General features: G+C 44.3%; 7 protein-coding genes and 3 long non-coding RNA genes across 37 annotated transcripts in view; 4 read left to right on the forward strand and 6 right to left on the reverse strand.

Annotated features, from left to right (window-relative positions):
- Window positions 1–10,914: 10,914 nt before the first annotated feature.
- On the forward strand, window positions 10,915–66,525 carry LOC120812590 (genetic suppressor element 1-like). 13 transcript variants are annotated; one of them, XM_078097675.1, is made up of 17 exons: window positions 27,331–27,469; window positions 43,604–43,783; window positions 43,925–44,017; window positions 53,781–53,980; window positions 56,032–56,198; window positions 56,304–56,507; window positions 57,336–57,494; window positions 58,211–58,500; window positions 59,622–59,934; window positions 60,047–60,651; window positions 60,758–60,870; window positions 60,959–61,238; window positions 62,462–62,575; window positions 62,689–63,066; window positions 63,252–63,548; window positions 63,674–63,777; window positions 63,920–66,525. In XM_078097675.1, exons 5-17 carry the CDS (start codon window positions 56,170–56,172, stop codon window positions 64,055–64,057), a joined length of 3,024 nt encoding a protein of 1,007 aa, XP_077953801.1. In that variant the 5' UTR covers window positions 27,331–27,469; window positions 43,604–43,783; window positions 43,925–44,017; window positions 53,781–53,980; window positions 56,032–56,169; the 3' UTR covers window positions 64,058–66,525. The 13 variants fall into 13 exon arrangements, with proteins under 13 accessions (XP_040024643.1, XP_040024646.1, XP_040024650.1 ...); XM_040168709.2 differs by lacking the exons at window positions 27,331–27,469; window positions 43,925–44,017 and adding an exon at window positions 10,915–11,614; XM_040168712.2 differs by lacking the exons at window positions 27,331–27,469; window positions 43,925–44,017 and adding an exon at window positions 10,915–11,614 and having other exon boundaries at window positions 58,211–58,473.
- A 367-nt stretch (window positions 66,526–66,892) lies between these two features.
- LOC120812745 (uncharacterized) lies at window positions 66,893–70,319 on the reverse strand. 9 transcript variants are annotated; one of them, XM_078097682.1, is made up of 6 exons: window positions 69,988–70,319; window positions 68,937–68,966; window positions 68,664–68,807; window positions 68,206–68,358; window positions 67,936–68,013; window positions 66,893–67,836 (listed from the first exon to the last, which is right to left on the reverse strand). In XM_078097682.1, exons 3-6 carry the CDS (start codon window positions 68,769–68,771, stop codon window positions 67,516–67,518), a joined length of 660 nt encoding a protein of 219 aa, XP_077953808.1. In that variant the 5' UTR covers window positions 68,772–68,807; window positions 68,937–68,966; window positions 69,988–70,319; the 3' UTR covers window positions 66,893–67,515. The 9 variants fall into 9 exon arrangements, with proteins under 9 accessions (XP_077953808.1, XP_077953805.1, XP_077953804.1 ...); XM_078097679.1 differs by having other exon boundaries at window positions 68,664–68,803; window positions 69,988–70,128; XM_078097678.1 differs by having other exon boundaries at window positions 68,628–68,803; window positions 69,988–70,128.
- Window positions 70,320–71,763: 1,444 nt separating this feature from the next.
- On the reverse strand, window positions 71,764–82,720 carry LOC120812169 (uncharacterized). Its single transcript, XM_078097685.1, has 4 exons — window positions 73,658–82,720; window positions 73,364–73,505; window positions 73,169–73,274; window positions 71,764–73,030 (listed from the first exon to the last, which is right to left on the reverse strand). The coding sequence occupies exon 1, from the start codon at window positions 81,127–81,129 to the stop codon at window positions 78,136–78,138; it is 2,994 nt and encodes a 997-aa protein (XP_077953811.1). The 5' UTR covers window positions 81,130–82,720; the 3' UTR covers window positions 71,764–73,030; window positions 73,169–73,274; window positions 73,364–73,505; window positions 73,658–78,135.
- Window positions 82,721–87,633: 4,913 nt separating this feature from the next.
- LOC120812792 (uncharacterized) lies at window positions 87,634–91,203 on the reverse strand. Of its 2 annotated transcripts, none has more exons than XR_005710731.2 (5): window positions 90,979–91,203; window positions 90,121–90,149; window positions 89,352–89,388; window positions 89,055–89,108; window positions 87,634–88,343 (listed from the first exon to the last, which is right to left on the reverse strand). It is a non-coding gene; the product is annotated as an uncharacterized LOC120812792 (long non-coding RNA). The 2 variants fall into 2 exon arrangements; XR_005710730.2 differs by having other exon boundaries at window positions 90,117–90,149; window positions 90,979–91,043.
- A 3,664-nt stretch (window positions 91,204–94,867) lies between these two features.
- Window positions 94,868–96,243, reverse strand: LOC120812237 (uncharacterized). The gene is made up of 2 exons (XR_013454994.1): window positions 95,483–96,243; window positions 94,868–95,218 (listed from the first exon to the last, which is right to left on the reverse strand). It is a non-coding gene; the product is annotated as an uncharacterized LOC120812237 (long non-coding RNA).
- Window positions 96,244–100,402: 4,159 nt separating this feature from the next.
- On the reverse strand, window positions 100,403–101,649 carry LOC120812894 (uncharacterized). The gene is made up of 3 exons (XR_005710753.2): window positions 101,511–101,649; window positions 101,175–101,250; window positions 100,403–101,099 (listed from the first exon to the last, which is right to left on the reverse strand). It is a non-coding gene; the product is annotated as an uncharacterized LOC120812894 (long non-coding RNA).
- LOC120812892 (26S proteasome non-ATPase regulatory subunit 7) lies at window positions 101,439–105,822 on the forward strand. The gene is made up of 8 exons (XM_040169092.2): window positions 101,439–101,788; window positions 102,297–102,388; window positions 102,848–102,940; window positions 103,029–103,126; window positions 103,251–103,331; window positions 103,552–103,643; window positions 103,822–104,020; window positions 105,197–105,822. Exons 1-8 carry the CDS (start codon window positions 101,715–101,717, stop codon window positions 105,458–105,460), a joined length of 993 nt encoding a protein of 330 aa, XP_040025026.1. The 5' UTR covers window positions 101,439–101,714; the 3' UTR covers window positions 105,461–105,822.
- Window positions 105,823–116,712: 10,890 nt separating this feature from the next.
- On the forward strand, window positions 116,713–119,321 carry LOC120812893 (peroxisomal coenzyme A diphosphatase NUDT7-like). Its single transcript, XM_078097688.1, has 4 exons — window positions 116,713–117,943; window positions 118,024–118,101; window positions 118,137–118,178; window positions 118,261–119,321. The coding sequence occupies exons 1-4, from the start codon at window positions 117,785–117,787 to the stop codon at window positions 118,612–118,614; spliced, it is 633 nt and encodes a 210-aa protein (XP_077953814.1). The 5' UTR covers window positions 116,713–117,784; the 3' UTR covers window positions 118,615–119,321.
- Window positions 119,322–121,699: 2,378 nt separating this feature from the next.
- Window positions 121,700–136,017, reverse strand: LOC120812888 (nuclear factor of activated T-cells 5-like). 3 transcript variants are annotated; one of them, XM_040169085.2, is made up of 12 exons: window positions 135,678–136,017; window positions 131,035–131,163; window positions 128,182–128,812; window positions 127,850–128,033; window positions 127,107–127,297; window positions 126,839–127,011; window positions 126,442–126,576; window positions 126,302–126,354; window positions 126,065–126,197; window positions 125,632–125,816; window positions 123,361–125,539; window positions 121,700–123,231 (listed from the first exon to the last, which is right to left on the reverse strand). In XM_040169085.2, exons 1-12 carry the CDS (start codon window positions 135,748–135,750, stop codon window positions 122,876–122,878), a joined length of 4,422 nt encoding a protein of 1,473 aa, XP_040025019.2. In that variant the 5' UTR covers window positions 135,751–136,017; the 3' UTR covers window positions 121,700–122,875. The 3 variants fall into 3 exon arrangements, with proteins under 3 accessions (XP_040025019.2, XP_040025022.2, XP_040025020.2); XM_040169088.2 differs by lacking the exon at window positions 135,678–136,017 and adding an exon at window positions 129,357–129,419 and having other exon boundaries at window positions 131,035–131,112; XM_040169086.2 differs by lacking the exon at window positions 131,035–131,163.
- A 1,886-nt stretch (window positions 136,018–137,903) lies between these two features.
- LOC120812891 (WW domain-containing oxidoreductase-like) overlaps window positions 137,904–142,335 on the forward strand; it is a 126,900-nt gene continuing 122,468 nt past the window's right edge. For 2 of the 5 annotated variants that reach the window (XR_013454995.1, XM_040169091.2), the window contains exons 1-4: window positions 137,952–138,292; window positions 138,974–139,038; window positions 139,297–139,354; window positions 139,481–139,650. Coding sequence is in view for 3 of the 5 variants with exons in the window: in XM_040169091.2 (XP_040025025.2) it covers window positions 138,186–138,292; window positions 138,974–139,038; window positions 139,297–139,354; window positions 139,481–139,650 (400 nt within the window). In the remaining 2 variants the exon portion in view is untranslated. Of the gene's footprint in view, window positions 138,293–138,973; window positions 139,039–139,296; window positions 139,355–139,480; window positions 139,651–139,727; window positions 139,792–142,335 lie in introns of all 5 variants that reach the window. The other 3 variants (XR_013454997.1, XM_078097686.1, XM_078097687.1) reach the window with 2 other exon arrangements.

Raw genomic sequence — 142,335 nt, forward strand, 5'->3', positions numbered from 1 at the left:
TCTTTCACCATTTGCCTTTTCCTCTCATCCTTCACCCGCACACTTCCTCCTCCCCCTCCTCCTCCTCCTCCTCCTCCTCCTCCCCCATCTCCTCCTCCTCCCTTTACCCCATGGGCCTGGGGATCGTTCCTTTGTTCCTGACATCTGTTTTGTTGGGTGATTAATTGAGATGAGCATGTGGGTTGAAGGCCTGTAGAGGAGGAGCTTGGACCCCCCAGGTAATGTGGATGAGTGTGTGTCTGTGCGTGTGTGTGTGTGTGTGTGTGTGTAAAGATGTGTGTGTGTTAGCAGTGGAGCTGGAATAATCCTTGATCTGGTTAGTTAGTGCAGACTGTCAGGATTCTCCCTCAAGAGCTCTGGCATATGAAACATGTGAATAACTCGATAGAATATTTAAAAAAATGCTTTCCCTCAATACAAATTCCCCTCAGTCTTCAGTGTTTTGATTCAGCAGTGCTGAAGATATTAAACGACAGCTGACTGAGAAGTGACAGCAGCCATTACGCACACCAGCATGTCAGATAGCCCAGCAGGCAAAGCTTTGATTTGCTGAAAATCATGACACAGTACGGGGACCAAAATGCAAACATCTGTTTGAAATTTTCTGTAAATTAGATCCCTGTTCGTCAAGCAGAGTGACGTTGATTGTTTGATTCCCTGCAAGCAAAACTGATCAACAGACACAAAGGAGGTGGGCATGCCTTTACAATGACAATAAAAAGGAGAGTAATAAACAATGCATTAAAAAAAAAGATATCGGAATACATACAATAATTAATCATATTTTGCATATTTAACAAGTTCTTTACCAACCCAATCATTTCATCGCCAACAGAAATATATTATTTTTAACTTCAATGACTATATTATTATTTAAAGCAATTAAGAGCAATAAGAGATAGTAGGTGTGTGTCCCTAAAGTCAAAATTTAACCTCAAATGAACGCGTTTAACATTTATGGGGATTAATTGGCAGCAATGGAATATAATATTCATAATGGTGTTTTGATCAGTGAATAATTACCTGAAATTAGGAATCGTAGGGTTTTTGTTTGCTTTGAAAAAGACATTTGTATTTTACTAAGGAGTCTTTCACGGACACTGGCTAGTTAGAGCCTTTCATGTTTTGGGATGTGTTCTGTAACCTCGTATTGAAGTAAAATAATGGTTTTTTATTCATACATTTTAATATTTTGATGTAATTCATTAAACCTCCTCCAACTACACACACACACACACACGCACGCACACACACACACACACACACACACACACAAACACACACAGGAAGCACAAGCTGTAGTGAAGTGAACAAGGTGAAGTGAAGGATAATCAAGGTGACGTAACTTAGCTAGTTACTGTACGAGCAATAAAATCTTTGCATGTAAGAAAAATACTTATTGATCTGTGTGTCCTGATTTGGGTACAAAATATTAAAAACAACGTCTGAAGTAGTCATTCGTGATCCTTTGAGGTCAGAAGGCGTCCGAAGGGACGGACATAGATTTAAAGGCCGGTTTAGAGGCCGGGTCAGAGGTCGTGTATCAGCTTGGCGGCAAGGCCGGGGCCAGGAAGAATGCTGACAGAAATGTAAAACTCTGCTGCCGCGCTTTGCTCTTGATGATGGTGATCTTCTACAATCTATCGCATACAATCTATCGCACCTGACCTTCTTCCGTTCCTCACCTGTCTCATCAACAACGCTCTGTTATCTGGCTGTTTTCCCAATTCTCTGAAGGAGGCAAGAGTCAACCCTCCCCTGAAGAAACCCACCCTCAACCCTTCTGAAGAAAACAACTACAGACCGGTCTCTCTTCTTCCCTTTTTGTCCAAAACCCTTGAACGTGCTATCTTTAATCAACTCTCCTCTTATCTCCACTGTAACAACCTCCTTGACCCCCACCAGTCAGGTTTCAAGGCAGGCCACTCCACAGAGACTGCTCTCCTTGCTGTCTCAGAGCAACTCCACACTGCTAGAGCCGCCTCTCTCTCCTCTGTCCTCATCCTTCTGGACCTCTCTGCTGCATTTGACACGGTCAACCACCAGATCCTTATTTCCTCCCTTCAGGAACTTGGTGTCTCAGGCTCTGCTCTCTCCCTTCTCTCGTCCTACCTCGACGGCCGCACCTACCGGGTAACCTGGCGAGGATCTGTGTCGGAACCTTGTCCTCTTACTACTGGAGTTCCTCAGGGTTCCGTGCTGGGTCCCCTCCCGTTTTCGCTTTACACCAACTCTCTTGGCGCTGTCATTCGCTCGCATGACTTCTCTTACCACAGCTATGCCGATGACACCCAACTAATTCTCTCCTTCCCTCACTCGGACACCCAGGTGGCGGCTCGGATCTCTGCCTGTCTAACTGACATCTCTCAGTGGATGTCCGCCCACCATCTGAAAATCAACCCCGACAAGACTGAACTACTTCTTTTTCCCGGAAAAGATTCGCTTACCCAGGACCTGACAGTCAACTTTGGAAACTCCCTACTAACGCCCACTTTGACCGCTAAGAACCTCGGCGTCACACTCGACAGCCAACTCTCCCTGACTCCCAACATCACCGCGACAACGCGATCCTGTAGATACACGCTCTACAACATCAGGAGAATACGTCCCCTTCTCACTCAGAAGGCAGCGCAGGTACTGATTCAGGCTCTTGTCATCTCCCGCCTGGACTACTGCAACTCCCTCCTGGCTGGTCTCCCTGCCACCGCCATTCGACCTCTGCAGCTCATTCAGAATGCAGCAGCTCGACTGGTCTTCAACCTTCCGAAATTCTCCCACACTACTCCACTCCTCCGCTCTCTTCACTGGCTACCGGTGGCCGCCCGCATCCAGTTCAAAACATTGGTGCTCACGTACCATGCTGTGAATGGATCGGGTCCAGCTTACATCCAGGACATGGTCAAACCCTACAGCCCAACCCGCACTCTCCGCTCTGCATCTGCAAAACTACTCGTCCCTCCCTCACTGAGAGCAAAACACTCGACTAGATCTCGACTCTTTGCTGTCCTTGCGCCGAAATGGTGGAACGAGCTCTCTGAAGACACCAGGACCGCAGAGAGCCTTCACATCTTCCGCCGCAAACTAAAGACACACCTCTTCAGACTCTACCTCGACTAAAGACTAACAAATTGTAGCACTTAAATTGTACTTGTAACGTCACTCATCTACAGCAAATTGTAAATTGGCTTATTTGAGGAAATTGCACTTTCTTGTTTCTTGTTCTCCTGAGTTTGTACCCTATGGTTGAATGCACTTATTGTACGTCGCTTTGGATAAAAGCGTCCGCTAAATGACATGTAATATAATGTAATGTAGTGTAATGTGATGATGCTCATGGAGAGTAGAGGATGGGTGGAGTGGAGCGAAATCGATGAGGCTCTACGGATGGTGACATTGCGAGGGTGGGACCTGACTGGGCGAGAGGATAGAGGAGGAGATACATACAGAGATAATCACCAGATATCACCATCTGGGTAGACAGAGCGGGGCCAAACAAAGGCACACACTGCAACACATATCTCTCTCTCTCTCTCACGCACACACACACACACACACACACACACACACACACACACACACACACACACACACACACACACACACACACACACACACACACACACAAAGAGCAGTGAACAGCAGCAGGCTAATTTCCCACTCAGTGTGTGTGGGTCATACATATAAATGGACAGATGGACAAGACAGACAGATAAGCATGGGTAACAAATTAAAGGAAAACTCCAGATTAACACATAGTTCATTTAACTCGTCACAGTGGGAAGAATTCAACAATGAAAACCCTGCAATGTTTGAAATGAAAAATAACCACGATGATGTCATTATCATTTATCAGAAAGCCGACCTTACAAACTACAAGTTTGAACTTGAAAATGAAGAGGGGTCAGGAGCGATGAGAAGTAAAATCTAAATAATGACATGGTTACATTTTTTTAGCCCAGTAAAATAGTCCCATTACAAATACATTTAGGATTTTTAGAAGGTATAGATAAACACTAAAATATCGACAACATTTTGCATAAGCTCTACATTGTTGCAGGTTTAAGGTCGTGGCTCGACAGGTCATGAATGAATGGAGAGGCAACAACAACAGTTTGTTGAACAACAAACAGTTAAAAAGTTTTAAAAAAAGGTCTTAAGGGAAGGAGAGAATTGAGTGTTTTAGTGTCTCCGTCAGGTGTTGGTTCACCACAAGCAGCCAGAACAGGAATGCCATTTTTATTGGAATGCATTAAGCATTTCAAGTATCATTCTTCTATTCTTTATTTCAACATATTATTATTGTTGAAATGCATTAAGCATTCCAAGTATTGTCTTGAATCTTTATTGTTGCAATGCATTAAGCATTCCAAGTATTGTTCTTTGAATCTTTATTCAACTTATTTTTGGAATGCATTAAGCATTCCGAGTATTGTTCTTCTATTCTTTATTGTTGGAATGCATTAAGCATTCCAAGTATTGTTCTTCTATTCTTTATTGTTGGAATGCATTAAGCATTCCAAGTATTGTTCTTCTATTCTTTATTGTTGGAATGCATTAAGCATTCCAAGTATTGTTCTTCTATTCTTTATTGTTGGAATGCATTAAGCATTCCAAGTATTGTTCTTCTATTCTTTATTTCATCTTCTTCTATTTCTTCCGTGGCACCTTTCAACTCCTTCACATTTTCAGCTATTAAAATCCTTCAAATATTAAAATGTTCAGCTCCTTTCTGGCTTTAGGGCTATGGCGTTTCAGCTTTCTACCTCTTAAGCTTGAATATATGTAAATCAATAATCATTAATATTTTTACACGGTTTTCAAATGGAGTTTGTTTTCAAATCCTCTTAAACTTCTTCCACTTTCAGATTTTTCAGCTTCGCAAATCTTTCAGCTACAGACACCATTTAAACTTTCAAATATTGACACAAGTCTCAACTACTTTATGAAAAAAACTGCTTGTTGATATCTATTCTACTTTTTTCATAATCACTGATTATGTTTCACTAGTTCTTCGCTCCGTTTCTGACTTTTACATGAGTGTGTATTGCGTCTGCTAGAGTGAGACCCGGAGGAGTGTGAGGCAGCGTCAGAATCTGAATAAAAAAATATGGAACTTCTGTCCTTACAGCCAAAGTATACACTTTTGATGCTTCATTTCTTCAGATTAATGAGGGCATGGTTGTGCTGATTGGATTAATGTGTTCATAGAATCCCAGAGTTCTTTAGTTTTGGCCTACGGAGACCAAGAGTCACACAACCTCTGCTAAAAGCCCCATAGGCTCCAATACAAATCTGCCGACATATTTCTCAAAAAATCCAGAAGGTACACGTTTTGTCAACTGCGACCGGAGCCGTATTTTTTACCGGACAGACATAAAAAACACATCCATGCGTTCGGTAGAGTCTTGGGTCTCGTAAAAACAGCGTATTTTTTAGATAGCTGTTATAGTTTTGCGCTGGTGGTCATTTGTTTGAGGTGTGGAATTCTGTGTAGCTGTCCTGTGTCTGACCTTTGCAGCAGCTCGTTAATGAGCCCAGGTGCGCCAATGCCGTGGTTACTCGCACACACACGCTGCAGGATCTCTGTCTGTGACTCACAGCTGCTCCTATGACCTGATTAGTGGAGTCACATGACGCAGCTATGCTTTCTGTCAACAGACCAATATGATAAAGACACTCGCCCCCCCTCCCCCCTCCACCCTGACCTCTTCTCACTGTTAGTCACTCACTCAGTCTGTCTGTCTATTTCTCCTCCTCTCTCTCTCCCTCTATCTCTTCCTCACCACCCCTACCTTCCTCACCCTCCCACCCTTCCTCCCTCTATCTATACCCCCCCACACCACCCAGTCCAATAATTACAAAATAAAAGCCCCATGGAGGGGATTTTTACTGTAATGTTTGTGATGAGGCCTTTTAATTAAAAACTTCTTAGTTTGAATAACAAACATTCAGTCTCCCAACCCCCTCTCACCCAATTCCATCATTACAAAATAAAAGCCTCAATGATTATCTGTACCTTAACCATGAAGCGGTTTCGTTGAAATACGTATTGCTCTTTCAAATACTACTACAACCACTACGAATATTACTAGTACTTCTAGTACTACAACTCATACTTCTACAACCATACTACTAGTATTTCTACTGCTAATAATACTACAACTACTACTAATGTTATTACAAATACTACTATGGCTAATAGTATTAGTATTCCAGCTGTTTCTACTGCTATTGATACTAAACCGACTTCTACTGCTAGTACTACTAATACCACAATTACAACTATAACTAATACTACTACTAATATTACTACAAACAATTTTAAACCTCTTTTTATTCATCTCAGCTTTGGTTATTTCTGTACTTTTTAAAATTCATTTAAGCTCCTGCAACTTCTGTTTTGTTTTGCAATATTTCACATTTATTTCAGCTGTTTTCATTTCTGCTTTTTCAGCAAATCTATTGAAATTCCTTTCAGCTTCTCCCATTTCTGTATTTTCAGCAATTTCAAATTAATTTCAACTTTTCTAATATCTGTCATTTCAGAAAATGTATTCAAATTCCCTTCAACTTTGTGTCATTTTCTAAAGTTCATTTCAGCTTTCAGCTTTTTGCATTCCAATGCATTTTCAGCAGGAAATGCATTTTCTAGTTACAAAAGATATTCAGTCAATTAAAAAAATTACATGTAAAATGCAATCCATCATCACCATTATTTAAAATCCTTTAGTTGTTTAGTAGAAGAATGTTTTCTTATGAAGAGAAACATCAAGCCTAAAATGATCAGTTGTACTGTGTACATATACTGACATATACTGATGTACACACTGCTTTAACTAAATATAGAGGAACACCCACAGAAAAACTCTCACAACTACGAATGCCACACCAGCAGAGTAATTTCCCATTCAGTATGTGTCGGTGTGATCAGCTCATACTTGCAGACAGATAAACATGAGAGAGAGACATAGACATAGACATAGAGAGAGAGAGAGAGAGAGGTGTAGATGCACTGGGACCAAGGCCCATTAACAGCCTTGATCAATGCTGCTCTGCATGTGGTGGGACGTTGGCTCACGTGTGTTACAGTCACGTAACACGTGACAATGTGAGCGTGCATGAATGGCGTGTTCAGGACAGTTTCACGGTCCGACCGGCACCAGACAACTTGAATCCAGTGATGAGCTTCGGGGGCCGCAATTGGGGAGACGATGACGGTGGGGGGGTCGCTGTGGAAACACAGGGTTCATTTCATCCTCGTTTGTTTGCACCATCACAAGTACACAGTGTGCATGAAGACATAAAGGCGTGGACAAAGACACAGCGACCGAGTTCGCCAGTCCAAACCTCGGCAGCACTGCTGTTTGGGGTCTTTTTACTGAGCCTCTGGGGGCCAAGTCATAATGTGATTGTGCTGCCTTTTGGACCATTTGTAAGTGTTTCTGTAACAGACTAATGCAGATGGTGGTGTGAATTCAGTCTCATGTACCCAACAATTCCTGTCCCCGCAATTTTAGCTCACTTTTCTCCCTCTCTCTCTCTCTCTCCCTCGAGGGCATAGTGAACCCATCAGTGTCCAATCAAATCCCCGATGGTATGGAAGACACCAAGAGGATGATGGAGGAGAGAAGAAAGGATGAGAGGGATCGTTTGAAGGAAGCGTCCTCGGGTTTCTCTATACAATATGTGCATAATGACTTCCACTGACAATTATCTTTGATCCAACGTGAGCCACCCTCCGCCCATCCACCCTCTCCACATCCCACCACCCGTCGCCTCATCTCCGCATCACTTTATCCTCCGTTCTGCTCTTCCTCGATCCACCATCTTTTAATCTTGCAGCGCCTCCCTGGCAACGACACCCCTCTTTTCTGGAACCGTCAGAGTGATTTAAGCAATGACAAATAATATACGTTTCGTCTAGTCAACACATACATGTGCACACACAGATATATATAGACACATAGACACCCCCTGCTATGCGAATGGATACAGAGTGACTGCGTAATGAGGCTCACTCACTCGGGGTCAGTGACCTCACTAGGGCTGAGATGAGGAGGGGAGGCTGTGTGGAGAACACATGAGAGGGAGAGAAAGATGAAAGCGGGGGCTTTTTCTGGTCACCCCCTCCCCCCACCCCCTATTTCTCTCCATTTATTTGTCATCTTCTCCTTTACTGGCCAGCAGCTGGAGGGCTGCATGTCTGCTGGAGAGAGCCGGGGGAAGCAGCACAGAGAAGAAGTGTTTAAGTGCTGACGGCAGCCCCCGGGTTGCTGCTGAGGCCGGCGTGTCAGCCTTATTCTGCCCCAGCATGCATCAGACAGGCAAATGATAGAGAAGCTAATGGACAAAGGGGAGGAGAAGTGGGGAAGAGGACGGGTATTCTTCTGTGTTCAAGACAGAACAAGAGCTCATAAGAGAAAAAAAAGGGAAACTGAGGAACGGGTGAAGCTGGTATTTCATTGACCACATCTCCCTTTGTCCCCTCCCATTGAGGTAGACTGCTCGCTCGGTGACAGACATTCCCTCACGTTTCCACGGCAATGAGGTCAGAGGTGGACGCTCGTTATTGGCTGTTGTCTGTAATCATCACACATCACGCTGTGTGTTTGTTGCTCCTCCTCCTCCTTTCTTGACCCACATGATCCCAGCTCCGTGCGGCAGGGCGTGACCCCCTGGAGGCCAAAGGGTCTCGACCGTCTCGACCTCGGAGGTCAGGGGTGTTTGCGGTGTGTTGGCGGATGTATTTGCGTGGGTGTTAACAGCTCAGGCAGATCATACAGAAAGAAAGACATAGATAACAAATTGATGATTCAGATTCAGATGTGATCACAAAAGAATTTACAACAAAAAAATTGTTCTTTTCTTTTTATGAGAACCGTGCTCTTCATCCCACCCACAAGACAGTCGCGCACACACACACACACACACACACCCTCTAGCACCCCTCTCCACCCTCTTTCCTTTGTATACTTTATCTCTTCTCTCCAGTCTGCCCCCATGTCAGTTTGTGGTTTTGCTGATGTTTCACAACTGCTTCAACAGCGGTTTATCAGTCATTGTGAATAAATGTATGTGTCTGTGTGATCGTGCAGGTGTGTGAGGGCCTGTGGTCATGCCTTATGTGCATCCTTCTGCGTGTCTACATGTGCATTTTGGGTTCATATCGGTGCGTGGGTCGATACCCAGTGTGTCCTGCAACAGTCTCTCTTCATTGATGATGACAGACGAGGTTATAGGTGTCGCTTTGAGACTCTCACAATCAATCTTATCACCGGCACGCTTCCTTGTCACAACGCACAGAGAAGAGGGAGAGAAGTGAATACAATGCATGAGGAAAATGTTCAGAGGTGAAATAAAAACAAAGAAGAAAAGAGGAAAGTCAAACACAAAGAGAGAAAAAGTGAGACAGGAACAATTCATTTTAAAAAGACTTCTGTGCTTACCTGCGGTCTTGGACGTGAATGTGTGCGCACATGCAACAGCGCACGCTGTGTGGCGCTGGGAGAGGAAATGGCCGAGACAAAATGAGTGCTCGCGTGCTGAGATGCAGACATTGATAGAGAAGCCGGGTTCCTCCGGGCTGCCATGGACACAGAAACCACGAGCTGCAAAAAGACGCTGTGAAATGTGCCCGTTGACTTTAAACCACCAACGAGCAGGACACCACAGAACAACCTCACGAAATTGCCTCACACGGGATATCATTCCACTGTGTTGCAGCTTGTCTCTGTGCTGTGTGTGTGTGTGTGTGTGTGTGTGTGTGGGGGAAGCAGTTTTGGCCCACAGCTCCAACGTGGCTTTAAAAGAATTGGGTCTCGGTGACACTAGATGGGATGTTAGCTCGCCAAGACTGAACAGTAATTGATGGAAAGCCCAGCTAATGTGATGTGTCAGACATATGAGGCCTGTCTAATCAATGGGAATCACGTGACCGGTTTTGAGGCTGTGTGTATGTGTACGTGCGCGTGGATTGGACGGAACGTGGATATTCCGGTCACATCATGGTATGCAGCAGCATGTCTGCCATCCAAAGCAGCAGACTGTTGATTTTCAGGGGACTGAAGGTTGAAAATGAGGAGAGGACCGAAAAGAGAGGAGAAGAGGAGGGTGTCTGAGTGAAGCGAATGCTTAAGGGCAGGTTTTAACCCCCTCTCTTCTTCCTTCCTCCTTCCATCATTTCAACACACACACACACACACACACACACACACACACACACACACACACACAACAGTGCGATGAATGCATGAGTGCATGTGTTTGCGTTCACCATGAACATCAGTATCAGCTGTGAAAGTTGATTTTTGATTATTTCACATAAACGCTATTTTTGGTGCACACAGTCAAATTACTTTGCTGTGTTACTTGCTGCTAAACTGAAATAACACTCTAAACTATGGAGAATAATGAAATGGATCAGTCAGTTACTGTATCTGATTAGAGCCTTTATATGTTTTCATGCTTTATTGATTGAGATGTATCATCACTTTCCTCCCCTTCACTCTCCCTTCCTCTCTCTACCATGATGAATCAGCTGTCACTCAGGCACCAGTCCAATCTACTGATAATGAGAACTGCATCAACACTCTCTCGCCTCTCTTCCTCCCTCTTTCTCTTTCTCTCAATCTCTTTTTAGACACACCAACACACACACATACACACACACACACACACACACACTCACACACACACCAACACACACACACACACACACACACACACAGACACACTGACACACGCACACACACACACACAAACACGGGTGCACCGCACACTCACACAAACTCATTCATCTCTCCCTCACTCATCCGTCTTACAATACTCCTCCCCTCTTTTTTCCTTCCTTCGTCCATCCCTCCCTATTTTCTATCCCTCCCCCCTCCTCTCCTGTGCTCGATGAGCTGAGCAGGCAGTGGTGGGACTGAGGCAAAGGAGGGAGGATAAAGCAAGAATCGAGGGAGAAAAGAGAACACAGAGGCACAGAAAAACAGATCATTATACAGCAAACGAGCAAGAGGCCACTGAATGAATAACAAGGAAGGGATTACAAAGCGCAGGACCAAAAAAAAAAAGAGGAGAGGACGCTGAACACTCTCTCTTTCTCTCTACTCTCTCCTTCCTCCACTCCCTCCCCCCTCTTCCTATCCTTCCTGTCACCCTCCCAACTCTCCCACAGGCTCTCCCTCGCAGGCGAGCTCTCTAGTCAAAGATGGCATGAGCACACTATCACCCGTCCTCAGCTTGTGCAGCGTATTCTCTTCTCCCCCCTCCCCTCTCCTTCTCTCTCTCTATCGCTGCACTCCTGTATCTCCCTCCGATCCCTTTTCACCTCCTTGCTCGACACAGGTTCAATCCAGAGGGCGAAGAGGAGGGAGGTAGACAGAGGCTGACCTCTCCACTCCTCACACCTCGCACCCGCAGGGCCCAGAGGGTGCCGGAGGAGGGAGCCGTCTGATGACTTACGCCGACAACGAGCTCCTTAACCCGGCCGGCCACAGCGCGCCCCCTCCTCTCTCCTCCCTGCTCCTGTGGATTCTCTCCTTCTCACAGTCAGTGGAGGAGTGATCCAGGACCATGTTTGGGTTAAAGACTCCACACTTCTACCTCCCAGGTAAGACCTCTTTTTATACGTGTTTGTGGGGAGGCTCTCTGTGCTGGTGTCGCCAAAATGATACAATGCAAACAACTTTAGCTTCAGGAAATTGTGAAGAAAATGTTTTATTTTTCTGCTATATTCTGGACATTAATTTAATTGTTGGAATGCATTAAGCATTCCAAGTATTGTTCTTCGAATCTTTATTCAACTTATTGTTGGAATGCATTAAGGAGTGTTAGAGTGACACAACCTCTGCCAAAAGCCCCATAGGCTCCAATACAAATCTGCCGACATATTTCTCAAAAAATCCAGAAGGTACACGTTTTGTCAACTGCGATAGGAGCCGTATTTTTTACCGGACAGACATAAAAAACACATCCATGCGTTCGGTAGAGTCTTGGGGCTCGCACAAACAGCGTATTTTTTAGAGAGCTAGTTGTCATTTGTTTGAGGTGTGGATTCTGTGTAACTCGCTGTCCTGTGTCTGCCCTTTGCAGCAGCTCGTTAATAAGCCCAGGTGCACCGTTGCCATGGTTACTCGCACACATGCTGTGCGAGTCTGTCTGTCTAATTCTCCTTCCCTCTCCCTCTCTATCTCTTCCTCACCACCCTTCCCTTCCTCACCCTCTCACCCTCCCTCCCTCTATCTACACACCCCCACCCCACCCAATCCAATAAGGGCACCGTTGCCGTGGTTACTCGCACACACGCTGCAAGATCTGTCTGTGACTCACAGCTGCTCCTATGACCTCATTAGTGGAGTCACATGACGCAGCTATGCTTTCTGTCAACAGACCAATATGATAAAGAATCTCGCCCTCCCCTCCCCCCTCCACCCTGACCTCTTCTCACTCTCAATCACTCACTCAGTCAGTCTCTCTGTCTAATTCTCCTCCTCTTTCTCCCTCTCTATGTCTTCCTCACCACCCCTCCCTTCCTCACCCTCTCACCCTCCCTCCCTCTATCTACACCCCCCCCCCATCCCACCAGTCCAATGATTACAAAATAAAAGCCCCATGGAGGGGATTTTTACTGTAATGTTTGTGATGAGGCCTATTAATTAAAAACTTCTTAGTTTGAATAACAAACATTCAGTCTCCCAACCCCCCCTCACCCAATTCCATCATTACAAAATAAAAGCCTCAATGATTATCTGTATCTTAACCATGAAGCTCAGAATGAAGCGGTTTCGTTGAAATAGGCATTGCTCTTTCAAATACTACTACAACCACTAAGCATGTTACTAGTACTTCTAGTAGTACCACAACTGATACTTCTACTACCATACTACTAGTATTTCTACTGCTATTAATACTACAACTACTACTAATGTTATTACAAATACTACTATGGCTAATAGTGTTAGTATTACAGCTGTTTCTACTGCTATTGATACTAAACCTACTTCTACAGCTAGTACTACTAATACCACAATTACAACTATAACTAATACTACTACTAATATTACTACAAACAATTTTAAACCTCTTTTTATTCATCTCAGCTTATTATTCTATTTCTTCCGTGGCACCTTTTAACTCCTTCACACTTTCAACTATTAAAACCGTTCAAATATTAAAATGTTCAGCTTCTTTCCGGCTTCCGGGCTATAGCTTTTCAGCTTTCTACCTCTCATGCTTGAATTCATATAAATCAATTATCATTAATATTTTAACATGGTTTTCCAATGGAGATTGTTTTCAAATCCTCTTAAACTGCTTCAACTTTTAGATTTTTCAGCTTCGCAAATCTTTCAGCTACAGACACCATTTAAACTTTCAAATGTTGACACAAGTCTCATCTATTTTATGAAAAGAACTGCTTGTTGATATCTATTGTACTTTTTTCATAATAACTGATTATGTTTATCTAGTTCTTCGCTCCGTTTCTGACTTTTACATGAGTGTGTATTGCGTCTGCTAGAGTGAGACCCGGAGATCTTAGAGTGTGAGGCAGCGCCAGAATCTGGTTAAAAAAATATGGAACTTCTGTCCTTACAGCCAAAGCATACACTTTTGATGCTTCATTTCTTCAGATTAATGAGGGCATGGTTGTGCTGATTGGATTTATGTGTTCATAGAATCCCAGAGTTCTTTAGTTTTGGCTTAAGAAGTGTTAGAGTGACACAACCTCTGCCAAAAGCCCCATAGGCTCCAATACAAATCTGCCGACATATTTCTCAAAAAATACAGAAGGTACACGTTTTGTCAACTGCGACCGGAGCCGTATTTATTACCGGACAGACATAAAAACGCATCCATGCGTTCGGTAGAGTCTTGGGTCTCGTAAAAATGTTGTATTTTTTAGATAGCTGTTATAGTTTTGCGCTGGTGGTCATTTGTTTGAGGTGTGGATTCTGTGTAACTCGCTGTCCTGTGTCTTCCCTTTCCCAGCAGCTCATTAATGAGCACAGGTGCGTCGTTGCCGTGGTTACTCGCTCACACGGTGCAAGATCTGTCTGTGACTCACAGCTGCTCCTATGACCTGATTAGTGGAGTCACATGACGCAGCTATGCTTTCTGTCAACAGACCAATATGATAAAGACACTCGCCCCCCCTCCCCCCTCCACCCTGACCTCTTCTCACTGTTAATCAGTCAGTCTGTCTGTCTATTTCTCCTCCTCTCTCTCTCCTTCTCTATCTCTATCTTCCTCACCACCCCTCCCTTCCTCACCCTCTCACCCTCCCTCCCTCTATCTACACCCCACCCACCCCACCCAATCCAATAGGTGCGCCGTTGCCGTGGTTACTCGCACACACGCTGCAGTATCTGTCTGTGACTCACAGCTGCTTACCTCATTAGTGGAGTCACTAATCACTCTATCTACACCCCCCACCCCACCCAATCCAATAATTTAAAAATAAAAGCCCCTTGTAGGGAATTTTTACTGTAATGTTTGTGATGAGGCCTATTAATTACATTACATTACATTACATTACAGGTCATTTAGCAGACGCTTTTATCCAAAGCGACTTACGTTACACTTTAAACCCATGGCTTTTTCACATTTTTGCCTGGGGAGTAATTAGGGGTTAGGTGTCTTGCTTAGCGACACTTCGACATGGAACATTTCGCATCTCTTCTACAAGGCCACCAGACATCCAGGCGACCTGAAATCGGACTAAGTATCTCTTTCTTTAAACCAAGCTAGTCTGCTAAATTTGTTGTTGATTCTAGTGTCTTAAGTTAATTTGATTGCTGATTTGCTTTAGTTTTCGTCGTCTCACTGCCAGTTCTTTGTTTGAAGTTATATTGGTTGCTAGTTTGCTCAAGCTCTTTCAGTCTTTTAGTGCCAGTTTGTGTTCTAGATTCTACTATTAAGTTAACTGCCAGTGTGCCCTCCTAACTCTGCTAGGTTTTGACCTGATCTAAGTCTGTTTTGCCTTGTCTTCTGAAGCAAACAAGACTTGAATCCTTAAACTCTCATTTTGTCAAAACACCACATGGTGATTGTTCACTGATTAGGGTATCAAGCTATTGGTGTTTTGCATTTTGAGGAGTTTCTGTCGAGGCCAATCGACCTTTTGTCTCCTAAACGACGGGGGAGCAGCCAGCGCAGCCGCAGCCGACTTCCACTAACGAGGGAGTATTTAGCTAGAAATCGTGGGCAGCGTTAGCTTCAGCGTTTGCGTATCCTCGCAGCACGAAGACGAGTAGAACAAAGACAAAGGAGTCTTTCGTGGGAGTCAAGACGAGCAGAACAAAGACAAAGGAGTCTTTCGTGGGAGTCAAGACGAGCAGAACAAAGACAAAGGAGTCTTTCGTGGGAGTCAAGACGAGCAGAACAAAGACAAAGGAGTCTTTCGTGGGAGTCTTCGGGGCAGCTGAATGCGGCGCCTTCTTCTGCTATTTTTAATAATGTGTTTGACCCCTTTACGCGTGCCTGTTCGAATCTCTTCCCGCAGATACTACAGGCCTCGGGCTAGATCTACTCTCTATCGTAACCTCTCGTCTCTCTCCTATCCCACCCGCTCCACACATGTCCAGCACCTCGTCACAGGAGGTCTCTGGAACTGCCAGTCAGCGACTCGCAAGGCAGACTTCATCTCCGGCTTCGCTATCCAGCAGTCACTCGACTTCCTCGCTCTCACCGAGACCTGGATCACACCTGAGAACACATCCACCCCAGCCGCTCTCTCCTCCGCCTTCTCCTTCAGCCACACTCCCAGGCCCACTGGTAGGGGTGGTGGCACAGGTCTACTCATTTCACCCAAATGGAGCTTTTCTCTCTACCCTCTACCACCATCCACCCCATTGTCCTTTGAATTTCATGCTGTAACAATCACTCACCCGGTACAATTAACCATCGTTGTCCTCTACCGTCCGCCAGGCTCCTTAGGTCATTTCTTGGAAGAACTGGACATTCTCCTGTCCAACTTCCCCGAAAATGGACCTCCGCTCATCCTCCTGGGTGACTTCAACATCCAGACAGAGAAGTCATCTGACCTCTTACACCTACTTTCTTCCTTTGCTCTGTCACTCAGTCCCTCTCCTCCTACTCACAAAGCCGGCAACCACCTTGACTACATCTTTACTAGAAACTGCTCTACCACTAACCTCTCTGTAACTCCACTTCATGTGTCTGATCACTTCTTCATCTCTTACTCCCTTCCACTCTCTATAACTAACAAACCTCCCTCATTGACTAACTCTATACCGGCTCGTCGCAATATTCGCTCCCTCTCTCCCTCCTCGCTGGCATCCTCTGTTCTATCAGCTCTCCCTTCAACTGAATCCTTCTCACTCTTGCATCCGAACGCTGCTGCAGAGACTCTCCTCTCAACTCTTTCCTCCTCTCTAGACTCTCTCTGCCCTCTTACGACACGACGGACTGGCAAATCCCCTCCGGCTCCGTGGCTGTCTCAACCGGTCCGTGCCATGAGAGCCACCATGCGAGCGTCGGAAAGGAGATGGCGTAAATATAAACGACCTGACGACCTGCTTGAATTTCAATCTCTCCTCTCCTCGTTTTCTGCTTCTATCTCTGCTGCCAAAAGCTCTTTCTACCAATCCAAAATCGAATCTTCCTTTTCTAACCCCAAAAAACTCTTCTCGATCTTCTCCAATCTCCTCGAACCCCCTACCCCTCCTCCCCCCTCCACCCTTCTTCCGGGAGACTTTGTCAACTACTTCACCAAGAAAATAGCTGACATACGCTCCTCCTTCTCAAACCCACCTCCTACTTCTCGCGCCACACCGACCTCACCTCTTTCGCCCTCACTTTCCTCTTTCACCACCCTCTCTCCTAACCAAATTCTTACCATAGTAACCTCTGCCCGTCCGACCACCTGCCCTCTTGACCCCATTCCATCACATCTTCTACAATCTATCGCACCTGACCTTCTTCCGTTCCTCACCTGTCTCATCAACAACGCTCTGTTATCTGGCTGTTTTCCCAATTCGGTGAAGGAGGCAAGAGTCAACCCCCTCCTGAAGAAACCTACCCTCAACCCTTCTGAAGAAAACAACTACAGACCGGTCTCTCTTCTTCCCTTTTTGTCCAAAACCCTTGAACGTGCTATCTTTAATCAACTCTCCTCTTATCTCCACTGTAACAACCTCCTTGACCCCCACCAGTCAGGTTTCAAGGTAGGCCACTCCACTCTCCTTGCTGTCTCAGAGCAACTCCACACTGCTAGAGCCGCCTCTCTCTCCTCTGTCCTCATCCTTCTGGACCTCTCTGCTGCATTTGACACGGTCAACCACCAGATCCTTATTTCCTCCCTTCAGGAACTTGGTGTCACAGGCTCTGCTCTCTTCCTTCTCTCGTCCTACCTCGACGGCCGCACCTACCGGGTAACCTGGCGAGGATCTGTGTCGGAACCGTGTCCTCTTACTACCGGAGTTCCTCAGGGTTCCGTGCTGGGTCCCCTCCTGTTCTCGCTTTACACCAACTCTCTTGGCGCTGTCATTCGCTCGCATGACTTCTCTTACCACAGCTATGCCGATGACACCCAACTAATTCTCTCCTTCCCTCACTCGGACACCCAGGTGGCGGCTCGGATCTCTGCCTGTCTAACTGACATCTCTCAGTGGATGTCCGCCCACCATCTGAAAATCAACCCCGACAAGACTGAACTACTTCTCTTTCCCGGAAAAGATTTGCTTACCCAGGACCTGACAGTCAACTTTGGAAACTCTGTACTAACGCCCACTCTGACCGCTAAGAACCTCGGCGTCACACTAGACAGCCAACTCTCCCTGACTCCCAACATCACTGCGACAACGCGATCCTGTAGATACACGCTCTACATCAGGAGAATACGTCCCCTTCTCACTCAGAAGGCAGCGCAGGTACTGATTCAGGCTCTTGTCATCTCCCGCCTGGACTACTGCAACTCCCTCCTGGCTGGTCTCCCTGCCACCACCATTCGACCTCTGCAGCTCATTCAGAATGCAGCAGCTCGACTGGTCTTCAACCTTCCGAAATTCTCCCACACTACTCCACTCCTCCGCTCTCTTCACTGGCTACCGGTGGCAGCCCGCATCCAGTTCAAAACATTGGTGCTCACGTACCATGCTGTGAATGGATTGGGTCCAGCTTACATCCAGGACATGGTCAAACCCTACATCCCAACCCGCACTCTCCGCTCTGCATCTGCAAAACTACTCGTCCCTCCCTCACTGAGAGCAAAACACTCGACTAGATCTCCACTCTTCGCTGTCCTTGCGCCGAAATGGTGGAACGAGCTCTCTGAAGACACCAGGACCGCAGAGAGCCTTCACATCTTCCGCCGCAAACTAAAGACAAACCTCTTCAGACTCTACCTCGACTAAAGACTAACAAATTGTAGCACTTAAATTGTACTTGTAACGTCACTCATCTATAGCAAATTGTAAATTGGCTTATTTGAGGAAATTGCACTTTCTTGTTTCTTGTTCTCCTGAGTTTGTACCCTATGGTTGAATGCACTTACTGTACGTCGCTATGGATAAAAGCGTCCGCTAAATGACATGTAATGTAACATGGGGCAGCCTGGACTCAAACCACCAACCTTGTGCTTCCCAGCACACCCCTGCGCCACAACAACCCCCACAATTAAAAACTTCTTAGTTTGAATAACAAACATTCTGTCTCCCAACCCCCCTCACCCAATTCCATCATATCAAGATAAAAGCCTCAATGATTATCTGTACCGTAACCATAAAGCTCAGAATGAAGCGGTTTCGTTGAAATATGTATTGCTCTTTCAAATACTACTACAACCACTATGAATATTACTAGTACTTCTAGTAGTACTACTACAACGATACTTCTACCATACTACTAGTATTTCTACTTCTATTAATACTACAACTACTACTAATGTTATTACAAATACTACTATGGCTAATAGTGTTAGTAGTACAGCTGTTTCTACTGCTATTGATACTAAACCTACTATTACTTCTTCTACTGCTAGTACTACGAATACCACAAATAAAACTGTAACTAATACTACTGCTAATATTACTACAAACAATTTAAAACCTCTTTTTATTCATCTTAGGTTTAGTAATTTTTGTATTTTTTAAATTCATTTAAGCTCCTGCAACTTCTGTATTTTTTAGAAATTCTATTGAAATTTAGCTTCACATTTCTGTATTTTCAGCAGTTCTTATGCCTGTATTAACAGCAATGTTTTAATATTCATTTCTGTATTTTTCTTGCAATATTTTACATTTATTTCAGCTGTTTTCATTTCTGCCTTTTCAATTCATTTAGAACAAACCATAAGCTTTGATTTGATGTGTCATATACATACAGATACACACATATGCAAAACACACACACACACACACACGCATACACACGGGCGTACATGCAGCCGGTCTGGGAGGTAGATAAACGCCAACAGATGTTGACTTGGGGTGGTAACTCCTGGTATCTCACACTCCACACACGCACACGTTTTACAGGGCATACGCACACGCGGCCGTGCACATGCTGAAAGTACTGCTGAAAGTGAGAGAGAGAACAGATACCCCCTCCGCTCCCGCTGGTCCTGCACCATCTGCATGTTCATGAACCATCTCAAAACATAATTGATTATATGTGTGTGTGTGTGTGTGTGTGTGTGTTAGCAAGGAGCCTCTGCAGAGAGCTGTTAACAACAGTTAGATGGCAACAACCACCAGACTAGGCTTGCATGTTTCATGATGCAGATGTGCTCGCACACACCTGCATGGCTTGTGAGGTGCAGGGTTAAGCGCTTTTCTCTGTCTCTCTCTCTCTCACACACACACACACACACACACACACACACACACACACACACACACACACACACACACACACACAGACACGCATTCAATGGTGGTACTTCACTGAAGAGCCTGTTGATCAGGGCCATGGCTCGGTCTGCCACCTGACCGCACCATGTTAGCAGCATCTCAGTGAACTCACACACACGGGGTGATCTACAGTCCTCTTCAACTCATTAACCCCCTCTATGTACTTTTTCTAAACAAGCGGGCCACACAAATATAGTCTGACTGTAAAGTGTCAGTTCATGTAGAACAACTAAAACACACATTCTCGATCCCCCTGCCTTGCACATAGTTTCCATTTTATCGAGTCTTTGTTACATCCTGCTCTGAAATGTTGCCTGTCAGTTCAACACTGCTGCACATTCCAGTTTCTCCAGGTCAGGTCAGCTACCGCAGTGCTCCTTTAGTTAGATATTTATTGAGATTTTCATTAGAATTGGAATGAGTTCACCGTCATTACCATCACAATTAGCCAAACATGAAACTATTTTAATATAATTTATTTATTACTTATTAGCATGCGGTTTTTACTGACGAGAGTTTTAGCATCCAGTCTTCACGATATAATGTGATTGTTTAATGCTTTGATCAGCGTGAACATATTTTCATACACTGTATTTGGGGTGCGTTGGTGGATGGCTCATAAAACCAAAAGCTACAGTGACAATTGCTTGTCTTCACTAAGAGGTTTGGGTGGACTGACCCTTTAGTACCAATCAAATGGAGTCTACACTTTGTTGTATCGGCTGTGGCTGGATGCCTGACTTTGTGTGGTACAAAGAAAAAACTGATCCAAACAAATCAAGAAACTGTCAAACATGTTTCCACATTCTGTTTAAAACACACACACACACACACACACACACACACACACACACACACACACACACACACACACACACACACACACACACACACTGTGCACGTGTTTGCACATCGGTGATCTCTTGCCACCATGTTTTGCTTTTGACTGTATTTGCATGATGGGCATTATGATGCCGGCTTTAATTGCCCACACCTAGGTAAGGGATCATGTGGTTAAGTGGGAGATCATAATTATGTAAATAATTGGCCTGACCACGGCAAGCTGCTTCTCTCTTTCACCCATCTGGAGAGAGAGAGAGAGAAGATAAAAATTACAGGAGAGGACAAATATAGGAGAGAAATAGGGGAGAGAAATGAAAAAGGAGGGAGGAATGAGGACAGAGAGGAAGCTGGAAGAATCAACATATGGGAGGAGTTGTGGCTGACGGGAAAGGTGAGAGGACCAGGAAACGTAAAGAGAAAAAGGGTTGTGTTTATTTAAAATGTCTTAAATAGTTAAAGTCCTTTTGTCTTTCCTGTCTGTCCTTTTGTTTTGTATTGTAGTGCGATAAAAACACTTGAAAAATTGATGGATAAGAGCGGCTATTTTCTTTTCATGTCAAAAGGTCACCTGAAAAGATCAAAACCACCAAAGGTTGCTTAATGCCACAGAACAGATAAGTTGTAAACTATTGAGGGAGAGAATTGCGATTTTGGTCTCAAACAGAAAAACAGATCACAAGTTCGATAATAATCAAATAAAGTTAACATTAAGTTGTAGTGAATGTGACTGCATAATTCACCTGTGTTCTCGTTTTGTTGTACACGTAATTGCGACTGTTCCGGGATCGCGGCCCCTTTAAACGTTTTGTTATTTATGACATAGAGACCTTTGCTTGTGAGGTTACAGGGCTGCGCCATCTTTAGAGTTTGTTGTGGTAAAAATAAACGAGACACACGCTGGTGTTCTCAACTCGCGGAATTGCCTTTTATTCCAAATTCCACACTGGTGACCCCGACGTTCGTTTGCTTGAAGTATTCGCAAACACGACTCGACCATGACCGCGAACGCTGTCACTCTCAAGCTCCCCGAGTTCTGGGAATCGTCAGCGTCGGCATGGTTTTCCCAGACTGAACATTGTGACAATGGAGGATTCCACCCTTGTCGCAGCAACCTCTTCTCGTCGGCAGCCGTCTTCAGGTCGTCAGCAAGCTTCAGGCCCCCAGCAGTCTTCTTCAGGCTTGTGCTTCTATCACAAGAAGTTTGGACCGAAGGCCCTTAAATCCCGCTCGCCATGCAGTTTCGGCGGTTTGGGAAACGCCGGGGCCGGCGCTCATTAGTGGCCATGAGTGTCGGCCGCGTAGGCAGGCTGCTTTTTATCCGTGACAGCATCTCCGGACGACGTTTCCTGTGCGATACGGGTGCACAGAGGAGTGTTCTGCCTGCATCCCGTTTGGACATGGTAACCGACAGCCATGGCCCCCCGATGGAAACTGCTAATGGGACCCCCATCCGCACGTATGGAACAAGGTACATTGAGTTATGCTTCGGAGAACATCGGTTCGGATGGGATTTTGTCACGGCTAAGGTCGCTGTTCCCCTCCTTGGCGCTGATTTTTTGTGTGCGCATGGACTGTTGGTGGATGTTAAGAACCGCCGTTTGATCGACGCTGTCACGTTCTGTTCTTATACGTGCACGCTCAGCGGGGCTGACTCCATACGACTGTCTAGCATGCTCTCCCCATCAGACGACTTCCACCGTCTACTGGCTGGTTTTCCAGAACTGACCCAGCCCACTTTCTCTGCATCTGCCGTGAAGCATGGTGTGGAACACCATATCGCCACCACTGGTCCGCCCGTCTACGCCCGTGCTCGGCGCCTCGACCCGACCAAGCTTGCCGTTGCTAAGGCCGAGTTTTCTAACATGGAACGCCTTGGAATAGTCCACCGGTCCGACAGCCCGTGGGTGTCACCTCTTCACATCGTCCCCAAACCTGGTGGCGGCTGGCGCCCATGCGGCGACTACCGGCGGCTTAATGAGGCAACGACGCCTGACCGATACCCAGTCCCGAACATACAGGATTTTTCAGCACACCTGGCCGGTATGGTGATTTTCTACCATCAGGTGCCCATGCACTCACTGGACATTCCAAAAACAGCGGTGATTACACCGTTCGGTCTTTTTGAGTTCTTAAGGATGCCGTTCGGCCTTAAAAACTCAGCCCAATCTTTTCAGCGCCTCATGGACTCTGTTTTACGCGACCTGCCTTTTCTTTTTGTGTATTTGGATGACATTCTTGTAGCGAGCACGTCCAAAGCTCAGCACCTGTCGCACCTCCGAGCACTTTTCGAGCGGCTCAACCAACATGGCCTTATTGTTAATCCTGCTAAGTGCCAGTTTGGTCTCTCCACCATTGACTTCCTAGGACACAGAGTCACCAAGGACGGTGCAGTCCCGCTCCCATCAAAGGTGGAGGCGGTCACACAGTTCCCGCGCCCGCTCACCGTGAAAGCCCTGCAGGAGTTTCTTGGCATGGTGAACTTTTACCACCATTTCATCCCTCGAGCCGCTCAGTTCATGCAGCCATTGCACGAGGCCTTGAAAGGTAAGCCCACGCACGCCGTGGACTGGACTGAGGGCAGGGACAAAGCATTCGTGGACACTAAGGCAGCCCTGGCGTGGGCCACCATGCTGGCACATCCTTCAGCCACAGCCTCTGTCGCCATCACCTCGGATGCCTCGGACTACGCTGTCGGTGCCATGGGTGGTAAAACGGAGCGACTCTCCATCGACCGCCTCAAACCAGCTCATTTAGACGTTGCTAGGCCCATTGAATCGGCCCAGCCCCCACGACGCAGGCGTCCTCCAGCTCTGTGCCCACCCCCTGTGTCCCTCCCTCACTCCCACACTCAACGCCTCACGCCCGTGTCACGGTGGTACACCTGCCACGGTGGTGGCTCCTCGACCCCCTCTGAAACACAGCCGTTCTGGTCGGTTAATACAACCACCTCCCAGATGATTATTTTTCTTCTATGGTGAATTCTGGGGGGACGTGTGTAGTGAATGTGACTGCATAATTCACCTTTGTTCTCGTTTTTTTTGTACACGTAATTGCGACTGTCATTGCACTCTTTAGAGTTTGTTGTGGTAAAAATAAACGAGACACGCGCTGGTGTTCTCAACTCGCGGAATTGCCTTTTATTCCAAATGCAACTTCCACAAGTAACTAAGTAATTAACATTATCATAGAAAATATTCATATTTCATTCACAAAGAAATTGTCAAAAGATTACAATGATGTTTCCAAGGTCAAGAAGTCCTTGAAGTATTTAAAAAAATCTAAATGTAACTACACGAAAAATGAAGGACAACGGAACAATTGTCACACCATCAAAAAACCCAGAACGTCACATTTGCATTATTGCCACCGACTTCAACTCTGACCTTACATCTGATTTCAAAGCCTCAACTCCCAAAATGTCCTTTTAAAGACATTGGATCTTGGAGGAATATAGCGGTACACACACACACACACACACACACACACACACACACACACACACACGCACACGCACGCCTGCCACTGTATCCGCTGCACAGATTGTAAAGGCAGCAGCCCCTTAACACAGACAAAGGAAGGTAATTCCCTCTGCAGGACGTGAACAGAGCTGGAGCTGGAAAAGAGCAGCGCACATCAACACTCCCCTCCCCGTTTCCTCGTCTCAGCCCCGGGCCAACCAACATCACAGGAGTAAACTGACATTGTGTGTGCGTGTGTGTGTGTGTGTGTGTGTGTGTGTGTGTGTGTGTTGCTGAAATAGGCTTGAGGAAGAGAGACAGGAAAAATAAGAGAAGCGAGGGGGGAAATGAGAGAGAGAGAGTGTGTAGAGAGGGAGGAGGTAATAAACAGGATTAGTGCTTATCTTTGCAGCACTGTGTGTGTTTGTGCGTGTGCGGGAGTGTGTGTGTTTGCGCGTTACGCCAGAGGACACCGTGACTGACTCCAGCATCACCTTAGCCAGTGTGTCTCCGTCCCCAGGCATCTCTTCTTTCTTAACTCCCTCTGCTTTGTGTGTGCTGGAACACAATGTACTCTACATGACTGTGAATGTAAAAACTTGTAAATGTGTGTGTGTGTGTCTGCGGACATGCACACACACACTTTTATCAAAACACATACTTCATGTACGTGCAGTGCAGAGGTGAAAGTAGATACATGCACCCACAGCATGTGTGTTTGGTGATACAGTAAATCTGTTATGCTGTACTGATGTGTGTGTGTGTGCTGCATGTGGTGCGTGCACCTGGTTGTGCACGGTGATTGGGAATACCACTGTATAGTGCATACGTGTCTGTGTGTGTGTGTGTGTGTGTGTGTGTGTGTGTGTGTGTGTGTGTGTGTGTGCAGCTGCCTCAGTAAAAAGGGGGTGCTCACCTCCCTGTTGCCTCAGCAGTTTGTCTTTTCTGTCTGACTTGCCAATAAATCTAGCCACAGAGTGTGTGTGTGTGTTTTCATTAAATGCTCAGGAGGTGGATTTAGTTATAATGCTCGTCCAGCCATGGCGTCATTGTGTGCGATGGTGTTTCTGTGTGTAATCTCCTACCTGACCAGAGCTGAGAGGCTCCTACAGCGTCTCACTTTCACTAGATGTAGAAGGAGGAATACATTTGAATAATTAGCAGTTTGGGTTCATGGCTGATATTATGCCTCGCTGCTTTTGTAAATGAGCATCTGTGTGTGAAAAGAGTGTGTGTATGCGTCCGATGGTGTGTGCGTGTTTATGTGCATCTGTTTTTGAAGACATCTGCGGATGTCTTGGAGGACTGTTCTTGCAGCAGAACCCCCAATATTTCACTCTTCTCACCAAATATGAACGGACAGACACCGAGACGGAAACCAGCCGCGGATGTGCTTGCGTGTTTGTGTGTGGCTGCGCCTGCATACAGATGTGTGTATGCTTGTGTGTGTGATGTGTGTGAGGGCCTTATGAGAGAGGAATAGGCTAATGACCAGGTCTCCAGAGGCGGTAAGACTCCTGGAGCTATTACTGTCGGAGTTCATAATGGCCTCTGTGCTTGGCCTCTTTTACACGCCGCTTAATGGGGGATCCTCCAGTCCGCCAAGTACAACCCACCCAGAGGACACACACACCGCTGTGCGCTTTGACCCCCACACAGCGCACAAACACACACACGCACACACACACACACTCCATAAAACAAACAGAGCATCACACGTGTGATGAGGTTCATCCTCTCGTTCATGCACCTGCAGATGTACACAGTTGAGCTCATGTGTACGTTTTACAGTTTACCTTCCTCTAAAATATACACACACACACACAGTGCGTAAAGGTCACAAAAGATGGAGGTGAGACCCCCAACTCAGAGAAAACTGAGAGTGTCTGCCTGCAGTACGCAGCCAGACCATAAATCATGTCAGGCTAGTCCCACTAGTCTCAGCAGACACACACACATGCTTTTTTCACTCCCCTTCACCTTTTTTTGGAGGTTTGAGTACAAGGGATTTGGGGATCATAGGAGAGCCTCACTTTTTCCTTTTTCACCACCTCTTTCAGTACCATAGAGACAAATAAGGAAGCAGAGGGCCGCTTATCTGCGCGCATGTGTTTTTTTCTATTAGAGTGCATGCCTCCAGTTTGTATTTATGGGTACTTTTGTGTGTGTTTTCGTGTGCGTGTGTGTGTGTGTATCCTTATCACTGAGTGGATCTCAGGAAAAAAAACTTGAAGGAGACAGTTTATCTATTGAGGAAAACATCAAGGCCGGTTGGTTCTATCCGTCTGGCTTCTTAGAAATGCAAGAGGAAGAGATGAAAGGGAGGGAGAGAAATAAAAAGTGAGAAGGAGAAAGAAGATGGAGAAGGTAAATCTGCACTCGGAAGCGCAAATAGATGCAAAACAGCTGCTAAATAGCTGTAAAATGGAGCAGCTGCTCAGGAGACGTGGAGATTAAGAAAGAGAGAGACCAGGAGACAGACACAGAAGCCCAGGGGAGATACTGAAATATTAGACCAAATGAAGCAGGCTGAGTGAGCTTATGACAGATGAGTGGTAATAAACATGGTATTACCTGGTACCTCATGTTATTACCTGTTAGTGACTTTAGAAGCAGGGGGAATTATTTGTCCCTGACGGTTTAGGATGTAACATTAGCATACTCCTGATCAGAGAAGGAAGAAAAATCCCTCCGTCTTCTTTTCTTTATAATTATATATACTCTTTGTTTGAACTGCTTTGTTTACTAAGGCTGAAGTTACAATTGATATAATATAGATATATAGATGTATATATAAATAGATATGTAATGGATCAGATGATTAACCTTAAGGTTTCGCTTTTATTTTAGGCAACTTAATTAATTTTAGTACACCTCACCATGTGCCATCAATGCCATATGTGTTTTACGCAACAAAGCTCAGATAAAGTTAAAATAATTTGATTTTGTGCCACCAGAGACACGGTTACAAGCCAGCCTTTGGAAGACAGTGAAGCATTTTAAGAACCACATCATTTTTTCTCAGATGTCTCTCAGCATGACTCAAAACGCTTAATTAGAGCACGAGTGGAGCAGGTGCTCGCCCTCCCCTCCCCTACCCCGCCTCCCTCTCTCTCTCTCTCTCTCTCTGTCTCTCTGTCTCTCTCTCTGAGGACAGCTAACGCGTTGTCCTTCTCCTTCGCGCATCATCACGTCGGTGCTGGTTGTGGGGGATCACGCGGCTGCTTAAAACCACTGAGGCTCACGCGTCTAAGGATGCGCAGGACCCGCGGGGTGTCTTTTCTGCGGTGATCGGTAAGTTGTGTGTTTCGTGTAGTTTATCGGTGGTTGCTTTGTTGTGCGGAACGATAAGGTCATTCAGTGATGCGTAGGCGATCTGCTTTTAAAGTTACCTCGCGGTTGGTTTGTTAGATTGTGACAGTATTATAGCTTGGAGGGAGTTGAGAGGAGACCGCCTTAAGACGCTTTCATCTCCTTTTAACTGACAATATTTAATGATCTTAGATTTGGTGCTCAGGCAGCAGTTTCGGGTTGAGCTGTCGGCAGTCACTTTTGGAGGAGGGGAAATTCCACTTTTCTTTTCGAGTCTATTTTTAGATAAACTGCTGAACACTACAACAGCCAAAGTCTGAAGTGTGTAATTAAATCAACCGACAATACTGCATGTAAAGAGACAAACTGGTTCAGCTTGACGAACAATGTCAAGCCAAGAGGAGTAAGCAACTTCTGGTCATTTATTTTCAGAATAAAGTGTTAATTGCGGTCACAATGATTCATAGCTGGACCAAATTCCATTTTGAAAAGAATAATTCAAGCACAATATAATTTTGCGTAATCCGTTTATTTAATACGTCCACGTAGAACAGTCTATGTTGACGTCAGGGACGTGCTCTTATTCTGAAACCAGAAACAATCACTTCCTGTTTGTTCCCTTAAGCACGGACGTCTTGACGCAGCCGCAGAGGGCGAAGCGCGTTAAGGTGATTCGTTGTATGTCATCTTTCTCGTCCGACTTGTCCGCGGTTACATATGGGGCGCCGTTTGTAAAATGTTGCACGTTCTAAAATCCTGCGCAGTTTTTCCACATTTAGCATTATCATATGAAAAAAAGCACGACAATATTCACATGTCACTTTTTCAAACATTTAGAGAGAAATTCATGTACATTCATGCCATAACTTTTCTAAGGATAATGTTTTGGCAGTAACACGTTGTTAAATAAAAAAGGTATTGGAAAAGTTGTTGCATGAATGTACATGAATTTCTCTCTGAATGTTTGAAAAAGTGACATGTGAATATTGTCGTGCTTTTTTGTTTAGAACGTGCAACATTTTACAAACGGCGCCCCATAGTTACACACCGCTCCTTTTTTGCTCCCAGTGAACCAAACTGGCCAGAAAGACTTGAAACGCCCAGTCACCTTGTAATGGTTTGTCTGGCGGCACCCAGGGGAGTTTGGGAGTCGCTCTTTAATCCGGGACCTTTGACAGCGACGGTATTGTTTGGCTCAGATGCCGCCGGGCGCATTAGCCGCAGTCAAGCGGATCAAGTCGCTTTTGTGTGTGTACACAGCCTGCAGGTGGAGTTCAACAAACACACACGCACACACACGCGCGCGCGCTCTATGCGCCAAGTGCCGCTCCTGACCCGCCGCAGACCAGCTACTCAGCAGGGGTTACTGAGTAAACCTCCAATCCCTTTAATTAGCTACCTCCTCCTCATGTGGATACTATAAACTCGGGTCATAGCCTCCGTGGCTTCAGCTTAACCCCTGTGTTTTATTTTTAAAATGTATTTTAACTTATTAAACCATTTGATTGTCGGTTTAGTTTATTGTTCGAAGTTAATGAACATGAATCACGATCATATTTTTGTTTCTGGAAGGCCAGAAACAAACCGCCGTTTGGGCATTAGAGCCAAAGCTCGTAGTCCATTGACAGGGGATTAAAAGGCTACTGATTGGTTAATCACATATATTATGGTAATTTATTAAGATTTGCTACTTTTCTTGTATATTGTATATACCCATGGTTATTGACCATAGATCAGACTAAACAAAACAAGTAAAGATGTCCCCTTGTTACTTGAATGATGAATCCTTCCTTTATATCTACATTCCTTAGTAGAACAATTGATTAAGTGGTTTATTGAGAAGATAGTACTTTACAGTTGGGAAATTGTTCATTTATTTTTATCCCCATAGCAGTTTAAGGGCTTGTGGAGGTTCAAATATCGTTCCTGTCAGTGATCGGTTTAGGAGTCAGTCAATGTCACCATAAGGGCCTTTTCAAAAACAGTTTTCATTGTAAACATAGTTAAAAAACAGCCTTCATTTACTTAAATATATAGTTTCATATTGCATTATATATATAATAAGGCGATCGTTTGCTACTTGGTTGTGAAATTTAAAAAATGATCTCCTAAAGTGTTTCTAATTACCAACAACACATGACCTGTAGTATGAATCTGCAGCGGTGGTGGAACACAACGTGCAAACACAAAGCACATTGTGTTGTTACAGGAGCGATAGCGTTGGCGGTCCCGTAGCCTTTACACGCATCGACAGACGACGCAGGTGATGAAAGGAATAAATCAACTGCCAAGGCTGCTATACCTCATTGCTCCTGTTGAATCTATACTCTGGTAATTTACAGAGAATTAATGCAAGAAATCAAAATCTGTAAGCTTGATTTCTTAAGAGACAACAGTACCAGTTCCTCTACAATTTGCGGACCCAAACCTCTCTTCGAATGCATCATTGTTTACGGTGGATGTTTCGCGGCGCACGCCTCAATTACACCCTGCACGTTATACTTACCAAACACCTTCCCAATGGGCCCATCTACGTGCATCTGCTGGCCTGTTTGTCTTTGCACACCTTTGTGCAACAAGTGTGCGTCTGCGTGTGTCCTTCTCTCACACACACACCCTCCCCTCCTATGTTTGTTCAGATGGTTGAGGTCTAGCCGCCGCGGTCGGCACCTGGTAAGCAGAGCCGACCGCGGGCCAGAGGAGGGGGAACTGTGGTTGTCAACTGTCTGACATGACCCTCTGTGTACACCATCAGTGCTGAACACACACACACACACACACACACACTCATTCACTCACACAACCTGCGGACGAGAGTCAGACGCAGGCAGGAGCCGGAAACAAGAACGGAGACAAAGGGAAGACCGGTTTGCCTCGGTTTGTTTAATCTTTTGGCATCGTCTCCGTGACCGAGAGGTGAGATTGAGCAAAGCGCTGCAGGAGAGAACCGTGACCCGGAGGAGAGAAACGTCAATGCAGTGATGGGCGACGCTGTCGAGTTACGCTGAAAAAGACAGTGAGGAGGTAATGACCAGACAAATGAAAGATATTGAGGAAAAGTGTAAGGGTCCAAAAACAGCTTTTATTTATATCTTCTTTCTATATCTGACCTGATGCTTGTAGACGAGTAGCCCGGTTGGAGACATTGAAAAAGGGGTCACTGAAAGACAACAAGCAGCCAGGAGGAGGTGCGAGTGAAGGGAGTTCAAGGGAGGAGAGAACGAAACACAACACAACAGGAGGAGGAGGAGCCATCCCGTTTTTGATGGAGCATAAACGCGTGCTGGCCGCTTGGTCCCGAGAGGGGTCACATGCACATGTTTTGTGACGCACAATCTTGATCAATGTGCCCGTCATTGCACGTGTGTTTTTGTTGTTTAAAGTAATTTTCATGCCTGTTTCTGTGTTTGAGAGTGTGTGAGATGCGAGAGTGTGCTCGTTGTTTATGGATCGTAAGGAAGTGTTAAGTGTTTCGGTGCGAGCTGCAGAGTGACCGGAGCTTGTAAAGCCATTTTGCGGCCCCTGGAGTAACCCTGAAGACTGCTGTGTCGACGCCACTCTGACTGCTATTACAGACAAGTTTAAGAGGCTGTAAAACTTTTGGCTACGTCTTCTCCACCCCTCGTTCTCTCCATCTTGGAGCGCGTGTGCTTGTCAAAGGAATTTAAAAGAAAGTCTGCCAGCTATTGTAACAGCAACAACAACAGTAGCTGTTGTTGCGATTAGTATCAGCAGTAGGAGTCCAAAAATAATATAATAAAACTTAAATAGAGCATGTTTTGCATTAAGAGAACTTGTGTGTGTGTGTGTGTGTGTGTGTGTGTGTGTGTGATTTCATGCCAACATTGTTGGCATAATGTTGGGTAGCTGTTCGTAAACATAATTTAGGATAGTCATGTTGATGTCTAACACAATAGCCAACACAAGAACGCACACACACACACACACACACACACACACACACACACACAGACATGCCAACCTGATGAGTGTTAATGAGTAGGTAGTGTGCTGCAACCTCCTCTTCTGTACTAATGACCCGCCTCTTAAAACACACACACAGACACACACACACACACATGTGATTTTTTTAATGAGGTGATGGGGCAGAGCAGGTCTCCCCCCCCCCTGCTGTCCTCACAGTCCCCTTGTGTAGTCGGTGTTTGTCTGTTTTTGTGTGCGTTTGAGAAAGAGAGAGTGAAAGTGAGAGAGCGAGAGACACAAAAAAAGTGTCAAAGACACAAGCCTCAGCATGTCCTATATCAATTACACCATGCAGAGCACAGTGCGTTTGTGAGTGTGTTAGTGTGTGAATGTAGTCACACCCGGATTTACATTTTGGCAAAGCTGGTAGTTTCATTAGTTTCTGGCGTACGTAGGAATATTTTTAGTTACGGCAGGTTGGTGGCACTTTTTAACAGGATGGTCAGTTGGCCCTTTGTAAAATACAGTTTGTATAGAAAATTTGATGAATTAAAAGGAAATATGGGGCAGACAATAACGGTTGCCAGTGGATGAGTGGTTTTGAATTAATTGTACTCCTGACTTTGGCTAAAAGCCAAAATGCATGATATATATGTAGCCCTGTGGGAAAAGTGTGTGGGGTCGGAGATGATGGTGTTTTGTGGATGTTTACCCTTGTGACGTAACTAATGTATCCTGTTTGTTTAAAAAATTGTATTGGTGGAGAGGTACGATAGCCCCAAAAAAGGGGAGGGGAAGTGACGTGGAAGAGAGGTTCCGGACGAGAGAGAAAGACGCGGGACGGGATAAAAAGGGAGAGTTTGGGGGAAAGAGCGAAAAAGGACGAGTTCGAGGGAGCGGAGGAAAGAGGGGAGAGAGAGAGAGAGAGTGGACGAGTAGTCAACCCGGTGACGGAGTCCACGATCAGTCCCTGGACGCGGATAACTAATCCCAGCGGTGGACCGCAGGGACGACACCCCAAGTCCCGCCTCGCAAACCCCGCCAGCGAGTAGCCAACCCGGCGACTCCGTCCGTATCTGTTCCCGGACTTGGATCACCCAACCCCGCGAGAAAAGACGCGGGACGACGGCCCCACGCCCACCTCGCCAACACCGTGAGGACGACGAGGGGTGTGTGTTTGTTTTATTACTGTATTTGGTGTCGGGCTGTTTGATGTGTGTTGACAGTTTAAATATATGGTTAGCAGATTGTAGTCACCTAGCATTAATTAAAGAGAAACAGTTAAGAATTCGGGCAGCGCACTCCACTCAAATAGCCAGGACGGCTAGGGGGCGCTACATATATTTAAGCTATAGATATAATGAATTGATAATCAATTAATGCTAAGATGCTGAACTATGGTGTTTATTTCATGTTGCATTTTATTATGTTTGTAACTGCAACATGCTTGCATTAGTATGCTGACAAGTTAAATGTCACATTTTAGCCTGAACATCAGTAGCTTATGCTAACACAGTTAGCTCAAACCACAGCCACGGCTGTAAATTGGGAGTTAAGCCTAAACAACGTCAAATTTTATGTAAAACCTTCCACACATTTTATTTGCAGGACGTCACATGTTGTTGCTTTCGTGTCTACTAGCACTTGCACGCTGACCTAAGTGGGACTGTGTGTGTTTGTTTGACATCTTAGACGGATATTAAAACTTACCAGGATCTCTGCGAGTGTGTTTGCTAAAACTGAAACATTTCCAACTGGAGTTTTTTTTTTTGCTGACCTTGTGCTTTATAACATCTGTCCAACATTTCACTCCTTTGCATTGACTTTGCATACAGTCATCCTCTAAAGTTAGCCTCGCTCGGCCTGAACACACCTCTTGCTACTCTTTTGGGGTTAATGCTAAAATGCTATTTGTTGCTATTTTGTTAGCAACATTATACTGTTATATTTGTTGTGCTTACAGATGCTAACAGTAGTTATGCTAACACTAGCTGCTAGCCTAAAGCACAGATAAGCTGAAGCAGGTGAAAATTAAGTCTGATAAGTCTGAGACGTCCTATAAACGACAACATGGTCCTCGGCCCAGACGTTCATATTTTCGCACGGTAGCATCGCGTAGTCTTCCATTGGGCATCGAGCATTAGCGCCTTGTTGGGCTGCTAGCGCGACCATTTTAGTTGTGTTTAATCACTCAGTTGGGACATTAAAAAAAAGACTCCTAAAGGGAGTTAAATGTCTTAATTTGTATTTAGGGCTGTTGTGTGCTTTGCCATCCATCCTCCCGCTGTCCTGCGCCGCAGATGTCAGAGGTGAAGGGTCAAAGGTCACTGTCAGCAACCTCCCCTCCCCCCCACCCTCACCCCTGTCCCCGAAGCAGACAGAGCTGACTAGCGGGGAGACAGAATGATGGATGTGTGAAGGGACCGTGGTCCCGGAACAGTCGCAATTGCGTGTACAACAAAACAAGAACAAAGGTGAATTATGCAGTCACATTCACTACAGATGGAGGGTTAACGCTACACTGTCGCCACACACACACACACACACACACACACACACACCACACACACACACACACACACACACACACACACACACACCACACACACACACACACACACACACCACACACAAACCACACACCCACCCTCCCCGTCATCACCCTAAACCCTCCTTCTCCTCTTTCTGCTCCCCCCCTCTGACCCACCAACCAACCCTCACCGCACGGCGAGTGTGAGCCAAAAGGAAACGGGATGAAGAATGAAGGGAGAGAAGAAAACGACAGTGAGCACAGTGAGAGAGAGGAGGGACGGCCGAGCAGAGAACATGGAAAAATAGAAAGGAGCGACAGAGACAAGAGAACAGAGGAGGTAGGATGGTAGGGGTGATAGAGGGAGGGGAAGGAGGAGTGGAGGGGGGAGGCGGGACCACGTAGCAGCTGCAAGGCTGAGAGGGAGAGAGAAAGAGTCTCACAGAGGAGTAGAAAGACAGCGAGCAAGAGGAGAGCGGTGAGCGGGAGGGTGAGTGTGTCTGTTTTCTTGTTTGAATTATGCTCATATGCAAATGTTAGTATGTTTGTGTTTGTGAAAACGGCACGGGTAAATATCAGAGGAATAGCCCGTGACAAAAGATTGTAGAAAAAAGGAAGAAAGAAGGCACAAAACAAAAAGAGATTATGTCTATTGGCTTTTGTTAAATAAGCAGAGAGAGAGAGACGGGGGAAGGAAATAGTGTGTAGAGCGGAAGGAAGGAGAGAAAGAGTCGATAGAAACTGTCTATTCATCTCTCCCTTGACTGCTGGGCTCAGCAGGGACACAGACACACACGCACACCACACAAACACACGCACACACACACACACATACACACACAACAAACACACGCACACACACACGCAAACACACGCACACACAAACGCACGCACACACACACACACACACACAAACGCACAGACACACAGACACACACACACACACACACACACACCGCTGTCAAGATCTGAGCTTTTACTCTCTTTATCATTCTTTCCTTTTCTGCCTTTCTGCTCTATTGGCATGACATGCAAATACACAGGTGTAGCCAAAAAATAAAGAAAAATGGTGAACCACGTACATGAGAGTGTACTAAAAGAGAGTGATGTTGCAGAAGATGCCTTGCTAAACTTGTATTTTGCCTCTGGTGAGAGATGCTAAACGACTGTACTCTGAGAAACAGCAACAGTTCTCAGCAAGTGACTCTGCTTCGGTTTGGAGAGGCCTCAAACACCTCACCAACTACAAGCCAAAAACCCCCCACTCCATGAATGACCTCCGCCTGGCAGACGAGCTGAATGAGTTCTACTGCAGATTTGAAAGACAATGTCCTGATCCCATCCCCCACCCCTCCCTCCCCCAGCCCATCAGGTGATCACGCCTCTTCATCTATATCACCTTCCCCTCCCCCACCAGCAGGGGACGTTAACCGGCTCTTTAGAAGACTAAATCCCCGTAAGGCAGCCGGTCCGGACTCAGTCTCCCCTCACACCCTGAAGCATTGTGCTGACCAGCTGTCTCCGTTGTTCACTGACACCTCCCTGGAGACATGCCACGTACCAGACTGCTTCAAGGCCTCTGTTGTGTTCAAAAATGAAGAAAGGCCGGACGGACAGAGGTCATCGCTGATCAAAAGGTTAAAATCAAATGTATTTAATAAAGGAGATGGCGTTGCGGTAAAAAGAACATCTCAGCTGAGGAGCCGCTGGTCTCAGCGACCAACAGGCCCCAGGTCAGTCCTTTGACCATCCCTAGTGCCCGTCTGCTGCCTCCACCAGCGAACTCCAGAACAATGGTTCCTACAGGTATTTATAACAATGCTTAAAGGTGTGAAAGTCAGTGTCCACACCTCTGGGAGTCTTCTGGTGAGTTCAATGTAACTCGGGATTTCGAATGATCCTTTGTCAATATCAGTTGTTGTTCAAGTATTACATGCATGCATTCCAGTTGATTACATTACATCAAATACAATCATAACTGCATCGATATTATTCTATTACAGTTGCAGAATTACAGTGGTTTTACAATATTCTCATTGCTTTATTGATTACACAGTTTCAGAATCATGTCTGTATTCTGGTGTACACTATATGCATTTTTATTAATTTTATGAACCGGATCGTCAATTTGTTTCTAATATCCTACAATCCATCCGTTTACACCAATTTTGGTGTAAAAACCAATCAGAGGGATCGGTTCATCAAATTCCTCAGTTTTGTCAGATGTGTCGTCTCTATTTGTTTAGCATAACGTTCGATCCAATATGATACGCTTGATCCTAAACATTCTAATCATAAGATGTGCCTCTGGACACCACTTGTTAACTTGTACCTGGCACAGAACAAAAACTCCCTCGAAAACCCTTTTTGGGAATAAAACGAGGAAGAAATCTGTCGGAGAGATTGAAAGATCTTCTCCCAGGATTTAACATTTCATCACGGATGTCATGTGTACAGTGTAAATTGACACAGGACACATTAATTTAATAAACCTAATGGCATCATGGGGCTGGTCTTCTCTGATGATTCTAATGATAAGAGTCCTGATGCAGAGGATGCAACAGCATCCACCTAGGAATAGAATGCTGGCCATAGTGGAGACTGTTATCACAGAAATAAACAATTGTTTGTATTTACTAAATCATGAGTCCAATAAACCTGAGTAGCGGTTGTCAATGTCACTGTTCTCTGCTGGTTCTTCAGTGAGAGCTTTCAGCAGTGATTCACCTCCATTTGTGTGTGCGGGTGTTTTCTCGACCATTTCAGGATCTCTTGTGCTCAATGGTTGTTGTTGTCCATGGGGCAGTGTTTGTAGAGGGGCCTGGAAACTTGGGAGTGTCTGTACTGGAAATCGATGGCTCTGATGTGACCCAATGGGTCTGAGGTTATGTCTGTGCTGGGCTGTCAATGTCCCCCATTAGTGTGAGGTGGTCTTGGAACTGTGCTGTCCCTCAAAAGGGAGACTGGAAGGTTGCTTGGACCCTTTCTGAATCGGTCCTAGTCTTGCTTCTGGTTCTCCTAGAACGATGCTTGTCTTGCTTCTGGTCCGGCTCTGCGGTGCTGGTTCTGCTGTGGTCCGTCCTGATGCTTCCTCCTGGTCGGTTCCTTTGGCGCCGCTCAGGTTGTTGACAGGTGGTCTCTCCTCTTGTGTGTCATGTCTCTCTGCTCCAGCAGGGGTAGAGGTGCGTCTTCTAGATCCTGTGTGTGACTTGAAACACATTAGACCCCCCCAGGTATTCCCATAGCTTCCATTCTACTGATGTGGCTTTTAGGTTAATGTAGTTTATCAATTATTGGTGATGCATTCCTGTCTGTTGTTCACTGTGTCTATAGTTATGTTTTGTTTAATCGGGACAATACTGTTACCTTAGTAAGTACAACTCAACGGAAAGGTGAATCTCTTTCACCGTCCGACCAGATGTTCAATGTGAATATGTCTATTTACTGTATAGTTCTATATCAGGGAAATGTTTGGACATTATGAATCAAGAACCTTGATCTCTTGTTCTCACAATAATATCAACCGTGTGTATTTACTCGTATATCTCAATCATTTTAGCATGGATTTAAATGAGGGGTTTCTGTCCCTTTTCTTAATCTGAAAGTTGTGTGGTAATAACTTGTACAAAAACTAAAGTGTTTGTGGGATTATGCATGAGTGTAAACTTCCTCTTGTTATCAAAGGCTTGGTCAGGCGACGCGTAGTGGTCGTCATTGACGTGTGATTGAGATCCACTCTCTTCTTGATCCTGAGAATCTTGCAGGTCCTGTGATCAGACTGATCGGGGGATCCGAGGTGTTGGAAGATCAGGATTCCCTGGTCAGCTGTTGAATAGAGAAGCACAATGGGGTGCCTACGTGTGTGTGTGCGTGTGTGTGTGCGTGTGTGTGTGTGTGCGTGTGTGTGTGCGTGTGTGTGTGTGTGTGTGTATGTGTGTGTGTGTGTGTGTGTGTGTGTGTGTTGGTTCTCTTCTTTTGTTAAGTTTTCCCATCGTTCAATTTGGAAAAATATTTCTATATCTACATCCCTCCTGTTGAGACATGTGTTATTTTAACCCATGTCTCAAAATAAATGTGTCATAATCAGCATCAGGTCAGCTTCAGACTTCTTTGCATTGTCTCAAAGTTCGACGCTGGCTGGCGAGCTCTTCCATTAAATTGAAAAACAGAAATTAAGAAAACAACAGTCCCTATGCAATGATATAGAAAAATGATTAAAGCATGATACACAGAATATTTGCATTCAAACAGTGTGTGTGGTTTTCGAATTCTGATCCGGGACTCTGAGACCATGTTACTCTCAACAGAACCCCTGTAAAAATAGTTATGCTTATCCCGTTTGTTGTTGTTGGGAGACCTGCTAAGTCCCTCCTGTTGGTCAGCTGTCTGCAACCTTTGACTTCTGCATCTTACCAATCCGTTCGCTGCTTCCTCCATCTGTTGGCCCACTGAGGGCCCCCACCATTACAGTCAGTTCACCATTGTCTTTGTGACTTTCCATCACAATTGGACTTTCATTTGCATCCTCAGTCGTCAGGGCTGCAGCCGCTTTCGGGGGTTTGTTACCTGCGTTCTCTACCTGTGAACTCAAAACTCAACTCATGGTTTGTTAGTGACCTAGAACATTCATGTATTCCTAATGAAAATGGTAGATTATCAATATATCATATATAGTTACATGTTTGTATGGTTTGTTGATAAAATCATTACAGGATGATGGTCTGTAACAAAGTTTCCCATTCTGTACTGCCCTATGATCTAAAATGTGCTTCCGTCATTAAGATGCTGTATGAGATGTACCGTGCACTGTACATCTCATATCCACACTCAACAACTTGCAGCCTATCACTAAGTTTAAGAGAAAATAACAAATTATTTACAACAAGGTCTACAGATTTGGCTCAAATCACATTATTTCCCACTCATTTAAACGTCTCCCTCTGTGCTAACTATTTACATATATTCACCCACTGGACTGTTGACCGTCCCTACGTCCCTATGGGTCGCACCTCTCTGGGAACGACTCCCTTTTGTCTTACCAGACCGGCTCCACAGACAGCGTCCTGTCCTTTGTCTCTTGCCCAAGACCCATGGGTGTGTGTGCTAATGTGCATCTTCAGGTGTGCTGCTGCTGTGTGTGTCTGTGTGTGATGTGTTGCAGACTCTGATCAGAGTCTCTCTTAAACTCACTAATTTGTAAAAATGTTTAAACAATAAATGGGAAAATTGTGTTAATGTAAGCAGAGAACAATTACATAAACGTTAAAACAAAGAATCACATAGAGCCTAGAAAAAGTCCATAGACCGTTTGTAATGCAAGCAAAAATCACATGGTCCTAAGAATGGAGGAAGAAAAAAAATGTTAGGATCATTTGGAAAATGGAGACAGGGGAGACACTGTTTAATGGGAATACAGAGTGGAGGTGGGAAATACAGAAACTGTTACATCTGGTGCAACTTTCTTCTTTTAACTGTTGCCGGCTGCCATTTTGGAAATCTCCAAAGCACATGTTCTCCACCCCCAGTAGTGGTGGATAACAAGTCATTGTTGTCCCCTCTGTAGACCAAGCTGAGAATTTCTTTCTCAGCCATCTTTTAACTGTTTTCTCTATTTGTCTCCGCCCGCCATCCTGTAATGTTCCAAAAACATGTCCTCCGTCTTCCCCAAGACCAGGCCCCAATCAAATCCTTAATCCGGCTTCATTCTTTTCGCAACATGCAACATACAATTATATACAAGTTCGCAACGTTTTCAACTGATCTATATTTATTGTAAAAATGTATCCAGTAATTTATTATTTTTGGGTCTTGGCAGACGGCCGTGGCACTGTCCTCACCCTTTTCGAATTTAAATTGTAACTTCCAGCCTTCCGGCGCGCTGGTCCGTGACTCTGTCCTCACCTGCAAGGCGAGTTATATGATGACCTATTTCTTATCTTATCTCTTATCTCTTATTATTTTAGGTCTATTTATCCCTGCACTTAATTATCTGCAAAATTTTAGTCAGTTCTTGGCAACTACGGCGCGTGGCTCTGTCCTCACAAGTTCCAAATGTATTTATTTATTTTTTAGTTATCTAGCCTCATTGGCGTCGTCTAGTTCATATTTGAATTTATTGTGCCGCCTAACAGAGTCTAAAAGAGCTTACGGAGACAACGAAGAACCGCCATTACAACGCGAACCTCTTCCACTCAATTACTGCTGGTAACACAACCCTGGTTCAATCAGGCCTTGTGGACTTAACTCTGCTAGCGCGTTATACACAGTGCATTACGTATACAGTCTATAAATTGCTATACGTCTATCCCCAACCGGTTAGAGGCCTATACTAGGTTTCCATTCATTCTATGACTGATCAGTTAAATAACGTCGCCCATTCACTTAGCGTTAACGCTACACAACCGAGCTTTGTCGGTAACTCACACAGAGACGTCCAAACAAACACTATATACAATGTGCTTTTTATCACAACGGCCATTCAAGCTAAGAGAAAAATTATTTTTTCACTAAAATGGAGTTTACCTCAAAACAACGTATCTTGTCCTCTCACACCTAAATGTTCTATGATAAACATACAGCATTTCGGTTTTAAAACAACTGGTTGCCGGTTACCTTTTCGATGGCGCCGTGTAAGTGAAGAAAATCGATCGCTGGGCTTTGTTCAGATCAGCTGTTCCTCCGTCCGTCCATTGCTCTCCATCACGTCGGGGTCACCAAATTGTTGTGTTCAAAAATGAAGAAACGCCGGACGGACAGAGGTCATCGCTGGTCAAAAGGTTAAATCAAATGTATTTAATAAAGGAGATGGCGTTGTGGTAAAAAGAACATCTCAGCTGAGGAGCCGCTGGTCTCAGCGACCAACAGGCCCCAGGTCAGTCCTTTGACCATCCCTAGTGCCCGTCTGCTGCCTCCACCAGCGAACTCCAGAACAATGGTTCCTACAGGTATTTATAACAATGCTTAAAGGTGTGAAAGTCAGTGTCCACACCTCTGGGAGTCTTCTGGTGAGTTCAATGTAACTCGGATTTCGAATGGTCCTTAGTCAATATCAGTGGTTGTTCAAGTATTACATGCATGCATTCCAGTTGATTACATTACATCAAATACAATCATAACTGCATCGATATTATTCTATTACAGTGCAGAATTACAGTGGTTTTAAAATATTCTCATTGCTTTATTGATTACACAGTTTCAGAATCATGGCTGTATTCTGGTGTACACTATATGAATTTTTATAAATTTTATGAACCGGATCGTCAATTTGTTTCTAATATCCTACACCTCCAACATCATCCCTGTTCCCAAGAAGCCCAGTATCACAGGACTCAATGACTACAGGCCCGTCGCCCTGACCTCTGTAGTCATGAAGTCTTTTGAACGGCTAGCCCTGACCCACCTGAAGTCCCTCACGACCCCCTCCTGGACCCCCTGCAGTTCGCCTACAGAGCCAACAGGTCTGTGGACGATGCTGTCAACATGGCCCTCCACTACATCCTCCAGCATCTGGACTCCCCAGGAACCTACGCCGGGATCCTGTTTGTGGACTTCAGCTCTGCTTTCAACACCATCATCCCGTCTCTGCTGCAGGACAAACTCTCCCAGCTGCACCGCCCGACTCCACCTGCAAGTGGATCACAGACTTCCTGTCCGACAGGAAGCAGCACGTGAAGCTGGGGAAACATGTCTCAGCCTCTCGGACCATCAGCACCGGTTTCCCCCAAGGCTGCGTTCTCTCCCCTCTGCTCTTCTCCCTGTACACCAACAGCTGCACCTCCAGCCACCAGTCCGTCAAGCTCCTGAAGTTTGCGGATGACTCCACCCTCATTGGACTGATCTCTGGTGGGGATGAGTCCGCCTACAGGTGGGAGTCTGACCATCTGGTGTCGTGGTGCAGTCAGAACAACCTGGAGCTCAACGCTCTAAAGACAGTGGAGACGGTTGTGGATTTCAGGAGGAACAGAGCCCCACCCTCCCCCATCACCCTGTGTGACTCCCCCGTCACCATAGTGGATTCCTTCCGTTTCCTGGGCTCCATCATCACCCAGGACCTCAAGTGGGAGCTGAACATCAGCTCCATCACCAAGAAGGCTCAGCAGAGGTTGTTCTTCCTGAGGCAGCTGAAGAAATTCAACCTGCCAAAGACGATGATGGTCCACTTCTACACGGCCATCATGGAGTCCAACCGCCAAGACAAATTCCTTGTATGTATGACATGTATACATACATACGTATGTATGTATGACATATTATGGTAATAAATGTTTCCTGATTCCTGATGTTGTGTACCCTGTTTTCTGGTGCATAAACACACGCGTGTTAATTGTATACATTGCACTCATTAGATGTGTGATTAAGGGCAGTTAGATGGATGTCGACAGGTTATTAGTTATCTGTCCGGGTCGCTTTGTGGCCGCTGGAAACGACCTGATTAAACTGTCATGAAACCTGGAATAGCTTTGGCATCACTGTGATAATGCATAACTTAAATTGTTGGTTTTATATTTTCAAAACGTGCTGCAGAATTGCACAGCTACGTCTCTCTGAAGGCTCACATTAGTTCATGCAGCAACCGCTGTGCGCCCTCCATGTTCACCAACTTAAAGATTTGGCTTGGTCATTTCCTTTCCCTCAATCTGCTCTGCACTCATCTCCCTCTCTTGCTGTGTTCGCCGCCCCGCGGCTTCCTCTGCCGGCCATTGCTCACACGTGTTAAAAGCTTGCAGGTAAAATGACATGTAATCTGTGAATAACACGAGATTCACGATGCTGTCAATCAACGAACTGACTGCCCTTTATTCTTTTGCTTCTTTCGTTCCCTCCACGTGATTAGCAGATCATTCAGTAGTGGTGTTCAATGTACCCTTATTAATTTTTCATGAGTGTGTTTACAGCTTTGACTGTTTGAATGTGGTTCCTGTGGCATGTGTGTGTGTGTGTGTGTGTGTGTGTGTGTGGTGGTAATGAGGTCATTGCTGTAGGAGGCAGGGGGCTGGCGGCTAATTCCATCTGTAATTAACATTAGTGGGTCAGCAAGAGGGTAGAGGATAAAGACAAAGGTTACGCTAACCACATCTGATCCAAGTGTGTCCACTATGCAGTAGATCAATGGGTTTGCTTGTTGTCTGTGTGTGTGTGTGTGTGTGTGTGTGTGTGTGTATATGTGTTTTATTTGTGCGTTCACGTGCTTCCCTCTGCCAGGGTGTAAAACTGCAGTGATAACTAATCATGTTTGCGTGTAGACGCTGCCGAGGTCTTGCGATGTGTTGGCTGGCTCCCTTGAGGAAATGGACGTGTGTGCATGTGTGTCATTTGCTATTAGGGTCACCGCTCTATTTGACACAACAGCTCTACTCTGACGGAGCTGACCCACGCGTATGGACTCACTGTGATGTCCAGACACAAAAGGGACACACACACACTCACACACATTCTGTCCATTCTGTTGGAGACCTTGTGGATGATTTTCATTCACTCAAGATGAATGAGACGTCTACTGGCAGAAAGCAGATGGTAAACTAGTTCATTACCTGACAAAAGAATCACAGACCTTTTCCCGACTCCATTGTTTTACTGGGACGCCAAACAAACAAACAAAAAACGTCACGATGCAATTTGTCCTTAAGCTCCAAAAATGTTTTTCCTGCCACTCTCCTTCTCAGGTATGAACCATGAGTCCAATAAATCGGCATCATTAGGAATGATCTCCACGGCAACTCGCACCACCGCCACTGTCAGCCCCCTCAGCCCACTAACCAATGGGAACGTGGTCGCCCAATCTGCAAACTCTGGATTCGCTGCTGCCCTGCGCAAACTGGCCAAACAGGCCGAAGATCCCAGAGGTGAGCTTTTAAGACCCGCAGCTCCAGCAGCTGCAGGTCCCCTGTCATAAAGACACACACACACACACTCGTACAGTAGACTTCTCTTTTTCGGTCACAACCAAAGGAACCACCTCTACTCCAGCTTCCCCTTGTTTGCAGGCTTCATGCTAGGCTAATGTCCCCCGGCGGTTGCTTCATATTTATCTCACAGTCGCAAGAATTGTAACAATCGTCTCATTCGACTTGATAAGGGTAAGCATATTTCCAAAACTATTCCTTTAATTACCTAAACAAGGTGCTAATGACAGAAAATTGCCTGATGCATCACTGCACAGTGTCAATAATTGTGTAAGCAGATCATTTCGCACACCAAGGTGTTTTTTGCAGATTATTCTGAAACGTTTTACTGACTGGTATGTGTGTGTTAGTGTGTGTGTGTGTGTGTGTGTTGGTCTCCTAATGAAGGTGTTGAATAAGAGCTGACCCATCCTGACCTCTCCCTCTCTGTCTCTTCCTTCATCCGTTTCCATTCATCTCCTAATAATGAGAATCTAATTACAGCCAATTATAAGCAGCTCTCTCCATCATCCTCTCGCTTCCTCTTTCTCGCTCCCTGTAGCTCTCTCTCCACCTTTAGCTCTACGTGAACTCCTCCGCTCCCACCTTCTCTCCATCTCATTATCCCCCCGACCTCCGCCCCTTTCGCGCTCTGAATGTGTTTGTCTCTACCGGTTAGTGAGTGTTAGTGAGAGTAATAGAGTAGCGTGAATGTTACAAACCACGCACACATACTCTCTCCTTATTGTTACGCTCCCTGGTGGCTCGACCTGGAGCGCAACATAAGGGCAACAGGTCAAAGCAAGTGAGGCGCCAGCCACACAAAATCCACCACACAAAATGTAACAAAAAAGTATTTATTTTGCAAAAGAGCAACACAGGGATCAACAAGGACTTTCAGTGGCACCAAAGAAAAGAACATAAACACCCCCCCCCCCTCTCATTGACCGGTGCTTAGCACCCAAAAGTACAGTGGGTGGTGCTCACTCTAGCCTAGGGTACTAACAACAGGTACACCTACGTGTATGCAATATGTAAACCCCAGAGTATCTTACCTGTCCTCATTGACCCTGTGCACACCACCAAAAGATATTACCACAACTACCACAAGACAGTGCTCTTCCAACCGAGAGCCCAGCTCAACACAAAATAGCCCTCCTCTACTGAAAACAAACATTGACTATAGAAAGAGGAATGGTTGATGGGAGATCTGGAACAGGTGTGGTGATTGGATGAGGGGAACCAGGTGTGCACATCTGTGAGTGAGAGAATGGAAACAGAAGGGGGAGACAAAAACACAAACCAACAACACAAAAAAAAGAACACCATATCTGTAGACCTATTCCCTTATAGCACTGTACGTAACAATCATATTTACATTACATTACATTACATGTGTTACGACCCCCTGGATGGTCTAGGGCTGCGGGGACCATAAACATATAGGCAGAACCTGGTCAGTTGTAAAAGGGTAGGATTTATTTGCAACCAGAGATAAACAGGCACGTGACAACAAACAAAAGGAGGGTGGATGAGGGTGCTGTGAAAGACAAACTAAGTAAAATAAAAGAGATCCCCAAAAGGAGGACTAAGCCTGAACATACGTTAAAACAAACAGTAGGCGCGTACCAGAAAAAAACACAAAGAGCACAGCACCCACTACACCTATGACGCTAACAAACAAAGAACTACGTGTGGTGAAATCAGTGTAGACTCTGGCCCTAACTCACCCCCTTTTGTCAGCTCCGTGCTGGCAAAAAACACACAGACCCAAAGCACAGTACTCAACCCGGGTGCACTCAATCACAAACACAGCAGGCACACAAGTCCACTGGCCAAGACAAGCTGCCTCGAGCCACTGGTGGGCTCTCCTTAAGTGCTGGAGGTAAGGCTGCGATGGTGCCCTGCCATTGGGCGCGCTGAGACAGGGTGGACCAATGGGTGGAGCTGGAGTGAACCTGTGGTGCTCCACCGAAACCAGGAAGTAGGCGGGGCTTCAGTCCACAGGGCCGCACAGCCTACTTGGTACAGACAAAACAGAAATACAGACCACGGTGACAGCCGTAACACCCCCCCCCATAAACACAAACTCCCCAGTTTGACAGTTTAAACTCACACACATTGCTGCTGTATTAGGTGTGCAGTCTAGATAAGGCATCTGCAATAATGTTCTCTGAACCTTTCTTGTGCCGTATCTCCAGGTTGTATTCTTGTGCCATTAAGGCCCACCTCATGAGTCTCTGGTTATGGTTGTACATCCGGGCCAAGAACACGAGTGGGTTGTGGTCCGTGTAAACCACCACCGGCAGAGAGCTGGAACCCACATAGACTTCAAAATGCTGTAAGGCCAACAACAAAGCAAGGGTCTCTTTTTCGATGGTCGAATAGTTAAGCTGATGGCGATTATACTTCTTTGAGAAGTAACATACAGGATGGTCTATACCCTCTACATCTTCCTGCAGAAGCACGGCACCAGCTCCCACAGCGCTGGCGTCCACCTCTAGCTTAAAAGGCTTTGAAAACTCGGGGGCCGCCAGGACGGGAGCGTGGCAGAGGAGGGACTTAGCACTATCGAACGCGACACTCTGGGGTCCACACAAAGTCAACTTTAGGGCTAAGCAACCGGGTCAACGGTTCGACCACAGACGAGAAGTTCCTACAAAAAGCTCTGTAGTAACCAGCCAGACCGAGAAACGAGCGCAACGCTTTACGAGTGGCTGGAACTGGACTTGAAGAAATAGCTTCTACTTTTGCCTCCACTGGACGAACTTGACCTTGGCCAACTTGACGGCCTAGATAGGTCAAAGTGGCCTTCCCGAACTCACATTTAGCGAGGTTAATGGTAAGGTTGGCGTGGGCAAGGCGAGAAAACACTTCCGAGAGGGTGAGCATGTGACTCTCCCAGGTATTGGAGTAGATAATGAGATCATCCATATAGGCATTACAGTTTCTAACACCGGCTAGCACAGTGTTTATTAATCTCTGGAAGGTAGCGGGAGCGTTGCACATCCCAAAAGCCATCACAGTGTACTGTAAAAAGTCATCTGGAGTCACAAAGGCTGAGATCTCAGATGCACGCTCAGTAAGAGGGACTTGCCAGTATCCTTTTAAGAGATCTAGTTTGCTCACAAACACGGCTGTACCGAGGGCATCAACGCAATCTTCCATCCGCGGCAAGGGATACGAATCACGCACAGTGACTGCATTAACTTTTCTAAAGTCTGTGATAAATCTCGGTGAACCATCAGACTTCTTTTCCACAAGACATGGAGAACTCCATGGACTGGAACTAGGCTTGGCAAGGCCATGCTGAAGGAGGTACTCTACCTCACCTTTCATTACTTCACGCCTCATTACATTTGCACGGTACGGATGCTGCTTAATGGGACGCGGGTTTGTTAGTTCAACATCATGTTTTACTACGTTAGTTCTGCCTGGCACGTCACTGAACAAGCTTGGAAACTGCGTAATTAACTTTATCACGTCCTGCCTTTGGGCATGGGACAGATGTGGTAAGCAGGTAGGTAATGCCTCAACCGCCTCCGAGTTAGTGAGACGGGAACCTGGATAGACGGGACAACGCGGCCGTACATCGTCGACGTCTGGTAAAGGCATAGGGTCAGACACAGTTAAAGCTACCACTCCAAGCTGAGGTTTCCCAATTACGGAGTGCGGTCTGCACCCCCTAGCAGTAACCTCGGAGTCTGGGCCCTTATTCCTGGCATGATAAAGTTTTAGCATGTTGATGTGGCACACACGTGTTTTCCTACGCCGATCAGGGGTGCTTAGCACATAGTCAGTGTCACTGAGCCTTTCGTGAACCTCATATGGCCCTGAGAACTTGGCGGACAACGTGGGACCTGGTACTGGCAGTAGTGCCAAGACCTTGTCTCCAACACTGAAGGTACGTTCCACAGCGGAACGGTCGTAATTCCGTTTCATAGCGGTTTGTGCGGCAGTCAACATGTGCTTAGCGAGGGCATTAGCTCTGTGCAGTCGCTCACGGAACTGACTAACATAATCTAGCACGTTTTGTGCAGGAACGGCTTGCAAAGACAGAAACTGGTCATGCAGTGTGTGCAGAGGACCACGGAGAGTATGTCCAAACACCAGCTGGGCAGGGCTGAATCCTAGTGATTCCTGTACAGCGTCGCGAGCAGCGAACAAAACGAACGGAGTGCTCTCGTCCCAGTCAGTGCCATTGTCATGGCAATGTTTCTTAAGCATAGACTTTAACGTCTGGTGCCACCGTTCTAGCGCACCCTGTGACTCAGGATGGTATGCAGACGAAACAACATGGCGTACATTGAGCGTCCCTAGTATTTGTTTAAACAGCCTGGACTGGAAATTAGAGCCTTGGTCCGACTGTACTACACGGGGTAAACCGATAGTGGAAAAGAATTTAGTTAGCGCCCTAACTATGCTCTTTGCAGTGATGTTACGGAGTGGGACAGCCTCAGGGAAGCGAGTAGCGGCACACATCATCGTGAACAGGTATTGGTTGCCGTTCTTAGTGCGTGGCAAAGGACCTACGCAGTCGATAATCACTCTGCCAAAAGGTGCTTCAATCACAGGTATGGGATGTAGAGGGACGGGGGAAACTTTTTGGTTAGGCTTCCCGGTCATCTGACATACATGACAACTACGGCAAAACGTAGCTGTATCGGTCTTCAACCCAGGCCAGAAGAAATGGCGCAACACTGACTGGTAAGTCTCAGTGACTCTTAAGTGGGCCGACCATTTACTTTCATGGGCGACCGATAAGACATGCTGTCTGTAAACTGAAGGCACTACAATCTGATGCACTCTTTGCCAATCTGCATCAGGAGGTACCCCTGAAGACCATCTCCGCATTAACACACCATTTTCTAGGTAAAACGCTACTTTTTCACCACTTGCTGTGTTGCTGTCACTCACCACATTCCTGAAGTAGGCCCATAAGGTTGGATCCTCTCTCTGAGCCACAGCCAAGCGTTCTCTTGTAGCTGGCAGTGGTGGGGAGGAAGGGGACGTTTCGGTTTCGCACTCCACCAACGCTGGCTCCTTCACTGGAGTTGGATCAGCGGTCTGAAAAGGCTCACAAAACACTGTATCAGCTAGCGAAATATCCGACTCGAACGCCAACTGGCGTGCCTGCGCACGAGTGACGACACAGGCCGGAAATACTTTGGGTAACTCTGTGCTGCAGCCAGGAACCCTTGGTACATCGCACACTTCCAAAGTTGGAGTAACTTTACCCCCGGCTATGTCATTTCCTAGGAGCAGCACAATACCTTGTATGGGAAGTTCATCACACACTGCTACTGGAAAAAACCCACTGACGAGATCAGACTGGATGTGTACCTTATGCACAGGCCGAGGCACATATCCCATTTCAATGCCCCTTAAGACGGACGCGAATCCACAAGCGGATTCAGCTGAAAAGGGTAACGCAGAAGCCAACACCACTGATTGAGAACAGGCAGTGTCTCGTAGCACTTTACCAGACTGCTGGTCTGCTGGCAATCCCGTCAGTGAAATAAGGGCTTCGAGTACAAATGGGCGAAAACAGGCATCAACCTCACTTTGGTGGTCACAGTTTAGTTTAGGGCATCGCAAATCGTTAATTAACCCGACACCTTTGGGCTGATGCACACGCGATGACAGCTGGTCTTTGCGTTTCAAAGTCATACAATCAGCAATAACATGTCCACTCTTATGACAATAAAAACAACGGCGCTCTTCTTCCTTCACACTAGGGTGCCTAGGAGGAGTAGACTGGTTTAGATTTCCGCGGCGGGTACTGTTTACAACTTGAGAAAAGGCTGGTTTGTGAATTAGCATGTACTCATCCGCTAACGTAGCTGCAGCAGATAACGTTAACACTTTTTGTTCATTTAAGTACATCACTATGCGTTCTGGTAGACAGCGTTTAAGCTCCTCTACTTAGCAGAGTTCCCTAAGTGCACTGAACCCAGCTACACTAGATGACGCAAGCCACCGGTCAAAGAGTATAGTTTTCTCTCGGGCAAACTCTGTGTAACTTTGCGCTGCTGGTTTCTTATGTGACCGGAACTTTTGTCGGTAAGCTTCGGGCACAAGCTCATAAATTCGCAAGATCGCGGATTTAACTGTCTCACAGTCTGTACTATCCTCTACAGAAAGGGAAGCGATAGCCTCCTGTGCTTTGCCTTGTAGCTTGCACTGCAACAGTAAAGACCAGACCTCAGGCGGCCATTTTAATGCCAAGGCTATTCGCTCAAAAACTTGAAAGTACGAGTCCACTTTAGCTTCTCGGAAGAAAGGTACTAAAGCAATATTTTTGCTAACATCAAATCCTGGACTTACCGAGTCCAATTTGGATGAGTGGGGGAGAGAAACTGTACCAGCAGAACCTACGGCCCCACCAGCCATGGCTGCGCTGGCGCTCTCGAGCTCTAGCGTCCGCAGTCGCACTGCCTGGTCAGCCTCAATCTCCATTCGGCGTACTTCGAGTTGGAAACGCATCTGGCGTTCCCTGTCTTGTGCGTCATACTGGAGGCGGGCAAGGCGAACCTTTAGCCGCGCTCCTCCTAGCGAGTGAGCACTGCTGACAGAGGAAGGATCAAACCTGGGCAGGGTGAAAGGAGTCGCAGGCCTCTCACCTGCTCTGTCGGTATCAGATACATCTGTAGCAAGGTCAGGGGTAGGCGTGACCTCCCCTTTGGCAGCTGAACCAGCAACCGGGAACATGAGCTCTTTCTCTGGCAGCTCTGGCACTACAATTATCCCCCTCTCGACTAATGCTAACGATAGCATAGGTTTCAACACCCTTTTAAGGATAGTTTTGGGCACCGAGATGCCAAAGTGGGTTGCTAACTGAAGCAAATCATCTTTCCGACACACATCCAACTGCTCCACTGAGGGCTGGCTTAGGAAAGCTGCAAGGTCAAACCGGGCAGCGGCCATGAGTCCCTCACTCAGGCAAGCTGCACCTCGTTACAGTACTCCGCTCCGCCTAGTCACACAAATCGACTACGCAACCAATCTCTGCCAATTGGGATTCCTCTAGAAAGGGATCCCGGACGAGCCCCCATATATGTTACGACCCCCTGGATGGTCTAGGGTTGCGGGGACCATAAACATATAGGCAGAACCTGGTCAGTTGTAAAAGGGTAGGATTTATTTGCAACCAGAGATAAACAGGCACGTGACAACAAACAAAAGGAGGGTGGATGAGGGTGCTGTGAAAGACAAACTAAGTAAAATAAAAGAGATCCCCAAAAGGAGGACTAAGCCTGAACATACGTTAAAACAAACAGTAGGCGCGTACCAGAAAAAAACACAAAGAGCACAGCACCCACTACACCTATGACGCTAACAAACAAAGAACTACGTGTGGTGAAATCAGTGTAGACTCTGGCCCTAACTCACCCCCTTTTGTCAGCTCCGTGCTGGCAAAAAACACACAGACCCAAAGCACAGTACTCAACCCGGGTGCACTCAATCACAAACACAGCAGGCACACAAGTCCACTGGCCAAGACAAGCTGCCTCGAGCCACTGGTGGGCTCTCCTTAAGTGCTGGAGGTAAGGCTGCGATGGTGCCCTGCCATTGGGCGCGCTGAGACAGAGTGGACCAATGGGTGGAGCTGGAGTGAACCTGTGGTGCTCCACCGAAACCCGGAAGTAGGCGGGGCTTCAGTCCACAGGGCCGCACAGCCTACTTGGTACAGACAAAACAGAAATACAGACCACGGTGACAGCCGTAACACATGACATTTAGCGGACGCTTTTATCCAAAGCGACGTACAATAAGTGCATTCAACCATAGGGTACAAACTCAGGAGAACAAGAAACAAGAAAGTGCAATTTCCTCAAATAAGCCAATTTACAATTTGCTATAGATGAGTGACGTTACAAGTACAATTTAAGTGCTACAATTTGTTAGTCTTTAGTCGAGGTAGAGTCTGAAGAGGTGTGTCTTTAGTTTGCGGTGGAAGATGTGAAGGCTCTCTGCGGTCCTGGTGTCTTCAGAGAGCTCGTTCCACCATTTCGGAGCAAGGACAGCAAAGAGTCGAGATCTAGTCGAGTGTTTTGCTCTCAGTGAGGGAGGGACGAGTAGTTTTGCAGATGCAGAGCGGAGAGTGCGGGTTGGGATGTAGGGTTTGACCATGTCCTGGATGTAAGCTGGACCCGATCCATTCACAGCATGGTACGTGAGCACCAATGTTTTGAACTGGATGCGGGCGGCCACCGGTAGCCAGTGAAGAGAGTGTGGGAGAATTTCGGAAGGTTGAAGACCAGTCGAGCTGCTGCATTCTGAATGAGCTGCAGAGGTCGAATGGCGGTGGCAGGGAGACCAGCCAGGAGGGAGTTGCAGTAGTCCAGGCGGGAGATGACAAGAGCCTGAATCAGTACCTGCGCTGCCTTCTGAGTGAGAAGGGGACGTATTCTCCTGATGTAGAGCGTGTATCTACAGGGTCGCGTTGTCGCGGTGATGTTGGGAGTCAGGGAGAGTTGGCTGTCGAGTGTGACGCCGAGGTTCTTAGCGGTCAAAGTGGGCATTAGTACAGAGTTCCCAAAGTTGACTGTCAGGTCCTGGGTAAGCGAATCTTTTCCGGGAAAGAGAAGTAGTTCAGTCTTGTCGGGGTTGATTTTCAGATGGTGGGCGGACATCCACTGAGAGATGCCAGTTAGACAGGCAGAGATCCGAGCCGCCACCTGGGTGTCCGAGTGAGGGAAGGAGAGAATTAGTTGGGTGTCATCGGCATAGCTGTGGTAAGGGAAGTCATGCGAGCGAATGACAGCGCCAAGAGAGTTGGTGTAAAGCGAGAACAGGAGGGGACCCAGCACGGAACCCTGAGGAACTCCAGTAGTAAGAGAACAAGGTTCCGACACAGATCCTCGCCAGGTTACCCGGTAGGTGCGGCCGTCGAGGTAGGACGAGAGAAGGGAGAGAGCAGAGCCTGTGACACCAAGTTCCTGAAGGGAGGAAATAAGGATCTGGTGGTTGACCGTGTCAAATGCAGCAGAGAGGTCCAGAAGGATGAGGACAGAGGAGAGAGAGGCGGCTCTAGCAGTGTGGAGTTGCTCTGAGACAGCAAGGAGAGCAGTCTCTGTGGAGTGGCCTACCTTGAAACCTGACTGGTGGGGGTCAAGGAGGTTGTTCCAGTGGAGATAAGAGGAGAGTTGATTAAAGATAGCACGTTCAAGGGTTTTGGACAAAAAGGGAAGAAGAGAGACCGGTCTGTAGTTGTTTTCTTCAGAAGGGTTGAGGGTGGGTTTCTTCAGGGGAGGGTTGACTCTTGCCTCCTTCAGAGAATTGGGAAAACAGCCAGATAACAGAGCGTTGTTGATGAGACAGGTGAGGAACGGAAGAAGGTCAGGTGCGATAGATTGTAGAAGATGTGATGGAATAGGGTCAAGAGGGCAGGTGGTCGGACGGGCAGAGGTTACTAGGGTAAGTATTTGGTTAGGAGAGAGGGCGGTGAAAGAGGAAAGTGAGGGCGAAAGAGGTGAGGCCGGTGTGACGCGAGAAGTAGGAGGTGGGTTTGAGAAGGAGGAGCGTATGTCAGCTATTTTCTTGAACACCCCCCCCCTCACAATTGGCTGTGTCGCACCCCAGCCTCTTTTTAACACCCTCCTTTGTCACATCCTTCCCTTGTTGTCTCTATATCTTTTCTTTTTCGTCATCGGCGTGCACACACACACACATATTACACATGCACGCATTTTCTCCTCTCTTCTACCTTCTGTACCTTTTTACAATTTCCTTTTTTCCTTCTACATTTAGCCAGAATGCTCTTAATCAAAATGATTGAATCACTATTTATCTCGTTGTATGCCGGCGACTGACAAAAAAAAAGTTTGTTTTTCTTTTGAGTGCACCGTCTGTATCATGTCACGGGGGAGGGTTGTTTGATCCTGAAATCGTTTTTAATCGGATCAGCCGTCTGATAGCTGCAGTTGTTAACCCTGTCCCTTCCTCCCCGCCTCAGGTTCTGCCGTCAGCGGTGAGTCGTCTCCCGTCCCGTCCCCGGCCACCAGCCACAGCTCGCCGGTAACCACCCCGAAGCGGGGCTCGCTAGGGCCCCACCTGGGCCAGACCAGAGGCCACGGTGTATCCGGCACCGCCCCGGTGGTCACCATTGCCCCTACCAAGACCAGCAACGGCCTGTGGAGGGCCGACGCAAGACAGGTGAGAGCAAGTTTGAGCGCGGACATCTGCCGCTCTCGCTGTGTGTCTGTGCTTTTGGTTCCTTTGTACTGCTGGTTTCTCCTCTCTCTCTCTCTCTCTCTCTCTCGCTCTCTCTCTCTCTCTCTCTCTCTCTCTCTCTCGCTCTCTCTCTCGCTCTCTCGGCACCGATGAGTCGTCTGTCTCTTTCGGTTTCCTTCATCCGCCCTGCTGCTGCTCCCTCCATTAAAGAAATAGTTCCAGTGCTTGTCAACTGTCAAACCCAGCCATCCCTCCATTTCTGTCTGTCTACCCCCCCCCCTCCCCCTCCCTCCCTCTCGTTTTCTCTGTCTTGTCTTATTCTTTCATTTCCGTGCTTCCACCCCTCTGCCTCACCCCCTCTTCCTCTCACTAATCAGTCCATGTCTTTTGCAGCAACACATGAGGGGTTTGTAAGGAAACACTGAAGGCTGCAGAGACTGGCACGTATTGTGTTCAGCTTCCTGCAGTGTTTGTGCGTGTGTGTGTGTGTGTGTGTGTGTGTGTGTGTGTGTGTGTGTGTGTGTGTGTGTGTGTGTGAGTGTATGCGTGCACGTGTGTGTGTGTGTGTACTTAATCCTTCACCACAAAAGGCTCATGATGTGAAGAGGGACCAGTGTGTGTTTGTCTATGGATGTGTTTGCTTGTGGGTGTGCGAACGCATTTAAGGTGGAGCGAGGAACCAGGCCCCTCACACAATGCAGGGGTGAGCCCCCACAATAGCCACTTCCCCCTGGATCAGAGCTGCCTTTCTCCCCTTCACAAATACCACTCTGTGGCTCGGCCTGCCTGGGGCTCCTATTCAGACATGCAGAGAGGGAAGGAGGCAGGAAAACAGAGAATGAGGTGTTAAGAAAGAAGGGGAGGAAGAATGAGCAGGAGAGTGACGGAGTGAGATGAGAGGGCTCTAAATCTTTGCATAGATTCAGTACCGTATGCAGCCAAAGATACCCACTGTTTATGTGTGTTTATTGCTGCATCTGTGGAGGCAGTTGGCTGTCTGCAGGGTCAGAGGTCGAGGAATGTGATGGCTACTTTCCAGACCCTCCGTGTGTCGTTGCCCTCCCCCTCTTATTCTTAACCAGTGGATATTGCCGAATGATAGAGTGTGTGAGAGAGAGAGAGAGAGACGGCCCGTCACTGCTTTTCATGAGTGACCCATTCAAAACTATTCAAACACATTCAAAGCACAGATATTTCTCTGCAAGTTTTGAACAGAACTAAGGTAGCAGATCAGCTGTTGCTGGGAGAGGTAATTTGTTTGTGGATTGTCCACGGTCTGTCTGACCTCCGGCCGATATGAAGCATTATCATGGAAATGTGATTGATGTATTATAGTCAAAGGTTTTCTTCCAGCTGTTCCATCTACATAGTGGAGAAGTTGAGACTTTTTATCACAGTGCTGTGGTTTTTTCAGCCGCGTAGGCAGTATGACGCAGCTGATGTCAGTATGTTGATCAGTGGAACAGTAGTCAGGTCCGCCACTCTCTCTCCCTTTCTACTGCTGTGGACTTCTAAAACGTGATCTGCACAAGATGATAGTGTGAGGCGCTTTGCTTTAAATTGATTTAGTAAATTAGTAAATTAATGACACATGCCATACTAAAGAACCTAAGAGGGCTAAGCCGAGCCCGCGAAATATCTTTTTTTGATTTAAAATTTTGTCATGTTGTTGATTCGAAGGTTGGAATTGTGTTGTTATAAGCAATTAAGGACTTTGTGGTGACCGAATCCTCGGAGAGGAAGAGGGAGAGAGAGAACGCAGTTGGCCATATATTAGGATCATCTTTCCACTTTGATCTTGACTTGCTATGACATATCAGGCCCACTTTTCCACTCTGCCGAGCCTCTGGGTGCAGCTCGGGGGCTTTGCTTCGACTCATTTTTCTTCATCGCTTTCCCTGAACTTTTTTCCCACCCAGTTTCAATATAGCAAACACATGTGTGTATATATATATATATATATATATATATATATATATGTGTATATATATATATATGTATAGTAATATCTGCTCTCTCTGTGTGTCTGTCAGGTTGATCTGAGTGTTCAGGGACTCGGTAGAGAGCGGTTGGGGGCCGAGAACACCCAGACACAACAGGATAAGAGGACTCCTCCGACCCCCTCTCGTCACCCCCTGGCTCACCCCTTCGGCCTCACCCCTAGCTCAGTCATGCAGGACCCCAGAATGCAGAGCCTCAGGTAAGTGCAACCATACACCCAGAGTTGGACCATATTTGGTATTCATACCCATTTAAGGGGACGTTAAACAGATTTAGACTAACGCCCCGTGTACTTGTTCTGCAGTTTGCCCGGGCAGATGCACCCCGTGGTTCCCTCGAGCGCCATCCAGGAGGAGTACCTGAGAGCGCTGCGGCCGTTTGGCACGTCGGATGACCTCCGGCTGACCTCTCTACCCATGAGTTTGGAGCAAGCTGCCGCGGCCCACGCCGCAGCCGCCGCTGCTTACTATCATCCTGCCTACATGCACCACCCGCTGTCCTTACCAAGGTAGCAATAGCACCTGAGAATCTCAGCGCCTAACCTCTCACAGACACTTAGACGCCCACGTCATTTTAGTTTTTATTACAATGAAGTCAAGACATTGGATTAAAGAGTGTTTTAAAGCTTAAATGAAGTGCTCGAACAAGCAGTTAGTCGGAGTGCATCACTTACAATATAGGTGAGGTTGTTAAACAACATGCTTTAAGAGGAATTTTTGAAAAGTTAGCTGCTCTGTTGATTATCCAAGGTAACACTACCAGCGATTCAATGCCAACTTTGCACATAACAAAAAAATCATCATACTTTCCTCTCATAAGTACACAACCACCGTACGTTCCTGCTTTTTTCAGGCCTTGATTGAGTCAGTGTTCATGTTAAAACAATTTCCAATAGAAGGTGAATGAATTCAACTGACTGGTTGTTTAAAGTCGGTATACTTTCATTAAACAATCAAAATGTTTTAATCAATGTTTTAATAAGACCACGTTTAAAGAACAGTTCAAAATACAGTCTATCCAAAGCTGTGTTGATGAAGGTCTACAGGGGATCAACTGGGATGTCCGCCTCCCTACTTACTATTCTATAATGAAAAAATGGTCCACGCTGCTAACAACCAGGATTAGCTACCATTTCCTTTCATATTTCTCGTAATCACCCTACAAAACCTCCTAAAATACCTCCATACGAACATCATCATCTTTTGACCTTCACTGCTGCAGCGTCACCTTCACCTTCACATATTAAGTATCACATCGTCCACCTTCTCCACACTTGCATGCGCAGATAGAGTCTGACTTGTTTGGCCTGGTCCATCTGTCCGTGTGTCTGTCACAGGATGGAGGAGTCCATGTGTCTCTCCGCGCTACGCTCGCAGTTCTACTCTGTACCTGGAGGAGGCGCCTTCTCTCCTCTCCACCACTCTGCCCTCCACTTGCACATGCCTGGAGGCCGCTACCCCGGAGAACTGAACCACACGGCGGCGCTGGCTGAAAGGTAACACACATGCATGTGCACGTGCAACTCTCTTTCCTCTTTCTCTCTCTGTCTCTCTGGGCTGTGTAATCTCTCTCTGCAGGGAAGGCACAGGTTGCTGAGTGTGTGATATTTTTAGCACACACCCCACAGTGCCTCTTATACACTCATCACACATGCTGCCCTTCACACACACACACACACACACACACACCCACACACACACACACACACACACACACACACTGCAAACTCATGCATATACACACACTGAATGTCTTTCTCACTTTCACAATGCACATTGTTTCCCTTTGTCATAATACAGGGGGGGAGATGTTTGTGTTTGAAATGGATGGTATTATAGTCTGCTTCTGTAATGGCTCTCGCGTATCCTGTAGCTTTGTTTGTGTGATATTGATTGCTGCTGAATGCGTTCTGCTGTGTGTGCGCGTGTGTCCTTTTCCTGTGGATACCTATTAAGTGTTCATCTGCTCTTGCTCAGTCGTGCTGTGTATGGATTATTTTCCTCATGGTAAGTGGAGAGAGTGTGGGAATATTTTAGTGTGTTTCTGCAAGTGTATGTGTGTGTATGTGTTTGGGAACAAAATGTTTGTGTGAGGTTCACCAGTGTCTGGTTAATATCTGCCTCATGTTGGGTGTTGCATCTCTCACCTTCTCCCCCCGTGTTTGTGTATGTGTGTTGTGTGTGCGTTGATACTTGTCAACCTCCCCCACAGGCTGCAGATGGAGAATGATCTCCGCCAGCGAGAGAGAGAGCAAGAGCGCGAACGAGAGAAAGAAAGGGAGCGTGAGGCCGGGCTGGAGCGGGAGAGGGAGAGAGAGAGGGAGGAGGAGCGGGAGAGAGAGCTGGACAGGCAGAAGGACAGGCAGAAGGAGAGGCAGAGGGAGAGACAGCAGCAGATGGTCAGAGCAGCCGAAAACCACTACCTGGCTGAGCTGCAGGCTCGGAGGGCACCACCAGAGGACAGGGCCAGGCCAGGTGAGAGGCTGACCCCGAACAGACTGGGTACCTACACGCCAATACGCACACACACACACACACTCACGCATGCACGCACAGATGCAGATGCACAAAAACAGCCAGACACCCACTGTGATAGAAAGATCTCCATGTAATTGGGAATAGGCCGTCAAACAATTACTTATGACTGTCCTGTCCTCTAGCACATCTTAATACGAGATTTTACAATTCTATACAACACATATCATAATTCTGGGCAAAATCTCAAACCAAGTCATTCTAATTAGAAATGTACAGATCATGTCTCTTAAATGTTCAACACTGGGTCAGTGTGTCAGCTATGTTACATTCACTTTCTATTGGTGCTTTTCTCTGTACCAGATTGACATTCGATGTACAGTCAATGGATAAAGACAAGGTGTATTATTCATGGCACAGTGGTCGGTCTTTTCGTCCCGTCAATGGGTTACCTGTCAGTCTGTATAACTTTATGTTTACTCATATGGGTTTGTTTGTACAAAGCTCATTGTGAACAGCAATCAAAGCACAACTAAAATGCGATACAGTATCATTTATTTCTTGGTCCAGACAGAAAGATCAAACTACAGTTGTGGAAGCACGGAGCGATGAAATCAGTCAGATTAATTATACCACCCCATCGTAGTTCCCGCTTCTTTAAATATTTATTGTTCTTTTCATCCAATTGTTGCAGCTGCGTTCATTTAAAAATCCTTCGACTACTGTTTTCGGTCCGATCTTGTGTTTTCTCATGAATATTGCAAAAAATGCAATTGCAAAATAGTTCTTGCTCTCCCTACATTTACGCCTGAAATATAGCATGCTCCAATCTTTTGTTTTTTTAAAGCTTATGCATAAATACATAAAGTGTGCATGGATTGAAATTCAATTAAATACAAGGACTGACCCCCCACAGAACCCTGCATGCACATTTGAACTTTTAGTTATGTTTTTTCATTCCATGATCCATCATCTCGTCCCGTTTCAGAACACTGTAATTAAGATGCGGTGTGACAAATCTCATCTAGATGTGTACACCCACACACACACACACACACACACACACACACACACACACACACACACACACACACAACCACAGTGATCTAAAATAAATGAATGGTCTCCAAACTCCTCTGTTTCTCCAGACAAAACCAAGGACTCTGAGCACCCGTGTTTCCCAGCACACATACCTATGTCCCTGCAGCCGGGCCTTCACCCCTCCAGGGGCTCCATCCCACACCCTGTGCCCAACCTGGTGCCTTCTCACTTGGGGAAGCATCACGCTGCTGCTGCTGGGGGGATCCATGGAGCTCTGGCAGCTGCCATGATGACTCAGAGGGCTAGTGAGGCGGCGTGGTTGACACGGCAACGAGGACAAGGGAATGAGAGGGACGCTCCGCTGGAGATGGGCCTCAGGTCACCTGGGAAAGGGATGGAGCTGAAAAGAGACAGTCACAGGTGAAAATGGCCAAATAATTATTTAAAAAACACAATTGTATACTTCTGCAATGTCACTCGGTGCTTTGAGGCCTTAAATCAAAATGGAATTTAAATTTAATTTATTCCACAGAACCTATTCAGTCCATCAGAACTCAGGAAGCAAAGACGTACCTCCCTGCCTCGGTGCTCCACCTCCCCTTATCTCCCCTAAAGGTCCCCATCCTCCTGCCCCTTTGACCACACTGTGGAACCCGGCCTCCTTCGTCGGCACCCCCTCCGACTCCCGCAGAAAACTGAACCCTCCGACCCCGCCAAGCCGGCCGCCTCCAGGACTGACCAGAGCCGACAGGCCGACGGTAAGCTGGGGGGAGAAGCAGGAAGACGGAGGCAGAAGGCGGACGGAGGTCACAGAGCGGTACACCTCAACGATTGGAGCTAGTTTACAAGAAGCAGGTTCCTGGAACCAGGCAGACCAGGACCGAGCCATCCAGAGCCTCTATCACCGCCATCACATCAACAACCTCCACAAGAGGCCCATGGAGCCCCCGTCTGTTCCCCGCGCCGGTGCTGAACTGGTGGGGCGGTGTCGGGCCGCTTCTCCGCCTCTGGTAAGGGAGCGACAGGGTAAGCTGCCCAGCAGTGTACTGGTGTATGACGAGGTTCTCCAGCAGCACCGCCAGCTGCTCAGCAAACTGGACCTGGAGGAGAAGAAGAGGAGGGAGGCCCGAGAGGGAGGTGAGCAGAATGATGGAGCGTAAATAGGCGCAGAGGTGGAAAGAGGATGGATTCGTGGGCAGGCAGAGGAGATATCTACACACACCTAAAACTTCTCTCTCCACAGGTTATTTCTATGAACTGGACGAGTCGTACGATGAGAGCGACGAGGAGGAGGTAAAAGCTCATTTGAGGAGAGTGACGGAACAGCCCCGACTCAAACTCGACACGTCCTCCGAGGTGCATAAACAGACTTCCCATGTGAGTACAGAGTTTGAAAAGTGTTTGTTAGAGTGATACTCACCCGTCCAAATGTCTCTGTTCGAAGAAAGTGGATTTCCTGCGCGCGTGCGGTCTGACCACGCTGGCCCATCGCGACGAGCTTCTGCTGAGGAAAAGGCGAAAGAGGAGGAGGATGATGCGAGAGCGCAGCCCCTCTCCGCCGGCCGCGCGGAGCAAGAGGAAGGCCTCGTCGCCTTCGGCACCTCCGGCTCCCTTAACTACGCCATACTCTGCAGAGCAGATGGACTGCACCCCTGAACTGCACGACAAAAAAGACTTCCTCCTTATGTTCAACCTCTCCCACGTCAGCCCACAGCAGAAGAGAGGTAACAGCATCCTAGGTGTTACTCGCTCTCTCCAGAGTGGAAGTGGGATTCCCTGTGGAAATAACACACTTAGTTACACTCAGTTTTGTTATTTACCGAGGTTGTAGGAGCAGTGGGAGGAATGAAAGTTAAGAAGCATCTTAGGAGGAGGGTGTGGCAGGATCTTCTACGTCAGGGGTCTCAAACTCAAATCAGCTGCGGGCCAGATGCAGCCCACTTCAACTGAACGCGGGCCAGACTAGCGTCCGAACGGCATGGTCGACAATAACACAACTTAACACTCACTTTCAAAAGCAGTCATTGAACCCCACCCTGGGGGATCGGTCCGAATGAGACTACAACACTAGTCCTCCTTTAACTCAGCGGGGGAGACCTAAGGTCATGTGACCGTGGAATTCCTTTATAGCCAAACGTGAAGTTACGTGAATCGAAGCTGCGTAGTAATGGACGGAGACGCTCGTCGGTGACGTCAGATGCTTCATGTGTTGTTAGTGTGAGTCGTAAAGGAAAACTTTATTAAACGAGCGATGCTAACGGTTAGTCACATGATCACCTGCGCGAAAGAGGGCAGGAAACTGAATTTCACCCTCCTGCTCTCTGCACCTCGGCCGACACACACGACCCGCCCCCCATGTCAGTCACATGCATGCCACGTTCACTGGACAAGCACACAGTAGGAAACCGGAACATCATAACATGTCCCACACAGCAGCTGACAGTGGGGTTACAGTATAAAACTTGCGGGCCGCACTAACATTACACTTTCATATTAAGGATGGGGCCACAAAATATCGTCCCGAGGGCCGCAATTGGCCCACGGGCCGCGAGTTTGAGACCCCTGTTCTACGTCCTCCAGTGAGGGTAGTTTTCACCCTGTTTCTGCTAAAATGTATGAATTTAGATGTTAAACTCATATTAATTCATCTAAAAACATAGATATACACACAAAAATGGATTTATTGAAAACGGCATGTCAGAAATTTTACTGTAAACTACATAAACCAGAAAAAACAACATACATCTGTACAGACCAATCTGCTCCTCTGAAAATAACTGTGATATTTTCAGGTGAAAGGGGTATTAAATATGTTATCTGTGGTTGTCTATTGTGTTGTATTCTCAAGTCACCCATTTGCTGACCCTTTTCCGTCAATTCCTTGTGCCAGTCAATATTTTAAGCAATATGAATGACAGATGTTCTCATTCTGTCATTTTCTGTGTAGATAAGGAAAGGCCTGAGGGGCTGCTGAAGGCCATTCAAAGGAAGACTGTGACATTAGACACACTCAGATATAACCCTTTACCTCCGTGTAGCAGTCCTCTTGCTAACTTAACTTGTAAGACACACAGACGCTTCAGCAAACACACACACACACACACACATGCTCATATACGCTTATTTAACACAGAAAAACATCTTTCTAAGGAGCTTTTGTAAATGTATTTTCAGGTGACTCCTCATCCGCCTCTTTGCTGAGTCAATCAAATGGACACCAGTACCCAGACTCTCCCAGCCCCTCCCCTCCCTACTTACACAAACCCAAACATCTCGCCCATAATGACACATTCAAACCCTCCGTGGACACCCACACGTCCCACAATCCGCCACCTTTGAACCCCCACCCTGAAAAGGCCGAATTCACGGAGGCTCAGCCAAACAGGAAGCTCCAGGGCCTCCAGAACGCTGTTGCTTCCCCACACAAAAAAGAATCCAATCCGGTGCAGAATGGACGGAATCGTCCCTGGGAGAGGTTTACACCGGAGGCTTTTGCTCAGCACTTCCACCAGGCCGTGCTGCAGTCCACACATAGCACACTGCAGAACAAAGGTCAGCCTCTCTCTCCCTTAGGTGCAGGACCATTAAGGCCTGAAGGTGAACTTTAAAATGACAATCTTCTGCCACCTAGTGGTGTTTATGTGCAACATTCTCAAAATTGACATTCATGTTAGTAGTAACCAATCTTGGCTGAAAAGACTGACTTGGCCCTTTTTGTCTAACTCATTTCTTCTAAGGAGTCTCGAGCTGTTGCCCAGAGGACGGCGCGATGCCTCACAGCGTCTCTCAACTGAAAAACTCATCCACTCCGTATCCTCTTATCCACGCGCTTCAGCACGGACAGATCAACGGCTATCACTTCCACCCCCTTGCAGCCGGCAGGGACACTCCAGAACCGCGCGAAGACCTGTCTGATGAGGACGAGGAAGAGTCTGGTCAGGAGGAGGAAGGCGATGAGGTGGAGATTGAAGAAGCACCGAGGAAGTGGCAGGGTATTGAAGCTATCTTTGAGGCCTACCACGAGTATGTGGATGGTGAGTCGGTGTCCGATCGGTTTAGTGTCTGTCAATGGACTCCACTATTCCCCTTATCATCATCATGTGAAAGGAGTATTAGAATGAATGTAATTTCTCCTCGCTTGTGGTTTCTCTCTGCACAGAATGGAGTATAGAGAGGCATGTTCTTCACAGTCAGTGTAAAAGACTTGAAGCACAGAATTACAATCTGACCAGAACCGCCGAGCAGCTCACTCTCACTATGGGTGTAAGTATCTGACAACGTATCTGCGAGCACAATTTTGTACTTTCATCTTTTATTGTTATTATTGATTGTTTGTTAGTGATGTAGCCTGCTACAGAAAGTCATGGTTCTGTAATGAGACTAATGTCTGCCCTTCATTTGCCAGGACCTGGTGAGTCAGAGGCAGAAGGTGAGAGAGGAGAGGGACAGACTTCAGGCCCAGCTTGAGCACTTCAGGAGGTGTTTGACACTACCGAACATACAATGGGGCAGGGGGCAAGTCAACGGGCACACGCCGAGGTGACCTCTGACACCAACTCCCAGGCAGATACACCTCTGACACCAACAAACCAGTAACAAGACAAGCTGGAGCCAGATCCCTCTGCACTCGAGAGCTTGAGGGAGCCAACCCTCGTCTTGTGTGGCCAATCGGTTATGTTTCCCGTCTGGTTCAACATTCAACTGATTACCTGCCAAGTTTTCCACGGTATCCGTAAACCATGGTGACCGTGTGCGTTCCTGTCTCTCTCTCGTTCTGCCGATGGATTGTTATTGTTGGTTGATAACACCTTCGTCCTCCGTTACCCTTACCTGTCCCACAAGTCCCCAGCTTTAAGGATATTTTTGCATAAAGTGTAGGGATTCACACATATGAGATGCATCTCTTGGCACACATCTGTAGCCTCTCTGGACAGCAATAAAGAAGAGAGTAAGTGTGCAGGGGTCACTTGGTCTGACTCAAAGAAGGAAGAATGAGTCAAGGAATCAACGCACACCTCAGGCCTTAAACTCGCTAGGATGCACTTGAAGTGGAATTGGAGGAAACACTTGACCGTCCCCTGTGTGGTACAACATTGTAGTGTCTATTTAGCACTGAATCTGACAGTTGAAGCAGTTTGTGTGCGTGTGAAGCTTCCGCAGCGGATAGAACATCTAAAGGATATTATCTATTTAATGGTAAAATGGTATCAATGAAGTTTTTTGAGGTTTAATAAAATTTCCATTGGTAATGTCACTTGTGATATACAAAGAATTTTGTATGTTTTAATGTTTTAACCATCTCTTGTGCAAAGCCATATGTTACGTTTGAACTGCTGCTGGTCAGAATAAAAAAATGTTTTGAAAATGAAGGATGTTAGGACAGTTGTTTTCAGAAATGTGACCAAGATGCACAGGGGATAGTAGACAACATGAAAAAAGTTTTGTCTGTCATTATCATGACGATTGCTCAGATGGTCTATCCACGTGCCTATAAATGTTGATAAAACTTGAAGAGAATAAAAGTTGTGATATTTTTAAGCACATCACAAAATTCTTAGTTATTGACATCACGCGAGCGAAACAACAGTACTTTTAGACACATTGTCCGACCGCATTATTGTTTACACCATTCTAAAGGGTATTTCTTCTTAAATTATCATGGAAAAACTGATCAGATTTTGTGAAGGAAACAGAAAAACCCTGATTATTATTCAGTTAAATTTCAGGACTGTCAAAACTAATATACAATATATTTTGAATATGAAAATAATTTAGAATTGTTCGTGTGTGACATCTGAATGTCTCTATCTCTCTATAGATGACAAAAATAAACTAAATTTTTCTCTTTTGATGAGATCCATTTGGTCAAGCCTGATACAACAAATACAAAACGTCCTCTGAATGCTGAAGTCCCAGGAGCGCGTTCCTACAAGCACAAACGAGTAGCTATGTCATCAAATCATCTGACTTTCCTGCGTCACTTGTCCACCTCCTTAAACTTGCTGTGAAATCCTGTGTTTTATTTTGAATCAGTTTTCATGTAATGTATTATTTTGACTGTAAAATTGTGATTATTATAAATAATCGTTTGTTTTTATTATTAATTATTTATTAACATATATTGCTGTACATTCCGATGGAAATTTACATTATAATATTTGCAAAATGTCTAATTTGTCATTGGCATTAATCTGGGGAAAGTTGTCACTCCTCACACATTTTTAATTTCAATCATTTTCTATCAGTTAGATGTTCTTCTCTTGGTTTTTATAAATCTTGTATCTTTGGTTCAGAAATTGCCCCAAAAATCCCAAATAGGTGTTGAATTGGCATACACAATGGGAGCATTGTCATCCTGGAAAAGACCACACTGATGCGGTGACGTTGGTTATAACGAACATTTACTTACGAACCGTACTTAAACACTATTTTGAGGAACTTCCACTTCTTTCAGGTTTTCCCATTTTAGGCTACTTTATACTTCCAAGGCACAGGCACACATTGCATATTACAGCTAGTATTGCAAATAAAGGTTCTGCCCCTCCAGGTTTTCTTTTAGCTAATTAGACCTCAAACTGTTTTACCAGATTCAATGCACTAATGTTAGGGATTTAAGCAGTAGAGCACAACTAGCGGTAGAAATTATAACACCTATAGTAATGTTTAGTGTTTTGAATTGTAGTTTGGTGATGTTAGATAATTGCAATATCAATAAAACACAATTTATAGACATTTAAGTCATATAATGACTGCACACATTAACATCCTGTCACGATGTAATGTTGAAACCTGGGGACGGATGGTAATTGTCCTTTATGCTTTTCTCTCCAATTTTCTCCCCAAAGAGGGTTTTTTGGTAGTTTTTACTCCTGTCAGGTATGAGCAAAGGATGTTTGACAGCCCTGCGTGGCAAACCAATATGGACCATATAGAACTGAGTTAAACATAATGGTTAAGGTGTGATGATTTAAGATGTGTTATTATTAAAGAGCACTGGCTATTGGATGATGATATTATGCATGCTATGTTATGTTTACACACTGTAAACCCGAATTAGTTGACTTTACTCGCGAATCGCGTGGAAACCCGTTGCCCTATCCCACTTTAGTTTTTACACAAGCTGAAACTAGAAATGTTGCGTTGTATTAACGTGGAACCTTAAGTTTTTATACAAGCTGAAACTAAACATATTGCGTTGTACTAACATGGAACCTTAAGTTTTTACACAACCTGAAACTAAACATGTTGCGTTGTATTAACGTGGAACCTTACGTTATTACACAACCTGAAACTAGAAATGTTGTGTTGTATTAACGTGGAACCTTAAGTTTTTATACAAGCTGAAACTAAACATGTTGCGTTGTATTAACGTGGAACCTTAAGTTTAGTATTTATATTTATTAGTAGTGTGTACTCAAAATCATTAGATAAAACTAGCTATTATGACTTGTTATTGCTACTCATCATTTAACACAATTATTGTATTTTCCTCTAATTTAATTTGCTTTTGATTGGTATTTAAATACGTTATTAAACATTGTTTCAATTAAATTGGATAAAAAAAACAGAAACACCTGTAAATGCTCCAATGCATTTTACTTTTAAGAAAAATGGGCAAACACAGCTAATCACAAAAAGGATCTGTTTCATCTGCCTCAATGAAGGGAGGCCAGAGCATGAACCAACAGACTATCATATCAGAACAATATCTAATTCCATCTACATAGACTGATGAAGAACTGAAACATGTACATAATATAACAATGTCCTATGTCTTTCCGCTACAACTCCGCTACAAGTCACATCCTTTAGCACGCTTCCCACAAAATATGTGTATAGGTGTGTCAGTTTTGTTTGTGGGGGTTGTATGTGTCTGTGTGTGTGTGTGTGCGTTTTATGCGTCTGTTTGTCCACCTGTTTTACAGAAAATAAAAGGGTTTACCCCACAGGTAAGAAAAAAAAAATAGTCAACAGTTTCTTAAAAGTAGACTTGACATCTCTTTACATTGCGAGCTGATTTTTCAAAGTCTGTAGCTTTGGCTTTAGGTCAGTGTGGCCTAACAAGAGCAATACCTGTTGGATGAACTGAAATGTGAGCTTCATAGTCTTGGGGTAGTTAAGATGGAGTGCATACATGAGTCCAAACAGAATGCACATTGCTTTTGGCAGATCTTGAATGTTGTCCATCACGACTTCTCCCTCAATGATGATTTCCAACGAGGCTGGACTGAGATGCTGGGAGGATGTGAGCACAGCACCTTCACGCTCAATAAGAAGTCTCCCAATGTCTGGGTCACAAAAAGAATCCTCATCGTCAGATTCCTAAATAAAGAAAAACAGAAGAGCCCACTCATTACATTCTATTTCTCAGTTGAAAAAAAACTTTCATTAAAAATGATAAGAAAGCAAGAGCTTACTCACAAAGCCTGCTTTGAAGAAGTCTGTGGGGTTGTCCCCAGGATGATAGGAAGCCCTCTGACACTCAGTTGGCTCTGTAGTCTTTTGGGAATTAAACACAGTACCACAAGTTAGATAGCTCAAATGAAAAACAAATAATGATCTCTAAGAAATCTTAAACAGGCCGAGCAATGTTTGGATAGAATTATGCAACTAATAGAGTAGCATAGTGATATGATGTTTATACCTAACCTAAGAAAAACAATGCCAAGTACATAATGTGTATGGACTTACATTGGTCTGTTGTAAAATATGTGTCAACAACTGTCCAACATTCCCTCTCTTGGAACGAAATAACTCGAGGAGACGAGGACTGTGCCGGTCGATGCTCTCATAGAATTCCGTCTTGAGGTTCTTGCCCCCAATCCTGCTGAACTCCATGAAGACCTGAAAAATACAGAGAACAATACAAATCTGAATTTAAATCAACTGAACTATACAAGGCAGCTAAGCCATCTGCAAAGTAGTGCTGTCCTGAAAAACATCCATGAATGTCCTTTTTATACGATTTGAAATGTTGATGTTTAAATTAAAAACATCATGCCCCAAATTAAGAATACCAATATTTCCTTTAAAGAGGACAAGAGAAATATACATCTAGACACATTATATAATAGAAAGATAATTATTTGTTATGTTCTCTTTCTTAAACATACTTGATCTTCAGTGAAAAGGGCAGGCCAGCATCTCACCATCGTGCTTATGGCAGGTTCCGACTCCACTACCTCTTTTCTTCTCAGAGCAAACGTCTGATCCATCTTCTGTTTCACAAGAGGTCCGTTTGGTGTTCTTTTCTGCATTTCATCAACCAAGTCTTTACAGGCCTCCAGGGCTGCCTGATCAAATGCACACACATTGTTGGTGTAAGCAGGGAAATGGGACAGTTCTACCATAGTTTCCGTGTTTTAACCGATAATGTTTTAAAAGGTAACCCCTTTTCTCACAGATAAACTCACAGTACTTACACTTCCACAGCATCCTCACACCACAAGAATCTGTAAAACAAGAAACTGTTTAGGTCAACAACTCAGCACAACAATGTCACTGCTAAATACAATAAGGTAATAAAACCGAAACAACACCTGTGTTACAGAGAAAACCGGCATGAAAACAAGCGTGTGTGAGGCCGGTTACACACTGCCGGCGTGGCATTTCTGTTGCGTGTCAGCTGCGTGGATTTTTCTGTCTTTTCACACCAGAAACGTGTCTGACGCGGCGCTGCTGCTGCTAGCCTCGTCTGGACACATGCATGTTTCCCATTGATTTACTGCACTCAAGCGGTATACTTCATGTTACACATCAATATATACTGATTTGATTACAGCAAAGACAACGTCGGCAGCATTGACGGTAAATACACTACAGTATATTGCATTCTGTACAGGTGCAATATTTGAAAATCGATCATCTTTTTGTTTTTTAAATTACATTTGTATATCTGCATTTATGTCATAAACTCGAGACTTTCGAACATCAACATGCCATTTATTAATTTGTATTCATGTCAAAATGAAATATACTAATATATCTTTTCATATAAAATTTAGCCTGGAAACGCTTCCAATGCTTGCGTGTGGCGTGAAATAGCAGTCGGTCCTGTTTCTAGCAGGCGTGTGTAGAGAGTGAGAGGGGAAAAGAGAGCGACCAGTGAATCAATGGCTGCAAGTAGCTCGGGTGTAGCTAAACACCTCCACAGCAGATGTAATTTGCCCCGACAGCGGTTGAATCGTTTTTCTATTGCGTAAAATGACGGTTGAATAAGTGATACAGTCGAACAAACTAACGGTATGTGAGCCGTCCTCAGACTGTTAACACTAAGTTAACTTTAAGTTCAGCTAACACTTTTTGAGTAGCTAGCTAGCTAGTTTTAGCAATAAGCATGTATTAACACCATGCACAGGTTCAAACATTAACATTAGACGGAAATAAAAGCTGCGTCAAATTATCTGCAAGCTTTTGGGTATTAAACATTCCCACAAAGATAACTAGGCTACAATAGTTATTTGACATACTAACCATTCCACTTCGAGGTGGTAAGGTTGCTTTCTTGGATTCCGTCTGCTGCCGATGCCTGTGCTCGTCCCGCCAGGTGAAGAGCCCCTTGGACGCACGTTGGACGTTGGTCTGGTCACGTGACCAGGCAGCTTTTTGAATTAGCCCCTCCCCTTTATTGCAAAAGTAAACATACCGAGTTATCTGTGCTAAAAATGATTAGTGCAATGAATTTTTCAGCTAATTAGTACTAACAACTAATGTTGTTTAGTAATGATAGCAGGTTTTTACTAAACATAAAAGAATAAGTAATGATCACTCGTAAGCTTAATTAGAAACAAAATCCGGGTTTACATGACGAAGCTTTAAGCCAGAGGTGTGATCATTGAATGTACCGCAGTATTAAGTGAACAGGGATCGGTCAGGTCAGTGAGGGATTTCTCATTCGGCCATCAGATGGAACCAGGAGGGAGTCATGTGATGCTTTGGAGCAGAAAGGAATTCATGAGCTGGGTTTGAATGTGCAGCCGATCACATACGACAACAGCAAAAGGGACACGCCCCCTGCTGAGCTGGAGAAGGACCAGACAGAAGCCTCCTGTGAACCAATAGTGATGGTCATATGAGACTAGACGAGGGGACTTCTCCATTTCACGAAATAATATTTAAACTATTTCATACTTTATTTCACTTTGTAACTGCTTATTATTTATGTTAGTTATTCAATTATTTAAAAACTCAAGCCAGTTAACTATTTATAACTCTCAGGAGAGGCGAGGGTAATAGTAGTGTTCCTTGATCAGAAGTTCAGAACTCCACACGAATAATGGTAACAGAGTATTTCTAGTCAAAGTTGGGTAAGCATTGTAAGTCAATACATTCTGATTTATTTCTTAAATTGTTAATCCGTACCGAAGCGTCAGCATTAGTTATTTTCCCCCATTTATTGAGGGTTTCCATTACATTTGTCACCCATCGGACTGAACATGGATGATCTTGTAAGAATTGTACCAGCAGCTTAATTTACAGTAATATTCAATATCAACACAAAGCAATACAAGCAAAGAAATACGACTACATAAAAAGGTAAAACAATGAATCAGGAAGGCAACAAACTTGAGTTCCAACTAGAAAATGCATTTCCTGCTGAAAATGCGTTGGAATGCAAAAAGCTGAAAGCTGAAATGAATTTTTAAAAATAGCTGAAATTACAGAAAGTTGAAGGGAATTTGAATACATTTGCTTAAATTACAGATATTAGAAAAGCTGAAATTAATTTGAAATTGCTGAAAATACAGAAATGGGAGAAGCTGAAGAGAATTTCAATAGAATTGCTGAAAAAGCAGAAATGAAAACAGCTGAAATGAATGTGAAATGTTGCGAAAAAAGACAGAAATAATAAGCTAAAATTCATTTCAAAAACTGCTGAAAATACAGAAATCCGAAAATGTACCAGCAAGCCGAAAAACTGAAATGAATTAAAAAAATGCTCATGATATAGAAATGACAAAGTACCAGCAAGCTCAAAGATTAAATTAATTGAAATTGCTGAAAATATTGAAATTTCCAATGGCTTTGCTGAAAAAGTGTTAATGCCAATAAGTCAACCATTTTTATGTCAATAGTAACTGTAGCAGCAGCAGGTGTAGTCGTAAAAATCAGTAGTAGTCTCAGTGTTGCATCGAGTATAAAGCAGACAGTGACCTCATTACAAACATTTTATTTGTTTACATTTAGAATACAATTTTGTGAATCAATATTTTAAAAAGAATTAAAACAGTAATTAGTATTAGCATGTCAAAGACTAACATACAGAACAGCCATATTGCTCATGCAAAAATATAAATCACTCGATTTTATTGAGGAAAAACAATAGCAATTATAAAAATGTCAATAAAGATTCTCTGTACATGTGGAAATGAAAACTGGCAAAGTAAAAATGCTTTTCTCTTTGTATATTTAATTGTTCAAGTAAGGATGACTTATTAATCTGAAATAAGTTACAGTTAAACTGATTCATCATAATTTAAGTGCTCTCAAGCGAATTAAAAAGAAGAACTGTAAAGAGAATTGGAAATCAAGAAAAAGGAAAGGCTTTCTGCGGAAGACGTTTTTATCCACAAAGATCCCACAAGATGAACCCATAGTGCCTATAAGAAAAACGTTTTAAATAGATGTATACCACAGACCAGGCAGAATATTATTTTGTCACTACCAGTAGTTTGAGGTGGGTGCTATATTTCAAAAGATGCATTTACATCCTGTCTTTACATCCTTTTTTGACTCATTATCTTCTATCGATATATAATAAAATACTATAGATGAGTACAGTGCACAAGTACTGTTGTATTGACCATAATGTATTTTGTGTAAGATGAGTGAGAAATTTATCAACACAGTTTTGTGAACATTGGTCCCTTTGTTTGTTATTCATGAATACATTTACTATAGTTTCAATAGTAAACAATATGGTTCATTTCCTATAATTAAAGGCTTTTCACATTGTTTCCAGACCTAGGTTAATACTCAGCTCAAGACTTCAAGGTCCAGGAGCCCTGGTCATGTTTTAGCCATCTGAAGATGACACACTTGATGTCTTACAATTTAACACTGGGCAGTCTCAGTAGAGCTTAGGTTATCCTAAGGATCGGTGTACACATGTGAAAAACCTTGAATATATCTACCAGCTGAAACCCCATAGTAATGACTCATTGTGATACAAATATGTCATTCCTTGATGTTAATTTGCTCATATGGACGAGGCAATCAAACAAACATTTACATCCTTAATTTTCTTATATATCTGTTAGAAAACTGACTGAAAAGGGACGGATGACATAAATAAATAAATAAGAACAATTAACACAAAAAAAGTGGCTGAAACATAAAGAATACATATATTGTTAGATCAAATACGGTAGAGATGAAACAAACAAAATAGACAGGTGTCCTGTAGTAATACTGTTCATGAGTTAGTAGTGTATGCTTTAAAGACCTGTAATATTATGACCTTTGGCTCCAGTCATCACGTCAGGATAGTGTTACTATAGCAACATGGAGGAGAGGCCTTAAAGACAGAAACAGGAGAAAATGTATTAATGTTGTTAACATGTAAATATCACATGCAAGTAGGAAGACCACCAGGGGATTGTTTTGTTGTGGTCAGAGATATATATTTTTAAAAATATCTAATCCCAATTGTTACCTTTACAGCTGGTTTAGGGAGGAGCTTGAAGCTGCATAAAGGTGGGGCTGTCACTGGGACAGTGATGACTGACTGATGACTCTTCCTTGCAGTCACACACCTGATCCTGACAAAAATAAAACAGGAAGTTATTGTTAGAAACTAAAGAGAGACTAAACTTTCTAAAAAGGTTTATAATTCACAGTAATGAAATACCTTGAACTCTGCTGCAGAGCAGATCAACATATAGGTACAGTGCAACTGAATTGATGATGTTGAGCTTCTTTTATGTGTTCAGCCCTCTCTGCAGTCCTGAGTGTCTTCACTGTGAAGTGGAGGAATCCGAAAGGAGGAAGACCTGAAGGAAGAAGTGGATATAAAATTAGAATGTTATATTGGATGTACGATTAGTGTTATTAAGAATATTGCATTCATACAAAATGAATACGTGAATGATAACAAAATTAAAACAAAACATTAGAACTCACATATGAAATAAGAAAACAATACCTTATTATCTGTTGCGAAGAAACCTCAACACTGGCAGGGAGAACACGTGTCTCTGTGGTCCAGCAAGTGTCCACTGATGATGAACAGTTAACACGGTGCTTCAACATCTGCTCTGCTGCTGCAGTGGTGGCAGGATGTCCTGGTCGGTATGAGCTGATCTAGAATCTCAGAGCCAGACAGGAAGTGAGGCAAAGACAGGCAGGTGTTTTCTCGTCCTTTGCTTTGAAGAATGACGGGGACAGGCAGGAAGTCAAATGTGTCCCTATGAGGTCTAACTGTGATGGGTCCTCAGTTGATTGACAGTTTAGTTGGTGCTGCAGTCTTTGTCATGTCTTAGATGCTGTGAGCTGATCCTCACAGTGCAGAAGGAGGTGAGGCCAAGAAGATGTCTTTACAGAGGACAAGGGAGGACTGTGTCTCCTGTCCATCAGAAAGGAAACTTAACACTACAAAGACACATGATAACTGTGTCTCCAGTCCATCGGAAAGGAAACTTAACACTACAAAGACACATGAGAACTTTGTCTCCTGTCCATCGGAAAGGAAACGCAATACTAAAGAGGACACAGGAGGACTGTGTCTTCTGTCCATTACAAAGGAAACTTAACACTACATAGGAAACATGACAATTGTGACTGCTTTCAATACAAAGGAAACATAACACTACAGAGAACACAGGATAATTAAAATTAAATTAATGGGGATAGAAGTGTGGGGTTTCAGCTGGTAGGTACATCAGAAAGTATTACATCTACAACACATACTTTCTGATGTGCGTCTGCTACACAAAATGTCAGCAGCTGTGTACAATGAATTTTACATTGTACACAGCTGCTGGAAGAGTTTTGGCCTGTGCATTTATCAACCCTGACCCAAACCCACCCTGATAAATGCACAGGCCAGAATATGTTAGAAATATTGCTAAAAATAACATGGTTACCTGGAAAACTATATGACCCATAATATTATCCAATACTGTGAACACTTAAAATGACCCCATTCTACAATATTATTACAGTGCAACAACTAGTTTGACCAGATGATTCAGTTTTCTTTACATTGATGATTACATAATCCCAGACTAATAACAATGTGGTATTGTTAAAAAAAGTACACGATTCTCAGTAGATTTTGATCTTACCTGACAATTTTAAGACCTGTTGGAGGAATGTAGACAGAAAACATGATTGTGTCAAGTGACATGTTTTTTACTGTAACAGAATGGAGGCCCTGCTGTGGTGGAAAGATGGAAACGGCTGTATGGCGGATCCCCCTCCTCTGTATAATCAAGTGTCTCACTTTTGTGAGGGTCAAACTGCAGCCCCCCACTTGAAAGGGCTTACATTGGCTTACCAGTGTTGGAGAAGAGATTCTCGTTGAAATCACCACAGACAATGATGGGCTGACAGTCCATGATCTCCAATGAGTCCAGCAGGCTCCCCAGGTTGGACAGGAATGATCTCACACTGTAGTCTGGAGGTCTGTACACAGCTGCAACCAGGGCTCTCACTGGGGCTTCTACCTTCAGAGCCACAAACTCAAGATCGGTCACATTATGTACGTACTGTTTCTCACGCACCTGAATCTGGCTCTTGAAACAGCAACTCCACCACCACCTCTGTTGTTTATTTGTGGAACATTTGTGTAGGACAGGTGTCTGTTGCGTTTGAACATGTTGTAGCCCTCTAAATGGAGACTCTCTGCAACAAAGGACCCTTGAAGGTGAGTTTCTGTGAGACACAAAACATCTGCAAGACACAGTTCATGATGGCTCCTGATGTCATTGATGTGAGATGGCAAACCTTCAGTGTTATGGTGAACAATGGTCAGAGTGTCACGTCTGCTCGATGTCTGTGTGATACAAAGAAGAGGCATCATGTCGTCCAAGTTGACTTGTCTCATGGTCTCGAGGGCTCCAGTGATTTCTGGGTTGGCATAGATTTTGCTCTCATCCAGATCCAGCATGTGCAGTCCACTGAGAGAGGTCACTCTACTGATAGCTACATAAGCCACGGCAGGTTCAAAAATGTGTTTCAGTGACACTACAGCTGACGTCCTTGTCATACCCTGAACCTTGTGTATTGTGCAGGCAAAAGCGTAGGAGCAGTCGGTAAAATCAACGCGCATTTGCTCGTATTGTCACTTCAATATTCTTTTATTCATTGTTCGGCAAAAACAACCTAAATCACACTCATAACAAACGGAGAATTCAATGCGTAATGCGGTCAAAAATAGTATCTCCTTCCGCTTTCAAAATAGAAAACACACACCTGGCCTTACTCAGGTGACATTTAAATAGCCGACGCCCCCTGACGTCATCATTACATCATCACAAATAAATCAACAGAAAAGGCAGTTTCATTATGCACGATACAAATGTGGTGGAATGGCTTCTACACTCCGGCCCCTAATTGACCGGTATAGGACAATTCATACATTTAATAAGAAAAAAGGCCAAAAATATAATCCATTTAGTTTCGATAGTCCTTTTTGCAAAACGGGTTCAAAAAATTCCTGAGAAAAGGAAAATGAGTTCTCTCAAGGGTCGAAGAAAAGGGGGCAAAGTCTATTCGAGGATCTAATCAGGGCATGTTTTGTAGAAGGCACAGCTTTGTGATGGGCCTTTCCAAGGTGCCATTTTGTGTCCTGATCTTGACACAACGTACATGTCCCCTTTTGCCGGGAAAGGTTTCCGTGATTCGCCCCATAGGCCAGGAGTTGCGTGGTGAGCTTTCATCAATGATCAGCATTATGTCTCCATGCTTTAGGTTCCTTTTGATCTTATTCCATTTCTGTCTCTCCTGTAGCAATGGGAGGTACTCTCGTATCCAGCGTTTCCAGAAGAGATCCACTATATACTGAGTCTGCTTCCATCTTCGTCTGGAATAGGTATCACTTTTGTCGAAGAGTCCAGGTGGAAGAGTCGGCATTCGCTTCATTTGAAGCAGGTGGTTGGGTGTCAGAGGTTCTGGATCTTTTGCATCTTGGGATAAGACTGTGATGGGCCGGTCATTCATGATTGCCTCTACTTCACATAGAGCTGTTTGGAGACTCTCGTCATCCAGGATATGTTCCCTTGTGATGGAGTAGAGGTTCTTTTTTATCATCCGGATGAGTCGTTCCTATACGCCTCCATGATGAGCACCATAAGGGGGGTTGAATGTCCATTTGATACCTTCAGCGTGCATCGAATGCTGGATCTTACTGAGGTCAAAGTGCTTCTCGAAGCTCTCGATCAGTTCCGACAAAATTAGTACCGTTATCGGAAACAATTTCTTTCACTTGGCCTCGTCTGCAGATGAATCTTCGCAGTGCAGAAATACATGAGTATCCATTGAGTAGGCCATCTCCAGATGTACGGCTCTGCTTGCTAGGCACGTAAACAAGGCTCCATACCGTTTTACTTTTCTGCGGCCGTGCTTGACTTCTATGGGCCCAAAGTAGTCTAGTCCTGTATGGGTGAAGGGCGGCAAATCAGGTGTTATCCTGTGTAGCGGTAGGTCGGACATTTTTTGTGTCATTGCTGTGCCATGCCATCTCCTGCAAAGTACACAGTCCCTTGTTATCTTTCTTGCAGCAGAATTTACTCTTAGAATCCAGTATTTTGTCCTGAGTTTTGCGATAAGTTCATTTCTTCCACAATGAGCCATCGAGGTGTGGGTGTGGTGTAGGAGTATCTTTGACAGGTGGTTGTTGGTAGAATAGCAGGATGTTTGGTTTCCTCTGGCATTGCCAGCTTACTTAGTCTGCCTCCGACTCTCAGGATTCCATGTTAGAGGATAGGATCTAGTCTATAGATCCTACTGTTTCTCTTTACGGGTAAGCCCCTTTGTAGAGAGGTCACCTCATCTTTGAAGGATTGTTGTTGGACATAAGACACAAGTGATTGCTCTGCCTTGGCTAAATCCTCCATGGACAGCTGCGACCCAGTTGGGTATGTGTTACTCATTTTCTTTCGTCTCAGAGTTTCTTTGAATTTTAATATCCAGGCTGATGATTGGATCAATTTGTTCCATCATGAGAAGTGCTCAATAAAACGAGTCAGTGGCCTTTCATTCTGCAGTATACTTGTAGTGAAAGCCATGGCCACCTTCTTGACCTCTGGGTCACTGTCATACAGCGTGGGTGGTACTTGAATCACTGGCCAGTCAGTTTCCGGTTGCATCAGGAAATTTGGACCACTCAGCCAATGTCCTTCTTGAATGAACTTCTCGGTTTTCATGCCTCTTGATGCCATGTCTGCGGGGTTGAGCTCTGTCTTTATGTGGCGCCATTGGAATTTGTGTGTCAGATCCCAAATAGTGGACACTTCTTGCGTCATTTTGGATGTATTTTAAGACAGCGGTACTGTCGGTCCAAAAGACTGAGTCCTCGAGGGTTAACTCGAGCTCTCTCCTCAACATCCTGTCTATCCTAGCAGCGAGAACTGCACTAGCAAGCTCCAGACGTGGAGTTGTCACCAGCTTTAAGGGTGCAACTCATGATTTCCCAATCCCAAACATTATGTGAGGTAGTCCAACTTTACTGCCATGTTTCAAGTAGCTGACTGTCCCGTAACCTCGCTCACTTGCGTCGCAGAAGTGGTGCATCTGTGCTCTAGCAACTTCAAAATCTTGTGACTTAAGGCATCTCCTGATTCTTAGGCTGGAAATCAGGTTAAGATCTTTTAGCCATTCCGTCCATCTCTCTGTGTAAGCAGTAGGTATTGTTTCATCACATCCACAATTTAGCTTGCACAGGTCCTGCAGTATTCCTTTCCCTGTCAGCATGACTGGCGCTATGAACCCTAGGGGGTCGTATACAGAGTTCAACACCGATAAAATGCTTCTGCGGGTTACTGATGGTTGTTTTGGGGTGATTGAAAAGAAGAAAGTGTCTGACTCAATGTCCCATCGCATGCCGAGGGCCCTTTCGATGGGCAGTTTGTCTTTGTCGAGGTCTAGATCTTTGACTTCCTTTGCTCTCTCTTCCACTGGAACAGAGGCAAGGACTGCACGACTGTTACTGGTCCATTTGGTGAGTTTAAATCCACCTGTGGTGCAGACTGATCGAAGCTCTTTCACCAGACGGATGGCTTGGCTCTCGTTTGGGACAGATTTCAGACAGTCGTCTACATAAAAGTTTTGACGAATGGTGTTTAGAGCATAAGTGCTACACTTTCCTTCGTTGTCATCAGCTGTCCGCTTCAGTGCAAAATTGGCACAGCTCGGTGATGAGACTGCTCCGAAGAGATGCACCGTCATCCGGTATTCTGCTAGCGGTTGGTTGGTGTCGCCATCTGGCCACCACAGGAATCTGCGGAAGTCCACATCATGCTTTGGTATTCTTACTTGATGGAACATTCCTTCAATGTCCCCCATCACTGCCACTGGTTCCTGTCGGAATCTGAGAAGTACACCCAATAGTGTGTTCGTAAGGTCAGGACCCGGCAACAGCTCACGATTTAAGGAAGTTCCTTGGAATGAAGAGGTGCAGTCGAACACCACCCGGATAGTCTTTTTTCTTTTGTGGTAGACACCATGGTGAGGAAAATACCACAGTCTTCCGTCTTTCCGGGAGAGTTGTTCCTCTGGCACTCTTTCTGCATGCCCTTTCCTCAAGACGTCACACATGAAGCCATTATAGTCTTTCCGAAAGGATTCGTCTTTCTGGAATCTACGGGCAAGATTCAATACTCTTTGTTCCACCACCTTCTTGTTGTTTGGCATACTGATGTTATCCTGACGGAAAGGAAGTCGTATTTCGTAGTGGCCATCTTTCCTTTTGACTGAGCTGTTCATCACATGCAAGAATTTCTTGTCTTCAAATGAGTGCTCTTGTTTTTCATTGTAGGCTGACTCTGAAAAGTCCTGGTTGTATTGGTGTCTTAGAAGCTCTTCTAGCTTGGCTACTGATATTCTATTGGACGCTATCCGTGGTGGACCGTCCTCATCTATAGGTGCAGTGCTGCAGAGAGGTTCATTTATAGTCCAACCTAGGTATGTAAGGACTGCATAGGGCCCCTTGCCTTGGCTATTGATCACTCTCAGTGGTTCCATAGCCTGTGGGACATTTGTACCTATCAATAGGCCTACTTCTGCTTTGATGGGTTTTATGTGGACCTCATTTAAGTAAGGAATTCCTTTTATGTCCGTTTCTGTAGGGATGTTTTCTTGATTGACAGGAATGGCATTTTGTGTGAAGACTTCAGGAAGCTCTATGAAGTTGTTGCCTTCCAGGCTGCATACTTCCAGTCCTCTTATCACGTGGGTTTTCACAGGCTTTTCATGACCCATCGTTCGGAGTAAGATTTCGGTTTTCTTTCCTCTGACAGACAGCTGTTCCATCAGTTTTTCTGTGACAAAGGTAGCAGTGCTTCCGGGATCTAGGAATGCATACGTCTCTATCAAACAGCTGCCTTTGTGTGCCTTTATTTTTACAGGTACCACTGCTAATCTATGATCTGTTGTTCTGCCCCACTTTTGTGCTGTTGATGACACCATAGCAATTTGTGCTGCAGAAGAAACCTTAGCCATACAATTGCTCCTGGTGTCTGAATCCCACTTAGCTACCGGCCTATTGTTTCCCGGAGTAAAGTTATCTATATGTAAGACAGTGGGGTGTTTTTTCTCACAGGAACGACATGTGAGACGTTTCTTGCATTCTTTACTCATATGACCTTTGACCAAGCAGGCAAAGCATAGTCCTTTTTTCTTTAGTAGCTCAACTTTCTCTTTGTGGGGAATCTTTGTTATTATTTCACATGTTTCCATCACATGATCTCCGTTACAGAAAGCACAAGGTTTGATGAAGGCGTCCATGGGTTTACGGATGCCCTCTGGCCTCTCCGGCCTCTCCTGTGCATTAGTGTTCATGTGGGTTTCGGTCTTGGGCATGACAGTTGTAGCAAAGCTTTTCTTGCTGCTAGGTCTTGTATACTGTTGGTCTCTTTTGAATGTTCTGCTGTTTGTGCTTCCGGCAGGATCTTGGATACCTCCGAAGACGGGATCTTGGATGATTCTGACCTGCCTTTCCAGAAAGAGGACAAGGTCCTTAAATTTAGGTCTCTGGTGTGTTCTTTCCGTAATGTCACACACAGTAGACCACCTTGTCTCTCGGAGTTTAAATGGGAGTTTGAAAACAAATCTTTTCATGTTAGATGGTGAGTCCAACTCTGACATGTATGAGAGGTCCTGAACTGCATTACCACAGCCTTTTAGATAAAGGGTGTAGCTATGAAGTGCCTCTCCATCATCTGTACGGATTTGGTTCCAGTTTAAGGCCTTTTCGATATATGCAGAAATTACTTTGAAATCATCACCAAAGTTATATTTAAGCAGGCGCTTTGCTTCCTCATAGCCAGTTGTGGCGTTCATGAGAAAGCAGCTTTGGACTAGCTCCTTTGGCTGTCCAACAGTATACTGTTCCAGAAAGTATAGTCGGTCCTCATTACTGTTGGTTTTATCCTCGATGTTGTGCTTGAAAGCCTTCATAAATGATGAGTGAAAGTGAGAGGATTGCCGTCAAACATTGGCACCTCTCTTTGGGGGAGTTTAGACTCTTTCTGCTGTATCACTAGCAAGTCTGTCAAGTCTGTCTGTCTTTGTAGAATGTTTGTGAGATCTATGCTCTGAGGTGTTTCACTTCTGGTGTGGCTTCGCCTCTTCCGCGTGGTCCGTCAGAAACCACAGCTCTGTGTGTGTGAGGGTTTGCTGTCGCCCTTGGTGGTTGCTCAGATCCAGATCCTGATTCCAGTCAATGTTGGATTCAGAGTATGCATTATTCCTTGGAAGGATCTTTTCGGTACGGTTCCTATCCGTGCAGACTCCATTTGTGTTAGATCTCCTCTTTTGTCAGATGCCTCTATCTGTTCTTCCATTTCTTTTCCGGATTCTGAGGCTTCATCACATTCGAATTCTTCTAGAGCCTTTAACCTTGCATCAGCTGTAGCAATATCTGCTTCCAGATCCAGGGATTCAATGTTTAACCCCAGCTCAAGCTTTTCCTTTTCCAGTTTGTGTTTCCTTTTCAGAGCTTTAGCTCTGGCCTGCAGAGCAGCTTTGTCTGCAGCTATCTTCATGCGTGCTGAAACCATAGATGAAGAATTGGAACCTCTGGAGCGTTGTGAGCCAGTCTGTGAGACACTGTCCCCAACATCCACCAGAGTATGTGGATCGGCCTGAGCCCTTTTCCATTGATCCACATCAGTCAGAAAAACGTAATAATCTACGATTTTTGGCTCATACCAGTCCAAACTTTCATTCCTTCTCGCTTCCTCAGGCAGCAGAATCTGAACAGATTCATGACACAATTTAAATTCCTCCAGCAGTCTCATGAATTCATTTGCACTTTCATTAACATTATGAACATCGGCACCTTCTTTCATCATTAACTTTATTTCATTCATTTTCCGAGTACAGTGGGAGAGTTTTCCTCTACGTGTGGCGCTCAATGATTTAAAAGCTTTATTTTGTTGCGCCGTATCCGTCTCACTCATACCGGCTTCCGTGACTCCCCGTTCAGTTCCTTCTGCCATTATTTGAGTTTTCAGCGTCAGCTGTCAATATTTATTAGTGTTTCAGTTACGTCTTTATTTAATTTTACCTTTTCGTGCGCGCGGCCGTGCTTTGTTTGATCCGCGGTGTCTTTAAGTGATCTCGTAATTTATAGGCATTTTATGGATTTATTTGTTGTTATCGAACGTTTCCTTCGGTTCCTTCTGTCGGTTTTAATGTTTGATCGTAACCAGGTTCGGAAAACAGCGCATACGCTCGTTTACTCACGGTACCGGTGAGCTCGGATTCTGGCCGCAGTCCAGATCAATCCAAGACGACGTGACTCCGGGACAGCTTCGCTCACTTCCACCCGGCCTGGCGTTCCTTCCTCGCGTTCGGATGAGGTATTTTTGACTTGCTGTAGGAGCGGTCGGTAAAATCAATGCGCATTTGCTCGTATTGTCACTTCAATATTCTTTTATTCATTGTTCGGAAAAAAACAACCTAAATCACACTCATAATAAACGGAGAATTCAATGCGTAATGGGTAATGCGGTCAAAAATAGTATCTCCTTCCGCTCTCAAAATAGAAAACACCCCTGGCCTTACTCAGGTGACATTTAAATAGCCGACGCCCCCTGACGTCATCATTACATCATCACAAATAAATCAACAGAAAAGGCAGTTTCATTATGCACAATACCAATGTAGTGGAATGGCTTCTACAGCAAGTCTAACAGGAAACTGTCTGCGTACCCGAGCATAGTGACATGTGCAACACCACTCTGTTCTGCGGTTATTACCCTGACTAGTGTAGCAAACGATCCATTCACCAATCCCTGAGACACGTCTATGTTTCTGGTGAGCATGACTCGAGCACCTTCAGCTACGTTTAGTGTGTCTGGTAACTCATTTCTGGTTCCTTTGTATGGTTGGGCTTGTCGAGCCATTCTTCCAGTTCGTGGGTCCTTCTTGTAGTCATCTGCATCGATCTTGGTGATATTAGAATGGAGCAGAGCTAATGTTACTGAGTTGTGTGAATCAACCTGTTTATTAGTTGCAAAGATGTGCAGGACATCAGGTGGACAAAGTGATGGTTCAGTAATGGTCTGTGACAACAAGGCTCTGTCTGCTTGAGACAACTCATCTGACTTTCCTTTCACACGGATCCGGTTCAACATCTCTGCAAAGGCAACATCATCCTTCTGCCGCATAATCTCAGTCAGGGTGATTGTCTGAAAGTGTTCCTGCCATTGAAGGTGGTGAGAGGTGCATTGTATTTGCACCTCTGTGACGTTCTTGTACAGTTCAGGTTGTGTGAGTTGGTCAGGTAGCTGAGCTGTGATGTACAGTATTTGGAAACAAAAGCTGACACAGTCTGATCATCATCCTCCTCAAACACAGGTGCACCTTCTACCCATATGAGACAGTGAATGTGTGGACTTCCTCTGTGCTGAAACTCAACTCGGTAAAAGTAGTCAACGACTTTGCCAAGAGGCTGTGCAGGAGATAAGAGCACATCTCTGAATAAGGCCTCAACACGCTTATCAAACATGCGCATTGTTGTTACAGGGTTGCTTCTCAGAATGTCACACTTTGCTGACCAGTCGAGCCCTTCAAAGTTCACCTCCTCACCTTGCTGTCTTTTTATTGCCTCAATCACTTCAGGCCAACGCATCTCAGCTGCAGAAAATGTACAAAAGAATGTGGGAGTTCCCAACTGTCTGATCATGGCAAAAAGGTCTCGTGTGGTTTTCTCCCAGTAGGCTGGTGTTCCTCTCAGCGGCTGCATGAATCTGACTGCATCTTTGTTCCTCACCAGTTTCTCTACCTCTCGTTTGTTTTGCAACATACCAGACGTTATTTTTCGTCCATCTCGAGTCATTGGCTTTCCTTTCCTCAACTGTATCGTCATGCTGGATGTGGCCAAGTGTATTTCAGTCACAAACTGAGCAAAGAACAAGTAGTTTGTATCTCTGGCAAAACGATCATCAACACAGAAGAGCCTCGCTTTGAAATAACTGCTGGGTGTTACTTTCATACGTCTCCCTTCATCCAGTGTGTTTTGGCCTGTAGGGAACTGCACAGGGAAAGCAATCGCCTCAAGTTTAGGAGTCTTGAAGAAACCAACTGGACTGTTACTTTCTGCAGGGGCAACCGAGTAGATTCCTTCACTGAAACATAAGATCTCCTCTGAAACATCACACGGCTGAAGACATGATTCTAGGGCAAAACCACCGTTAGGCATGTCACCTTCCTGTTCTTCATCATCTCTCTGCTGCTCTGGTTGTTCACCATCACAAGACAACATGTCAACATCCTGCTCTCCATCAAGCTCAGTTTCTGTCTCACACAGTGCACATATCTCACACATGTCAATTTCCTTTAAATCAGCATCATCATAGTCGTTGTCATCCATAGTGGCATCCTCATCATCATCATCCTCATCTTCATCAGGAAGTGTTGGGTCACAAAGCTCGGCCTCATCTCTGATAGTGATGTCCTGATATTGTGGATGGATGCGTTTGAGTTTATGCAGCGCCTGCACTAGTTTAGACCAGGTGACAGTCTGGAACAGCTGATGTCCTCTGTAACACAATCGTCTCTTCAGCTTTACTCTCATCACTTGAGACTCACTTCTCAGTCTGGGTAACGCTTCCACTGTTTCCTGCACCTCAGACGGGACACAAACCACGTTGCCATGTATCGCTCTCTGGCGTCCTTTGGGAAGAGGAACGATCTTTGCAAACGCTATGCACTTGGCTATGAGATGTCTCTCCAATATGTTGAGGTCACACAGTTCAGGTGGAATGTCAGCGAGCTCCAAGTTGTTGGCTACAGCGAGTGTCGGCATGACTCCATCTTTAAGATGATTGTGGCAGGTGTGACAGATCCACTCTTCCTTTCTCTCATCAGGCACATTGCACTGTTGTTCATCTCTGCACTGGTCATCACACACATGGACGTACTTTCCTGTCAGGCATGCTGCAACCACGTCTGGATTTCGTACATAGTTTAACCTTTTACAGGGTTTCACTTGGTTTGGAAATGATGCTTTGTGACAGACGGTGCAAACATAAGTGGGACCGGACTTTATTTGTGACCTGAAAACATATATGGCCTCTTGGATCAAACTGTTGTCACTTTCTTCTGTTGGTTTATTTATCTGTCTGTATTTCCTTTTTATTTTCATGGCACATCTCATGTTCCGCATACTCTTATATGTAGGATTGTTTTTGTATCTGTCTTTCATTCGTTGTTTCATTAGTTGTTTGTGTCTGAGCCTGAATGCCTGGTCATGAGCGTAACGCTGAATAATATGAGATCTCATCTTTTGTCTAAAATCAATGCTGTTTTTATAAAAAGCAGTGAAGTACAGTTTTTTTTCCTTTCTAAACTCAGCATTGTCTCGGTAGCGGTCCGTAAAGTTCTGTTTTTGTTTCGCTCTGAATTCTGGATTATTTCTGTAACGAGAGACCAAGATTTTTTTTTGTTTTCTCTAAATTCAGGATTATTTCTGTAACGAGAGACCAAGATTTTTTTTTTTTTCTGTCCAAAATCAGCATCTTTTCTGTACCGGGAGGAAATGTACTCTTTTTGTTTTTGCTTGAAGTCAACGTTGTCTCTTGTATTATTTATTTTCTTTTGTCTAAATTGAGGGTTGTTCGGGTATTGCCTTTTTGCATGAGATATCTTGTCTGCTTTATACGCTTTATTTGAAGCATATTTTTCCCTTTCTTTCCTTTTCTGAATCTCTTTTCTTTGTTGAGTTTTCACTGAGATCATCAGTCTTCTCTTTATTTTTCTCCTGTTGTTTTTATCACACTTTGTTAGTTTGCATGAGATTCCCTGTAATAGAACATCAGACAGATCACTGGCAACAGTATTTTCTACTGAAGAAGAAATATTTGGTTCATTGAGAGAAGCATCGTGTGATGGAAGGAAAGTGGATTGACTTGACAGTTCTGGTTCATTGGAGTTTATGACCTCTTGTTGTCTCACCGATGATGTAAAGATGATGTCACTGGACTCTGCTGTCAATATGTCGTCAGATGGATCACTGAGGTTTATCTCTTGAGCTGTTGATTCTGATTCAGTGTGAGGAGCGTCATGTGATGATGTTGTGATGAAGACCTCTGGTTGATTTACAGCTGGAGTGTGAGGAGTCATTTCTGGTGAACTGTTCTGATCAGTGGCTGTAGGTGAGTTTGATTCATCCACAGGGACAGCTGTAGGTCTGCAGTCTGTGTTTGGGAGACCACCGTTCAGGTTGACTGTGTTCATGTTGTAGAACTCCACAGGCTTTAACTCATAGTTACAGGAGGACTGTGTGTCCATCATTCTGTGGGACTTCTTGAGTCTGTCAATCATGTCACTGAGACGTGAGAATGTCACCATGACAGCAGTACCTGGTGTGCGTGAACCGGCTGGTAGGGGCAAACCTCTGGCTGTTCTGGAGTGTGGGTCAAAGAAACCGTATCTGCCCGACTTGGTTCTGAACACTGCGATACACAAGAGTCTCATCAACAGCAGAGCGTACTTCACATCTGACAGCAAGCAGCTGAGTCCTGACTCCAGGTCCAGAAAGCTGTCCACAGATCCAGGTAAAGGTTCTCCTAATGTGCCGTACCTTGAAAGCTGAGTCATGTCTGCATAGTGTGTAGCGCTGCGTGCAGGAACTTCATCAGTGAGCTCGTCGGTGGTCAGATAGATGTGATTAGTGACTTGTTTCCTGGTCTCTCTATACATCGTGTTACCTTTATCCAAAACATGGTCCAGGTCTGCTCTGGTGATGCTTTCATTCTCATGGAGGAATGCAAGAAAGGTCAGTGAGTTACAGGTGCACTGCCGATTCCTGGATCTGCCGTATCTGATAGAAGCCTGGCTGTGGGATGCACGGACATGTTGTTCAGAAGACTGATCTCCAGGGTCTACACGGTCTGCATTAGAAGATCCTGCTGCACATGGTTCTTTAATGGGTTGTCCTCGCTCTATAGTTTCTGCATTAGATACCTGTGGTACGCATGACTCATCACCTTGACCTCTTAGGTTTACCTACTTCACATTAGAAGGTCCTGCTACACATGGATCATCACTGTGCTGTCCTCTCTTTACAGCATCTGCATAAGATGGTGGTGGTGCACATGAAGCATCAGGCTGACCTTCCTGCTCCACACGTTTACACTCTGCAGACATCTTTACCTCTTCACTGCTCTCAGGACCAACACATTCTGCTCCTTCAGTCGTTGTTGCACAGGGATTCTCATTGGGCCGCTGCCAGCGCAGGCTCTGATCTTGTGACCTCTTACTCTTCCTTGGCATTGTTGATGTTTCAAAACCACAAATGTTGTCGTACAAAACCAAGATATTAAATACAATATGAATACTATGTTATACTAGTTTATATTCAAAACCAGGAACAGTGGTGTGAGTTTGATGGCAGATGAATGCTCCAAAAGAACGTTGGGTCTGCAGACAGGAAACGTCAAATAAATCCAATTCTGACAGATGCTTGTATTTTATTTCAGTATGAAAAGTTTAACAACAAAACACTTGGACACTTAAACAATGTATGTGTATATGAAAAAGATTTTAAATAAAGTAAACAATAATTTTGCTAATATATCTAGTGATATTCAATTAAAGAAACCGTGCTATGTGTATAAATATCCTGTTAACCTTTTTTCCAATTTTACGTTCAAACTAATTCTGACTAAAACAGACTCAGTTTATTCCAAAAGCTTTGCCCAATTTGTAGATAGTAATCGTATTCTATTGCGTGTAGATAGAAGATTAAAAGAGGATAATCTGATAGTAGATCTAGTAGAACAGGTACTTGTAACCTGAGGTTGTTGTAACAAAGGGTACCAACGTAATGTGGTTCAGCAGAGTTTGTTCATCAAAAGATGGATCAGGTACTTGTGAGGTTGTTGTAATAAAGGGTAACCAACGTTATGTGGTTAGATCAGGTATTAGTAACCTGAATTGTATATTGTAGACAGAGCGGTAGATTTGATAGGATAGATAGAGGTTCCAATAATGAGACAGAGTGGATAGAAGGGGGATACAAAGATAGAGTTGTGGATATCAAAGACAGAGCGGTAGATGTGATAGGATAGATAGAGGTTCCAATAATGAGACAGAGTGGATAGAAGGTATAGGATAGACAGAGAGCGTTTATGATAGAGGAGAGATGCTGGCCAGCAGGACACCTGTAAGACACAATAAAACATGCATTAGACAGCAGGTCGAACAACAAACTGAGTAACCTCTACTGTAAGCTTAAAGATCACTGAAGGTTTCTAGTTAAATGACCAGATCATAAACCCATGTAATAATATTTAAAAGTTGTTCTTAAATGCGTTTATTAATTTGGCTGGATTAAGACACCTCAAGGCCGGACCACACTCCCTGTGTTTCTCACACAAGTAGTTTGCACACAGTGTTGTTGCTACTGCCAGCACTTCTTTCTAATTGTTCTCTTATAATTACTATAATTAAACAGTATAATATATTATACATTCATATTAACATTAAACTAACGGGTTAAGAAGCTCCTTAATAAATAGAAAAAATAATCTTAATATTAAAGGCCGGTACTTTTTTCAAAGTTATTGCATTTTCCTACACTATACTGCAAATATTTCAGAATAAAATGTGTTTTAACAAATGATGGGATGCTTTTGACAAAAAAATGTTAGCAGGCTTTTATTATTATGTTAAGAGTTGAGTTAAATACTTGTTTCCTGCCTGTGAAATATCTCCAGATATAGACATTAAAACAGTAAGAGGCTAGTATTACATCAATACACTGTCACAGGATTGTTTTTACAGTCCATGTCACTTCCACAGTCACGGTCGGTCTTGGGCATCAGTGTTTCACTTCAACTTTACTATGTGTTTTGACTCATCTGGGAACTTACTGTCAGATCACCAAGACGTCCAAAGTGGAGTAGACAGGGAACACTAGGCCACTTCTGAGTGGGAAGAGAGAAATAAATTATGTTTAATTTCTTCTCTGAAACCCATGAGTCACATTTAATTTTACTGTAGAACACATTGTTGTCGTGATTGGGTCATTTATTGTTGAGGATGTAAGACAAAGATGTAATTCTTGTAGAGACAAAATATTGTGGTGGAAGGTGGTCTAAACTGTAAACCAATGTAACGTCAGTTGAGCTATAGCAAAATCATAATGAATCAGTAATGAATCCACTCACAGCTCAGTGTCAGCAATAATTCACCAGCAGTGAGGTTCTGCAGTTAAACACAAAAAGGAGGAGTCCAGGAAGAGTCCAAGGAGGGTGAGGGATGGAGAGAAGAAAAAAAAAAAGAGACATTCTCAGTTACATTTTAAAAAGCAACCTCATTGCTTATTTGAATTAAAAGTTATTTCAGGTGGACTCTGTATGTCCTTATTTAAAATCACTGTCTCGTTCAAAAGTCATTATTCTATTCATTATAAATGTCTCAAGTTATTACTTCATGTATTATCCATCTCATTCCAAAGTGACGTTTTTCTAGGAAGATAATTGTATATTGCAGTGTGAAACTGAGCTGTGTGGTAATACTAACTGTCTTGCTAACAAGACTAAACTGTTTACCTTTGATTGCTGTCATTGCTTCTGAAGGATTTAAGATGTGCAAATCTATAGCACTATGGTACACAGCATTCAAGATGTTGCTATTCATTGACGAATGAAGTTAAATTCTCTGATTCCGGCTGCAATATGCAATATTTTCTGATTGCTTTGCTTCTCTATGAGAGTAAACTGAATCTCTCTGACTTATGGGCAAAACACAAGGACATAATCCTGGGAGACTTTTGCATGACGTTTTCACAATTGTCTAATATTTTAAAGCCCAAACAACTGTTCATTAAATAAGATAAACAACAAAATAAATCAACAATTGAAAAAAGCATCCAGATGCTAAACAGTTATGTGGCCTGTTATCAATTTCAGGTACAATATTACTATACTTACTAACCACAGAGGAGATGATCGATGTTCTGTTGTCTAGGAGAGGAAACAATAAGACAAACTTGTAGTAAGTTTTACGTTGCCGCGTTTTAAAAAAAGTAATTACAGAAGTAGATTACTGCAGTTTAAATATTGCTGATATAACATGACAACCCAGATTAAAGTCAATCTCAGTCATACATAAAATAAATATGTATACAATAAATAAATAAAAACAGATAAAAAACACAGACATGCCTTAGACAAGCACCCACAGTATTTATGACATAAATGAGCTCGTTCTTACTCAAGTCAATGGTTAGCCTCAGCTAGCGCCTAGCAGGCTACTAGAGCTAATTATGCTGATGTTGGTTTATTTATTTGCATTTTAACATTTCTCAGCTTGATTGAAGTTAGTTGAGTTAATGAAAACAATGATTTGGTTTTAGAGGTTTCATAAATGCATTAAAATTGGCTAACGTTAGCTAACCGTACAGAAATCTAACAGGGATTGAGTACCCTCATAACGGCTTTAGCATTATGCTAACGGGATTAAGCTAACGCGAAAGCTTGACTGACACTAAGACTAAGACATGGTAACTGACAAATGTGTTAGCTAGCTAGCGACCTAATTAGCTGTTTCATCCCTTTATAACCGTTACAATAAACTTTTACAGAGAAAAAGGGGGAAGTCCGTGTTAGCTGCTATGCTAGTGTTAGTCACGGGTTCGTGCTTATGCCATACAGGGGGGATTTTCAACTTTTCTCTTTATGTTTATGTTTGGCATGAGTTAAAGAAACATTATGATGCCGTTTTAAAATGCTAAAACGTAATCTAAACCATTCAAATAATGAGCCGTGAGCAGAGGTGCTCAATGCTACTTACCAGAGAAGACTTCAGGACAAATTAGCGAGCTGTGATGTTGCGTTCAGGGGCTGTCAGAAATGATGCTTTCAAAGATATAAACATGAACCCCGTTCGACGCGTACAGTGCCACGCCAAACATAAAACTTAAAGAGCATTCCTATCATCATCTAGATACTTCAATAAAAACTAAAAAGCTGAAAACTAACTAATGAGCCTTGACACTAAAGCTCCATTGAAACATTCCGGTACCTAAACGGACCAAGAGACGGAAAGGATTGCGTGAAGACTCTCTTAGAAAGGCGCAGGTAAATAAGGAGTCAATTATTGCCATATTTTTTATATTGAGAAGGCCTATGAGATGGTGTGGAGGGAGGGCCTTCTTATCAAGCTCCATCTGATGGGAGTTAAAGGTAGAATGCTTCAATGGATAAAGAATTTTGTTTCTGGTGGGAAAATAGTGGTAAGAATTAATGACGCTTTTAGTAATGAGTATACAGTAGAAAATGGTACGCCGCAAGGCAGTATTATTAGTCCAGTGTTATTTATGGTCATGATTAAAAATGTTTTTAAAAATATGAAAGGATCAATAAAGGTAGCGCTGTTTGCAGATGATGGCGCTATGTGGAAAAGGGGGAGGAACCTTAACTATATTGTGTGCAAAATGGAGCAAGCAGTGAGCAAAGTCTAAAGATGGTCTCCAGAGTAAAAGACTAACTTGGTCAGTCCATATAAATAAGATGATAGACAAATGCAAGAAAATGATGAATGTGATGAGGTGTTTGAGAGGGCTGGATTGGGGAGGAAATAGATCTGCGATGAGAACAATCTATACTAACCTAATTAGATCAATAATAGACTATGGTTGTATAATTTATAGGTCTGCAGCAATAACCCACTTAAAGAAGTTGAATGTAATCCAGAGTAAAGCATTGGGGTTATGTTGTGGAGCTATAAAAAGTACTCCAGTGGCAGCACTCCAAGTGGAGATGGTAGAAATGCCTTTGCATATTTGAAGAGATGAGTTGGCACTTGGTCTATTGGGCTAACCTTAGAGACCCTAAAGTTGTTTGCCTACCGCCATAAAACAAAGAAGAAGAAGAAGAAGAAGAAGAAGAAGAAGAAGAAGAAGAAGAAGAAGAAGAAGAAGAAGAAGAAGAATTAGAATTGTGGGTAATCCACTGCGCAATTGAGGATTTGCCATGAGGTGACGTGTTTACGAGTGTCTGTGGTCAATGTTTAATTTACTTTAAATATACATGCATGGTGTGGCTAGTTTTATTATTTTGGATGTTAGTGGTCTTTGTCTAAACTTGCCATGCTTTTATTAAGTTAGTGATATGTTTGATCATGTTTTATGGTCTGTATTGATGTCCGTTTTAGCTAACGTTAGCTAGCACCAATACTATGTCGTCCTCCTGGGCACGTGGTACGCAATGCAGTTCAGTGTGATTAATCTGTATATATATTCGGTTATATATTCGTTTGTATTTGTTTTACAGCTAAGAGACAGTTTCTGTTGTTTCAGCTTTAGCTAAATCAGTGTAAATTCACTAAAAGATCATCAGAGCTGCCAATTTTTCAAAAAGCCTTGAAGTGAGATTTTGTGTGTTTTTTTTTAGCCACTGCAGGCTAAGATTGAACTTACTTCGAGGACTTTTCCCGCACACAGGACTGAGGTGAGAACACACAACCATGACGTACATTTTATCCAAAATAACTGTGTATGAAGTTTTGTGGGGCTATTTATTGTAGTATATTTATAATAGTTATATTCTGTATATTTTATATATGTGTGCGTATATTAATATACTGAATTGTTGGAATAAGATGTCGTTATGTTAAATATTTAACTACAGAGTAATTATACGTGTTTGAAATGCTTTTTTGCATTGAATCATAATGGGATGTTTACTGAAACTGATTGGCTAACCCCACCAAAAAAATAATCACGTCATCTGCCTCAAACACAAAGTACTGCCATACCCGACTCTTTGCGCCTTTCTTGTCAACAAGTCGAGGTGGGACGAGCGCTGCAGCCGCAGTTTCCATCTTTGTTTTCTGAATGTAAACGTGGACTGGAAGACTGAAGCCTATACTGCGTGTACTATACTCAGTTCCAGAAGAGGTGCAGCACCAATGCGCGGGAACTTTAAAAAATAGCCATCGTCGGTGTTTTGATATTTTAGTATGCAAAGGTACTGTAAGTATCGGTTCTTGTGACATCCCTAGTACACAGGCAGACACCTGCACTCACACAGGTGAGCACGCGCCCACCAGCGGGCGGAGCGGGCGTCCCCCCCGACCCCCATCCGGCCTATCCCGTCCTGTCGGACAATCCGTGCGCCCACCGAAGTATTAATCCGAGCATGTAGCGTTGTTTCTTCAGTGATGTTGCGCATTGAGCTGCAGACACGTGACTTCACTTCCTCACACGAATGGCAAGAAATTGTCTGATTATTTTTGTCTTTTTTACGCAGCAAAGTGTTTACTAAAAAATAAATAAATAATAAATTCTATCACACAGTAGAACTATATGCTCTCGTGCTTAATGCAGCTCTTCTGTGTTGCAGCTGCAATTATGACGTGAATAAAAGGTGACAAACAAGGAGAGTCAATCTACGTAAATGCTTTCCAATATGTTACAAATGTTTAGTTCCTGCACAATGAGCATAGATCTAAAATCAAATAATGAATTTACTATTCTTCAAATTCAAAAGAATATATATATATATATATATATATATACACACACACACACCTTTTGCCTCTTAAAGATGGTAAACTCTAATTAAACTGGTAAACAGTTCATATAATGTTCATAGTTTGACGTTAAGTTTGAACCAAAGTGTTTTTTATTCATTTATATTTACAGTATTGTTTAAACGGTTGATATATTTTTCAATTGGAAGAAAACAAACCCCTTTTCCAATTTCATCATTCGTAATGTACTTTTTCTTTCTCAAAAGAACTATCTGTTCAGGCACCAGTATCATTTTAAAAGTATCGGGTTAGGACTGGTATTGGAAAAATAACCAAACGATACCAGATGCACTAAACTTTATGCAAATGAGAGCGACAATTTGCAACCAATGGGCCAGAGCCATATAAAAAAGTGTGGAAGTGTCGCAACTCTTTTTCTATGGCTCTGCAATGGGCAAGCACTGAAATAGTGTGGCATTGAGCAGGAACTGCTTAAAAAAAACACTGCTCCTAATTTTTTTTCATGTACTCCTTGAGGAAAACATTAGCGTAGAGCCCTGATCTCATACCACTGACACTTTACAAGATGGATTTGTGAGTTAATTACAATTTATGCCAATATGCACCGAATATTAAACCTGTTGCCCTTTTTTACACCACGACAGGCCAAGATTGAACTCACCTCGAGGACCTCCCCCTGCACGGTGAACAGCCCAGCCACATCTGTACAGCTGCTCAGGGGGGTCAGAGGAGGTGGGGGGCAGAAGAGGCTCTCCGCTTGGAAAAAGTATGTTGTATGCCTAAAACAGGAAATTGATGACTGCTACTTTGAGATATCTAGCTAGCAATGTTGTAATGTAATTTGTCAAAAAGATATATAGTATATGTCAGTGTGGTGGCAGGCGTGGTTTGGCTCGGCTGCAGGGGGGGACTGAGAAGGGAGTGGTTCAGGGAACGGTGCCGGGGGAGGCAATTGGCCTCAGCTCATATTAATCCGTGTTTGTATTCTGCCTGTTAAGTAGGAGAGATCCGGCGACAGCGAGAGAGCGAGAAGGCTGGAGCCGGCTGTGTTTTGGGTGTGAAACAATAAAAAAACAAAACAATAATGGACCAGACTCCCTCATGCTCGTCTTTCCAAGACCCCCCCAGAGGACCAACCTGTTACAGTCAGGTATTTTAATTATTACATTTATGAGGAAAAAAACACTTCTCTCAGCTTTTGAAATATTTTTATTTGACAGAACGGATCAATCCAACAATAAAATAACAAAATAAACAGAGTAAAAAAAACTCAAATGCATTACAGAACGTTCAGGAACAAAGAACGTATGAAACAAACAAATTAAACTGTATACAATTGAATTTTGAAAACATGATTTCCAATGATTTTTATTTTCACCATCAGGGGTGGAGTTTTCAGTTGGGGGTCAAGGGGCTCCCACAGCGCTCTGCTGACGTTGGTGGTGCGGTCGTCCTCCAGCAGGAGGTTCAGGGTGTCTGGAGAGCCCTCCACTTCAACCACCCCACACACACCAACCACCTCCTCTGATGTCACCTCCTGTCAAGGGAAACATTGACATACAGCTCTGTCACCAATTACCAGAACATTATGATAACCTAACCCTAACCCAGAGCAACTGCTTATTAATTTCACATTTTCTACTTTTATTTGTTTACAATGAACATCAATTCTGGACTTCCCCGTGTATAGTTTTAAGATGTGATTGAACAAAATAGCTGAATGTAATAAAGGTCTGTTCTGCTATTGTGTGGGTGTGTGTACCCCCCTTTAGTGACTAATACAACAGCAAAGTAGAGCTACCTCAATGGTGGAAACATTTGTGGACTGCGCCTGCGTCCCATATTGGGACTGGGTGGTCCTTAGATGGGACACTAATGTGTCCCCCCACTTGGAGCAGATCCCAGACTGCAGCTTCCCTCCACAGGCTCAGTGTAATCACTGTTTCCCCCTGCAAGGTGCAGATGAGATTAGTTTAATTTCAAAGATTCTGTCTCTCCCTGCGTCTCTGTGTGCGTGTCTGTCTTTTATTTTTTTTCTCTGTGTACGTGTCTGTCTCTCCCTCCCTGTGTGTGTGTATCTTTATGTCTCTGTGTACGTGTCTGTCTCTTCCTCCCTGCGTGTGTGTGTCTTTATGTCTCTGTGTACGTGTCTGTCTCTTCCTCCCTGCGTGTGTGTGTCTTTATGTCTCTGTGTACGTGTCTGTCTCTCCCTCCCTCCCTGCGTGTGTGTGTCTTTATGTCTCTGTGTACGTGTCTGTCTCTTCCTCCCTGCGTGTGTGTGTCTCTGTGTACGTGTCTGTCTCTCCCTCCCTCCCTGCGTGTGTGTGTCTTTATGTCTCTGTGTACGTGTCTGTCTCTCCCTCCCTCCCTGCGTGTGTGTGTCTTTATGTCTCTGTGTACGTGTCTGTCTCTCCCTCCCTCCCTGCGTGTGTCTTTATGTCTCTGTGTACGTGTCTGTCTCTCCCTCCCTGAGTGTGTGTGTCTTTATGTTTCTGTGTACGTGTCTGTCTCTCCCTCCCTGCGTGTGTGTGTCTTTATGTCTCTGTGTACGTGTCTGTCTTTCCCTCCCTGCGTGTGTGTGTCTTTATGTCTCTGTGTACGTGTCTCTCTCCCTCCCTGTGTGTGTGTGTGTCTTTATGTCTCTGTGTACGTGTCTGTCTCTCCCTCCCTGCGTGTGTGTCTTTATGTGCCTGGCCTGCTCTTTTTTGAGAACCACACATAGGTGGATTGCTGGTGGTTTAAAATAAGCAGTGGGCGGTTTGGTCCCAAGAAGCTGTTTTAGGGCCATTCTGAAATATAAAAATGGACACTAAGTTAGGGAGTAGGCTAGAACACATTTCATCTTAGAAATTACACTTTTGTATGCCTAAAACAGGAAATGACGGTGCTAGCTAGATATCATATGACCGATATCTAGCTAGCAATGTTTAAAAAACGTTTTAATGTAATTTGTCAATATAAAGATATATAGTATATGTCAGCTATTATTTTAAATTAGTATATTTGAGGGGGAAAAACACTTCTCTCAGCTTTTGACCTTCAGGCGACTAAGTTAATGACAATTAGTTGGATGTAAGAGGAACAGGAAATTGATGGCTGCTACTTTGAGATATCTAGCTAGCAATATTTAAAGAAAATGCTATATAATAGTTTTGTTTTGTAATAGTTTGTCAATAAAAGATGTATAAATATACATATATATAGATAGATACATATATATATATATATATATATATATATATAATAAGATATATAGTATATGTCAAGTATTATTCATATAGTTTTGATTATCACATTTATGAGGACAAACAAAACTTACTTACTTACTTTTTTCGACTTCAGGATAGTTTATGTAAATGATGAGTCAAGATGTCAAGGATTCTCTATTTTCCCGTTCACACGTTGAACGAAAGATTTCTATTGGACAAGAGTAGACAGTATGTGATTGGCTGAGAAACCCACCCCACGTGAGCCTGCTTGTCTGTCAGACTCCGTAGGGAAGGGAGAGTGAGTGCTGGCACGAGCCTGTGTGGTCGTCATGGAGACGGCGCAGCTGCTGTTTTCGCGGGCTGATCACAGAGTAAACGGATTTTACCAAGAAACCACACCTCAAACAAATGACAACCAGCGCAAAACTATAACAGCTATCTAAAAAATACGCAAAAATAAAGAAATGAATATTAAAACATTGCTGTAAATAGAGGCATAGGAAAAGCAGAAATTATTTTAAAAAACTGCTGAAAATACAGGAAGTGGGGAAGCTGAATTTCAATAGATTTTCTAAAAAATACAGAAGTTGCAAGAGCTTAATTGAATTTTAAAAAGTACAGAAATAAAAGCTGAGATGAATAAAAAGAGGTTTAAAATTGTTTGTAGTAATATTATTAGTAGTAGTATTAGTTATAGTTGTAATTGTGGTATTAGTAGTACTAGCAGTAGAAGTCGGTTTAGTATCAATAGCAGTAGAAACAGCTGGAATACTGACACTATTAGCCATAGTAGTATTTGTAATAACATTAGTAGTAGTTGTAGTATTAATAGCAGTAGAAATACTAGTAGTATGGTAGTAGAAGTATCAGTTGTAGTACTAGAAGTACGAGTAATATTCGTAGTGGTTGTAGTAGTATTTGAAAGAGCAATGCGTATTTCAACGAAACCGCTTCATTTTGAGCTTCATGGTTAAGGTACAGATAATCATTGAGGCTTTTATTTTGTAATGATGGAATTGGGTGAGGGGGGGTTGGGAGACTGAATGTTTGTTATTCAAACTAAGAAGTTTTTAATGAATAGGCCTTGTCACAAACATTACAGTAAAAATTCCCTCCATGGGGCTTTTATTTTGATATTATTGGATTGGGTGGGGGGGTGTAGATAGAGGGAGGGAGTGTGAGAGAGTGAGAAAGGGAGGGGTGGTGAGGAAGAGATAGAGGGAGAGAGAGAGGAGGAGAAATAGACAGACAGACTGAGTGATTAACAGTGAGAAGAGGTCAGGGTGGAGGGGGGAGGGGGGGCCAGTGTCTTTATCATATTGGTCTGTTGACAGAAAGCATAGCTGCGTCATGTGACTCCACTAATCAGGTCATAGGAGCAGCTGTGAGTCACAGACAGAGATCCTGCAGCGTGTGAGCGAGTAACCACGACAACGACGCACCTGTGATCATTAACGAGCTGCTGCAAAGGGCAGCGAGTTACACAGAATCCACACCTCAAACAAATGACAACCAGCGCAAAACTATAACAGCTATCTAAAAAATACGACGTTTGTGCGAGAAACAAGACTCTACCGAACGCAGGGACTTTTTATGGGGCTTTTAGCAGAGGTTGTGTCACTGTTGGTCTTCGTAGGCCAAAACTAAAGAACTCTGGGATTCCATGAACGCATTAATCCAATCAGCACAACCATGCCCTCATTAATCTGAAGAAATTAAGCCTCTAGAGTGTATACTTTGGCTGCAAGGACAGAAGTTCCATATTTTTTTAACCAGATTCTGGCGCTGCCTCACACTCTAAGATCTCCGGGTCTCCCTCTAGCAGACGCAATACACACTCATGTAAAAGTCAGAAACGGAGCGAAGAACTAGTGAAACATAATCAGTGATTATGAAAAAAGTAGAATAGATTAAATGGTGTCAGTAGCTGAAAGATTGGCGGAGCTGAAAAATCTGAAAGTTGAAGAAGTTTAAGAGGATTTGAAAACGATCTCCATTGGAAAACCATGTTAAAATATTAATGATTATTGAGTTATATAAATTTAAGCTTAATAGTTAGAAAGCTGAAAAGCCATAGCCCTAAAGCCAGAAAGGAGCTGAATATTTTAATATTTGAACGGTTTAAATAGCTGAAAATGTGAAGGAGTTGAAAGGGGGCGCGGAAGAAATAGAAGATGAAGAAATAAAGATTCGAAGAACAATACTTGGAATGCTTAATGCATTCCAACAATAAGTTGAATAAAGATTCGAAGAACAATACTTGGAATGCTTAATGCATTCCAACAATAAAAGATGTTGGAATAAAAATTCGAAGAACAATACTTGGAATGCTTAATGCATTCCAACAATTATGGATAATGCTGTAACATAACACGGTGTAAAAACATTTTTTATCACCATTATGGCACAAAACAAAGGCTGACTCTCATGGAAATGTCCAGAGGCTATTCACATGCTTCTGGATGACTATCAGCAGAAAGTTGTTTTCTGCAAAAACAAAAAGAAAGAAGAGAAAAAAAATTCAACTGCAGTACAACAGCACGGTCAAGTTACAGACAATTAAGTCAACAATACAAATGCACCTTCTGGACACTCACCTGGTGCAACCAAGATATTGTGTTTCTTTGTCTGCATTCAGAAAAAAACAAATGTCATTCTGAGGGTCAAGGTCCCTCACGATGTTACTTGCCTTCATGGTGAGGTGGCGTAAAAGCTGTGCATACACAACCGTGGTCAGGGACGGTTCTGCATTGAATGGCGCCCAGGGCGAGACCACCTTTGAGAGTGAGAGTTTTGATTTGCACAAAATATACAATACAAAAGAACAAGATACAAATAAAATATAGAATAAATATTGTAAATAGCACAAATTCTTCATCACACAAAATACAATCGAACTGTTTCACTATTGCACTAAGAACAGAAAACACAAACTAAATCTAAAACCTGACGTTTCTGGCCTTCCTTGATGCAAAATCATCAATAATGTCTTTGTATGAAATCTGCTCCCCTATGGAATGATTGATGCTGATGACACCAAGGCCAGTGAGCCGTTTCTGGGACATGGTTGACCTAAGGTATGACTTGATCAACTTCAGTTTGGAAAAGCTCCTCTCTGCTTGAGCCACAGTGACTGGCAGAGTAAGTGCAATCCTGAGAGCAGTCCAAAAGTTGGGGTAGATCTCTGATAGATCCTTGTCATGCACAAAAGTGATTGGCTCAAGGAGGCTCATGGTCTTTGATGGCAGGTCAGGGAAGTTCTTAATTTCCTGCACAAGCTTTCTACTGTCCAAATCAGAGTGCCCCTTAAAGTGCAGTGTGGTGCCTAGTGCCTCGCATTGCTCTGCCAGCTCTTCATCTGCAAGACTTGGGAAATGTGTCAACACCCTGAATTATTTCCCATATTTTCCAATGTGGAAAATATCTCCTTGATGGCTGATGTGGCTGTATAATCATACAGAGAGACAACATATTTGCATACCTCCATCTTTTGCTTGCTTCTCCTCCTCTTCTTTTCTTTTCTTTCTGTAGTGGGAACCTGATGATTTTAACCTTTTTCTGTCCATCTGTTTTTATTTGCCTCTGACTCGACAAGCAACAGATTTCCCATCCCCCCAACACTGTCAGTCACGACCAGAAGTCAAGACTAAACCAATTAACCTTGGTGACAGGTGACACATAATCGTTTTGTATTACCAATTTTTATTGGCCATTTCAATTCAATATTCATAAAAACAAAAATGTGCAGGAACTATAGGCTTGCATTTATCATTATTGAAATGTGCGTTAATTGTAAGAAAGTCGGGGTGTGACTGACTTTAGCCCACTAATTACATTAGCGTATTTAACAGTGAATCCCCCGACCCCTGCTCCCCCCCCTTATCCGACCGTTCCATTTGGGTGACCCAGAGGTGAACTGTCCCCCGCGCGCCCCTTCCTTTTCCCCTACTCACACAGCTTCTGTGCACAGCACCTCCAACAAGCAGGGCGCCTGCAGCCGCAGGGGGCCACAATCTGCCAATTCCCCACACAGTGAAACGATAGATGATAGAAAACTGCTTCGCGGAGCAGAGGATTTTTTTTCCAGCGCTCGTGCCGCCCCCCATGAGCCATGAAAAAATGCCGCCCCAGGTGGCTGCCCGGTTCGCCCGTGCCCAGAACCGCCACTGACCGTGGTGGAGTTATCCAAAGTTGTTCTGATGGGAATACCTGGAAAGATCACACTTTTAAAACATTTACAATAAAAGGGTAGTGTAAAGGTGCAGGAAACGGCTTTTAGCTCACCCTCTGTGTTGACAACGATCGTTCCAATCACATATTTATTGGCTTCGATCCTCTTCAGTGTTTCCTCAACTTGATCCTGCCGAGTGGAAAGGCATTTAGTAAAACGGACACTTATGAAATATAACTAATAGTTAAATTATAAAAGTTTAGTTCACGTTAACAAAGCCCCAAATGGACATTTTAGTTACGTTAGAGCTAAAATGATTGATTATCGGCGTTCTCTGTTGTCGTCATCGTTAAATTGTCAACGTTGAACAATAATAACGTCACCGCGAAGAGACACATTGTTAAACACATTTAAGAAAACGCCTCCAGGACTAAAGACGGATGACTTACGTGTTCAGTCCCAGACATTCTGTCTGTGAGACATTCTGTCTGTGAATGTGCGTGTGTGAGGCCGGGTGAGACAACTCTTCTGCCTTTTCTGCGCGTTTCGCTGTTGCCAAGAGAAACGGAAACGACGTCAGACGAAACCGGAAGTGTAGCGTCGCCGTCATTGTGTCGAGGTGGGCTTGTGAGCTGGTTGTCTACACTGCGAAAATGCCGGAATTAGCAGTAGAAAATGTGGTCGTTCACCCCCTGGTATTGCTCAGCGTGGTCGATCACTTTAACAGGTCAGTGATTTCAGTATTTTTGTTCTTCTTTGAACTAGCTGAATAGCCAAGAGTCTAAACGCGTAACGGAGCTGCTAAGCTAAGCTAATGTTAGCCTTGCTGAGTCAGAGCCCCGTTGAGAGTGAACGCAGACATGAGCAAGCTAGTTAGGGTGAAGTTAGCTCCGTGGTGTCTGTCTAGTTCGTCAACTATTGTCAGAAAACAATGTGTCCAACCGTTAAATTAGTCAATAATAGTGCTCATTAATGCCTAATGATAAGATTTGAAATCGCTGTTGCCCATTGTAACACTCATTTTGTTCTGTTATTTGGTTAGCAATGGATGACATGAAGATGTGGGCTTAGTCCACAACCTAATAGCGAACGACTTCGTATTTAAAGGGGGTTCTGAAAAACATGTGTGTGTATATGTACATATTAATAAAACTGTATAATATTTGTTGGAATTCGATAGACATACTATTGCGATCTAACCTGGTTTTCCGTACATTTGACAATTCAATCCACAGAATAGGAAAAGTTGGCAACCAGAAACGAGTGGTTGGTGTCCTTCTCGGATCTTGGCATAAAAAAGTTCTTGACGTCTCAAATAGTTTTGCTGGTGAGTGACAGGAGGACAGCATGCTGATCAGAGTTCCGTACACAACAGTATTACAAAGGAAAACGGAAGCAACTGAGATGTTCTGAGTTTAGGTCTCTAATGAAATGCATACTGTAAAGCCACTGGATCCTTCAGGCCTTACACTCAGCTCAGGGTAATTAATGTACCCCAGTTAATGTTGACGTTATGTGTGTTCTTTAATCCTAAACATTGATAATCCAGATGATATCATCTGCCTTTGTAAAACTGTAGAAAACATCCTCCAAAACCTCATAGTACATTTGACAAGTCTAAGTAAGTTGTGTCTGTAATCAGTGAAGGGCCCATCTTAAAATATTTCCATATGCATTAGATATATTTTTACATTGGGATTCTGCTTTACCCACTAATGCCCTTTATGAAGTGAAATATGGTAAATTCTGTAATTTTCTTTCTAATTCATTGCCAATGTTCCTTTAGTGCCATTTGACGAGGATGACCGTGATGACTCTGTGTGGTTCCTGGATCATGACTACTTGGAGAACATGTATGGCATGTTCAAGAAAGTAAATGGTAATACACCACCTACATCGGTGTGATTCGGTTTTGTAGTGGTGACATCATTTTATACTCATGAATAACTTCCGTTTCTGGTTTTCAGCCAGAGAAAGAATAGTCGGATGGTATCACACAGGACCCAAGCTACATAAGAACGACATCGCCATCAACGAGCTCATCAAGCAGTACTGTACCAATTCGGTATGTAATTGTTAATTGTCTCGATCCAGCTCAATGTTGATTTGCTGTTGCGTAACTTTGCTCATCTCATATTCACTGAGATGTCATATAAGTCGCTCATGTATTTTGGTTTTTATCCTACCAGGTCTTAGTCATTATAGATGTGAAGCCCAAAGATCTCGGCCTCCCCACAGAAGCATACATCTCTGTGGAGGAAATTCATGACGTGAGTGAATCTTGGCTTGTTCGGTGTTTTGCAATGATATAGGTTTCATGACTAGTTTGTATTTAAACTGACCACACTAAACTGGTAAGGCCTTTGGAGATTTTCTATTTTATACAAAGTCCTCTCAGTCAAAGTTTACCGTCCTTACTGCTGTGTGGTTTTCTTTCTGTGGTTTTTTTAATTTATTATTTGTAACACATTTTGGTTTATTTGACTATAGGATGGGACACCAACATCCAAGACATTTGAACATGTCACCAGCGAGATTGGAGCAGAGGAAGCAGAGGAAGTGGGTGTGGAGCACCTGCTCAGGTACAAAACAAACCTTTCATTTACTCACTTTGCTACGCTGTTGAGCGTGTAATATCCATTTTAGTCACCACAGTATACCACTCTACTGCTAATTTAACTGGGGGGAAAAACACAAAAAGGATCAACAAAAGTTAACCCCTCGCCTGCTGATATTCATCCTCATGCCCTTCATATCCAGAGATATCAAGGACACCACAGTGGGCACTCTATCGCAACGGATCACAAATCAGGTTCACGGCCTGAAGGGTCTGAACTCCAAGCTGTTGGAAATCCGCTCCTACTTGGAGAGAGTGACGGCAGGAAAACTTCCCATCAACCACCAGATTATCTACCAGCTGCAGGACGTCTTCAATTTACTGCCAGATGTAAATCTGCTGGTAAGTTGTTAACTCCTTTTTTGGTTTAATTGTCTCAGCATCTCTGTGTAAGATTGCATAGCAGAACTGAGTATGCTTCTGAATTTTAATGAATTTATTGCTTGTTTCATTTGGACATTTTGTGGGTTCCTAAATGTTACATTTAGGGATGGGGCCGATCCGATCCAGTATCGGTATCGGGACCCGATACCAGAGAAATTCGGGTATCGGATTTTCCGATACAACCTTTGGAGATTTCCGATATCAATGAGCCATGTCTGCGCTTTAACGTCGTCTGGTGAAATGACTCCAAAAGTGATCCCCGTCTGCTAGCCTGCTAGTCTGCTAGCTGGCTGCAAACTGTGGAATGGATTTCCTGAGCGTGTCTCATAACTGTCTCATTGAGCCGCGCCTCCGTTCAGGAATCCATTCCACAGTTTGCAGCCAGCTAGCAGACTAGCAGGCTAGCAGGATAGCAGACTAGCAGGCTAGCAGGATAGCAGGATAGCGCTGAGGCTAGACTGTTCAGCACGGCAGCCAATATCGTGGATGAAAAAAGGAATCGGCTAACTGCAGAGAGAGCAGAAATGCTCATATTCCTCAAGAAGAACTTGCCGATGTAAGATTTGTTGAACACTACATCACTTCCTCAGAGTCAACTTTGAGACATTCAAGTTTTGTTTTCTTTTAAAGAATCGTGTGAGAGAGAGAGTAAGTGTGATTGCGTGTGTGAATGAGTGAGTCTGTGTGTCAAGTGTGTATGTGTGTAAGATGTTTACAGTTATTTTATTGCACTTTTCTTCAGATATTTGACATGTTGTTCATGATACAAGAGTCAGTTTACTTGATTTGTGCTGTTATTTTTGTGAACGAGTGAGTGAGACTGTGTGTCAAGTGTGTATGTGTGTGTGTGCACTTGCACTTTTCATATTTCTAAATTTTTAAGACTTATTAAAAATAAGTCTTTGACATTTGACATTCATGAAATTAAATAAATATTGACATGACAATCAATCTGAAACCCTTAGTTTCAAATTTGTTTTCAGATTTTTTTCTGTTAACAGGATTTCCTGTTTTTCAAACACAGCTCTGGTATCGGAATATTATCTGTATCGGCCGATATCCAAATTTAGGGATCGGATCGGAAGTGAAAAAATGTGGATCGGTGCATCCCTAGTTACATTTCCATCTTTGCAGGAGTTCACTAAAGCCTTCTACCTTAAGACCAACGACCAGATGCTGGTGGTCTACCTCGCCTCGCTCATACGCTCCGTGGTAGCTCTGCACAATCTGATCAACAACAAGATCTCCAACCGCGACGCAGAGAAAAAGGAAGGACAGGAGAAGGAAGAAGGCAAGAAAGAGAAGAAAGACGACAAAGAGAAAAAAGACGATAAGGACAAAGCCAAGGAGAAGGAAAAAGCTGACGGTGCCAAGAAAGATGAGAAGAAGAAGAAATGAGTGCTTCCTCGTTAAGGTCTTCTCTCAAATCCTGCCATCTTCATCGGGATGCTGCTCTACTTTCTGCCCCCTGTCACAGTTCTGTATCTGGGTCTCCGGCTAAAAGTAGGACTCTATATGGGGACTGGTGTCATTTGAGATTTGGCCCCGTGGTCACAAGTGGCACTCATAAAGACTGTTATTATCGGGCAGAGATAATGATGTAGGCGTCTTTGGTGTTCTGAACTATGACAACATTTTTATTCTGTTTTCATAGTTTCCATGCGCTAGGTGTTGGTAAAACACTTGTCATTGATTTTTTGTAATATGGGAAGAAAACGTTTTGTTTCTGTATCACTCATTAAATTGGGAACATATTAAAATGCGTTTGTTTTTGTGGTTTTCGATGAATTAAAATTGATGAAACTGTTTAATTGTATAATATACCTGCCTGTAGGAATATGTACTGATGTTTGTTTTTACAGCAGCTTTATTTTGAGTGCAGTCTGTGTGTCTGGGACCATAATGGCAGGATTATGAACTCAGTTTTTGCAAATTATAGATTGGATGGAAAATACAGATGAGTTATGAAACTGAAAACCTACAGTTGACAGATGACATTATATAATATCTGACCACGATATGTATATAGTTATTCATATTAATGAATAGTGATACATCTCGACCAAACTAACTATACATTGATCTGCTGAGGAGGACCGTGTGTAATGAAATCAAAAGAAAATTGCGTAATCGCAAACACGTTTGCTGGCGGACCTTTCGCGGACGGACAGCAGGTCAACGGCCGTTCCGCCGCAGTTATAACAAAGGCAGCTTTACTGCGGCCTGCCGGAGGCAAAGGCTATTTTGGAGCGATCTGTAATATATTTATTTGTTTATATATACATATATTTATATAAATAAAATTTTAATAGCACGCAGTTTATCTAGAATAATGATTGATCAAACCAGACAAATTTCCATTTGAAGTTTTAATTCCACATTTCAGTACAGTATTGAAACAAGATGTGTCAGCACACTGAAATATAAATAAAAAAGAAAACAAAAAATATATACATCAAATATACACACACACACACAAAGAACATGCTGGGGTGTCAGTAGTCTAGACAAGCCAAGGTTTGAGGAGTCGGTTCTGGGTCCCTCTCTGTTGTGCTGCGCCTTTTTCCACCTTCGCGGTCAGATGCTCCTTTCAGGTAACGCATTACATTAACCTGGACCGCCTCATCAGTGTTGCCGGATTCTTCCGTATGGCCCCTGCAGAAAATACAGATCTGTCATTCCATTTGAATACACATCACATACACATCTACTTAAGAGAATATGTAACTTACTATGAACAATGGTCTTCAGGAACAGGTCTTTAAAACAAGCTTTAGCCCCTACACCAGTCCAAGTTGTAGAAATTGAAAGGCGATTTGAGAAGATACTCTGAAGCATTCTCCACACGGTTGTCTTCGGATCCTTCCCACATTTGATGGCCAAAAACCGGAGCTGAAAATCAAAAAAGTGCTCCACATTACATTTCGCTGAAGCTTCTCATACATAAATATCAAATGTGACAGGCTGTGATTTCAGACTGTCGAATATGCAGTGTACAATCTTAATTTGAGTTTAGATTAACCTACAGCGTTAGAAACAATAGCAGCACACTTACAAATCGTTCCTGGAGCTCGCTATCCTGCCTGTGTTTATGGGGAGTAAAAGACCACCGGGCAGCGATAACTCTCCAACAGACACATTGGCACTGAAATGTTGTTGCAATGTGTCCATTTTGTTTTGCAACGACTTGCAAAACACAAGTGTTTGCAACACTTCAGGTACGACTTGCAAACACTATTGTTACATCTTTCTTTTTTTTTTCAAGTTAGTCTCTTTCCTTGACTTCGATATTCTAGTGTAACACACTTTTACCATCTGCTCTGCTCATTTACAACAGATCTAACAACATAGGCAATAACAATCCAACAACATAGACAATAACAAATCAACGTGTTCAAAACATCAGTTTTTTCACAAATGCAACAAGTGTATACAACAACACATTCCATTTCTCCATCACCTTGTTTCTCTCTCTCTTTTTTTTTTTTTCATAGTCCATCCTCCAATCACTGCGAATAGTCCGTCAGGTAGTGGGGTCTGACAACTTGTCGACCCGACCTAGTGACCGTTTCCCGGTTTGCTGGGCCGCCTGGCGCTACGGCCTCCTCAGTCACAGTTGGTGTGGGTGTGTTCTGTGTTAGTGAGCGCCGGGTGAGATTGTGTCTGAGGTGGCGACGATTACGCCTCACAACACCACCTGACTCCAACTCCACCTCATATGATCTATGGCTCACCTGTCGGACCACCTTCGCTGGTCTCCAGCCACCGTGTGTGCCACAGGGTTGTATTCTCACATTGTCCCCTCTCTCCAGAGTGTCCATGTCTTTTGCTGTAGTACTTTTCCTGTCTCCGTCTGTTGTTTTCCAGTCCCTGTTCGTTGTGTGTTACCTCTGGCTTCAGCAGAGTGTCCTTCATGGGAAGCAGGGTCCTGGTCCTCCTGCTCAGAAGTCTCTGCCGGGCTTGTGACGAGGCCCTGGCTCTGCGTGTTGCGATGATCCAGCATGGCCAAGTACGGATCTTGTCGTGCTGCTGCAGCCTTCAGCATCAGGCGCTTGGCTGTCTTCACCGCTGACTCTGCTTTCCCCTTACTCTGCGGGTATCCTGGCGACGATGTCCTGTGTTCAAAGTCCCACTTTCGGCTGAAGTGCTGAAACTCTAGTGATGCATATTGGGGTCCATTGTCTAAGATAACAATGTACGGAATCCCTTGTCGGGCAAAGTGAGCCTTGAGTTTCTTGATCACTGTGTTACTCTTCGTGTCAGGTAGATAATCGACCTCCCAAATATTTGAATAATAGTCTACTGTTATCAGATAGTCTTTATTGTGAAAGGAGAAAAGGTCTGTTCCTACCTTGGCCCAGGGTCTGCTTGCCATGTCATGTGGGTGTAGTGTCTCTCTTTGTTGTTTTGGGTCCACTGACCTACATATGTCACATTTGGAGATGAAAGTCTTGATCTCCTCATTCATTCCAAGCCAGTATACACACTCCCTCGCTCGCCTCAGACATCCCTCTACTCCCAGGTGAGAGGAGTGGATCCTGTGAGTGATGTCCACCCTGAGTGCGTCAGGTATCACGGCTCTGTCCCCTCGGAACACTATGTCATCCGGGAAACTCAGTTCATCTTGGAAGGTGTGGTAGTGCCTGATGTCACTTGGTAAGTCCTGTTTTCTCTTGGGCCACCCTGACAGTATTCTATTTGCCACACTCTGTAACTTTGTGTCGTCTGTTGTTGCAGCCCTGATGGCACTCAGCCTCTCTGCTGAAATGGGTAGGTAGCCAACCATGTTTACAGTCTCTATATCTGTCTCACTCTCACCCCTAGTGCTCTCTGGTAAGTATGCTCTGCTCAGCGTGTCTGCAAGTAACATATCCCTGCCTGGAACATAGGTCACACTAATATCATACTGCTGTAGCCTGAGTAACATTCTCTGCAGTCTCTTAGGTGCACTAAGTAAGGGCTTGCTGTGTATATTCTCTAGAGCAGGGGTGCTCAATACGTCGATCGCGATCTACCAGTCGATCTCCAAGGTACTATTGGTAGATCGCATGACAAGGTGAGATGACATTGTCATGAACTGACGCTATACAAATAAAGTTAAGTTGTTTTGAATAAAAAAACTAGACGTCAGCCTATCAGCCATCCCGTCACTTGATTGATACACAGGACAACCAGTCAGATGACATCTGATTTTTTCCCCCGTACAATTAGGTCACTGTGCGTGTTCAAACAACGCCCCTGAGCGCTGCAAAGCTAACAAGCTAGTCGTTAGTTACATCCTAATTTTTCGCTCGGTTTTTTCCTCTTAAACGTAAGATAGGGTATAAAAATGAGTGGGGGAGCTGGACCAAGTAAAAAGAACCTATCACTTTCATACGGAGTGGGAGGAGGAATTTTTTTTCACGATGACATTTTCAAAGTGCGTTTGTCTCGTCTGCCAGTCTACCGTCGCAATACCAAAGAAGGGAAATGTGGAGCGGCATTTTCGGACTCTTCATGGAAAATACGACACTGAATTCCCGCCGAAAAGCGAGCTGAGAAAGACAAAGGTGAAGGAGCTAAAATCCCAGTTATTGGGACAGCAGTCATTTTTCACACAAGCTACTTCTAAAGCGAAAGCTGCCACCGAAGCATCATTCCGAGTAAGTCACATCATCGTTAAAAACAAGAAGTCATTCCAAGATGGAGAGATGGTAAAAGAGGCATTCGTTGAAGCAGCGCACTCATTGTTCCGGGACTTTAAAAATAAAGCAGAAATCCTGTCTCCGATCAAAGCTCTCCAGCTGTCAAGGTGTACAGTTACACGGCGTTGTGAAGCCATGGCTGAGGACTTAACGCAGCAAATGTGGAAGGACATCGGAGATTGCGAGTGTTTCTCACTGCAGTTGGATGAAACGGACGTGAGTGACACAGCCCAGATGTGCGTTTTCATTCGTATGGTGTTCAGTGATATGACTGCAAGAGAGGAACTGTTAACATTACTGCCCATGAAAGAAAAGACGCGAGGAGAGGACATATTTCTGTCGTTCAAAAACTTTATTGAGAAAACCCAGCTGCCGGTGTACAAATTGGTGTCTATCACCACAGATGGCGCACCTGCAATGATTGGTCACTTGAATGGATTTATTGCCAAGTGTAGGCAGGACGATGCTTTCCCAGACTTTCTGAATTACCATTGCATAATCCACCAACAGGCATTATGCGCTAAAATGCTCAACATGAAAGAAATCATGGATGTCGCAACGAAGATCGCCTGTGCTATTCGAGCCCGGTCTCTTCAAAGACGGTTATTCCGTGCACATCTGGAGCAGGCTGACTGCGACCACTCTGACTTGTTGCTACACACTGACGTGAGGTGGCTTAGCCGAGGGAAATTCCTGCAAAGATTTCGAGAGCTCTGCCTGGAGATAAAGGAGTTTTTCCGTGCAATTGGGCATGCAGAATACAAGCAACTAAGTGACGGTGAGTGGCTGTTAGACTTGGCATTTTTAACTGACCTGACAAACACGTTGAACAACCTCAATCTAGAGCTGCAAGGAAAAGACAAAACAGTGATCAATATGATCAGCTCAGTTAATGCTTTCAAACGCAAACTGCAACATCTGTCCTCAAAGCTGCAGCGCCATGATTTGGAAAACTTCCAGAACCTGGCGTCAGAGCTGGAGATGCAAGGGAAGGCCTGTGTGCAACTTGACAGTGCACGCTACACAGAACAGATTGACAACTGTCTGTCAGAGTTTGAAAAACGCTTTCAAGACTTTTCTTTGCTCGAGCCAGTTGCAACATTCATGTGTTTTCCTTTTCGGGAAGATGTGGAGATTGATTCGCTCTCATCAAAAATTGCAACACTGTTTCACCTGAACTCTTCTGGAGTGGAAGATGAGATATTCACACTACAAGCTGACATTGAGCTGAAGTCCAGAGCTCATGGACAATTCTGGAACTTACTAGCAGAGGAAAAGTATCCCAACATGAGGAAATGTGCTACCTCCTTGACTGCATTTTTCGGCTCCACTTATTTATGTGAGTCAGCCTTTTCCCACATGAAGATAATTAAGTCCAAGTACCGCTCCACTGTGACTGATGAGCATTTGGAAATGTGCTTGAGGCTGGCTGTCAGCAGCTACTGTCTGGACTATGTATCCCTGGCTGATTCAATTCAGTGCAAGTCATCAGAGTGAGCTCAGGTGATGGCAAAAAATGTACATAATTATGTTGTTCAGTCTGTTCAGTTCTGAATTATGTTGTGTTGTGCAACATATGTGGTTATACATCAACATAAGTTGTAAGAATCCTCAATATATTTCTCAATAAATATAATGGGTAGATCATTTTGACTTGGTCATTTCAAAAGTAGCTCCCATGCTGAAAAAGTGTGAGCACCCCTGCTCTAGAGGCTTGTGGTCACTTTGCACTGTGACCTCTCTACCATAAGTATACAGATGGAACTTTTCCATCCCAAACACAATGGCTAAACATTCCTTCTCTATTTGGGCATAGCCCCTTTCAGTTGGTGTGAGTGCCCTACTGCCAAATGCCACCGGTTTACCTTTCTGTGTCAGGGCGGCCCCCAGTCCTGTGTCCGATGCGTCACACTGAAGTGTCAACTCCTCTTCCTTATTGTAGTATTGTAGGACTGGTGCTTTCGCGATTTTGTCTTTCAGCCGTTGACACGCCTTCTTGGATGTCTGTCCATTCCCACATGTTTTCCTTGCGCGTGAGTTGTCTCAGAATCTCACAGTCATCCGAGAGGTGATCATAGAACTTAGAAAGATAGTTGACCATCCCAACTAGTCTCTGCACCCTTTCACGTCTATTGGCCTTGGCATCCCTCTGATTGCCTGCACTTTCTCCAGGTCAATCCTCAGTCCATCGGCCGTGAGCAGATGACCTATGTAGGGTACCTCCTTCTGCCTAAGCTTGAATTTGTCCGCGTTTAGCTTGATGTTGCGCTCTCTGCACCTGCTTAGAAAGATTCTGACTTTCTCGTCATGGTCCTTGTCTGCCTCCTCTTGTGTAGCTCCTTCCCCCGTGATCAACACATCATCTGCTATGATGTAGACTCCTGGGAGGCCCTCCAGGGCCTGCATGAGCTTTCTTTGGAACACTTCCGGTGCTGGGCTTATTCCCATCGGCATCCTCAGCCAGCAGAAGCGACCAAATGGGGTGGCGAATGTGTTGAGGTAGCTCGACTCTTCTTCTAGTCTGACGTGCCAGAAACCTTGCTTCACATCGCATACTGTGAACACCTTTGCCTTCGACATCTCCGGCAGGATGTCATCTATAGTTGGGAGTGGATAGTGACTTCTTTTTAGTGCCCGATTCAGAGGTTTTGGGTCTATACAGATCCTCAGCTTCCCATTAGGTTTTTTCACTGCGACCATGCTACTGATCCAGTCAGTGCTGCGTTCCACTGGTGTGATTATCCCTCTTCTCTCCAGATCTTTGAGTTCCTCTTTTAGAGGTGTCATCATAGCTACAGGCACTCTGCGCTTTGGCAGTTTCACTGGTGGTAATCTGTCATCTATCTCTATTTTATATTCACCCTCCATGCAACCATCTCCGGTGAACACATCCTCGAACTCTTCCTTTATTTTGTCCATGGTCATGTGTTCTCGCTTTATCACTGGGCTCGGCTCTTTCCTCACTATGCTGTCTATAGCCACGATGTTCTCGTACTGTACTTTTATCAGCTTCATTGCCTCGCTGGCTTTTCTGCCCAGTAAAGGGATTCTGCTATTCTGGTTAACCACTTGGAACTCTAATCTGTATAGCTTGTTGTTTCTGGGATTTCTGACCTTAACCTTACATGTACCCAGAGGAGTCAACTTGGTCTTATTATACATCACTAGCACTTTCTCAGTGTGCTCTAACTGTGTGTCTGGGTTCAGTAGGTCGATGGGGATGATATTACAGGTGGCCCCACAGTCTATCTGGAAGTTGACCAACTTTTCCCCTATCTTCATTGTTGCAAAGAGCTGCTGGCCCTCACTGTGGCTGTCTTTAACCTGGTTTACAGTTTCATCCTCTCTACTTGCTTCAGTTACACAGTTGACATCCTCATATGAGTCGCTGTCACTAGTCTGCTCTGTAACTGCATGCACTTTCTTCGTTTTCCTACTTGATCTGCACTGTGCTGCAAAATGATTTTCCTTTCCACACTTCTTACATTTTCTTCCAAAAGCTGGGCATTTTTTCTTATTCCTCTCGTGTGTTCCGCCACAAAACTTGCACAGTATCTTATTGTCTTCTTTCCTTCCTTCCATCTGTTTTAGTGCATGTATATGGAAGTAAATCTGTGTCATCGGATTTTGAAAGAAAAAGGTGATTGAATTTCTAGCACTGAATATTTATGCATGTCTTTCAACGTTAAAATATTCAACTGCAAAAAATTCAACCGCAAAAAATTCAATGCAAAAAAATTCTAACCGCGACATCCGGGAACCCAAGGAAGACCAATTGATTCTAGATTCAAGATCGGGAGCATGCGTCAAGCAAAAGGAGCGAGCGCCCCAATACAACTTGTCAGCTATGATGACCGGATTTCAGCCATGTCCACTAATAATGGGGCTTCGTTGAGTGTTTTAAATATTCAGTGCTAGAAATTCAATCACCTTTTTCTTTCAAAATCAGATGACACAGATTTACTTCCATATATGTATCTCCTCCACTGTCTGTCCTTTCAGTGTTCTGCAATTCTCCATAGCCAGCTCTGTAGCTCTACAGATGTGCAGGCATGTATCAAGAGTGAGCTTCTCTTCCCTGAGTAATCTCTCCCTCAGCGCTGAGCTATTTGTACCGCACACAAGTCGGTCTCTAATCAATGAGTCTCCAATGTCCCCAAAATTGCAACTGCTAGCAAGCGTCTTCAAGTCAGTTACATAGCTGTCCACATTTTCATCCAACCCTTGGCTCCTCGAGAAGAATCGGTATCTTTCGACGGTTTCGTTTACCTTGGGGTTGCAGTATTCGTCAAACTGCTTGATCATTGCACTCACTGTGGTCCTCGCTGAAGAGCTGGCACAGAGTTGTCCAGAGTTCTCTGCGTTCTTCTGAGATAGCTGAAAAGCTTGACTTTTGTGGTGTCTTCGGCGTCTGGCATGGTAAGGTCCATGTACAGTGTAAACTCCTCCTTCCAACTTTTCCATGACTTTGCCAAGTTGTCCAAAACCAAAATTCCCGGGGTCTTTAGCCCGTCCATCGCTAGCTAAACTTTAACTTTTCCTCGTTTATCACTTCTGACCCTTTTCAACGTGCACACCGCTGCCACCATGTTTATTATTATGTTCTGTCTCACTCTCGACTGTACATAATGGAAGATTAAAGCAGTTTTGTTTACTTGTTCTTTATTTGTATGCAGTCAACAATACTCTGCCTGGTGCCGTTATCCGGGGCTCCGCGTAAGTGGTGCACGCCCTAAATCTGTCCCCCCTACAACAGTACTGCAACAAACGATCCTATTGATACAAGGGGGACCGCTGGCGGTTTGCCGGCGGCATCTCGCTAGGAATGTGAGTGACATAATCGGCGGCAAACGTTGTCTCCCCGCCAGCGGGACGCACCTATAGCCAACAGCTTAGCGCCGGCGGCAAATAGAAGCCGTGCCGATGTTTTTTTTAAATCGTATAGACCCGGGCACTTCCGGTTTAAAAGACGATTTACATAATAGTTATAAATATGCCCACATTACTGTTTCCTCCCCCAAACCGTTTTAACTGGCTTCCATCACGGTGTCCGATGTGATGTGCCCAGATAGCAAAAAACATCGGCACGGCTTCTATTTGCCGCCGGCGCTAAGCTGTTGGCTATAGGTGCGTCCCGCTGGCGGGGAGACAACGTTTGCCGCCGATTATGTCACTCACATTCCTAGCGAGATGCCGCCGGCAAACCGCCAGCTGTCCGCCTTGCAGTGTAGTGCTTTCCGGTGAGGACAGACGGGACTGTCATCCGTTATGTATTTAAAGCTGCGTCATCCGCGCCTCCTCCAAACGCCCGCAGGGATCCCGCCTCCTAACACGCGCACGCCGCGTAGCGTTAAATCACATTATTAACCGGATTCTGACGTAAACGGGTTTTTATCGCAGCAGTCGGCGAGGATGCGAGTCAAACAGCCCGTCCCTGTATCCAGGGACCGGAGCATGCCGTCTCAGACACGCCGCTGACATGGTCTCGTTCCTGCAGGTAAACCAACGCCAGTCCGCTCGATCACCTGTTCGACAACTGTGTGTGTGTGTGTGTGTGTGTGTGTGTGTGCGCGCGTGCGTGCGTGCGTGCGTGTGTGTGTGAATTAACCGGTATTTTATAGAAGAATGGCTTCAGTGTGATTTAAACGCGTCTCTGGCGCACGTTTCTTCTCCGGTGCCGACGGAACGTTTTTGCGCCGAGTTGAAGGGAGATTTCTCCTCCTTCTCCTTCCAAATCGCCGATGACGAGAAAGGCCACGAGCTGGACATATTTTGTATTCCCAAACATTACGAAAACGATTTGGAACGGGTGATCATCCCGCACGGACTCACTCATCATGGACAGGTAACCCGAGCCAAGTCCTATTTCTGTCCAGTCATCTCTCTATGGATCCCTGACACACACACACACACACACACACACACACACACACACACACACACACACACACACACACACACACACACACACACACACACACACACACACACACACACACACACACACACACACACACACACAGTATTCCATGCAGAAGTACTTCCAGCACACGTTCCCATGTGGTTTACTTAATCAGCTGTTCTTTCATTCGTTTTTCTACAGAATGTGTTGATTGTCGAGGTGAGCAATTTCTTCTCCATTCCAAATGATGTTTAAGTGAAAAGGATAACACAAGTATGTGTATATTGGGGTGTACTGATTAATGTAAGGGACAAATGCATCTAATATTGCCACGTACCAGTGCAGCTCACTGATGTTGCCCACATTAATATAAATACCTTTGCATAAACTGATTTTGAATAATCTCTTGAATGTCATCTAACAATATACGCTGTCGTGTTTCTAGACTTTTTCTGCGTTTGTTCATCCTTTTACAAAGGAAATCCCTGACGTAGCATTTTATAAAACGCCCCGGTCCGTTGTACCCAAGTGGTGTAACTGTCATGTTTTTAAGTAATTGCTTTTGTGTGAGCGCTCTGTCTGTGTCCCGCGTTATCAAAAGGACATTGTGTAGACGGGAAGGACGATGGAGACGCTACTTTCTCTGCTGAGTGATTGCAAACCCAAGATGGTGAAGGTTGTGAGGTACCTTTTTTTTAGACGCAGATCAAATTTTGAGGTGCCAGATGCTTTTCTGATGGGCTACGCTTTGGACTACAATGAGTACTTCAGAGATCTCAGTGTAAGTTTTCTGAATGATATCACTTCAGATGACGATAAGGACAGACTTAATAATAATGTTCAATTCCATGCCACATTTTGATGGTGTAGTGATCCTCACAGTATATTGTTTTGGCAGTTTAACTGCAATGCATGCATGACAAAGTCATGCAATCAAATATCACAGCTTACACAAAGAAAATAGAATGTTTTCCTAGTTAATAACCCTGTTCCACCACTATCAGCCATTATTTAAATGTTTTGCAAGTGTGAATGGCTCTCCCATTTTCCCCTTTTTCACTATGAAAGAATAATTAACAGATCAAAAAAATCCAGCATTGATTTCCTCCTCAGGTTTTTTAAAAGGTTTCCAAACACAATACAAAGCCTGACCTGTTTTCCTCGTCGGTAACTACAGCGACGCACTAGCTGTACAAAATGTTGAGTTAAAGCAGGAAAAGGAATATCTGGAAAATGAAATGCAATGTTCTCTTTTTAATTTGTTTTGCAGCACATCTGTATACTGAATGATCGAGCCAAAGAGAAGTACAAAGTATGAGGCGATCACTTGGACCCCTGTGATGTCCCTCCTTAACCGTGCAGTGTTTTGGACTTTTATTTAATTTTGTATATAAAACCCCCCCACAATGTGACAGCTGGTTCGTAAATATGTTGAACACATCATTTGTCGATGAATACATGGAATTGCATGTAGTATGAATATTTTGGTTATTTTATTTATGCACTTTTGTGTATATATTTTTCCTGTACATTGCAGAGGTAGAAAGAATATTGTGCTACATTTGTTCAAACAGGAACAGGAAAACCAGTTAAAACATCAAAAATAACGCGAGCCCATTTTAGCCGTAAAGAAACTGACACTGTTTAGTGTCATACGCGTTTCACTGAATTCCTTTCTATTGTTTTTAAAAAGTGTGTAATTGCATTTAAACCCACGACTCTGTCCTGACAGCTAACCGGCTAATCGCGGCTAACACGAGAGCGCGTCGCATAGCATGACGTCATTTTCAGGAGGCCGTTGTGGACCTGTCGATTGTTGCCTGGATTGTAACTAAAAAGATGGGGCAAATCTGCAGATGCTCTGGTAAATCACGCTGCGTGACGTCACCCGGGGTCAAAGGTAGCGTGAGCAGTCGTACAAATGATGAACTTTAACGTCACCGGGAGAAACATACCTTTCCTAACACAACCTTTGACACACTTTAGGTTGTGCATCTTTGTGTAGTCCCCATGATGTTACGTAACCTCGCTCGCCTTCTGACGTCCTGTACTTGGGATAGCGCGAGCTTGTTTTTATTCGGTCTCGGTTTTAGGAAACACCGGAACTCGCGTTCCCTTTGAAGCGGAGTCGCCGCGATGCGCGTTAAAGAGGAGACGATGGCCATCTTAAAGCAGCTTGACGTTGGGAACAAGCTCGCCTCGTCCCTTCCGGTGCTGCACAGAGCCTCCGTGCTGACCCCCCTGACCGTGAAGAACGGCCGGCTGTTCACCCTGATGACGCTGCGCTCACGAGAGGTACGTAAATTACTCCCGATAGGACGCCGGGCCGGGGTCTCTTTATAATCCGAACCGCCTCGACCTGTGTGTCCGTGCAGCTCCGGACCAGCGCGGGAGAGGTGTGTTTCCCTGGAAGAGGGACCCCAGTGATGCGGATGACGTGGACACCGCGCTGCGAGAAGCATAGGAGGAGATCAGTCTACCGCCTGCTGATGACCTGGTGGTCTGTAGATTGGTCCCTGTCATCAATAAGGTAGGAGCAGCACCACTGACTCTTACCTCTGGGTCCATCTCTTTCTCCCTCCCTCCTCTTCACACCTTTCATTCTTTAACAGAGTGGTCTGCTGGTGACCCCGGTGGTCGGCTTCATAGACGAGTCCTTCAGTCCCCGTCCAAACCCAGCGGAGGTCAGCGCTGTGTTCACGGTCCCCCTGGACTTCTTCACCAGGGACAAGGACCACTCGTCTAGCCACGGCGTTGCTGGGATGAGGGGGTTTCTGCACTCGTTTTATTTTGTAGACCCCGATTCAGGACGCCAGTTCCACATATGGGGCCTCACTGCCACGTTCGCCATACTGGTTGCCGTCCTCGCTCTCAGGACAACACCCGAGTTTGATGTCGGTTTTGACCCCGAGGACCCGTTATCCTTCTTCCAACAAATGCTACTTAGCAGAACTAGTAAACTATGACCAGCTGTTTTCCTGAGAGTTTAGTCTGTCATTTACTACCTTACTTGTGAGGATACGAATGTAACGTGTCACTGCAATATTTACTTTAAAAGATGAATATAAAGAGCCTAAAAAATTAAGGGCGGTATTAACGGGAGCAAAACCACACTGTTTCCATTTTTATTAATTCATTTAATGTAGCAGCAGGATTACAGGTACAAACAGTATATAAATGTCCAGACCAAGGCAAAGTACATGTTAATAATAGTTCAGATGTATAACACACTGGGGTTGACCTTCATCCCGACCGCAGGGTGTCAGGGCCAGATACTAAAGCTCAAGCTACACAGAACGGATACTGTTCAACTGATTCAACTGTTGGAGAATGTGAAATAGAAAAAGCAAACTAGGAAAAGTGAGCCAACTGATTACAAACAAGATACGGCTCACACTATTGGCAATTGACGAGTTAATTCATCATGGTTGCTCCTCTTGATCAAGCGTTTCACAGCAACAATAGTAATGTTGACAAGCACATCAACACAAGAAAGCGCTCCGAATAAACAATCTCCGCGGTCGTATCCCTTCTACCTCAAGTACACAAATCTCAGGAGGCATTTGAAACAAAGTAACAGACAACTTGTGAAGCTGCAGGATATTCTGTTGAGGGTGCTTACTGATATCCTGGATTGGATTTCCAAGGAGAAACCATTAAATTGAAATAAATTTTACATGGGCCGTGGTTTTGATTGCGTTTGGAAAATCTTAAAATTTCCCCCACTGCAGAAAAGTGTTCCGATGTTCAACCGTCCGAGTGACGCACACCAGGGGCACCAGTAAACACAACAGAGTAACAGTTATCAAGGCACACACAGTTCTGTTGAAAGCATTATTGAATTGAAATTCAAGATATCCCTGCAGTATATTTCACATTTAAATATACATGGATATTCATTTACACGGCTAAAGGACCAAACTGATATTTCTCTGCTATCTTCACCGCCGTTGAACGAAAACGTTTCACATTTGTTTGTTTTTTGTCAGGTGGAAGTGGCCATGTGACGAGTCGGGACGAGCATCCCGGATCGCTCAAAACAAAACGACTGCACGTGGGGGAAAAAAAAACATGAAAAACACACAATCCCAAACAATCTGACAAATGTACAGTGATACGAATGACAGTTGGTGCCGAATCACCCTTCCTCCCCCCAAAATATATGTTCTCTTAAACTGTAATTGGTCCGATGTCCGTTGTAGAGCGAGCTCTATGTCCACACCATGAGGTAAACTTTACATTCAAGAAACTGAAGTCACAGGTTGGCTTTCTGTGTCGGCGCGGCTCTAAGAGGCGTTGCTGTTCCGCAGTGCTCTTAAAACTCCAAAAGAGGAATGGAATGCTTGGAAACATCACTACTGCGCTGACCTGATCTACAGTTAATAAATGAGTCAAAGTGCCGTTTGAGATGCATGACATTAAAAAAAAAACCCCACACACACACACACACACCAAAAGATAAACGGCCCATGTATTATGGTACAATGGTTGGGTAAAGTCGATGTTAAAAACCGTTTAGTTAAGTTCCAACGCATTTGCTTGGTTCCAATTTCAGTCACACACTTGTAATAATAACAACAATCACAATAAACCTGCTCTTCATTTCAGGAAAACAGACCAGCAATGATATTCTTTGCTATGGGCTTAAACTAAAACGTTTAGTTTTACAAAAATACTCTATTTTGATACATGGATACAAAATTCTAAAAAAGATAAATTACTTTAAAAATGGATCACTAATAGCTGCAGGACAAAACAGTATGAATATGGAAATGGAAACAAATGCATATGTGACCAATGCTATGCAAAACATTTGAATTCTCAGAAATGGGATTTTTGATAAATGCCAAACTGGCTACTGTTGTAGATATGGAAAGTACAGCAGGGTTATTTCACATTAGAAAAAGTAAAATTGAGTAATGTATCAAATTGGTGGAAATGTTAACGAGAGGTGAACCGATCCATAAAACAAAGTACCTTCACATATCTTCTTATAAAACATCACGCTGATCGACGCAAGAGCTGCATAACTTAAATAAGTACAAACGAGTAAACATTATGAGGGCGGAGGACACGTATGAGACAAAGATGACGGTGATCCAGAACGGGTGCTTTGGTATGCCTGCGTGACCTCGTCTGACCCCACAGCAGCCAGCTGTCTGGACCCAGCGCCGCTTCAAACCCGACCACAGGACAGTGCTATTGATACAAGTACAGAAATACACCACAAGTGCCCTATAGCGCCTGCCCAGCTCTTTATTATTTTTTAGGAAGGCAAAAGCCATGACCCCCCCACCACCCCCCCCCGACGTTGTCGGCCTAAACAGTCGCCCTCCTCATCTCCTCATGGCAGAGACATGGAGAAGGTCATGACTTCGCCTTCCTCAGAGGGGAAATAAAATGAAGTGTTGGCCTCCTGTACGTAGCACCATAGACAAACCATGACGGCAGCCTCTCTGTAACAGAGGCTTCATTTACCAGCCGACCCTCTGGGGGGGTCACTGGAAGCCAACTATGCGGCGCCGGCCACAAGCGGTACCAACACTGAGACATAAACCAAAACATCTAACACAGCAACACAATGTAAAACAGTCCCGTGTGACAGTAACAGTAAATAGTACAGATAGAAATACGATGAGAAATCCTTAATTTTAAAGCTGAATGAATCGTTGGACATTTTGTCAGAGTGGAAAACACACTTAGCACTGAAACGTGACAACGCTTTTGTGGGAATGGCTGTTTGTTTAGACAGACTTGACCACTGAGACAGAATACAAAGAGGAATTCAACAGTGAGTAGACATTCTATACAAAGTTGTCCTAAACCAGTATTTAGGTATGGGAAAATGTTAAAATGTTCAGTAAGGACATGTCTACCTTTACAAAGACAACTGCTGTGGGTCATTTCGGGGTGTTTTTTTTTTTTTTTTTTAAATGGACGTTTCCAAGTACAAATTCAGCTGGGCCAGAAGGGAGCTGTGGACATATACGGATTAGCTAGAGGTTATAAAGTGCTTGAGATAAAATGTTTATAAAACCACACAACACTACATTTTCACAAGTGGACAGTTTCTTTCTTTTCCACATTAAAGTGGTAATGGTAACTGACTTCTTCGAAACAAACAAACAAAAAAGATAAACACATTATATAGTTGAATGCTTCTTAAAATGTCACCGGGAAAGCTTATAGAAGCCCAGCGAGGAGGCCTTGACCCATTAAAACAATGGGGAGGTGCCAAATCCAAAAAGGCAAGTCACATTATTCTCAAGGGAGGAATCTCGTTTGTAGGTGTTAAATAGTCTCTCCTGGTTCTGCTCGTCGGGGAAATCTCCTGCTACACCACGTAACGCATCAACACACATTTTGGTGTGCAATTTCTTTCCTGGGAGTTCAATCAATATTTGAAGGTTCATACGGATACATGATTGAGTCAAAAAACATTGTACAAATGTACTTAACTTAACAGTCTTTACTCTTAGAGTAGATTTTAGTCAAATTGTGGACATACGCGTGACCATGTAAAAAGTTTAAATTGAGGACGGTGACGTCAGTGACTCCCGGCTTTTATGAGATGGAGTGTCCCCCATTTCCACATTATGGATAAAAACAAAAAAAAAACACATCTTACACACTGCCTTCAGAGTGACACACACACACAGGCACACAAAACAAGGTTCCGCCTTTACCGGACACTCATGTGCGACCTGATTGACTCCTACTCTGCTCTCAGACTCGTCTCCATTACATTACGATTCCCCGGTTTCCTTTTTGCTGGCATTCTTTATCCATTTCCAGTTTTTCCACCGAGCCTGGCAGGTTTATTTTTCATCATCGTCAAGATTTCCTCTTAGGCTCACATTATCAAAACACTAACAAAAGACTGCATTTCTGAGACTGATGGATAAAGCGGTTATTACCGGCCTCTCTGATCCGGCAAGAGGAGTAATAACAAAGGCCGATTCTTCAATTCAAAGACAATGGACTTATGAAGGCTATAATCAATTATAAATATTCCATAAAAACAGAGTTCCGTGAGCCCATAATTTACGTTTTAAGTAAAAGGGGCATTTCGATCTTACATATTAAGGGGTTCTATAACCCATCCCACACCACCGCTCTGTTTGCTGCTGCAAGGACATTAAACTCTCAGCTACGCATCACTGACTCTCCTTAGAGCGCACGTGGTCCAGTCGTAAATCATTACTCCCGTGGACTCTCCACTAGGTTCTACATTTTGTCCATGTCGGGCGACGAGGATTTTGACCCCTGTATTTGATTCTGTAAGCTGTTCTGCATCTGCGTCTGCATTGGAGTCGGCAGGCTGGTTTCTCTGGTTGCCTGCAAGCTTGACTGCAAAGACGTTTGTGCGTTTGTCTGCATGGCGTTGTGCAGGCTGCTCTGCAGGGCGTTCTCCAAGGTGGACTGCATTCGGGCCTGAAGGGTGCTTTGTAAGCTGCCGTGCATGGCGGTGGGCATTGTGGAGGCAGCCTGGGCCATGGGCTGGTCCAGCATGTGGCTGGAGTTCTGGGACTGGCCCTGAGCTGGCAGGGCGGGTCTAGTGGAACCGAGCAGCTGTGGGGAGTCTGGGAGGAAGAGGAAATTGAAACATTCACCATTATCAAACAGTAGGTTGAGGCATTGCCAAAATACAAAACAATAGAGTGAGTTAATTCCGATCTACTGTACTTCAGAGGGGGGAGAAGCTGTCTTACCGTTCTGGATGCCAAACACAAACAGATTGGCCTGTCCTTGTGGAGCCACATTCCCGCCCACAGTCGTCTGGAAAAGCTGCTCTGGGGGCTGCTGGCTGGGGCTGGCTACCACGGCCACGCTGCCCTGCACCACGAAGATGGTTGTGCCAGGAGCCGGAGCCTGGTTGTTCAGCTCCTGTGAGCCAATGGTGCTCTGCAGGCTGGACAGGGACGTCTGTGGCAGGAACAGCTCCAGGGGCTGAGCGCCCTGGAGGCTGATGGAACTCGGGCCCACTTGCATCGGCTGCTGCTCCTGGAACAGGCTCTGCTGTTGGTTGTCGGTGGTTGCCGGGTTGCCGCCCGAGGAGCTCTGGTCTTGGAAGGACATGGGCTCGGCTGGATCTGGCTGTTGGATTCCGACGCCAATGCTCCCCATAGGCGGAGGGCCTTGGGTCTGAGTACTGAAGAGAAGAGTAGGCGGAAGAGCCTGGGGGTTAAGATCTGTGGTGCAGAGGAGCAGGCCGGTCTGTTGTTGTTGTTGTTGTTGGGAGAGCTGGCTCTGTGCGACAGGGTTATTCGCCTGCGAGTGGCTCGGGATACTTTGGAACAAGGAGCTCTGCTGGCCCATCGGAAGCGGCGGCGGTGGCTGTTGTTGGCTCTGTTGCGGAGACTGCTGCTGCTCCATGGGGGTGCTCTGATGCTGCATCTGGGAAAGCTGGGCTTGGGGTTGGTTCTGAAACATCGCCACAGACTGGGAATGAGCGTTAGAGGTCTCCATGGAGGAGATGAATGCCAGCTGCTGCTGTTGGGGCTGGTTTGGGGACAGGTATAAGCTGGAGCCTGCAGGCGGCTGCTCGGAGTTGAGACTGCCACCGGTGAGAACAGTCAGCGTATTCTGCAGCAGGGCGGCCTGGATCTGCTGTTGGGAGCCCTGGGTCTCTGCCAGGGGCCGGGGAGATTGAAAGAGCTGTTGTGGAGGAGATGTGTGGGAGGGAGGCTGTGCTGGGAAGCTGGTCTGAATAGTGAGCAGCTCTCCAGCCTGTTGAAGGAGGGACACTGGCTGCTGTATTTGGGGGGAGGAGTGGATCTGGGGTTGAAGCAACTCAGCCTGCAGGTGCTGCTGTAAATTCTCCAACACGTGCCTGTCTTGTAGTTGTTGCAAGTTGCTCAACGCTTGATTTTGCTGTTGCTGCTGCTGCTGCTGTTGTTGTTGTTGCTGCTGCAGCTGATGTTGTTGTAAATTGTTAAGTATTTGATTTTGTTGCTGATCCTGAAGTTGGATGTTGCTCAGGACTTGTTGTGTCTGACTGTGTTGCAACTGTCGTTGCTGTTGAATATTCTTCATGATTTGCTGTTGCTGGTCTTGTGGCTGTAATATGAGTTGTTGTTGGATCTGCATATTGCCAAGAACTTGCTGCTGCTGATGTTGTTGCTGCTGCTGCTGCTGTATGTGTTGCTGCTGTTGGTGATGCTGAAGGTTACCAAGGATTTGCTGTTGCTGCAGTTGTTGATGCTGTATCTGCTGTTGCTGCATCTGCTGCTGCATCTGATGTTGTATCTGCTGCTGTTGTTGTTGCTGCTGCTGTTGTATCTGCAGCTGTGTTGAAAGTGAATTATCTGCAGTTCCCAATCTAAGGCTGTTCATGTTTTCCTGTACGTGCTGTTGAAGGGAGTCGGCAGAGGGGGTGGGGCTGTACAGCACAGAGTTGAGCTGCTGCTGGGCTACAGCCGCCTCCAACACCTGCTGGAGGGTGGTGTTCCCTCCAGCCTGTAGCTCCCTGACTGCCCTTTCCAGCTGGGTCACCTCTTCCTGGGGGAACAGGGGAACCTGCGACTGTTGCGGCTGGGCCTGAGAGGGAGTCACTATCTGGGACATGGCCACAACCACCACCCCTCTACCACTATTGGGACTCTCAGGAGGTATGCTGTCCTGAGGATCTCTGAGAAATTGCTGGGGGACTTCTGGTGTCACAGGGGGGATTGTGGTGTCGCCCTGCACTGGAAACGAGGTTGCGGGGGCAATATCCTGCTTTTGTATGGTGCTGAGAGACTCTAGGCTTGGGAAGACAGGGGGCGCCTGGGCAAGCTCTACATCTTCAGGTTGTAGGGGCATCGAGCTCTGGAAGGACTCCCCGCCGGGAAGAGAACTCGAGCTGAGCTCCAGAGTCTGCTGCACCGTGACATGCGGGTCAGAGGATGGCTAAGGGAGGAGACAAAGATGATTAAAACTGCGCTAGATATCAGAAGATATTTTGATTCCCCTTTTTCTATGAGAATGAAATGCGATCTTACCTTAAAGACATCCGTGCACGGTGGATTACTCGACACTTCCATCGGTGTGTCCTCTTGCCGTTTAGAAGGCGCAGGAGGACTGTCAGTTTGCTCGGATGATAGAGGTTGGACCTGTCCATCAAATATACACGTCTCGGCCATAGAAGGCCCCTCTGTTTTTACTGTCTGGACATTTGAGTTATCCGCTGCGTGTAAGAGAGGATACACAGGATAGCCGTGAGCTGTGTGTGTGTGTGTGTGTATCTGAGAAAGGACCAAGCCCGTACAATGTCGTCTAATGATTTGAGTTTCTCCGAAAAAGTCAATACAGACACTTGTCATCTGCTGATTGTGATTTATACAGCCAATGCAAGTAGCATCTGTTTCCTCATATAATAATATGGTAAAGGAATCTTAAAAATAGGATTGGCATACAATTCAGTGGTGCCTGTACCTGAGTCTGGAGTATAGGTGAAGGGCTGGGCTTCATGTGATTTACCAGCATTGGTCATCACAAAGATTCCCACAGAAATAGGAGAAGTGACTGACTGGTTGTGGAACGGTGGGACCGTCACTATCAAATGGTTCTGAAAACCATCCATGACAAATTCAGTAAAGTCTCATCAAGAGTACGGTCAGTGAAAGCAGTGAGGTTTGATACTGCAGCTTATATTTATTCAGCTGCATTTACCTGATGAAAAAGGTCCATGTCAATCTTTGCCTCGGCCTGCCAGGAATTATCATCTGCAATTAGAACAAAACATTATTTCCATCTCCTTTCATCAGAGGTTGACATGCAAAACACTGACAACCCATAGGTGGCTACAGCACCTGAAATATTCTCCTGAAAAATAACTTTGGTTCCTTTGAGGAAGTTCTTTCCGATGATAAAAAGTTCCTCTCCTCCGGTCAATGAGCCGCTGTGAAGACTCTTCTTCAGGATCTCTGGAACTCCTGCTGGCTGGGCTGGAAAATAACACAAGACTCAATTGTTTAAAACTCACATAACATCTGGGTCTGTGTTTACCAGAAAAAGAAGGTTCCACAGTCAAGACCCATTGCACTATGTTCATCCCCCTTAACGCTGTGCTTCACAAACAGAAGATCACCACGCGCCAGTGGAGACACAACATCCCCGTGGCATTTAGCCTCATGACGCCTGGTAGCTTGTAGCTTCAAACAGATGTCTGCAGAATACTTCCATCCGTACTGTGCTTGAACCACTCACTGCAGAGGATGGGCGATGAGGCGACCTGCAGAGTAAGAACTGATCCGTCAGGTTGCGAGATGTTGACTCTGAAGGCCAGTCTGGCTCGTGTGCTCTTCTTCTTGGAGCCCGCCACGCCGATGCGGGCCTCGACATCTGCGTTACGCAGCTTCAAAATTCCCACTCGATCCACCCTGTGGAAACAGTGAGGAATCCATAACACACCTAAGAACTGCTGAAACACCACGTACAAACTGCAAGGGATTAGCCGCCAAAAATAATCCCTTACGCGAGCGTCATGTCATGGCTGGGCTCCAGAGGAATCTCTATGACCGTGGTGCCCTCTATGTCCACCTCCTTGCAGGCTGTGGTGTTGCGTCCCGTCACTCTGCATGCCTGGTAGAAGCCATGCGGCTTCACTCTGCCTGCATCGTTGGCTACAAACACCTGCAGCACAACTGGTTCACTCATACCTTCCAACTGGGGACAGAAACATAGAAGTGTCCTGTTAATAACCTGAATTGACCCTCGCTAACAAGAGAAATCAGATGGCCATTAAATAATTAAACCCAAAGTTTTAAACCCGATGGAACAGACATGCATTCTTTATGAGGCTGCTAAGGGAGTGGTGTCTCTTTGCATGGATCTCACAAAAGTATACAAGTGAAATACACAGCATTTATACATATATACATTTCAGGATCGTTCTATTGAGCGCCTTGGATTTACACACGCACCCATACACGCACGCAGTTGCAGCTGGGAGGTGCTAAAAACAAGTGCCATTCCATTTACTTCCCCGGCTGGATGTATCAGTAACAGGTAAAGTCACTATAGCACACAGGAAACAGCAAGCTACCCGTTGGGAGACAAATAAAGCTTTTGTAGTATAATTTCACGGGTGAATGCTTCTGATGTGTCTGAACTGGCATGCACATTCTCTTGCGGAGCGCTGCACTCCACACCCCGTATCCTGTGTGTTTGGGGCGTTATTCACACACTTCCAGTGTCGAGAAGCCATCTGTGTCAAACCTTGACAGTGGGGAATCCCTGCTGCGTGCGGTCTTTGACAGAACCCCTGCTGCCCTCCGTCAAGTAGCGAGCTCTGTGCTGCGTCTCTGGCTGGACCAGGATCTGTAGCTCTTTCCCATCACCCCTCGCGGGGTACTGAGTAGACAGCGATCCGCCCTTCAGTGCAGGTCCTGACTCCAGAGAGCTGCAGGGTGAAAAAAACAAAACAAACAAAGAAATCACTTGATAACATGAATAGGACTTGACAACATGAATTAACATTCATTGCTTTCCTACAGTGGGACAGAGAGCGTGAGTGGACAAGTACTGCATTGGATAAGGGATCACCGCACCTCGCTATGGGACTGTTCTTGTCCGTGCCTAGTTGGGAAAGGACAAAGTGAGGGGCCTTGGCGCTGTCAGCGTCAAACACATCCATGCTGTCCTCCGGAGGGGCCGGCTTGGGCCCGGGCCGCTGGCGAGGAGTGCGTTTCCTAGACTTTCGTGGCACCTCTGTGTTGTCGTTATAGGAGACGGAGCTGTTCAGGCTAAAGTTGGAGACAGAGTCGTCGGCCCACATGCTGCTGCTGTGCTCGGAGTCGGGGCCCGTGGGGGCAGACACGGCAGGCTCGTCTTGGCTGGACATCTGGCTGTCGTCGAACAGGTCCTCGGGTGGCGGCGAGATGCTGAGCACAGGCCTCCGCTTTGAGGGGGTGTTCTGAGGCTGCTGGACCCCTTGCCCTGACAACACTCCCGACCCTATTTCTCCTGCTGCGGTGTTTCCTCCGCCGTTTCCTCTGCCGGGGGCGGATAATGCCCCCTCCATATCTTGAACCTCGGCAGCTCCAGCTCCATCCACTCCGGTGGAGTGGAGATGCTGGGGACCCTTGAGGTGGTCTGAGGACGAGGTAGAAGAGCCGTTGGATGGGGCTCCCATGGACAGAGACGAGGAGGCAGAGGGGCTTGAGGTGGAAGAGGTGGCATCTGTAGTAGTATATACGGATAAATAAGTTAGCACAGACGCTTGGCACGGTGCAGGCTAGCAGTCCCATTCAAGCAGATGAATTTGTGCATGATTTGTATTGATTTCCCCTCTTCCCAACTCTAATTTCAACAGGCTGTTGTGGGTGATATGCTCTCACTTTGCATGGGAGATCTGTCAAGAATTGATCCACTGTTCTGAAGTTAAAGTTGAGAAGGGTACTATAGGTCCCAAAATGTTGATTCCTACAAAAAATCTTTCTTAATTAAAACCAACGTGACAAAATTGACATGCTTTGTTTACAAAAACAAAAGCAAGCTACAAATTGTTACATACACATTGCCAGAAAAAACATAACAAAATCTGGTCAAACTCTGTACAGCCAATTTTGCAAGCTGGTAATGTAGCATCAATTATAATTTGCCAGGGTTATAGTACAGTTTGTGCAATGTGCATTCAGTAGTAAACAGTAGTTTGCGCATGCCAATTGGAAGATTTGGTTGGGACTGAGCGTAGCCATGGAGACAGAATAAACAAGCCTCTGACCTATGGAGCAGTGAACTGCAGACCATTTTATATGCAGACACTCCCTGCCTCAGAGGGAACTTCCTGCAATAAAAACGAGACAGCCAATGAGCAACAAGAGAGCTGATCATTCAAGATTCAACTTCTGTCAATCAGTAAATTGGATGAGTTTATATATTGGAGAAGGAGTAACTTTTGAAGTTGATAATTTATAGACATCTTGAAGCATGTGGATTTGGTTAATAATGATCCGACGGACATTACAGTAGTCATGCTTTAGATCAGCACGGCTTAGGGCCAGCTGGGTCAGACAGCGGAGTTAAAAGGTTGCATTAACAAAAGTGCTCTCTTCCATACAGTTGACCAGTTAATTTGCTGTCAAAAAAGAAACTCAACACTTAAATCCTTCAGAGTTCAGCTGATGTTGGCCGCCCTGAACAGCTTTCCTTTGGAGAAGGACATTTAAAAACACCCCAATGCCTGCTAGTTTCAGAAGACTAAAAAGACTGAAGAGACAGAGCATTCATAACTACTGACAGTGTCAAGTGATTTGTAACATGAGAGTGGATGAATCATTTAGCTGCAAAGCTCCACGGGTTTTAGAACCTGATGGAATTGTCCATGACCTACTGATGTATGAGCATGTAAAAGGGTTTGTAGGGATGACAATGTGCATCATATTAAAAATGTGCACAGGCGGTTTTCTCTTTCAGGCAATTGTTTCATTAAATTGTATTTAATGACCCGATGAAGATTAATAAATGCTAATACAAAGACTGTGGAGCACCACAATAGCCTAACATGTGGGATGTCTGAGATGAGTGCTTAAGCCAAAAGAAAACATATGGATGGGCAGCATTGGTTATGCTGCGTGTAACTGAATATAATTTTTTTTTGATGCTCAGTAAGCAGAATGAAACAAAAGCATTTGGCACAAGCATCACAGTGGAAACAAAGTGCTGCTGAAAAAATGAGTGAATAAGAAAGAATAAGCTTTGTTAGCATGCCATTAATAAACAGTCATGATTACTTGGAGATATAATACAGGAAAATACTGTATTCCTCGTATTACACAGAAGCCATTACTATTCTTATAGTACAGTCAGTACCAATAGCAAGGTAAAGGTAGGTTAAATAACAGAGTTTAGAAGTTGGTCTGAAGCTACACTCAGCCCTTTTTTTTCCACTTCTCATTTCTCTGATTGCTAAAGTCTACTGCTTAGCCAAAGAGCTGCAGGTCTGTGTTGCGGTTCCCACATACAGTCGAGGTGAAGCCCTGCCTCCTCCAATGACGCTGCTAGGATTAAAAAAGAAAGTCCCCCAACACCGACGTGTCAAACACGACAATAGACAAAACTAACCAAACCAAAGCTCCTTTCTAATTGGTGGTTCCTTTAACACAGCTTAAGGAGTCCCAAATATATTCATACACAGTTACACAAAGTCCAACTGTAAAAATCATGTTCAACACTAACCTCATGGAACCAGCAAAACCCATGATGTCACACATCTACTATGCCCCAGCTTTTTTTTTTAAACAATATTAGTGATTATGCTGAAATATAAATACTTTGGTGAAGATGCCCCAGGACATTGGGACAAGCCCATCTGAGCTTCTCCACCGTCTTGGGGGAACAGTTGGGCCAGGGGGGAAACTAATCCACAATCATGGTCGTCTTGAACTAAGCAGGGAGCTCACCTGAAGCCAAGGCTGCGGAGGGGGGGGCGGCCACTTCTCCCCCACTCTTCTGGCTCATGGTGGGAGGGTCTGTCTGAGTGGACGCCGGCTGCAGCTGTAGCTCTTTGGGGAGGAGGTCATAAACCGACTCTAACATAGGACGACCAGGAGAAGACAAATTAGGCGCATAAAAAAAAAAAAACCCACACAAATCAGATCGCTGTTTATAACAGGACCAAACAAGGTTTTTCCACTCTTCGCTGTTCTCTCTTCTGTCGTGAGTTCAGAGGTTCAGTTTTAAGCCTGTTCAGAAATACAGAACTTTTGAACTGTACAAATATTGTACTATACAATACTATGCAATATTGAATGAATTATTCACCTTTAAAAAATAAAATAACGACAGACGGGTATCTGCTTTTACTGTCACCAAGTAGACATAATTAAAGGAATTATGATTCGACAAAATCTGAACCCTACTGAACTTACCCCTAATAGCTAAGCGCAAATGGCAGACTGAGCTGAACTTAAAACAGAGCGAACCAACAGAGCGACCAGTCCTTGAACTGGAGGGAAAGCAAACCTCCGGTCTCATGATCACTTTTTCCAACGTAAACCAAAAATGTCATCAGTCAACGGCAACACATCACAGGCCTTAACATGAACTAAATAAATTAGCCTGACGTGAGCTTAGCTTACTTCACCCCACAGAGTCTTTTTGATATTGAATGTCAACATGATTCCTAGAAGCGTATTACCAACCCCTGCAGCTACACTGGAATGAACTGCACTTGAGGGCAGACAAACACATGCTTGGGTAGTTTGGTTGCTACGCAACAGGCACCCATCAACACCCTGCCACGGGTATTTCAGCTGTGCTTTGGCAGCACCCGGCATGTGTAGTAGTCATCTGATACTCAGCTATGACCTAGCACCAGCAGAATGGTGAAACTGTCAAGACACATGATCTGCTGCTTCTGTGACAGCGCTGTTGAGGGAGTGACAACACAAAACCGCCCGTTTACACAAAGAGACACACGGCACTCTGGTTCACGCAGGCAGGCAAAACCAAAATCACTGAAACAGACGCCAGCTTCATGTTCCGTTCTTTATCCATAGGTAGATTTATTAATGCAATTTCCCCACGTACAAGTTGGTGAAAACAACTTACTTTCTTGCTAAAAATATGACAGTTTATCTCTTAAAGGTTATCCACAAATAGTTCCACAATATAATCTGCACAACTTGATCTTCACTCTGATCTGGAAACCAGTAAAACTGCAACTTGGAGTGAAGGCAGACTGTCACTTAGGTGCTTTTCTTACAACATCAAATCAGAACAACATTGCATGTAGAAACATGTAAATGCAAATAAATATTTGACTGCAGGTTTCTTACAGGTATAGAGTTGAATGGCAGCACTCTTAACACATTTTATTTGAAAAACCCCTCAGCAAGGTTTCTGTCCAAGTATAGAAAGAGTTGCAAACGTCTAATCCACAAACCTTGCAGCGAGGAGTGGCCTGTAAAACATGGCTCAGTGACACTTTCAAAAGAACACCTATAGACTGTGTTTGAATAAACCAACCCCGTAAAATAGACAAACCGGGACGGTGTATTTACACTAATAGCAAAGTGGACATGGTCCCTGTGATAATCCTCCATCTGCGTCTTCTGTGTTCATGTTAAGAAGAGACGGAGACTTAGTGCATTACAGACGACTGACCTCAGTCTTGACTACTAACCCATTCACACAGGAGAAGTGACTATGGTCTGAGTCCAGCGGGAAGTGCACGTTCAACGCAGCTTTATTGGCCGTGTGTGCGTAATTTGACTCTGTTTTTCCCATATATATTCCAGTCAACCATAACTGGATTATATTACATAATAAAAAAAGATAGCACCAAGGCCAGTTCACTGAGCTGAACAGTCTGGCACATGAATCCACTGATGTGCCAGACAGGTCCGGGAGTAAGCAGTAGACAAAAAGTGTTTGTACACAATGTGTCAAATTACGTTTGGGTCTCGCTTCCCATCAATATTAAAAAGTCCCTTTGTTTACCGTATCTTACTCGTGCACAGAATAAAGGCTACCAGTCCCGCATATGTGCATTGTTTATCTCATTTGAAGATAAATATAAAGTTTAACTTCTCACTGTTCCCAATTGTATACTTTACTGTGATTTCCTTTGCTTTTATAGAAGTCAGATGACTGTACGGTTTATGTGCAGAGCTCCAAAGGCTTTACCGAATATGGCCAAAAAGGTAGGCTGCAGCACACCAGCCTGCCAGGGGGCAGACGGATTCCAACACACGCTTAGAACAATTAAATGACCTCATCTAAAAGTTGTGTTTTGCTCACATTACACATGCCTTAAGATTCAGCCAAATGGCAAGGTCACCAGTCCATTCTAATTCTTTGCAGCTGGCTTGGGGCTCAGACAGGAAGGAGGGTGACAGATGAGTAGACAATACACGGTGGTTATGTTTTTGTTGCAATTGGAAAAAACAACAACACTCAGGCCGAGAATGTCCTTCAGTGCCGAAAAGTGGCTTTCTTAATTACACTCCTGAATGCACAACGATACGAAGGAGGGCATTTGGGGAGCTTTACACTATCTCGGTTTACCTGGACACTGAATTAAACTGGCAATGAAAGGCTGCATTTGCTTCTCCGTGCGACTACTTACGCAGAGCCAATAGACCAGATTACGATGTAACCCAATTACCACTATGAACATCTAGTTCACATTTTTGTAAATGCTACAGCGAGGCATGCCAGACATATCTTGATCTTTATAAAACGCACGCTTTGTGAGACTCAACCTAGCCTGAACTAACCACTTGGCTAGCTTACAAAACATGCAGTCAATAAACAAATAGATAAGGGTACGTCATTAAAAGTCTTGAAGCGGGCTTTGAAAGGATTATTTCCTGGGGCACTTTCACCTCCACTCATAGGTCTCAGGTGACTGACAGTAAATGACGCGTAATGGATGCATGTACTAAAATGAATACATTCAATTCAAGCACAAATAAACAACAACAGACCCCAAATTAGCTCGGATTTCATGTTTCATTGTTTATAATATTTTACAAATGGTTGTTTTAAAGACATATGTTGTGTGGCTGTCATTTCTGCAATTGGTTAAGTGTATTGCAATTATCTTTTGAATTGTATATGGTTTGGCCGCTCCTCTTTCTGCTGACACACAATCAACGCTAAATCAATGTCATTTCGTCTGTCACACAGATGTAAGACTACACATATCCTGGAGGTGGTTCCCAGAGGCAGAGTGGGCAAATAAAAGCCCTGACATGTGAATATTGAACGATATTACAACTAGCATTGCTTATTATTATCATCATCCAGTTTCACTTTCCCATTTAGGTTTCACCTCATTTGCCCTGCCACATCTCCCCTCCCTTACAGGCTGGTTTACTTGTGGCCTGTTGATGAGCACGTCTGCTACCTTGATTGCGGGGATATACATAAACAGTTGTCATGTGAGACACTGTGACCATATGGCAGGCTCAACTGAGCATTTCAGGGTCATTCAGCAGGGGTTTTCGGTAGCTCGTAGCAGCTGGACAGATGTGACGACAGCGGGTCCAACAGCTTGCAGGTATTTGGTATAAAAGGTATTTGTGAACCACTATAAAAGGTGGACTACATGGAAAACAAGGTACCGCTGTGGATCGGTGTCCTGCCCTAATGAAGACACAACCCAGGTCCAGAGCAGTACAAAAAAACAACAACCACAACACAGGCTTATGAATACACAATAAGGCGATGACAGTTTCCACACACGTGAAGTGGATGTGCTCGGTAACCTGCAGACAGAGAGCTGCTGAAAGCCGGAACAAATCCACCAACCCGGCTGACTGCCATGAGTTAACGGTCCAGCTCCTAATGGATGCAGCAACAACAGCCGGATGACATGTGTCCAAAGGGTATTATAGATTAGATGTGGACGCTGGCATGCCTTGAACTTGTGTGTGTGTGCCTTTCAAAAAGCATTCTTTCTGTGAAACGAGAGAATACGAGGAGGAGGACAACTCTGGCTCGGTTCCACACATTGTGTTAAGCCAGAGAAACGGTGGCCCGACCGAACTAAACAAGGAGGAGACACACACAAAAAAGGCATGCTTGTACTACATCTTCTCGCGATCCAAGCACGCACACACGCCTCCGCGTACTAGTTAAAAGCAGACCTTTAACTAGTTCATTAACGTTATGTTATAATCGCCAATGGGCGATGTGGTGAGTGCAAAGTGACCCCGCGTATCGGTTGGCTAACGAGCACTACGTACCCAAACCAACGCTTGCCATCGGATGAGACCACTAATTCGTGACAAAACGACACACGTCGATAGGATGTCATGTATGGCGGTTATATTTAGACCAGCGGCCGAACGTATCGTGGACTTCCACGCATGTGACACGGACAGCTAGCCAACCAGGTACACCCTCGGTGCTCGAGCCAAATGCGGCTAGCTGGCTGAATGGCTAGCTAGCTAGGTCGGCTAACGGCAGAAAAGAAGCTAACTACAGCTAGCTAGCAGCTTAACGGGAGAAACCCAAACGTTCACAACACTTCAAGCTAACCGAGGACGACCGGGTCGGTTGTCTAAATGATAACGTGCATTTGGTAAGGTCTTACCTTTTGAGTATAGAGATTTGGGGGAATTCAGGTCGAGATCCGAGCTAAGGAGGGATACGAAATCAGAGGGCATCGCAGCGCTTCATCGAGGGGAGGGGAAGCGGACACTCTTTGGTAGAAACGAAGTCAGCAGCTCTAATGAATATTGCGTTTTACAGGCGGAATGTTTTAATATACAGAGTATAATATCGACACAGTCTCAGCGCGGCAAAAACAAACGCTTTCAATATTTTAAAAAGAGCGGTTGACCAGCACGTCTCCCGTTACTCTGTGTCTTTGCTGCGAGGAGACACATTTCGTGCTACGCTGAGACGGACACACAACACACACACACACTTGCCTACAGTTGGTCGGCCCACCTCCTAGCCCCTCCCCCTAGGCTCCCCCCCGCTAGCCCCTCCCCCTTCTCCTGCTGAAGGGCATGCGCCGTGGACAAGCCATCAGAGAAGTAATGTCATTAAATTGGATGGTTTATTGTTCTCGTAATATCCCATTGGAACCACATGTATACACTACCAACCTTGTGTGGACCCCAAATCTTCAAAGTTTACTTAAATACAGTTCATTCTAGGCTTTCTATCACATCACCTATACCTCTGGATTGAAGCTTTATGGACTTTGTGAAAAGTGAAACATACATTTCTTGAATTTCCATCAAAATTAAGTTTGACAAGAAAGAGTTTAATGAAGTACTTCTGTATGAAGCCAAATACTGTACGCATCTCTAGCGTATTGGCCAGAGATGGAAATGTTCATTCGTTTACTTAAGCAAAAGCAATACCACATGTTGGAAAATCAAAATGAAACATTCAATATCTTTACATTTTGGTTTTTCAATTAAATTGTAATGTCGTAGCTAGTAATTGTTGCTGCACATGTATTGACATAAAACACGCAACCCTCTAAAATCAAATGTAATAAAGTAGAAGTATCAAGTGTTATAAATACATGCAGAATAAGTACGGTACTTAGTACTTACCATTCGAAGACATTGAACAGCTAGTTGCTTTAGAAACATGCAACTTTTCTTTTGACAACACTTTCCATTGAGCGTGAGAGTCATCATTTGCACAATCTATAACATCATACATTCTTGTGACTGTGCCATCCTTTTGAAGACCGCCAGATAAGAGCAAGATCCTCATGTTTCAGTTAATCAGCAACTTGACCTCTGCTCCACATTTCTGGAGAGGTAGGTATGAGCCAAAGGAAGGTGATTCTCTGAAAAGGAAAGCTGAAGCTGGAGGAAATGTCAGATTCTGCTTGCAATGTGGAGGAAGAAAGTAAGCATCTTTTCGGCCAATTATACACAACCAGGTGCCTGGTTAAACATGCGTCAGCAGATTCTTCAAAGTCAGTCAATAAAGCAGGGAAGTGTTTCCTATTTCAAGTTTTGCTCAAAGTAATCAACTAGCCAGCATACAAACCACTATCCCTTCCCTTTGCAGTAATAGCAGAAATTGCTTACTCCAATCAGGTATTGAATTACCACCCTCACAAACAGAACTTGCACAAGTAAAAGGGAAGAAAGAAGCCAGGTGTGCAGAATAGCATCACTGTGGTTACGGAAAACAATGCTATTTACAATTTGTTAGGGTGCAAGTAGCGAGCTACAAGGCTGGATAAAGCCTCTTTGTATATAATAACGTCACAACGGCATAAGTCTGTTATCGCAGCAGGAAACCGAATTAGCTCCTGCCAAATACTGGAGGAATGTTGGGTGTGGCAGGTAGAAATTCCAGGTCACCTAACACCATGGCAGGTAGTTCTACCTTATTTTGAGAAGTATACTTTTTTTAAAAGAACAACTCCTAAAGTTAAATTGTCAAATATTCGGGTTGTATAAAATATTCTATATTTCTACAATCTGGAACCACTTACCCAGTGTTTACATTTTGAAAGCATTCTAGACAGTTTTCAGACCAAAATATTTAGTGGCCGTTTGAATCATGGAGTGACCTGCCGCGGTGGCAGGTTGAGAAGAAACTGAATTTTAGGGCAGTGCTGTCAATTCCTGTAAATCAAAATTTCTCCTACATCGAACACTGTTTTTATGTGATCCATTTACAGGCGGTAAGGCGCCTGGCTTGTGTTTGGTCACTGGTGGTGCGCTTCTGATGGGTTTGATACTCGGTTTAGACATTTGGTCTCTACAATCCAAACAGCAAAACTGCCTTTAAGGAATATCACTACGCACTGTGTACATTCTAAATATACAAATAACGTATATCTGACCCCTGCTTGAAACTAATACAGTCATATCTTTTAAATTGCGAGGGAGGTTGAAATAACCAAAAACCGCTCTGCGTGCGTTTCGTCAGCCTCCATGTCCCATAATGCTTTTCGGCCTGCGTCACCGCGTGTTGTTGCGGAAGTGCCGGTGAAACGCTGTGCTGGTGGTTCTCTGCTCGGACACAGTGGCATTCATTTTCTGTTTGTTTTCAGAGCAGACATTCTCGACAGGTCTTGTGTTTGTAGGGCCGTCGTTTGCTCGAATAAACGTCTGTTATGGCAGCTCTAAAATTCGCAGGTATGGACGATACAGACAGTGAGGACGAGTTGCCCCCCGGATGGGAGGAGAGGTCTAAGAAGGATGGATGGGTCTACTATGCAAGGTGAGGGCGATCCTTCCTCCGTCGCATGTCACCATAAATACACCTTTATGTAGTCGGGGCTTTAGGTTTGTTCACGACCAGATGCACGCATCGTTGTTGTCAGCCGGCTGCTAACAACGCCGGTTTAGCTGACGATGCAGCAGGTTAGAAACACTGTACGCGGATTAAAACGGCAATGAGCGCAGATTATTGGAGGTCCCGGGTGAATGTTCCCAAGTCAGGTGTTTCGAAAGAACGATATTTTTCCAGTAGGCTGTAGAACTGTAGCTCACAGGTTGTAAAGTGAGAGGCAAAACTTCCTGGTAGAGTTATACTTTGAATTGAAAAGGTGGAGCAGTGCTCCGGGTTGATGACGGGGACACGGAGAACGCAGCGAGGATGAAATACGGTTTTTAAAAGAACTTCAGTGGCACTTTGGTATTTACATTTGATCTAGCTTTTACACCAATGTCTGCCACGAACAGACTTGACATATAATGCTATGTTTTGATTTTTTCATATGAATTAGTGTCCTTGGATGTGTATTTTTTTGTAATCTATAACGTTGATTCAGAAGTAATCTTTTAGGCTGGATTTGAGTGTCCTTAGTATATAACGTTAGATATATAAATGACACGTATGGGGACGTAGAAGGTTGGGTACGCTTTTCAAACTTGTTTATTTATTGTTTTTGTGGACCAGCCACGATGGGATGAAGACACAGTGGGAACATCCGAAGACGAGAAAGAAAAAACGTTGTGCTGGAGGTTTGTTATATTCACTTGTTTTAAGGGTCTTAATATCTGCGCGAGGGCCAGTAAATGCAAGTCGTATAGGAATATATTCAAACTGGCGTTGTATTTAATGGTGTTCTAACAATTTCTTTACAACTATTGGATTTAGTGGACGTGTGTCGTCTTTTTCACCGACTTTATTGTTCTTCTTAAGTAACTCACACCAGCGGCAAAAACACTAGATTTGTATTTTGGCTGTTAAATAAAAATTGCGTTTGTCTTTTCCCACAGATTTACCGTACGGTTGGGAGCAAGAAACTGACGAAAAAGGACAGATGATTTATGTTGAGTAAGTAGTTTCATGACTCTTTGCTTAATAAATGAAAAAAAAAGCTTTTTATGGCCGTACAGAATATACCAAATGGTCATGTATAAACTCTTTATTACAACAACTTATATTCTGTGTAATTTCCAGCCACATAAACAAGCGGACCATCTACTTTGATCCGCGGCAGGCCTTTACAGTGGAGGACATGGTGCTGAAGCCAAAACGCTATGATGGAAACACTGCAGCTCTTGAGATCCTGCAGGGCCGTGATTTCTCTGACAAGGTTGTCCTCATTACTGGGGGAAACTCTGGCATTGGTGAGTTTCGTAAAACATTTAGCTATACTAAAAAAACATCAGTGTAGTAAAGTGTGTTTCCATGACGACACCACTAGGTGGTGGGGGTTTTACACTGCAGCAGAAGGGCGTTTGAGGAGAGCCCCACATCAAATCTAAAAGGTACATGTTTGACATAAAAAAGATAATGCTAACTTCATTCCTAGAGAATGCTTTGAGAAGGGAACAGGTAAAGAGACACTGTCCATGTAACACTATTAAGTACTTTCTCAAATATTTTGGATTTTGAAATAAAACAAAATGATTTGGCCTTCTGTTAAAATAGGATGAAAAATGAATGTAAAACTGTAAGTAGTTTTCACCACAAGAGGGCACAGGAGGTCCATGAACAGTTGTTGCTGTTGCCGTATTAAAAGCGTTTCATATTAAGTGCTTCACATGTGCCAGTTTTTTGCCTTAGTTTTATCCATATTTAAGATTTGTTGAGATGTATTTAATTTATGAAAATTTGTTTGTCTGAAAAAAGCAGCTTTTCTCAAAGAAAGTATCAAATAGCTACAACACACAGACATTTTTATAGTGTGTGAATGCTTAATAAACCCATATTAACATAACCTTTGTTTCACTCTAACACATATTAAATATGCAGCCCCCATAATTAACACTATTCTAATTGTAATTGCTACTACTCGTGTGCTCCTTTGACAATCCACTAGTAAAATGTGGTTATGCCAATTGGTTGGTCCCCTAATGGCATCAATAGTGTTTTAATCCAAGTCAAGCCTATTTCCATTTTCCTTAGTCCTTATTTCCCCCACAGCAAATGTGACATTTTTATTACTAATGGTGAGATACTATTTCATTAATCAAAATTATATTTGAGCGCTTTGATTCAGTTCTTAATGCATGTGAACATGAAATGCACATATATGAGGTTATTTATGCATGAAGTGTCCCAATGACCGCCTCTGAGGCTCCTTGCTACGGTGCTGGGAGGCGAGACAGTAATGCGGTTCGTCTCGCTGGCGGGATCCCTCCTGCATTAGTCTTGCTCTCTCTGCTTTCTTTTGTAAATTAAAAACCAGTACCACCTTCAACGATGTTTTTAATTGTGATAATGTAAATGAATGATCCCAGTTTCCTCCTTTTTTGTCTACCTCTCTCCTTCTCTCCCCCTTCCCTCTAAAGGTTTGGTTACTCTTATAGACCTGTGGTTGTACACCTGTACCTCCGCATTGATTCCTAAGCGGCTTTGACCCCGGCCTTAGCCTTCTATCCATCCCCATTACACACACTCCTGCTCTAGCTCTAATTCCCCTCCTATCAACTCCTATTTACTGGGGTCCATGCAGCAATTGTCCTTAAAGGGCCATTGTCCTAATACCCCTGGCACGCAAAATACTCTTTTTCATGTAAGATTAATTGCACTTTGAATAGATTTATTTTTTATTTTAAATCTAAAATTGGTATTGTTCATTTTCCCTCACTTTTATTTTAAATTGGAACTATCAAATTGAAAATTTGATTGCTGAGGCTCCTCAAAACATCTATTACTCTACATTCGGAGTGTTGTATTTTATCTAAACACGTTTAGAATTTGGCCCTTTTCATACAGCGGCATGTCGTGGTGCAATACCTGCAGTTTGCAAAGGTCTACTCAATCTAAATGCACGCACTAGATGCCACATGGTACTGCGGTTTAGGCTCAGGGTCAGTGTTGGAATAAGAAGCAGGAGAGACCGTGGAGGATTTGGAAAGGAGCGTTTTTTTAAATAATGTTTCAGTATCTCTATGCGTCGTCCCGGCAGTGTTTTAGGACTTTGAATGCTATTCTTATTCATGAGTGAGTTCATTGAGGAGAGCATTGTTCTATGTTTTTGTTGATCCCGGTGTTGTGTTGTGAGGATTAGGTGTCAGGCCGGTGCTCTCCTCTCTCTGGATGGAGAGATCCTTTAGCATATTCAGTGAGTCGCAGAGCTGGGGGAGCCTCTGTGTGCAGATTAAACCTCTAGCCTAGCTTTGTGGTTGATCATTAGATTGAGGCATATTTGTCAAGCATAACTGCCATTAAATTGGCTGCAAAGCTCTGGTATTTACTGTGCTGCTGTTTATGAATAAGGACCCCCTTAAAGACCCGCGCAACGATGCGTTAAACCCGCGCCTCGGCAAGGAGGCAAATGCATTATTCATAGTGGGAGGAATTAGATGGATAAAAAGATGTTCCTGGTGAGGGTGGCATGCGGTGCCTGTGTCACTGAGCATCTCTGAGTGGCTGTGTGTGGTTTAGATGACATCCAGAGTGCATCTGTGTTTATATTCAGGAGTCTGGCAGTATTCCTTGTGTGTGTGTGTCTGTTGGCGGAGCGGCCGGGACAAATCCAAGGGGAGTTTTACTTTATTTTTCCCCGTCATACAGGCCTTTCATGTCCTCTCTGATGAATGTGTTTATTGGGTACTTAATGACAACCAGTTACGGTTGGTTAGTCAAATTATTTAACTTTATTAACCTTGGATGGAATTTCCTTTGCAGACCCAAACCTGTGTAACCTGCAAAGATTATTATGCTGGAGGGCAGAAGGGTTCAGTAATGATTACAGCTCTAATATAATACCACTGAAGTGGTTAGAGAGAGGATGGAATACATATATGTGCTTAAAGGCAGTAGGTAAAAAAAAGAAAGGCTACTGGGTGATTGTGTGTATCAAG

This window comes from Gasterosteus aculeatus, chromosome Y (genome assembly GCF_964276395.1).
Source record: "Gasterosteus aculeatus chromosome Y, fGasAcu3.hap1.1, whole genome shotgun sequence".
Lineage (NCBI taxonomy): Eukaryota > Metazoa > Chordata > Actinopteri > Perciformes > Gasterosteidae > Gasterosteus > Gasterosteus aculeatus.

What these genes read in the sequence shown, in the direction of transcription:
- LOC120812888 (XM_040169085.2), bottom strand. Translation starts at nt 135,750, where the DNA reads ATGCCCTCTGATTTCGTATCCCTCCTTAGCTCGGATCTCGACCTGAAT. An exon ending in AAGAACAGTCCCATAGCGAG is followed by an intron (nt 128,034 to 128,181) that starts GTGCGGTGATCC and finishes TTCACCCTGCAG; the next exon opens with CTCTCTGGAGTCAGGACCTG. An exon ending in CGTGCACGGATGTCTTTAAG is followed by an intron (nt 125,540 to 125,631) that starts GTAAGATCGCAT and finishes CTCCTCCCTTAG; the next exon opens with CCATCCTCTGACCCGCATGT.
- LOC120812892 (XM_040169092.2), top strand. Translation starts at nt 101,715, where the DNA reads ATGCCGGAATTAGCAGTAGAAAATGTGGTCGTTCACCCCCTGGTATTG. An exon ending in CATGTTCAAGAAAGTAAATG is followed by an intron (nt 102,941 to 103,028) that starts GTAATACACCAC and finishes TCTGGTTTTCAG; the next exon opens with CCAGAGAAAGAATAGTCGGA. An exon ending in AGCAGTACTGTACCAATTCG is followed by an intron (nt 103,127 to 103,250) that starts GTATGTAATTGT and finishes TTATCCTACCAG; the next exon opens with GTCTTAGTCATTATAGATGT.
- LOC120812893 (XM_078097688.1), top strand. Translation starts at nt 117,785, where the DNA reads ATGCGCGTTAAAGAGGAGACGATGGCCATCTTAAAGCAGCTTGACGTT. An exon ending in TGACGTGGACACCGCGCTGC is followed by an intron (nt 118,102 to 118,136) that starts GAGAAGCATAGG and finishes CTACCGCCTGCT; the next exon opens with GATGACCTGGTGGTCTGTAG. An exon ending in TGGTCCCTGTCATCAATAAG is followed by an intron (nt 118,179 to 118,260) that starts GTAGGAGCAGCA and finishes ATTCTTTAACAG; the next exon opens with AGTGGTCTGCTGGTGACCCC.
- LOC120812169 (XM_078097685.1), bottom strand. Translation starts at nt 81,129, where the DNA reads ATGAAGGCTTTCAAGCACAACATCGAGGATAAAACCAACAGTAATGAG.
- LOC120812590 (XM_040168709.2), top strand. Translation starts at nt 11,578, where the DNA reads ATGTTTGGGTTAAAGACTCCACACTTCTACCTCCCAG. An exon ending in TCCACACTTCTACCTCCCAG is followed by an intron (nt 11,615 to 43,603) that starts GTAAGACCTCTT and finishes TCTCCTTCTCAG; the next exon opens with GTATGAACCATGAGTCCAAT. An exon ending in TAGCACACTGCAGAACAAAG is followed by an intron (nt 63,067 to 63,251) that starts GTCAGCCTCTCT and finishes ATTTCTTCTAAG; the next exon opens with GAGTCTCGAGCTGTTGCCCA.
- LOC120812745 (XM_078097676.1), bottom strand. Translation starts at nt 69,123, where the DNA reads ATGCCACGCCGGCAGTGTGTAACCGGCCTCACACACGCTTGTTTTCAT. An exon ending in CGGTTTTCTCTGTAACACAG is followed by an intron (nt 68,967 to 69,053) that starts GTGTTGTTTCGG and finishes CTTGTTTTACAG; the next exon opens with ATTCTTGTGGTGTGAGGATG. An exon ending in ACTTCTTCAAAGCAGGCTTT is followed by an intron (nt 67,837 to 67,935) that starts GTGAGTAAGCTC and finishes TTCTTTATTTAG; the next exon opens with GAATCTGACGATGAGGATTC.